The sequence below is a fragment of the Vulpes vulpes genome, chromosome 10, assembly GCF_048418805.1.
Source record: "Vulpes vulpes isolate BD-2025 chromosome 10, VulVul3, whole genome shotgun sequence".
NCBI classification, from domain to species: Eukaryota; Metazoa; Chordata; class Mammalia; order Carnivora; family Canidae; genus Vulpes; species Vulpes vulpes.
The window spans coordinates 91,552,263-91,681,560 of record NC_132789.1 but is presented as its reverse complement, the minus strand read 5'-3'; the positions used below and the strand labels follow the sequence as shown (position 1 = coordinate 91,681,560).

At 37.5% G+C, this 129,298-nt stretch overlaps 3 long non-coding RNA genes across 7 annotated transcripts; 2 read left to right on the top strand and 1 right to left on the bottom strand.

Moving 5' to 3' along the window:
- The first annotated feature begins 7,890 nt into the window (after nt 1–7,890).
- On the top strand, nt 7,891–30,243 carry LOC112912528 (uncharacterized). 3 transcript variants are annotated; one of them, XR_011994992.1, is made up of 5 exons: nt 7,891–7,909; nt 19,013–19,217; nt 20,431–20,558; nt 22,550–22,679; nt 30,169–30,243. It is a non-coding gene; the product is annotated as an uncharacterized lncRNA (long non-coding RNA). The 3 variants fall into 3 exon arrangements; XR_003233527.2 differs by lacking the exon at nt 19,013–19,217; XR_011994991.1 differs by lacking the exon at nt 7,891–7,909 and having other exon boundaries at nt 18,901–19,217.
- LOC140594252 (uncharacterized) lies at nt 24,568–59,660 on the bottom strand. 2 transcript variants are annotated; one of them, XR_011994993.1, is made up of 4 exons: nt 59,464–59,565; nt 43,204–43,398; nt 43,013–43,131; nt 24,568–24,650 (listed from the first exon to the last, which is right to left on the bottom strand). It is a non-coding gene; the product is annotated as an uncharacterized lncRNA (long non-coding RNA). The 2 variants fall into 2 exon arrangements; XR_011994994.1 differs by lacking the exon at nt 24,568–24,650 and adding an exon at nt 40,531–41,789 and having other exon boundaries at nt 59,464–59,660.
- A 4,091-nt stretch (nt 59,661–63,751) lies between these two features.
- LOC140594251 (uncharacterized) lies at nt 63,752–111,715 on the top strand. Of its 2 annotated transcripts, XR_011994989.1 has the most exons (5): nt 63,752–63,951; nt 71,057–71,159; nt 91,376–91,587; nt 109,219–109,380; nt 109,928–111,715. It is a non-coding gene; the product is annotated as an uncharacterized lncRNA (long non-coding RNA). The 2 variants fall into 2 exon arrangements; XR_011994990.1 differs by lacking the exon at nt 71,057–71,159 and having other exon boundaries at nt 63,807–63,951.
- The last annotated feature ends 17,583 nt before the right edge of the window (nt 111,716–129,298 follow it).

The following is a 129,298-nucleotide window of genomic DNA, read 5'->3' as shown; positions in this document are numbered from 1 at the left end:
TTCTATACATTTCTCAGTGCTCATCAAGCTAAGTTTACTCTCCATTCTTTTTATCTAATTCACTCATCACCTCCATTGACCTCCCCTCTGGCATCTACCAGTTTGTTCTCTAAGAATTTTGGTCTCTTCTTTGCTTTGTTTTTTCCTTTGTTTTATTTCCTAAATTCCACATGAGTGAAATCAGTTGTATTTGTCTCTGAGGGACTTATTTCACATAACATTATACTCTCGAGATTCATCCATGTTGTGGTAATGGCAAGATTTCATTCTTTTTTATGGCTGAGTAATATTTCACCATGTATATACACCACATCTTTTTTATCCATTCATCTATCAATGGACGTAGGTTGACTATTGCAAATAATACTGCAATAAACAAAGGGGTGCATATATTTTTTTTCAAATTAGTGTTTTCATTTTCTCTGACTGAATACCCAAAAGTGGAATTACTAGATTACGTGGTAATTCTATTTTTGATTTTTGTGGAAACTCCACACTGTTTTCCACAATGGCTGCACCAATTTGCATTCCTCCAGTGTAACAGGATTTCTTTGTCTCTACATCTTCACCAACATTTGTATTTTTGATTCTAGACATTTTGACAGGTGTGAGGTGATATCTCATTGCAGTTTAGATTTGCATTTCCCTGATGTTGAGTGATATGGAGCATCTTTTTATGCGTTTCTTGGTCATCTGTATATCTTCCTTGGGAAAATGTCTATTCAGATCCTCTGCCCATTTTTGATTGGATTATTGGGGGTGGGAGGGTTGATGTTGAGTTGCATGAGTTATTTATATATTTTGTTATTAACCCTTATTGAAGAAGTCATTTGCAAATATTTTTCCTGCAATAGGCTGCCTTTTTCTTTTGTTGATAGTTTCCTTTGCTGTGCAAAAGCTTTTTATTTTGATGTAGTCCCAATAGTTTAATTTTGCTTTTGTTCCCTTTGCCAGAGGAGACATATCTAGAAAAATGTTTCTATGGTTGACATCAAAGAACTTACTATGTTCTTACTATGTTTTCGTCTAGGAATTTTGTGGTTTCAGGTCTCACATGTAGGTCTTAATCCATTTTGAGATCATTTTTGTGTATGGTGTAAGAAACTGGTTCAGTGTTATTCTTTATTCTTTTGCACATAGCTATCCAGTTTTCCCACACCATTAATCGAAGAGACTCTCTTTTCCCCATGATATATTCTCAGATCCTTTGCCGTAGATTAATCAACCATAAATTACATGGATTCATTTCTGGATTCTCTATTCTGTTCTGTTGATCTATGTGTCTATTCTTGTGCCAGTACGATAATGCTTTGATTACCACAGCTTTGTAACATAACTTAAAATCCAGGATTCTGATACCTCTGGCTCTGTTCTTCCTTCTCAAGTCTGGTGCTCAACTAGTAGTACCTGAGCACCTTACTCTGGTGCAAGTCTACAATATCTTTTTAGAAATGCTTTGAGCCCAATAGTTTTTAAATACAGAATATTTTGGATGTTAGGGAGGTAAAATGATGGAACATATTCTGGATATTGCAAAATGTCCTCACTGGGGATGCCCAGGTGGTTCAGTGGTTGAGCATCTGCCTTTGGCTTGGAGTGTGATCCCTGGGTCTTGGGATTGAGTCCTGCTCAGGCTCCCCAGAGGGAGAGCCTGTGTCTCTGCCTCTGTGTGTGTGTGTCTCTCATGAATAAATAAATAAAATCTTTCAAAAAAATCCTCATTGGCCTCTGGGGAGCATGTTAAGATTTTAGGAGAATCAAGCATGTTAAGATTTTAGGAGCAAAATGTATAATTAAGTATAAATGCATACATACTAAAATAATATGTCAGTTCAGGTTATGTGTGTTTACCCATTAAGCTAAGTTCAAGTCAGGTTTTATGGTCAAATGAATTTAAAACGGCTTCTGGGCTTCAGACATTTTGGATTTAGGAACTGAAGATAATGGTTTATAGACTTAGACTAAGTTATTTTGCATAGCTCTTTCTTCTTTTTCAAATATTTCTTTCCCACAATTAGTGTTTCTCAATTATAAGTAGATCCAGTGCTTGTTTTTTAATGTAAATAACTTACAACATTCTCTTTATACTCCTAAAATAAAGCACAGAGATAATACGATGTATCTAAAGGAATAAGTTTTAAAGGAATTAATATAAAATCCTAATATACAAAACAGAAATTTTAAAATGCATAATAATATATGTGACAACATGTATATGTTTATGCATATATTAGGTTTGTGGAAATGTGGATTAAGTGGACAAAGGTTCTAACTCGGGCAAACATAATGAAGTAGTCCAATAATTGTACCTGTGGTTAGAATCACTATGATTGTGCCGCTGCAAATGAAGGCAAAGTGTGATTTATCCGCTATGCGCATATCTAGAGTAGTGTTCCCAAGGGCATGACTTACAAAATGCTAAACAAGCCTTGGAAAATTATGTATATTTATATACAGACATATGTATATATATAATACATACATGCACATATATATGTGCATGTATATATGTGCATACATATACATACATATACATGCACACATATATATGTATATATATTTGGTGATAGCTGTTTTCCCGAAAAATTTATTTCATAAATCAGTTAAAAAAAAACTTGGCAATTATCTACAAACTGTAAAATGCTCTAAGACCAGATAATTATAAGCTGGCTTTCCCTCTAAAATGAGGGGCAGGATATTGGAAAGTTTGCGGCATCTGAGCAGTTGTGGCGCCCTGCAGGACTGCTCTGTCCCTCACACCACCAGACAGCTCTCATCCCTGGCTCTCCTCACTAAATGTCAGCAGTGCTCCACTAATCATGTTGACAACAAAAGCTGCCCCCACACATTTGCCAAATGCCCTCCGCCTCCCATGAGAATCACTGACCCATCTCATCCTCGCGACCACCCAGTCAACTGATCTTCTTATTCTCACTGTGTTAGATGAAGCCACTGAGGGACAGAAAAACTTAGCAGACCGTTATTACTGACTTTCAAAGCAGGACTCTACCTGACAGACGTCCTAACCTCTAGCTCAGCTGTCTCTCCACCGCACTGGCCAATCCTTACGGGGCTATAAGTATTGTTGCTTCTCATTTTCCACATGTTTGGGAGCTAACTCTGTTGCCTTGTGTTTTCTATCCTCTTCCTGCAAGTCCTTAAGTTCTAATGGTTTTGGGGTGGAGAAGGAATTGGTTCCTGACTGTCAGTTACAAGGAGAGTGAGACTCAGTTGTATTTTTGAGGTGTCATTCTAGTCTTGCACTTCTGCTACATTCTGTTTGAAAATAAATGATCTAGCACTTTTCACGTAAAAAAAGCCAGGTCTATCAACAGGAGACTGAGTGGTTGTATTAATTATCTATTCCAATGTGACGGGTCACCCTTAACACTTGGTATCTTAAAACAATTAACATTTTTTTATTTCAATAGGTTTCTGGGGGGGCAGGAATCCAGGGGAGGCTCCGTTGGGTAGCTTTGGTTTAGGGTCTCCTCATAAGATTTCAGCCAGGATATAGGCTCCAGCTGCATCATCTCAAGTAAGCAGGCCCAGAGGATTCACTTCCAAGCCCCTTCTCACGGCTGTTGGCAGAAGCCCTCCGGTCCTCACCATGTGGGCCTCTCTTGATTATGACAGGATAGCTGGCTTCCTCACAACAGATCATGTGAGAGAGAAAAAGAGAGAGCAAGAGAGAGAGGGGATGCAGGAAGTCATTTTTGCCTTTTATGCCCTCATCTCCAATTCACAAACAATCACTTCTACTGTATTTGTTGGAAAAGAGCCACCAGTTCCAGCCTATACTCAGGTGAGAGGAATTAAAATGTGTTTCTTGAAAGAAGGATTAGCAACAATTGTAGATATATCTTTTTTTTTAACATATCTTTTTTTTTTTTTTAAACCACGGTAGAGGTCATTCCAGTTTTGAGACTCTTGTCTGGTACTTGGTTGTGGTTGGGAAACAGTTCTACTCATGACACCTCACCTAGAATCCCTCAGTCCTTTTCCCTAGTTTTGTGCACCCAAACTCCAGCTTCCTGTTTCACTGCCAAAGGCGAGCATTTGTCATGCTGGGAGGTTTGAGCTTGACCACGGAATCGCCTCACACATTTGGAAAGGCAGAACAGTGAAGTCTCTCCATGTCCCAAGGACACACACACACACACACACACACACACACACTCACGGTAACCGGTGGCTGACTGGGATAAACCTAACAAAGCCCAGCTGCTCTCCTCTGAGGCAGACAATAACCTCTAAGACTTTCCTTTCTACCACTCCCCCTGAGAGCAGGCAAAATCTGGGACTTCATCTACAGTTGCACTTGGCCTCACTCTTTCCTCTTCCCCAGTCTGCTTCCCTCTAGCCTGGACTATCTTCTCCTGAGAGATTGTCTTTCATAAATTACTTGCAAGGGTTCAGGGTTTGCTTCTGATCCACAGAGAGAGCATGTAGTATTTTGTTTGCCTAGAGCTTTGCAAAAATTTTAAACTCTATGTTTATGTTATGGATGGTATTTTATTCAGAGCTATACTGTTAGCAAAAAAAAAAAAAAGAAAAGAAAAGGAAAGAAAAGAAACAGATTCAGGTTAGCTCAAGGGAAGAGCAGAGTTCTTTAGCTATATGATCTCACAGATATTTGGGGAAGATATTTAATGTCAGCATGGAATCACGGGGACTTAACATGGAAAAGAGACTTTCGGTCTCTCAGGGGACATCTGACCTCTCCCATCACTGCCCTCCTGGTGGATATTCCATCATTCTCTTTTCTCAAATGGCTTTTCAGCTTCTTTTCCTTAAACGTGGTTTGATGCAGCTATTCCATGCCTCTCTCCATTTTCATGAGCTCTGTTCCATTATCCATCATAAAGTTCCTATTTCTTGCTTTGTTTCATGTTTCAAATTAAGAAAAATCCAAAAAAAAAAAAATTAAAAAGTCCTAACTGAAGTTTCTCACCCCCACCCCCAACCCCGCCATAGCCCAACCTGAGTGTGCTGGTGGTGCTGCCCACCCAACAGTCAATTGCTTGTGCTTCACCAGCTCTGTAGAGGGGATGTGGACAGGACTGATCTCTTAGAAGATTGGTTCGAGGGAGATCTCTTTGAGTGGGGGAAAGAGTGAAACTATGGCCAATAATGCTAGTGATAGTTTGATAGAAACTGAGAAAATAGTTTATGAGATACAAATTATTTTTCTGTGGTGTTTTAGGAGTCATCACATGTGTACACCAGTTAGCTTTAAGTGAAGTTCTATAAATTTAGGAGCTGGTGGTAGTAATCACACAAGTTGCCCCACGTCAACTTATACACTCCTCATTCTGTAAGAACACCCTTGAGTACTTGAGTTAAAGCCACATAAGTCAGAGCAATGTTTTGCTGATCTAAGATGAAAAGGATCTCTAATGCGATAGTGTCTTTGGTGTTTGCTCCTTTAAAACATACTAATGCATATGTTTGCCCCCGTGAAAATGTAAAGCAAAAATGTTTGTTTAAAATACTCTGTAATTCCCTTTACCACCATTTTAAGATGGCACTTAAAGAAGTAAGTGCAACATTCCTTCTAGTACAAAAGCCATGAACAAGACTCACTATATAAATATTTTGCTCCATGGCACAAGCATTAACATATCATGGCTATAAAAACAACACTCAATCATAGTGCCAGACTTTGGGTACCGTCTTAAATGTGGTAGCTGAGGTTTAAATGCTTGTAAACACAAAAGGATTCCCTTGAATGATGTCTGGAAAGGTAGAGCTTCAATGGACTTGCCTTCTTCATTCTCCTTATTGGGGAGGAAAAAAAGAGAAGCAAGTAAATGAAACGCTTCCACGTGCCTATCCAACGGGCCCCACTATGCTCTGAGTGGCCAGACCTACATATATTCTGGGATCTCACGGAGGGTGTGTGTCAGTCATGGTTGTCGCTTGCCAACCACAGAATCCTGACTAGTGTAAAAAAAAAAAAAAAGAAGAAGAATGGAATGAAAGAATATTAGGTTGTTTACGAACTCTCTGTGAGGGCCAGAGATTCATGTTCTATTCGCTACTTGCTTTTCTTGTCATTTTTTCTCTCTACGGTTAGTCTGTGGTGAGGGTGGTGGTGGAACCAATCAGCAAGAAAAGTGTATTTGAGTTATTAAATGAGAGACTTATTTTAATTGAATTTTGATATTAAAGCAAGTATTGAATGCAAAACAGAAGGGCAACTATTCAAAGTATCCCCTCCGCAAACATGATGCTTTATTTGACTCATTTATTTTTGCCACATATTTTTCAGATAATATCCAGATAGCTGCTCTCTTAAACATTGTGTAACTTCCAAATTGTAGTAAGTTTTACTGGATTAATTTAAAATGAATATTTCCAACATATTGTAATTCTTTTTTTTTTTTGTCAACATATTGTAATTCTTACTACATTTTCTCTTTTCCACGAACATTTTAATGTTTCTTTTGTCTTATAAAATGAAATGTAAAAATGAAAAATGTGGAAAAATAAAAATAAAATTTTATCCGTTTCAATCATCAATCATTGTCAATTTTCAATTTCTCTCTTTCTTTAATCTTTCTTCTTTCCTTCTGTTCTTCCTTCCTTCCTTCTCTCTTTCTTCCCTTATGTAAGTCAGTCAGCCTTTTAATAAAGACTTATTGGTTACCTACCATGTACCAGGCTACATGGTCTGTGCCAGGAATTGCAGAAATAACTCGTTGCCCTGGGAATAAAGGGCCTCATAGTCTGTTGGAAGAAATATCCCTCTGTAATGTAGTATTTCACCATAGTTTTTTGTTGTGGTGAACATCTGTTATTTACTCCCCAGAAATCAATCCCCCCTTCTTTATGATGACAGTAATTCAAACTTATTTTGGGGAATATTCCTTCCCCATCTAAGTTTTAAGGTTTGGATGGAAGTGATATCAATCACAGATCCAAAAGTGGACTTAGCTTATTCTATTTCTCTGGCAACGGTAATTGGCATCCAAAGAGAGGATGAAGGCAACAGAGGGAGGAAACAAGCCTTAGTGATGGACGTGGGTGCTATTGCTTACAAACCGATTTAAGCCAAAAAGCTTTGCCTTAAGCCAGAACTATATCGTGACTTTCTTCCTCTCTATCTCTCTCAATGACAGGTAACAGTAGAGATCATTGCTTCTCCATCAACATATTCCACAAGCAAGATGCATCAGAAGGACGATGCAGAGCAGAGTTCCCAGCCAACCCGTTGTATATTGTAACACAAATGAGAAAGAAATATTTGTAGCTTTGAGCCAGAGAGATTTGGGGGTTGCTTATTACAGCAGCATAACCTTCTGATCCCGATTGATACAAGGTAGATAGAGATTGAGATTACTGAGGAACAGGATCAAAAATTAATCTGCAAAGGAACATTCTAATTCATGGAGTTCTTACAGAATACAAAATTATTGCTTTCCAGGCACATTTACTAGTGTCATTAACATTTACACTATGTTTATGAAATTTTACATGCATCTGTTGCCGAAAGACTTAAATAGTTGCCACAAATTTTTGTTTCTTTGGCCCTAACAACTCCCTTTCTTTTCTTAATTCTTTCTCTCTTTCTTTCCCTTCATTCTCTCCTTCTTTCCTTTCTTCCTTCCTGTTTGCAGCTGATTAGTTCAATTAGCTTGTCTACCTTTGCATGTACCTTTTTATTTTGAAATAATTATACATTCAGAGGAAGTAGCAAAAATAGTAAAGACGGGTCCCCTATACACTTCACCCAGTTTCTCTCAATGATTGCATCTTATTTCATTGTAGTTTGATATCAAACCAGGAAATTGGCTTTGGTACAATGGGTGTGATGGTTGGATGGTGGAGATTTATGTAACCACAAGAGAGAGAAAACGGTCAAGATAGAGAACTATTCCATCTCCTCAAGATCTCCCTTTTAACAGTAAGCCTTGCACCTCCTTTCTATCATCTCTCTAACCCCTGACAACAACAATCTATTCTTGATCTCTATAATTTTGACATTTGGAGATTTGTAGTGTCTCAGACTGCATTTTTTTCTATAGCTTTTTTTAGTGGTTGCTATAGGGTTTTTTGGCTCAATTTATCAGTGTCTATTGGTGTCAACACTTTACCAGCTCAAGTGAAGTGTAGAAACTTACCTGTCTTTATATTTGATTTTCCCCTTTTGTAATAGTCTTAAGTATTCCTTCTACGTACCCTGAAAAACTACATTAGGTAGTGTGATAATTTTTGTTTCAACAATCAAATACAACTTAGAAAACTCGAGAGAAGAGAAAGTTCTAGAAGGTACCCATATTCTTGCTTTTCCATTTTTCTTTTTTTCTTCCTGCTGTTTCAAAGATTCTGCCTTCCATAATTTTATTTCTGGTTGGAGAATTTCCTTTAGGCATTCTTTTTGGGTAGGTGTGCTGGTAATGGTTTTAGTTTTAGTCCTTAGTTTTCCTTTATCTGGGGAAGGAGGATTCTTTCAGTTCTGAAGGATGTTTTTGAGAATATAGGATTCTTTTTTTTTAAAAAAAAGATTTTATTTATTTATTCATGAGAGACACACAGAGATAGGCAGAGACATAGGCAGAGAGAGAAGCAGGCCCCTGTAGGGAACCCAATGCGCAACTCGATCCTAGGACCCAGGGATCACGACCTGGGCCAAAGGCAGACGCTCAACCACTAAGCCACCCAGGTGTCTGGAGAATATAGGATTCTGAATGAATAGTTCTTTTCTTTTGGTGCTTGAAAAATGCTGGACTACTTTTTTTCTGGTTTCCATGCACTCACATGAGAAATCTTCTATCATTCAATTGTTTTGGGCCTATATGTAATGTATCGTTTCTACTTTAAGACTTTTCTCTTTGTTTTTAAGTTTCCAGAAGTTTGACTGTGATGTGTCTTGGTATGGATTTCTTTGAATTTATTTTGTTTAGTTTTTACTTAGCTTCTTGAATCTTTAAGCTTATGTCTTTTGCCAAATTTGGAAAATTTTCAGCCATTTTTTTTTATTTGAGTAACTTTTAGCTCCATCCCCTTTCTCCTCTGCTTCTGGGAACTCACATGACATAAAAGTTAGATGTTCTGTTACATTCTCCTGGGTCCCTGTTTATTTATCTTCTCAATCCATTTGATCTCCTAGTTGCTCAGAATGGGTATTTTCTGTTGCTTTATTAAGGGTTTTATTTCAGGTTTTGTAGTTTTCAATTCTAAAATTTCAATTTGCTTCTTCCTTCTACCTTCTATTTCTTTGTTAAAACATACTATTTTCAAAATTTATTTTAAGTATGTTCATAATTGCTTGTGGAAGTATTTTTTATGAAGGCTCCTGGAAATCCTTATCAGATGATTCTAACATCTGTGCTGTTTGGATGTTAGTGTGCATTGATTGTCTTTTCTCAGTAGTTGACATCTTCCTGGTTCTTTGTAAGATGAGCGGCTTTTCATTTAAATTTGGACAGTTTTAGTATAATACTATGAGATCTTATTTAAATCATGTATTTAAAAAAAATCATGTATTTTTGCAGGCTTCTCTTGATACCTCTTTGGCAAAGGAAGTGAATGCTACTTTGTTACTGTCCTGTGGGAGTAGAAGTCTAGGTTCACCACCTGGCCTCACTGACAGGGGAAGTAGGGGCTCTTTGTTACTAATGGGTGGAAGTGGAGTTCAGGCTTCCTGAAGGCCTCCATCTATAACACTCTGGCTAAAAGGGAAAGAGTGCATCATTATTGCCCTTCATGTGGTCTCTCCTAACACTGTGGGGGGTGGTTCTATTATTGCTGAGTGATGGTATAAGGAACAACTTTCCTCCATTGGGCCTCCTGTACATTACTCCAGCAAGGATGAAGAAGTGGGTGCTTTCTTCATCACTACTGGATAGGATGGAAGTCCAGGCATAGACTTAAGAACAGGCATAAACTTCTTATTTTTCTTTGATTAAAATCAATTGTGCTTTATTTAGTACCCTAATTCTGTCTAAATTAGCCTTACAAATGAAGCATGCAAAATGTAGGCTTTCAAAAACTAAGCCAAGAGTAAGTTGGCACTGTTATGATGAGCGTGATGTTAGCACTTGGACACCCAGGATCGTGAGAATTATAGAAGAAACGAACGGAAAGACTTGTAACAGTATTAACCTGTCTTTGGAGAAGCTGACTTCATGATTCATTTCAGACCATTGTTTCTAGTAATCATGTAAGCTTTTATGGAACAAATTTATACATTTGCATTTTATTTTTACTACCAAAGCAGTGTTGTCTTTGAGGTAAGTTAAATTTTTAATTTTCTAGCAAACTGAATCTGTTTCCTTTTATTAACGTTACAGTAAGCTGTTTAACAGAGACTAACTAAGCTCCCAGATCTTCTGATAAAATGCACACATGGAAAAAGAGAGAAATATACCATATTTGGTGGTGGTAATAAAAGTGGGAGAAAATACAATTATTTGGTTTTCAAAAAGTATTTTAATAAGACATTTATTTCACTTGTTACAGATTTCCATTACAATATGGTTGCCAATTCTTTAGTAAAAAATCCTAAGTATTACCTACCTCTTATTCAACGAATGTGTAGTGATGCCCTATACAGGCAAAGCATTGTATTATATGCAGTATGGAGTAGGGACAGAGAAATACAGAAAATGATCCACACTTTGTACACTGTTCTCATAAAAAAAAAAAAAAAAAAACAACACGAAGTCTGATTCAAGAGGCAAGGTATACATCCTTGAAAATGGTGATAAAAGAAAGTTTTTAAAATGTCAAATGAATTGTAATAACCAAATGCTGGGACATCTGTTGGATGAAATAGAAAATTCAGAGGAAACTGAATTGATTGGGAGGTCAGGGTAGCAGAATAAATGGAAAGCAATAGAATCAGTGTGAACAACGTTGAAGTGGTAAAGCATAAGTGCTATGGGTCCAGACACTGGGCCATGAAGTGTGTTGGGTAGATAATGGAAATCAAGAGGGAAGGAGCACTTTAAAAAAGAGATGTTCTGTAGAGCCATGGAAGAGATGGAAAAGTGACTTGGTGTCAGATTTCATACCTTGAAAGATTTGGAAATTTGGTAGAGAAGTTTCTACAACAGACTCAGATAAAAAGGCAAATAAATGATCCCAGTAGGAGGTTACATACTGCAGGAGTGTTATTCTATCTATTGGAAAAGTGGAAGAGGCACCAGTGAAAGATTAGGATGGCAAAATCAGTTTTGAACCCATCAAGCTTAGTGATTCCAGTAGAAATAAAAAAGAAATATGAGTATGAAAGAACTCTCAAAGATCTTGGTTCCTGGACTGTTAGCAGGTGGGAAAGGTGGGAGGAAGAGAGGGATGGAAGGGCCAGGAATCAGGAAGAACCAACAAGGACTCTAAACATCTTTTGTTGTTATTGTTGGAAACCAATTTGTAGGTTGTTTCAAATGTTTGATAAAAAAATGGAGGTCACATTTTCAGAATACCTCTGTAAGATATTGTCAGAGGAAAGAAATAGAGAAATAAGATGATCATAAATGTGAAGGTCGGTACATACGTTTGTTGGTCAAGTGGAGGGGGTCAAATAAAGCAGAGAAGAAGTTATTTAATGGGAATAATTGAACACAAGGGCTAGACACTATGGAATGAGAAGAAAATTGAGAGATATAGGATCAACATTTGACGTGGATGGATAGGTTGGGGAGCAGAGATGGCCATTGGAAAGGAAACATATAAACTTTTTCTCCATGGTGGGAAAGAATAAAGAGAAGATGGGTGTGGGGACATATTTTGAAAAGCAGTTTATGTATGTAATGGTCAGTGTCCCGGGGTTGGGACTTGAGTTCACTTTCCTTCTGACTAGTTCTGTTACCTTAAGAAAATACTTATCTTTCCAATTTTCAGGACTTCCCAAAACTAGAGATACTAGTAATACCTCTCTGGTTGGGTTATTGTAAGGGATACGTGAGATAAATTATATAAAATATTAGCACAATATCTGGTACATTGCAATCTAAGAAATGATAATATTGTTGTTATTTCAGATCGATTATTTTGAGTTGGAGATGGGCTCATGAAACTTTGTGCTTGAAATAGCATATAGATAATTTAGCTATTTCAGCCAATTTTTCCTTTGCCTTCAGGGCTCTACTCAGAAAGTTAATCCACCCAGAGAATATTTGCATTTTAATAAGGGCCTTCAAGCCTAGGGGGAGAGGATGTAAGAGAAAAGGAGCTTTGCTGCTTCTCAAGTAACATCACATAAATGAACATTTTTATGCCTGTCTTTGTGTAAACTGATCCTGCTCTGCACCACATTTGTAATAGGATTTTTGAAAAATTTTCTAGTTAGTTTCACCTAGTTAAAGATGTATTTAATAATATGTTTAGCTTTAAATCATTTATAAATTCCCTTAAAGTCACATAGCGCTGGTCGGGTTGGATTTCATTACAGCATAGGATTAAACTCCTGTAATACTGGGCCTCTGAACAGAGCACCTGTCACTTCTTTTGTCATCCCTGCGTTGCTTTTCTGGAAGGGTGCGCTCTCAGAAGCCTGCACCTGTGGATGTACCTATGCCACGGTGATAGAATTCACCAGAAGATTGTATCTTTTAAAAAGGGAAGATAAATCAGAGAACGATTTATACATTTGATTGGTGCTTTCTTGGTTTTGAATTAGTATAAATCAACACCAAAGATTATTTGTGAGAAACAAATATTTACCAAAATTGGTAAATACATTTGGAGCTTAAGCTCCTTTTACAATATCCGTTCACTGGCATAAGCACATGTTTTATTTTATAGTCACTTACGTATATGTGTTAAGATGGCAAATACTGGAGAACATTCATGTAATATTTCAAAATGTTTTTGAAAAATAAAGGTTTTGGATTGAATTTAGAAAATAAATTGAGAGTTGTGCTCTCCTCGGAACCCAAATGACTTAGAGGAATTTATTAATGTCAGTACTTACAGCCTGGACGCTGAAGACAATTATTCAGAAATCTCAGTGAAAACAGTAAATATTCTGCTCGATATTGAATCAGTGGTAAAAAATTGAATTACATATAGTTGGGGTTAATTTCTTTTGTGGGAGTTAAATTTAGGAAATGGGAAATTCTACAAATTAGGATATTGCATAAAAACATATTAATTTACTTCTCTGCATCTCAGGGCAATGTTGTGCAATTAAGACAAGTGAAAACACAGAGAATTTGGCACAGTCATTACCCAGAACCGGGTAGTGATGGTGTACTTGATGAATGAGCTCACACCTGGTTCATATCCATAGCTAGACTCAGCAGTCGTGACTGCTTCTCTGAGCCGGCAAATGCAACAGGTTTCAACTGAAACATGGAACACGTCCTATTCCTCAGTGATAACAGATCAATTACCATCAAAGACAAGATTGGCATTTTGATGGCAATATTTCATATCCTGCTTCTCCCCGAAGCACAGAAAAATCCAAGTGTAGATTAAAAAAAAAAAAAAACTGATTTGACATCTTCTTTTTTAATCCCCCTGCAATCCAAATTTTAAGGAATTCATTAATATCAAAGCTTTGTTTCCAAAGATAAAAAAATCAAGCTAGTTTATTCTTTCTCTAAATGGAATGTTAGTTCTAACAATGAAGATATTTCTGTATGCATTTCTCGTTTTGGCTCTCATAAACTAAATTATCTCTCTGATCCGCAGTTTCTTATACTTGCCAAACCTATGGCTCTCTGCTCATTACATAATTTAAATAAATAAGCGTAATTTTCTCATTAAGCTATTTCCATTTTTGTGAATGCTTTTGAAAATGACACTAACTTTTCCAGCCAGGGTAATATTACCAGCAAATTTCTTCATTTATTAGATATTTTGGACTAGGAGAATCTTTAGGTCTGGTTCCCTGAAGTGCAGACTAAGAGGTATAGATTAACAGGTAGACAGTTTATTAGGGAAACGGGTTTGGGTTCAATACCTAAGTGGCAAGGACAGGAAGCATGACTGGGCTGAGGACGATCATGAGCTGTAAGATGGTCTTTTTGGTTTTAGTTTAGTTTAGTTTTCTTTTATCAAGATTCTATTTATTCATGAGAGACACTGAGAGGGAGGCAGAGACATAGGCAGAGGGAGAGGCAGGTGTGGGAGCTTGATGTAGGACTCGATCCCAGGACCCCTGGATCATGACCTGAGCCAAAGGCAGATCCTCACCCACTGAACCACCCAGGTGCCCCTGTAAGGCAGTCTTAAGTAATGCTTCCTTCCACTTTGTGGGAAGCGCTGGAGTTGGGACGGCCCTTCAGAGTGATAGAGTAGGTAGTTAGCTAGATTTGGGCAGGGAACAAGTCCTTTCCCACTGATAAGATGATGGAGGCCCAGTTCTAAACAGTTGGGACAGATCCCAGGGGATGCCACAGGAGCTCTTCCCTACTGCCCAACAGTAACCGATAGCTTCATTATGATACATGTACACTGTGGTCTCTCTTCCCACCCCCCACCAGACAATGGCTGCCATGACAGTTCCCACAAGGATCATATAGGGCCAAGCCTCCCTATCCTAATTCCTTAGACGATTGGCTGCAACCTTAGTCAGAAACCGCCCTAGCTATGACCCATGGCCTATCCAAAAATAAGAGGAAAAGACAACCCTGACCACCCCCCCCCCCCAGTTCAGCTGTCACCTCTGGGCCTGCCTACGCTCCCATCTCGAGAGTGTACTTTCGTTTAAACTGCTATTAAACCTTTGCTTGCTTAAGAGTTTGGCTCTGAATTCTTTCTTGGCTGAATACAAGAACCAAGACCAGGGAACAGGGCATGCTGTTGACAAGAGTAGTCCTAAATTGGGACACTGTAGGTGCTAGGCTGATATTCTCCTGCACTGAACAGTCATTGGACAGAGTCTACCCCCAGAAAGTAAGCATGGCCTACCCCATCATGGGGCAATTTCTGGAGAGGGCTGACATCTATGGACCAGAGCCCGGCTTTACCCCTTGAACTGCAGAATAGTCCTTCACACCTGGGGGAAAAGGGGCTGCACTGGGTATCTTGGTATACCCTATAAAGAACTAGCACCATTAAAAAAATGTGTAGCCTAAAGGATTTCAGACTGTTATCATCTTAGAGAAATGAATTTAGTGAAGTGGTGTTAAAAAAGTACAAATTGTTAAAAAAAATGAAAATAAATTATAATCATTGTTGAGATGATCACAAATTCTATCTCTCACACAGATTTATTATATTAGTGTATTCTCTACCCACCCCCCTCTAGCTTTCCTTTTTTTTTTTTTTTTTTTTCAAAATAGTTTTCGGAAGCAAAGTTGTAGACAAAAGCAACATGGACTCTGGAGTTAGACTTGACAGTGTGCACACTTAGGTTTTACTACTCACTAAGTGCCCAATCTTGGACAATAACATCTTGGAACCTCTGTTTTCTTGTTTTTACAAAATGACTACAATTGTGGGGGGGAAATTAAGTGAGATGACATTTTTAATAGAGTCCACTTTAATGCTTTTGACTTAGAAGTAGCTTACAAAAAATGTAGCTGAGAGTTTTGTTTTTCCCCTATTATAAGTCTAAAGCCATTGCATTAAATTTTTTAAAAGATTTATTTATTTATTCATGAGAGACACGGGGAGGGGGGGGCAGAGACATAGGCAGAGAGAGAAGCAGGCTCCCTGCAGGAAGCTTGACGTGGGACTCAATCCTGGGTCCCCAGGATCACGCCCTGGGCCGAAGGCGACGTTAAACCACTGAGCCACCCGGGCTGCCCTGCATTAAAAATTAATATCAATATTAGGAATTTTGTATTCCGTTGTTAACTTGGAAATCATTCTTCTGTTTCGGGTGATGACATTCTTCTTCTTTGGTGACATTAATGCATCCCCAAAGAAATTTCAGCCTGCAGAAAGAAGTGTAAGTAAGGGTGCCAAAATATACTGGTGACTGTCACCACACTGAAGACTTAGTGTCTCTTTCAAAATAGTTGGTTAGAAAACAATACTTGCACAACAAAATATGGCCGGCTGTTTTGTCAATCTTTTTCATGGTCATTAACTTTTTATCTCTTCCAATTAACATCTCAATTTTCAAAGACTTCGCAGAACTAAAGTGAATTTATTTCAAAATAATTTACCGAACTAAAAGTTCTCTCAGAAGACGATGGTTGACATTCTACTTTTAGCTACTCCCACCATCCATAAGAAGGGATGAGATAGCTAGAAATAGTGCCACTGTAAGGAAGAATGATGCCAGTGGTGGCTTGTCTGTACTTATTAGATCTCTGTATTTTCTTTTTCGGTTCTGATATTTAAATTCCCTCTGACTGTTTGGGTGGCTTGGCAATACGATCTATCTTTCCATTCCTCGTCTGCTAAAATGTACCTTTCCTCTCTCCCTCACTCCTTCAAGTTCTTTTATGCTCAGTATGTCTTGAGCTTGAGTCTAACCAAACCATTGATTTAGAGAGTGAAGCCTCTATAGCTAACTTAATGGGTAAATCCTTTGTAGAGAGGATATGTGCTTGCTAACTCAGCACCCCTTAAAGCGAATTTGTGGGAGAAGAGATCAGACCAGCGAGGGAGGCTGGATCATGGAAGGTCTCCTATGCAGTGCTGAAGAGTTTAGATTTCTTCCTACGTGTGATGGAGCCAGTTAAAAATTTAGGGGCAGGGAAATGGAATGATTAAATTATATGATGGATAATTAAAGATAGAATCAGATTAGGCTTGTTTTGTTCAAAGTTCTAGTATCTAAAAATTAATGACATGCAAAGGTTTTCTGATCCTCAATATTGTTAGTGGACTCCCTACTCTATAAATGAGCCTGATATGATCAGATTAAGCTCTCCTTGATGCTAGGATACATCCTCGGAAGCTAAAAGTGTTTTATTTCATTTAATACCCACTGAAGATGGACTAGTCTTACTCAAATACTAACAAAGTATTCTAAATTGAAGATGACAATGCTACTTCACTGAGAAAAAAAACCCTTCAATTCCTTCCCATGCATTACAGTTTCTATTTTTAACTAGACCCGCATTTTCAATATATTGCTGGACATTTCTGTACATGTGTGCTGCTCTCCTCTCTCTATATGATGCAAACCAGCTTGTTTCTCTGACCCCTAGCTTCACCACTTACTAACTTCTGCTGCTGCATTTCACTTCCAATCAGTTAGAGAGCCCTTGATTGTTTACTTCAAAATTAGTCTCAAATATTTGCCCTTTCCCCCCATATCCATTGTTTTTACACTGGTCCAGACCCTTATCATTTTCATTCTGAACTGTTAAAATAGTCCCTGGACTTTGACTCAGTCTCTAATTTCTCATCTCTCAATGCTCTCAGCGTGCTACTATCATAATTATGTCTCCAAAGCACAACTTGGATAATGTCACTTCCCTGGAGGGCCTTCTGTGTTCTCCCAGGATCAAGTCTAAGCTTTCTAGCATTCAAAGTCAGTCACAATGGGATCCCTGGGTGGCGCGGCGGTTTGGCGCCTGCCTTTGGCCCAGGGCACGATCCTGGAGACCCGGGATCGAATCCCACGTCGGGCTCCCGGTGCATGGAGTCTGCTTCTCCCTCTGCCTGTATCTCTGCCTTGTCTCTGCCTCTCTCTCTCTCTGTATGACTATCATAAATAAATAATATTAAAAAAAAAGATTAAAAAAAAAAAAAAAAAACAAAGTCAGTCACAATCTACCCATATTCTTTCTTTCGTAAGAACTACGAAAAAGGAACTCTGATCCATTTGGAGTAAATTTGCTCATGAATGTAAAAATTAAAAGAAAAAAAAATTTGAACAGAGGATGAAAGGTTAAAATTGCCCTGTGGTAGCACGTTTTTTGACCCTTGGGTAGAAAGAAGGGATTGGTTATCTAGGTGTGGGTGCAAACTGGTGCTGGATGAAAGGGTCTCTTGAGATCCACTAAGTTTAAGATTTAGGGAGCAGTCACTCTGACATCTGAAAAATCCAGTGGAACAGCGAGAAAAGCAGCTGCTTGAAATGGTTGATGGCAAAGCTCTGACAGCGATGTCCTTTGGGAGGTAACAGTGACAGCCAAAGAATTAGAAAAGAGAGACTGGGGTGACTTTTTAGTGGCCAGAATCCTAGGAGAAAAATAATTCTTTTGGAGACAAACCTATGAATTCCCTGCCCACCGAAAAATGGAGTGAATATTTTTTACAAGTTGAAAAGAACTGAATTAACGAGTTTTGCTGGAAACCAGAATTTCAGCTCGTCATGGTCAGATAGAAATATCTCTTAACGTTTTGCTGGCCTTGTCTTCCAGAACATGCTCTTCCCTTCTATCCACTATGCAGCCTCTCCTGAGTCACACTTGCTTGTCCATTGTTGACTTTGTGGGCCTCTGGCCTCTCGCATGATTGGTTTCCTGGTCAAGTTCCCTTTCTTTCCCTGCTGATCAAAATTCCAAAGATCTGTATTGAGAACCAGTTTAAGCCACTTTCTGTGTTCTTTTTGGTAGACATCAGTACCCACAGGAAACTTTGAGGTGATAGTCTAATACTCTCCCCACCCTCACATTTAGACTTTAATGAATATACATCTCAGACCAAATGCCGTCTCTCACATATACTTACACACACACACACACACTTAATAAGCAAACTGTTAAAAAACAGTACGTATATCCTATTTTCCCAGTTCAGGGCTCCATAAATTCCTGGATGTAAGAAGTCCTTAGAAATCATATAGCTCTGGGTTAAACTTTAGCTCCATGACTTAGCTGTTGAATGACCTCAGACATGTTACTTAGCTTTTCTTATTCTCTCTTTCTTCATCTATGAATTAGGGTAATGATCCAGCCATGTAGATATCCTATAAACAAAATATCTACAAGTGTGCAGGAGTTGTCGTGGAGGAGATTTCAAGAGTTTATGAGACAGTTGTTAACATAATCATCTAAAAAATCAAATTATATAAACTTACAGTATATAAATTATAATTACAGTAAATAAGTTATATAATAAACAAAGGCAAGCAACATTAAAAATTATGACTTCCTAATTGACCACATTTTACTATTTTTCTATGTTTTTATGCTACTTATGTTTACAGTATAATGTGCCGCTGCAAATCTCTTCTCAAGGTTGTTTTCACTGACGTGATGTAGCTTGGGAGCTGGCAATCAGACATGCTGGGAGTATTACACCAAGGAAGTCAGCAAGCACTAAAAATCAGAGTTGGATCTGTCCTTTGGTTGATTGTCTCTAGACTCAAAAAATCATGAGGAAAGTGTCAATAATGTGAATTAAACTCGAAGGTATGTCATGCTTGTGGTTTTTAGATAGCAAATAGCCCCCCAAAATGAAGAAATATATTCTTAGTATTCAAAAACTATCATCAATTCTATAAACTTGACACACTATTAAAGTTCCAACATTGGACATTTGCAGTTGTGTTCATTTTTTAATTGCAAACATAGACTGTCTATAGACACAAGAGGTTAGCAACAATCAATGAATACTGTGAGAATCTGTCTATATGGAAATTACAATAAAAATTATAGCATATCTTATTATTTGTAAATTGTGTGCTAAATATGTTTATATCATTAATTTTTATAATAAAATTAGGCATATAGGGATCCCTGGGTGGCGCAGCGGTTTGGCGCCTGCCTTTGGCCCAGGGCGCGATCCTGGAGACCCGGGATCGAATCCCACGTCGGGCTCCCAGTGCATGGAGCCTGCTTCTCCCTCTGCCTATGTCTCTGCCTCTCTCTCTCTCTCTGTGACTATAATAAATAAATAAAAATAAATAAATAAAAAATAAAATTAGGCATATATATATATACCTATATACACGTATATATTTTTTCAGACAGTTGTTAAGATTTTGTCAGCACCCTTTTGCGTATATCCTTCTCTTGAGTTTCTACTCAAATGTCATATTCCCCATGAAATCCTTTTGGATCTTGTCTAAACCAGTATTAAATGCACCTTCTGCCTTCCATAGCAACTTGGGACCTAATTAAAATGCTTTTTATCCTAAAGAGTACTTAGTTTTATGCATATATCTATTTATCTCTCTCTCTGGTAACCTCCTAGAAAATAAAAGAAAAAGTGTTATAGATCTTAATCTTGGCATGCAGCTTAACATTTAGCATGAATCTATACTGTAAGACTCTCAGGAAATATTTGTCAAAAAATCAAATATTTCACAGGGTTTGATTTAGATGGCATTATAAAATAGAGTTTCCTTTTTCCAGTGGATTCTAGATATCTTCTCATTGCCTGCGAGGAGATCAGCTGACAATAGAGTGGATTTGAAGTAAAAGAAATTGAATTAATATTTTTCTTTCACCACATTAGTGAAATGTAACACATTAGTAAATCTCTTAGAATTAATTTATTGATTAATTTTAAGAAAAACCAATCTTCCTTCTTCACAAAATATTCTTACTAAATAAGAAGAATTGGGGTCAGGATAAAATTAATAGGTACTGAGCCAGCTTTTTCTTTCCTGCATTTTTCTAGGTCTAAGATTCTTTACCCAGCTTTTACCTGATAATAATATCAATAATAATAACAGTTAATGCTTTTATGTGCCTCCTGTGCTCCAAGTGCTTCACATATTTATCAAATACTCATCACATTTCTATAAGGTAAGTAGTATATGTATTATTTAACATGTATAATTTACTATATATGTATGTACAAACACACAGGGAAATTGAGTACCAGAGCATTTAAATAACCGTAAAACTAGTAAGTGACAGAGCTGGAATTTGAACCCTGGCAGTCTAGCCTCAGAGTTAAATTTGACAAAGCAGTTTTCATATCTTAGAGAGAGACTATCTTATAAAAAAAAAACAATGAAATTTTTGTGTTCTTAAAAAATAAGAGCCTGAAAGAATCGGAGCATATAATTTATCCATAAACCATAATTTTGGGAAGAATTCATGAAACTATAAGTGGCAGATTTCCTCCCAAAAAGAGATAACAGAGGCACCTGGGTGGCTCAGTCAATTAAGCGTCTGCCTTCCGCTTGGGTCATGACCCCTCATTGGGCTCTGTTCAGCAGGGAGTCTGCTTCTCCCTCTCCTTCTCCCCTCACCCCCCAACCACTCATGCTCTTGCTCTCTCTCTCAAATAAATAAATAAAATATTTAAAAACAAACAAGCCAAACCAAAGGAGATAACATTTCACTGTCTGAGAGAGGAAAGGTTAACAAGAGGAAAGCTAACCACTGCAGGGTTAGATACTAGTGTGGTCTCAGAAAAGATGGTGCTAAAGATGGTGCTAAAAGATGGTCATCTCTGCCAGGTTGGCAGGGAAAAGGGGCAATATCCCCAGATAGGTTTGGGGGGATCCAAGAACAGAGAGGATCCAGGTCTTCCCAGTAGACTACAGCTGGGAGAGAAACAGCCTTCCAGAGGAAGCCTAGACCAGAGCTGTGCCCAGCTGGGCAGACAAATGGTGGCCAGGATGGTCTACTGGAGAGGAGACCTAGGAAAGCTCCAGAAGACTCTGGAGTCCCCGGGATGCTAGAAGAGCAATTCAACAATTTCCCATACCTATAGAGGTATGAGAGGATTGAAAAGGTCCTACAGTCACAATGAAGCCATGCCATCTGCAGATCTCCCTCAGGTACAGGGATATTCAAAGACCAGACAGAAAGAATGAAAGGCCACAGAAGCAATATGATAGGAACCACTTTCCAGATTTAAATTCAGAGCTAACTGATTTTTAACCTGGAGTTATAGAGTAATTTCTAATTTCACTGACTTTACCTGAGGGATGATTAAATAAATGCATTGGAGAGAATAGGGATTTAGACAAAGTATTAGATTAAATTACAGAAACTAAATTTAGAATTCTCATAGAGTTAGAAACTATGAAATTCAAACTGGTTGTATACTCTCCTCATAGGTGTATATGTCCATTTAGGAGATAATAACTGAAATGTAATAGAGAATTAATGTCCTAACAGACATGTATTCATTTAATATATATGTGTATGTATTTGTACATGTGCGTGTATAACAAACATATACACACATTTACCCTTTGACTGACTATGACTGATTTATAGATTATTTATCTGTCTGTTTATAGAACACCATCACTGGGATGTACAGTTAACTTTTTGAAGATGTCACAGTAGTTAAGAGTTCAGGTCTGGAGAGGTTCTTGGGTCAGTCAGTTAAGTGTCTGCCTTCCAGCCCACCTCAGGCTCTCTGCTCAGTGGGGAGTCTGCTTCTCCTTTTCTCTTTCCCTCAGCACCCTCTCTGCCCCCTCCCTCTTCTTGCACGTGCATGCCCTTTCTCAAATAAATAAATAAACAAAATCTTTAAAAAACAGAGTATAGGTCTAGGGGCCAGACTCCTAGAGTTTACACCCTGACTGCTTCATACTCCATGTGAAACCTTGAGTAAGTTATTTGACCTGTTGCAGATTTGGTTTCCTCATCTGTAAGTTTTCACAGGGTTGTTGGGAAAATCCCATGTGTTAATAGTCCTAATGTACAGAAAGGTGGGGGTGCCTTTGTAAGTCCTCAGAAATGTTAGCCACAGGCATTTCATATGGTCTTCAGTCAACATGACTGGGGGTCATGTTCAAACTTCTTTCCTTGTTTTCATATCGGTGAACTAGGCCATGCAGTCATTGGCAGTGGGCATGACCTCCATGCTCTTCAGTCTCCTGTGGAATCTGGAGCATCACTTGGAGAAGCTTGGACTCTTCCCAGGTGCACTTCTTCTGAGTGTGCTGCAACCTACCATATGTGAATCCAGCCCCTTCACTCTCTTACCTACCTTTGTACATTTCAGCCTTTTTATGGGAAAGGGAAGCCATCTTTGAAGACAGTAGAAGAGCAATTATCTCGTGGATAATCATGGAAATCACCTTTTAAAAAATTACTATTAAAAATGTGAGTGTTGAATAAAGAGAATGCTTTTAGTTATAAAAACTCATGTTTCCTTTGTGTTCATTTAAATTGATATCATAGATGATATTGTGTTTTCTGTCTTTTCATCTTATTCTTCAGTGTCTAGGTCACAGATTAGTGCTTCTAGGGAATGATTTTGCTGCCAATGTGTTGAAGTCATGAATCCATTTTCTGATCTGCTGGTTTTAGAGTTTTGGTTTTTTTTGTTTTGTTTTGTTTTTAAAGAAAGAGGTTTGCCCCCTTTTTATTTAGATTCCTGCATGAATTTGTTAGCATTTAATGAGTATTTACTTTTCTGTTAAAAAACATGAGTTATGGGACACCTGGGTGGCTCAGTCGTTGAGCATCTGCTTTTGGCTCAGGGCATGATCCCTGGGTCCAGGATCGAGTCCCGCACCGGGCTCCCTGCGTGGAGCCTGCTTCTCCCTCTGCCTGTATCTCTGCGTCTCATGAATAAATAAATAAAATCTTAAAAAAAAAGTTATCAGTACTTGGATGATTATTTCTGTTTATCGACATGTCACCACCAAAGCCTCCAGTTTCAAGAGTGACTTTAATAGAGAGGCCAGCAAAAACATGTAATGAACAATGATTTTAAGAAAACAGGCTTACCTGGTTGACTAATACTACCTCCAAGAAGAGGAGCAGCAAATAGCTTGTTTCTTGTGCTTAGATTCTATTGTTAGTAAGTTATCAAAATAATACTGATCAAAATTTGAATCTAAATTGAAGTTAAACTGTGAAACCAAGACGATCAATCTGATTTAAGTCCCTTGAAGGTGGCAAATGGAGATTTAGTTTCTGTTCTTTCATTTAATGGAAGTTTAGAATAGTTTTGAAAATATTATTGTGATTTTTTTGTCATGAGACTTACAGAATAATTCCAAATCTGAAGTGGCAAGTACATGAAATTACTTTAGTGTTTTTTTAATACTCGTGAGAACTTTTTAAAGCCAACTCAAAGACTATACATTCTGAAATATTCCAGAGAAGTAAATTTTGAGGTAAATTGACATAAAGTTGTCTTAAAAGAAAATTCTGGAGGCACATGGGTGGTTCAATGGTTGAGCATCTGCCTTTGGCTCAGAGTATGATCCTGGAATCCCAGGATCGAGTCCCGTATCGGGCTCCTTGCATGGAGCCTGCTTCTCCCTCTGCCTATGTCTCTGCCTCTCTCTCTGTGTCTCACATGAATAAATAAATAAATTCTTCAGAACAAAAGAAAATTTCAGAACATAAGCTAATATTACACATTAATTTTTTTAAAGCCAAAAGAATTTCTTTGCTTTTTTTCCTTACAAATTTAAAGTTATTCATAGTTCTAAGGAAATAGAAGACTGAAATATAATTGAAGTTGTATATTTAGTAGTATAGATAGACTCTAATATTTTGTCTTTTAACATTTGATTTTGTGTTCTTGTCAGTGAACCATTAGGTAAAAAAAAAAAAAAATGAGGAAATAAAGCACTATTTTCCTTACTCTTTACTAGGAGTAAGTGTTCCTGAGGCTGACATTGAGTAAAATTCTGAAAGAAAATGTGACATGGTTTCTTGGGAAGTCTGAGAAATCATTGAAAACATTATATTGTATAATTAAGTCACTTACCTTCTGACTAGTCAAAATGCCAATCCTAGATCTTTTCAAGAAAGAAAACTTGAAATTGCATATCTCTCTGGGAACTGTGAAACTTTTGCATGAGACACATCTGGTCTAAGACAGACCTTGGGGTCCCAGGTTTCTCATGTGTAAGGTGACGTTTCTTAGATTATCCACCTCGCTCTAATATTCTTCATTTTCTTAAAACTCTAAGTGAAAAATAAGCAAACGTGATTCCAAAAGAAAATGTTTATCAAAGACAGTTCTAATGATTTTTCTACCTGTATTTCCACCTGAGTAATTACAGAATTAACATAAAGTGAGTAGGTAATAGCAGCTACTTAGCTTGTTGCTACCAGATTAGTTTCAGGCCACTGCATTCCATGGTGAAACTTCAGAGTTCCGCAGCGTTTATCATACAATCCACCATAGTACTGGAGGTGTGACCTTGAAATTTGGGAAAACACTAGGGATTGAAGCCCACCTGGAATAATCTACTAGTAGTTTCCACGGTTAAAAAAAAAATAAAAACAAAACAAAACCTAAATGACCTCATTAGTTTCTAATTTCCAGGATGCCCAAATTGCCTTGCCCAAGAAAAATGCTACATTTTATTTCATCCACAATCTGTGGTACTTGATATCATTGTTGTTCTCTGCATATGTGTATTCATTTCAGGAATATCTCAGTTCTTGATATAAAGTCTCATTTCTTTCCTTAATGCAGATTCCGTCAGGTTTTACTAACTCTCAGTACCTCTGCAAACCTGAGAAAAGTTCAGTGGGAGGAAATGATTCTCCATAAAATTCTTGTAGCTGTTTCAGCAATGAAAAATACACAAACATTTCAAATAATTAAAATTGGAAGACAATGTGGTTGTGTGTTCTCAGTTGCTCAGTCCCTTAGTTTCCTGTGATATATGTATTTTTTCTCCAAAAAAATTGGTATTATTGTGCTTTAAGCTAGAAATATCAATGAAATTCGCACTCTTGGATAAACCTTTTTAACAAATAAATCTTCCATAGAGTGACATCAGCATCACTGAGAAGTTCAGTAACGTCTGTCCTTACCTAGGCCAGGGCTGATAGTAGGATGTGCTGTCATAGAAATGGGCTCCTTTCCAGCAATGCTGACAATAGGGTTCCAAAGTAATAAAGGTCAGGTGGTGGTGCAAGGTGTGTGTGATTATTACAATCAGTGGCACCCCATTCCGGGTGGTGGCCAAGAAAGCTCACCCTTCAGAGAGGTACAGAGATGGTATTCCACAGACAAGAGCAGAGGGCGGTCCGTAAGGGTACTATTTAATTTATACAACCAAGAAAAATCAAGGATGGATAAGCAGGAGATGGAAGATGGCTACCCCAGTAAACAGTCGTGACTCCTTAGTTTCTGTACCTGAGCCAATTCTCAGAGCTGGAACCCATTAACTGAAGGAGAAACCAAATTCCTATGAGGATAGACCCTGCGACAGTGCAACAAGTGTATTCAGTTCCAATTCCCTAGTTTTGTTTCTAAAGTGAATTATAAACATTAACTCTTGTAAATGTGCATGGGGGAGAAGGAATTACCCAGATCTGTAGAAGATTACTGGACAATGCATCTAAATGAATGTCATTGCTCGAGGACTCAAAGTGCCAACTTGGCCTCCTATTAGCTTGGGGGTGTGTGGTGGCCAGGTAATAGGTGGCATCCTGGCCCAGGTCCCAGCCATGAACCTACCCTGTGGTCATTTCTCCAATGCAAAACTGGAATGTGCATACTTGGTAGTTGACAGAGAACCCTCAAGTAATTCTTGATGTTTGGGGTGTCAGTTATTATAGGGGAGAAGGCCAGCTAGAAGCCTCTGAATCGTTTTCTTTCCAATATAGTAAATCAATACTGTGTCTTGGGACTGAATGACAGAGGTTAGTATCATGCTAACAGAAGAGAGGATGGTCTCTATGATATTCCTGCTAAATGAACCAACCTGGGCTTTAGAGAAGTATGATTGATCATGAGGGATGACAGTGAAATTCCATAAAGTTAAACAATTAGTGGCTTCAATTGCAGCTGTTATACTGGATGTGGTATTTTCACTAGTATAGATAAACAAAAATTCTGATATACAATATACTGTCTTTGAGCTGATAAAAGCCTTCCATCCCATCCATGTCAGGAAAGTGATTTGCACTTATGTAACACAGACAGTATTATACATTTCCTGTGTTGCCCCAAGTCCATGTTAAAACCCCATACTGTCTGCCATAATGTCATCAAAAAGGAGCCTGGACTGATACCCTGTGGTATATCACATTGGTCTAATAAAAACATCGTGCGAATAGAACCAGATGAGCACAAAGTATGTGTGTTGTGTTAAGACCCATGCATTCCTAGGGTAGGAGACAAACTGTGAAGATTCAGTAGCCTACCTATATGAAATGCTTAGTGGGGTTAGGGCCTGGGGAATTTACAACATCCTTCTAAAGTAAAAGATAAATTCTATTGTATCTCACCTCACACCACAAAGAGAAAGAAACACAATTCTTGGGTGTTTTTGTTTTGTTTTGTTTAGATCTGGGGACAGCATATTATACATTTGGAAATTCTCTTCTAACTCATATATATATACTGGTCGTGTGAAAGGCCGCCAGCTTTGAGTGGCCATGGAACATCAAGTCACCAGTCTAATGTGGTCACAGATGGCCTTCTTTAGTAAGATTTTGCTGACCCCCCAAGTCATAATAAGCTCCGGCAAGCTGAGCAGTCATCCAGTATAAATGGAAGTGATTCCACAAGTTCCAAGCACAGACAGGACCAGATGGCACCAGTAAAAACCTTCTTATGATTTATTTTTAAAGATTTTATTTATTTATTCATGATAGACCCAAAGAGAGAGACAGAAAGAGAGAGAGAGAGAGAGAGGCAGAGGGAGAAACAGGCTCCCTGCAGGGAGCCCAATGTGGGACTCCATCCCAGGACCCCAGGATCACAACCTGAGCTGATGGCAGTTGCTCAGCCACTGAGCCACCCAGGTGCCCCAACCCTCTTATCATCTTATCTAGCACTTCTCACCCCTGGCTTTATGTGGGTGTTGAGGTCCCTTATGACCATCTTATTGAGGAGGAAGAGGCCGGCTAAGTTGATTAAGAAGTTGGCTTAGTTTATTAGTGACAGCTGAAGATGAACTGTTGCTCTCTATTCCACTTACTCAGGACAGCCCTGAAAAAAAGTGGTGACTGGAACTCCTTCCACAGAGCAGAGTTCTGGGTGGTGCACTCAGTCATCTACTTTGTGTGAATAGGAAAATGAAACAAAATAAGAATAGACAGGGGCTCATGGGTGTTGGCACTGATCGAACAGGGACCAGAAAGGGAAAGACTGGAAGTTCTGGCTGAGGAGGTCTTGGGAAAAGGCATGGAAACGGATCTGCAGGGATTGCCATGCAGTAAGATGTTCTTGCCCTGGTATCCGATGTAAACACCCACTGAAAACATTCACCATTGAAACGATATTAAACAAACAAGTAGGGGCACCTGGGTGGCTCAGTGGTTGAGCGTCTGCCTTTGACTCAGATCGTGATCCTGGGGTCCTTGAATCGAGTTCCTCATCAGGCTCCCTTCAGGGAGCCTGCTTCTCCCTCTGCCTTGCCCACCACCTCTTGTGCTTCTGTGTTCTCTCTCCCTCTCTCAAACAAACAATCAAATAAATAAATAAATAAATAAATAAATAAATAAATAAATAAAAAGTGGACAGAATGACTTGGCCAGTTGATCTCAGTTAGGCTCTGTCATCAAGTACCTGAAAACCAGCATACTAATTGACCTGATAGACAGTAGTCATGGAAGTGGAGATGGGCCTGATAGCATGGCCTCCGACTCATCAAGTCTGGGCTAGCTATCGCCACTGCTGAATGTTTACCTTGCCAGCAATAGGACCCAATACTGAGCCCCTATATACCTGAGACCAACAAATCACTTGGAACAAACCAACTGTATTGGACCCTTTCACCTCGAGAGAACAATAAACATATTGGTCAGGACCGGCACCCGTTCTGAGTATGTGTTTGCCTCTTTTGCACACAGGGCCTTAGCCAATGCCAGAATCGAAGAGTTTGTAGGTTCTTTGACCCACCAATAGAAGATTCCAGATAGAACCATGTTATACTAAGGAACCTACCTTAGAGCCCACAGTGGGCATATGAACCTATCACATACTGTGCCACCTATAAGCTCCTAGCCTGACTGAGAAATAGAATGGTCTCTTAAAGATGCACCTGTCACCAGGTCTGAGAGAACAGACCTCTGGGTCTATCATGAATAAATAAATAAAATCTTAAAAAAAAAAAAGATTGTAAGAAGGTTTTTACTGGTGCCATCTGGTCCTGTCTGTCCACCTGGAGAGGATGGGCATTTATATGATGCTGTGCCCCGAAAACTAGAATATATGGACCCAGGAAACAAAAGTGGAAGTATAGGGATGCCTTGGTGGCTCATTCAGTTAAGCATCTGCCTTCAGCTCAGGTCATGATCCCAGGGTCCTGGGGTTGAGCTCCGTGTTGGGCTCCCTACTCAGTGGGGAACCTGCCTCTTCCTCTCCCTCTGCAGCTCCCCTTGCTTGTACTCTCTCTATCAAATAAATAAATAAAATCTTTTTGTTAAAAGTGGAAGTATAAATGATAGCATTACTTCTAGTGACTCATTTTGTGTTTCCAATATTGCTGTGGATATAGAGGTCCTTGTTCTCAAAGGGGAAATACATTTACCAGGGGACACAGTAAGATTCTCATCGACTTTTTTTTTTTTCTCTCATCGACTTTTAAGCAAAATATGTTGACCAATCACTTCAGGCTTTTCATACTAAGAGACCAGCAGGTGAGGAGATGAATTATCTTATTGACATTGGCAATTGAACTTGATTATCTGGAGAAAAGAGGGTCATTGTAGTACAACAGGGAGACCGGAGTCAGGTAATCCATTGAAGCATTTTTTGTTTTTCATGTTCACTTCGATGGTAAATGGATAATAGAACAACTGTGGCCTGAGAAAGGGCTAAGATTCATTAGGAATGAGGATCTGGGTCACCCCTGCAGGCAAGAGAACCTGAAATGCCAATCTAGCAATGCAAGAAATTCAGAATGTGTGCTGGAATAGAGGGCTGATGAGTAATACCTATGACCTTGAATTCAACTGCAGTGTCAGGGCTACAGTCCTACTGGTCTGTCCTACTGGTCTTTTCCTCTAAGGGCTTCAGGAAGCTCTTCCCTAGTGGGACAAGCTTATTCCAAGAAGCAAGCAGATCTAAGTAGAACAAGAGTGGATTGTAGGGGATACAATGGTGCTCTATTCCGATCCTTATTATTATTATTATTATTATTAATTATTATTATTAATCAGCTCTATTGAAGTATAACGGACTCAGGCCCATTCTTTAGGAGGGTTAATGTACTTACTGCTTTATCAGCTGCTGGTTTCTTACAACTGAGTCTCTCGCTTTAAACTGCCCTAGCTCCAAACAACTGCCTCACTTCCAGTTACATTTCTTCCAGAGGGTGGATGAGGAGTGCACTACCAATGACTGGCTGATGTGGGTGGACCTACAAAGCCTGACCTTCTATCTTGTATTTGGGACAATTCTGAAGAACCATTACAGCACCGCAGGTCCCAGCAGAATTGTCAGAGGTCTCAACTAAAACCACTGTGTACTCAGTTTTTCCCTCTGCTAACCTTGCCTCCCTCACTTTTTTCCTAGGTATTTCTCAGAGCTGTCTCTAGGAACATTTCTGCACGCCACTTGCCAGCTCACAGTCTGTTTCCACGGACCGCAGTCTAAGACAGATGGAGATAACATTCAGATCGTTCATAAACCCAAGTAACTCGGGGAATGTTTTCAGTATTAAATTAAGAGCCACAAATTTTGAATAGTGGAAACAGAAATACTCCCCCATCTATTCTTTAACATGTTTCTGGATAATTTGAGCAAGGTATAGTCTATGTTCTATGCTCCAGTGAATTATTGTGACTTAAAAATAGATGCTATATTGGCAACTTCAAAGATTACTTTCTCTACTTTCTAAATTTATTCTGCTCGTAGAGGTTAGCGTACACATTATTTAGCATGTAAAATCCTATCCCATCATCACTTCAATTTATGTAAAATTAAAGCATGAATTTTCTTCTTATTAGATATATTTTCTCTTTTTTAATCCCAACATTAGAATTTTTTGACATAAATTCGTGTTAATTCAACTTCTCTAAAATGCATAGCATAATCCATATGTTCTTTTAACAGCCCCTCACACAAAAAGAAAATACTATTATCAAGTACATATCTGTGACTTAAACTTCTGATGCAGACATTTAGTAAATTCTTTCTGGTAATGCCATATGTGTCACAAAGTAATACAGTGCTGCAATGATAATTATGTGCTATAAACGTGCTTTTGCATGGGGATTCCGAACGAGTGTGTGAGGCCATATCCTCTTTGCTACTCACATAACATCGACGGTTCCTGTTTTGTCTGACTAAATCGACTCAATGTCTTACTGTTCTTTTTTTTTTTTTTTTTAATTTGGTGGTGAAAGTGAAGTCTTAGTTTTGAATTCTGTGTATGCCCTACTCAAATTGAAATAAAAGACAGTCTTTTACATTGACCAACATGTCTATGTCTTAAAATACAAAAATGTTTGACATCCAATTTTCAAGACACTATTTATCAAAGTATTATTGAAAAAAAATTGAAAGGAAGTTTCGCTTGTTTCCAAAAAACCCCACAGAAACCCCTCCAAAAAAACCACCCCAAACTATAATGAACCCAAATTAAAACTAAAATGCACATTTCTTCACTATACCCTCTACATAGCTATACCCATACCCACACTCACCCACCCACCCTCACACACACACACACACGATACATCATCTTAGTCAACACTGCACAATTGCTGTAGTTCCTAAACCTTAGATAGCTTCAGAATTATTTGGAGAGCTTAGGAAAATTAGTCACGTTCTGGAAATTCTGATTCAATGGAGCTCACATAAGGCTTTGGCATATGAATTTTCTCCCAAATCTTTGGGTGATTCTAAGTTATGCCAAATTTGGGTCCAATTGAAATAAAAAGAAAGTTAAATGACATAAACTAGCTCTTAATAGTTTATACACAAATTGTATATGAGGAATTTAATGTCCACTTCTGGTAAGGTCAATACTGTTTATCTATCTATCTATCATCTATCTATCAATCATCTATCATCTATCTATTAACTTAAAGACATTTGCTTTGGTGATAAAGCCAAGGCTCTAAGATAAACTGTATGAGAATATTTTTCACTTTGATCAGAATGAAATGTCCCTATGAATAATTTGGTATAATACTTGGGGTTTCTCAGACTATGTCTGTGTAAGAATATTTTACAATAGTGAAAATGCCAGAAATAGCTGATTTTGTGACCCAGTGCATTCATATATAAGATTTTTTTTCTAATTATGTAGGTCAACTTTGAATCAGGTAATCAAGAAATACATCCTCATACTCCCACTGGCATTTTGACTTCAAGAACTTCTTCCTTCCAGAGAATTTTAGAACAAATTTAAAGATTTAGTCGCCATTCTTCACTACTGAGCTGAGTAATCTAAACAAAATCACTCCACTTCCTTATTTATAATTTCCTCAGTGACAAATGAAGGATGATCCTGAGGGAGCCTTCTTTAACTCCATGTCTATGTTATATAGTTTGGAAAAGATGAAGGACAGGCTTTTCCCAGCAGCAACAAAAATAAAATTATAAAAATCAAGAGCTAATCTTGCTTGGGGGATAGGGGTTGGGGAAAGGGAAATAAACTATGGAGACTCTTTTTTTTTCCTTTGGAGGTTCAATTTTTCAGGTTGTTAATCATCTGCATTTCTCATATCTGTATACTCATTGCCTTCCTGGAGCAGAGAAAATTGAGGTAGTAAATGTATTTGGCTTCCTATTCCTTAAATCGTACACAATGGATTGGGAAAAAATTAAAAATTCAACTAAAAACAAATGAAGGTTTAAATTTGTCATTTTTCTAATTTATTGCAGAAGGGAGGCCATTCTTTGGGCTAAAATGTTATTTCTACCTTTAAAATTGGTATTCTTTTCTTAGTATGTATGAAGAAAGTATCTTGCCTAAGAAGACTATGAACTAAAAATAAAATTCACCTTCAATTTTACTCCTACAAAAATCTGACATCTATAATAAAGTCCTACTCAGAAAGACTCTAATTTATTATAGATGAGATTACCTGGAACATTCCACTTTGATTTTCAGTATTGTATGTAAGAACTGCCTTTAGGACATTTTCTGTAGGCTATCTATAATGGGATTCTCATTTTTCCTTAGAAGATGAATAATAATTTTTACTATCCCTTTGGCAAATTAAAGATTGATAATTTGAACAAGTCAATAAGGACATTTCTCTTTCTTAATATAGTGTCATTCAGAAAATTAAGGGCAGGTGAAAAATTTTGAAATAGAATAAATTAACTTAATAATATTAAAGGATAATTGGCATCAGCAGAAGTGTAAACTCTAAACAGATTTAGGGTTGAGGGAGAGAATAGGAAACAGGTATTTTCCCTCTTTCTTTGTGGTTCAACATTGTCTGTGGCCATACAAATGAAGAAATATTATTGCCTTATAATTCATTTTGTCTTTTTTACCCTATATAATTCTCCTAAAATGAGATGTATATCTTGCTTTTGTTTTATTTATTTCATAAAGGGATGTGAGGTCTTTCTGTGTGTCCTGAATTTTATGGTTTTTAAATATATGTGCACTTTTTTAGTGGTACTTGCAGAAACAAATAACACATTGAATGCCCCTTTTAAAGATTTTATTGATATAGTTGATTTCTGCTTTGTTTTGAAATGTTTTTTAATAGAAAACTTATGAGACGCCTATATGCAATTCTTACCACAAAGGACACCTGGCAATTTACAATGTCTAAAATTGTCATAGGAAAATTAGCCCTGGTTGTGTTTTCACTAAATATGAAATGCACATTTGACATAACCTACTCCAGCAAAACTTGGCAATTTATGAAGCTGTAGTAGGAGTCAGTTTCTTTGGTGGGGAAAAGAAGAAGACTATGCTTCTCTCTTGGGTACACATTATCAGGGTTTTGGACCTACTTTCTGTCTGACCACTGAGGCTGAAAAATTTACTCTGGCCATACAAGATAGTTGGAACAGAATATAAAATTCTCTTGTAGATTTTGTTAAATTACCAAAATACAGAGCTCAAGTCTAATAGAATGTTGCTCATCTCACAAATTTAAGCTAGGTTTATGACCTTGAAGTTTGAAGCCAGAATTTTTATCAAAAGAAACTGTATGTATGTAATTTCTCTATAAGGAATACATAATACCTACAATAAATTTTCAGACATTTGATGAAAGGTATTCCTAGAACAGAGGGCAGCGCCTTTAAAAAATAATGCATTGGTTCAATTAGGAAAAAGAATACATCAAGGACTTAGAAAATGACAGAGTTCAGGCTGTTGGCATATAGTTAATAGTTTTTGAGCAATGATTGAAGTTAAGGCTCAGTACTATCTGTTCTGAGGGATTTAATATTCATGTAAGACATGGTATCTAAGCAAAAATTAAACAAACAAAACTTCACACACACACACAAACAAAAAACTGTGGTCTAGGAGTGGACTTGTCTCTAGTCAAGGCATAATGTGATAAACACCATAAATCATAAAGGAGCAGTATTCTTGAACTAAAATTAAAAGATTTTGCTCTAACTGTTGATTATAGAGTTCCTAACTTTGGGCCTTTAAACAATGTGAAGGATTTAAATAAAAAATTCAGAGAGGGAATTTCAGTCACAACTGAGGGGTCATGGGATTGAGAAACTGATGGTATTTGTGTCAGAGACTAGAGAGGATGGGTCCCGGTGTTATTTCTCTTAGAATGCCACAAGTAGGTTAGGCCTATATCAATTTAGGGAATACGGACACTCTATATTGACATGTTGCTCCAGGAAAGTCTTGGAACACAGGTGAATAAAGAAAAATTGAAATGAGCACTTTCTTTTAGACACTTCTGTCAAGGAAAAGAAGCAAAAGCATAAATAATGGTAATAGAGTAATCAAGGATTCCTGGCCAAGATTAATAATCTCAGTTGGCAATGACCCATCTAACTTTTTCTCTATCCCACTGAAGATCATTTGTTTGCCCAAATACTATCCACAATCCAAACAATATTCTTCTCACACTTCTCTCAGTCTTAAACAGATTTCATTTATTATTGTTGAAGAAAACACACGCATGTATTCTTATCAAGTGCCTCATATAAATACTTTTCACTCTTAACTACAGCATGTGAGATGTAAAGTTGGTGGTTTCTGGCCAGGTATCCAGATGAAAAGTGAATTTGGTGAGAGTCACTATGTGGATGATTGAAGAGGACTAGTAGATTTACAGATTGTAGACCACAGGTCAGTTGACTACAAAACTGTAAAGAAGCCAGCAGAACAGTGGCCTAAGAATAGCAAGAAAGGTAGGGATCTTTCTCCTAACACAACTTTTCCTCTAAAGTTTGCTTCTCAAGCTTTCATGTGCATAGATGGATCTTATTAAAAATGGAGATCCTGACTGAGCTGTCTGGGGTGGAACCTAAGATTCTTCTTGTCTAGGAAGCTCCCAGGTAAGAGTGCTGCCACTGGTTCGTGAACCACACTTTGAGTAGTGAGATTGTCCAAAAGCTTATGGAATCTGACTAGAAGGAGGAGGGAGAGAGTTGTAGTCTCCTTATAGGATCATTGAATATAAATACAAATCAGGACTTTAAAAAAATCTTTCCTTGCTTTCCCACAAAATAGTCATAAGGTCAGTTTAAAGATGCTTGATCTGCGCTTTGAGGGCAATAGTACTCATTAAATGAAAATGTTTTAACAGTGGAATGGCACAAGACTCCTTCTTTACCATATGGCATGTGGACTAGAGGAAAGAAAGAATGAAGGCAAGTGAACTGATTAGATGCTACCCATTAATCTAGTTTTGAGGCCCTATGAACCTGAACAGAAGGGATGGTATTCATCTAGTTTGACTTTGATATGGAAAACAGTGAAGGAGGAATAGCAAGTAGAGTGTAAAGAGGAATTTACTAGAAAGTGCACTATTAGAACCAGAAGACACTAGTCTTATGGGACATTTCCTTATACTAGTCCATTGATACATTCATTCACTTTCTATTTTACTGTCCTGTCTTTTTATCTCTGTTCTATCACGTGGGGATGAACATAGAGTGCTTGGGGCATAGTTCACCTTCCGCTTCATGCATCATTAATTGTGAACAGTAAACAACTATGAACGATAGCTACTGAGACAAAGACAAAAAGACCTAGATGTGAAGGTCGAGATTTATTAGCAACAGTCAATTCTGTTTACCAAAGAGAAACAGGAAAAATCATTTTTGTTGTTGTTGTTCCAGTGGAACCTGATGGTCACAGTTTTTTATACAAGTACCTTTGGTAGGTTACCTTGAAGCTTAAGAAATTCAAAAGTATAATAAATGGGGAATGTAGTGCAGATAAACCCTGATTTCAGCTGGAAAATAAAGGGAAATTCAATACCCCGATAGTATTAGCATTGTATTTACAGCTGTTGCTGCTACCCACATGAATAAATGCTCCCCATGGGCCCAGATCAAAGGTAGTCACGGTGTGACAGAGCATGAGACCATACTATAATAATTTTACAGATTTAGCAGAGTGTTTCAAGTGAAAGTGCATATGATATAAGTTGCAGGTGTTCATAAACATGATGCAGGGTCCCAGTTGCTGTTGGCTTGGAGCTGGGCTGCTCTACTTACTGCTTTCTCCTGAAATTATGCCTCAGTGGGTCAATCACAAATATGAGTGACTCCCTTTTGGAAGTGATACTTCATCTCTGTGCGTATATATGTGTATATATGTATGTTTGGTACATTTGCTACTGTATCCATTCTGTTATCAACTCTCCATTTCTGGCTGCAATTTTATCTATATAGACTTTCAAATCTCAAATTGTAGATCTTCTTGTCTTTGTGTCTACATTGGATTTAAATGTGTAATGAATGTGTGTGTGTGTGTGTGTGTGTGTGTGTAAAAGCGTTGTCTGAAAAGCTAGAGGGGTACATGTCTGAAATTTTGCACACTTCCAGAACTTTTAAGGCTGAGATTTTGATGGATGTTAAGACATTAATGTTCCCCACCCCTGAGTGATTGATGGAACCTGTTTATGCTGTCCTTTCCTACTTTACAAACACTTAACCACTCTATTAATTCTCAATCTCCTTTAATATTGGAAAACTCTGTTATTTTTAATTAGATAAATAATAGTTAAACTCTAACAAATAACTCTGGCCACATAACCTCTGACTGCATCTTCATTTTAAAACTGTGAATCAGGAAAATAACCAGTAGCCTATAAAACAATTTGTTTCCTATTGTTGTCTGGTTCCAGGACAGTCCCATTAGGACACTGGAGAGAGAATATTGTGGAAGACAGCTGTACAGCACTTATACAGTAACTTTGTTTAGAATTTTCTCTGGAAAGAAGGGGCAAATTTGAGCATGATTGATTTAAAGTTTGACAATGTATGTTAATTTCATATTTAACAATGTTATAAATGTATGTCAATAATATATAAGAAGTTTGGAGTAGCATATAAACAGAACTGTATGGCCATTATTACTAGTATTTAAAGACCTGCCATAGTCAGATATCATTTCATTTGAATATATGTCTTTTTCAGAACAAACTGTGTACCAGAGTCATGTTTGATATGCTTCATTGATATATATTTTTCTGAAGTTAGAAACAACTAGCAATGGGAGTTTTTATCCCTATAGGTATCACTAATACAGTTCTTATCATTCTTATTTTAAAAAAAAGATTAGAAGGAAATTACTGAAATTAATGTGTTATGTGTTTTACCGGGGAACCTATCTCTGAAAGACTCAAAAGAGATGTTTGAAAAAAAAAATAAAATAAAATGGGGCACTTGGGTGCCTCAGTTGGTTAAGCATCCAACTCTTGGTTTTGGCTCAGGTCATGATCTCAGGGTCCTGGGATCAAGCCCCACATAGGCTCTGAACTCAGGGAGGAGTCTGTTTGAGATTCTCTCACTCCTGGTGCCCCTTCTTCTGCTCATATGCTCTCTCTCTGTCGCCCTCAAATAAATAAATTTTAAAAAAATAATGAAAGGATATTCTATCAGGAGCATTTCTTTAGATCCAACTAACAGTGTATACATATGGGATTCTGTGAGATCCTACACAGGAGAAGTGGGGTTTGTCTCATTCTATCTGCTACATTTCTTTCTTTTTTAAAAAATATTTTATTTATTTATTCATGAGAGAGAGAGAGAGAGAGAGAGAGGCAGAGACACAGGCAGAGGGAGAAGCAGGCTCCATGCAGGGAGCCCGACGTGGGGCTCGATCCTGGGTCTCTAGGATCACACCCTGGGCTGAAGGCAGCTCTAAACCCCTGAGCCACCCAGGGATCCCCAGCTGCTACATTTCCATCTGGATCTTGAACCATGAAGTGTTCTCAGGTTTGAGACTATCCCTGGACTATTATGCGATACTTTTTACCATGTGTAGGATGATGTCTAGTTTTAAATACAGTGAATCTATGGACTTTTTGGTTTATATTGTTCCCAGGTGAGAAATTCTTACTGGTTCTGTACGTCCTCTTTTTGGTGTGAGTTATCCCAAGGTGATCTCAGGAGTACATGTTTTTCTGTTAGTTTTTTGTTTTTGTTTTTTTTGGAAATCTCTATGAAATATCAATAGTTTCTTTTAAGCAAAATTCACATTTTTACTTTTATAATTTGATGCGGTTTCAAGTGAAACCTGTTTTCTGAGAGCAGCTAAGAATATTTAAATATTTAAAGTTGTGTTAGCTAACTTAATATGATAAAATCTGACATTTTATGTTGTGATTGGAGAATTCTGATCTACTTAAATGGCAAAAGAAGCAATAATTGCGTTTACTTGCTTCTATAATGAATTATTGTACAAGTGACTGCATTCATCTGATATGATAAAGAGAAAACCAGTTCCTAATTCCAGAGTTGAGAGAGTACCTGGTTTTTTATATGGCCTAGGAAATCATTCCTACTCTGTGTTTTCTACTGCATTATTAGTTAATTTAAAATGACCTAAAATGTGGAGTTTTCACGGATTCTTGGAGAAAAAATTTCAAAAGAGAGAATTAAGAGGACGATATGTTTATTTTTCCCTAACTATATCTTTTTTGAAAAAAATGTACTTAATAAAGATTGAAAAATAATTTGTATCTACCATCTATCACTATGGTATGTAGCCCTTTTAAAAGTTGAAGACATGGTAAGTATTGTATCTATAAATTATGAAGTTATTTTAAAAAACAAAACCAAAAAAATCATAATCTACATAAAACCTTAGTCTAGCTATTCACAATTTCTTTGAAATCACCAAAATTATTTTTGAATATATTTTCCTTTAAAAATATGTTTTCAAAGCCACCTTTTATTGACTTTCACAAAAATCTTGAAAGGCACTTAAAATTTCTACTTTCTGTGATTAAGCAGAATTTTACACAAATGAGATTATGAAGAAATGACATTTTAAACTTTACCTTCTGACATAAATGTGTCTCCGGACTTTATAAAAATGTTAATCGGATAGACTCCATGCTTTCCTGTAAATATTAGCCTGAAAGCACTTTTAACAAATTCTGAAAATAATGGTTCTCTTTTACAAATATTTTACCTTCAGTATCTCCTTACTGCTCACTGACTAGATGTGAGCTTTGCCTTGGGCCATGCGAGGTCACTGATCCTCACACACACGCCTGGCCTGTTTTCACCTCTCCTGGTGGCCGCAGCCAGGGAAGCCACTTCTGTAACTCAAAACCCTTCAAAGCCTTCCAAATCTCTGAAGAAGCCCCAAAGCCCTTAGTTCCTTGCTTCCAACATAATATTTGACCAAATTGGCCATTAGAAAATAATTAAGTGTTTTTCTTATGTATCAAGGAAAAAAAAAGAACTACAAGAAGAGCTAAAGAGTTAGTTTTGGAAACAGTATAGGTCTGGTGTAGGGACAGACCAGCTCTGGGTGTCTGAAGCAAAGATATTTGAGGTTGCTACAATTTCTGGATGATGAGCAACTGCAACACTAGAAGAGGCAACCTCAATGTGCAAAGACACTGTTTTTTTTTCCTTAATTGGTAAATATTTTTGACCCAGATTTGGGATTAGGTATTAGAGGCCTAATAAAGCCACATTCATATTTATCTTTTAGTGCTGTTCAGCAAAAATCTGTGTATTTTGAGTATTGTAATTACTTAAGATATTTAGGTATCTTATAAGCGGTTTTAAAATATGCACTTGAAAAACTAATTTCTATTTGTGATTTCAAGTTAAAAGTAAATTTGCAACTAATATTAAAAACGTTTAGGGGCTCTTGGGTGGCTGAGTGTCTGCTTTTGGCTCAGGTTGTGATCCCGGAGTCTTGGGATCGAATCCTGCGTTGGGTTCCCCACATGGAGCCTGCTTCGCCCTCTGCCTGTGTCTCTGCCTCTCTTTGTGTGTCTCTCATGAATAAATAAATAACATCTTTTAAAAAAAAAGCATTTAGGGGTGCCTGGCTGGCTCAGCCGGAAGAGCATGTGACTGTTGATCCCAGTGTCTTGAGATCAAGCCCTATGTTGGATCTAGAGATTACTTAAATAAATACAACTTAAAAAAAAAAAAAAACACTTAACGGAACTTAAGAATTACCTCATTTATAAATGACATATTGAAATACCTTAGAGTACTTAATTAATTAAGGGTTAAAAATCCTTGTAAAATGTAATAATATTTATAAACCAAATTTAAAATCTCCAGGGGAACTTCAGTCTTTGTAATTGTTATAAATATCAATTAAAAGTATAAAGATTGTTTCTGCCTATCATTTCTATGGAACAAAGCTAACCTCAGGACCACCAAAAATGCTCATATTGTCAGCTTAAGAGATGTTTTGAGCATTTCAGCTAAGGGCTAATTCGATGTGCTGCTAGCAGGGATGGCGAAATGGCACAGAGTTAAAGGGAGAATCATCAGTGCACTGAAATGAGAATAGTTTAATTCCTATTCAAACAATACTCTTAGTATTTACTCAATAGTTAGTGGGATTGGGAAGAAATCAATTTTCCATTCAAGGACATTGGACACACGAACAGATCCACATAACCCATTTCTGCTGCAGAACGCAGAATAGATGTTAGAATCTTTTTTTTCAAAACATTTTCTATTTTCCTGGGAGTGAATATCAGTTTGTTTATTAGTTGGTTAGTATTTCTGTGCATGTGTGTGCTGTTTAGCGGGGCCAACTTCTTGGGAAGCATTAAAAGGCTTAATGTTTAAACATTTAAATCACCAGCTTTGCGTACAGGACAAAATACATTATTGGCTCCCAGAATTTCATGGGACTGCCAACTGAATTGCTTAGGAATACTGCAAAAACACTCAGTGAAGATTGGTTGGCATTTTAATTTTCTCTCCGGGTTGCTAGCTGCTCTAGAAAGTAGGATGAATTTACATTCAAGTCACATAAAGGATTATCTGTGTGAGCATTGTTTAACTTCCCAACTCTTGGAAAGGGGCTCTGGAACAGATTTATCATTTGTTAGATACAGAAGTTACAAGATGGAAGCCAGAGCTTCCATAGCTTTCCATGATGTGGAAAGTGATGTGGGCAGTGATGGTATCCTTCGTGGAAGATAATTAGTTCGTTTGAGGTTGGGAATTCCAACTGGCTAGTGGTTGGAAATGTATGACTGAACCACAGGCCAAAAGCCAGGGTAAAAGAACATTTAAAAGTTAAATTTTGAGAGCTGATCTTGAGGCCTGAGATTGCCAAGAAAGACTGTGCAGAGAGAAGAGATCCCAGGAGTATCTCCATACAGCGCACTTGCAGCCTGAGGAGAAGCTTGAGGTGAAAATGTTCACATGGGACCAGGAATTACCGAACTATGGACTGGAATCTGCCAACTTATATAGTGGTTCACAGTGTGGTGAGTGTGTGTGTGTGTGTGTGTGTGTGTGTGCGTGTGGAGTAGGTGATTAGTATGAATCTATGTTTAGTATGGGTGATTACACATAAACATAAGAATTCCCAAAAAGTCTTGAAGAATTCTCTTTATGGCATCCATTGGTTAGCACTGGGAAGCAGCTCCCTCCGAGGGCGGGACACGCGTGTTCCTGCTTCACCGCCGGCCACATGTTTCATGTGTACAATCCATGTCTACTCACTTGCACCCCTCAGCTCCGTGCCTATCATTATCCACCTGTATGTTTTTGAGTTTGCAATCTGCGGTTTGCTGAATTAAAGCAGAGAAAAAGTTCATGTCAGTTAAGCACCCGACTCTTGGTTTCTGCTCAGGCCTTGATCTCAGGGTTGTGAGATCCATCCCCTTCAGGCTCTGCCCTCAGCAGGGAGTCTGCTTGTCTCCTTCTGTCTCTGCCCAACCCCCACTGGCTTTCTCTCTTTCTCTCTTTCTCCCTCTCTCATAAATAAATAAATAAATAAATAAATAAATAAATAGATAGATAGATAAATAAATAAATAAATAAATCTTTTTAAAAAAACAGAGGGAAGTTTCATGATGAGTAGTGAGTAGTGCACTGTGAAATTTTAGGGGGAGCTGTTCCTATTCCATTTAATTTCTGTGAACACACTTTATTTTGGGTGGTGTTATGGATTGAAATGCATCCTCCCCAAATTCGTATCTTGAAGGACCAACCAGAATAGGACCATATTTGGAAATAGGGTCATTACGGTTGTGTTTAGTAAAGAAGAGGTCATACAAGAGTAGGATGGGCCCGTAATCCAGTATGGTTGTGTCCTTATCAAAGAGGAAATTTGGACACAGACTTGTGTACAGGGTGAATGCTTTGTGAAGAGGAAGACAGAGATCTAGAGATTAAGGGACACCTAAAATTGCCAGGGAACCACCAGAAGCTGGGAGAACGGCACAGAAGAGATTTTCCCTTACACTCCGCCTGAAAGGAATCAACCCCTCCAGCACTTCCATCTGGGACTTCTGGCTTCCAGAACAGTGAGATAGGAAGTTTCTGTTATTCAAGCCACTGAGTTTGTGGGACTTTGTTAAGGAATCCTTAGCAAACTAATGCAGACGGAAAGAACATTCTTTCTGAAGACACCTTTTTGCCACTTTTAAAGATCACAGGGAAACATCTTTTTTTTTTTTTCTAGAGACTATGAATTATAAAATTTGAAAAAGGAGACATGCCTAAGAATAACACTTGGCACATTTAGAAAAAGATCCATTTAGTTAACTGTGACAAAATCACACAGCTAAGAGACAGTGAAGCCTTGGTCTGAATCCTACTCCTCTCAGGACTGATGTGTATTTGGGGGCATTATCTAATTTCTTCTTAGCGTAGGTGTCACCTCCAAATAGGAATCCCAGTTGTGCCTCTCGTATAGCAGTGTTTTAAGGCATAAGTGGAAAAAAACCCGTAAAAGGACTAGCATGGTGTCTACACTCAATAAATGGTAGCTTACATGATAGGCACTTACCACTCTATTTCCTTTTAAGAATCACACATCAAAGCATCCAAGTTGTGCCAAAACCCTTGGGACTGTAAGGACCTTGACTTCGTTTTTTGGAGGCATTATTGAGTCTTTACGATATTCTTCTAAAAAAAAAAAAAAAAAGGTGTGACTTTCTGGTATGCAGGTGTGGGAAATAAGGGAAAATGTCAACTCACCTGATTTAATTGTAGTAGAATAACTCAGAACAAGTGAGCGTGTTATCCAAAGGTGCTGGCCCTAGAGCTGGTGGGGAGTTCAAGTCCTCAGAGCCTAGGCACACGGTGGTGGTCAACTGCACCTAACAGGTGTCCTGCCACATTTGATGTCGTTAGTGGCTTTTGGAAGTTTTTTCAACACTGGAATGGGAACTCCTGGAAACAGAGACCTCGTTTCAATCTTTTCTTTTGCTCTAGCTTCAAGACGCAGTGGTGTAATTAATGCTCCCTGGATACGTAGATGGCAAGTTTCAGTAAGCAAACCAAAAGAACTAGCAAAACTACCTAAAAGGTGGTGTCATTGCTGCAGTTTCTTGGTCTAATGAAATTAAAATCATCTGCATGAAGTGCTGGTTGGAGTAACGTTATGGATAAGTTTCTTTTACCCTGATTTTGTTTCTCCCTTTAATGAAACCATCTATACTCTCTTAAGATTGCAAGGACATTTTGGGATGGCTAATGTTAAAGGGGTCCATTTGTCTGGGCTCTTTTCCAGACCTTTTCTACAGTTACTGCAGTTACAACTTTTGGAAATGCTTGGCTACAGTTAGGCTTGGTTAAATATATTATCCAGTCTCTAAAGCCTACAGTAGACATTTTTGCATGTATTGAAGTTAAAAATTGCCACTTAACGTATAATTTTATTATTTCTGATGCACTTTATAAACCTCATCTTTCTAATTCTCTTAAGAGGCAAACTGTCCTGCAAGGAGATATTTGTAAAACCTTCCAAATGTGGGTAAATAGACTGAACCTAAGACCTCTTTTTTAACAGAATGTCGTTCCTTGCTTAGGCTTTCCTATTGTCGCTGCCATTCTCTTTTGCATGTGATGCTTTAAAGCACAAACCAGGAATCACACAGGCCCCGCTGGAATATAAGATCATGAGCCACACAGTATTTAGCCCAAATGTCACAGAAAAACATGTGCATTTTATCATCAGATAAGTGTGAACACTTTTACCTCTATAGACTGAGGTAAAGTAATATAGGACTTTATTTTTAATTTGTAAAAATATTGCCAGATTAGTCTGGACAGACATCTGTCTAGACAGACAGACAAGCAATATTTTGTTTCAAGTGCTAGCAGCTTTCACCATTTTATTTTTTATTTTTTACTTTTTATAAATTTATTTTTTATTGGTGTTCAATTTGCCAACATATAGCATAACACCCAGTGCTCATCCCATCAAGTGCCCCCCTCAGTGCCCGTCACCCAGTCACCCCCACCCCCTGCCCACCTCCCTTTCTACCACCCCTAGTTCGTTTCCCAGAGTTAGGAGGCTCTCATGCTCGGCCTCCCTTTCAGCTTTCACCATTTTAAATATGGTTTATCATCATAACGCTGGAGATTTGTAGCTTTTGTATTTTGGTGTCCCATGGAGAAGGAGGTGACCTCAGTTCAGTCCAAAAGGACAGGGGGCAACGTTCCAAAATGGCACAATCCATGTAGCATTCTGTTTCTGAGCAAAGAATTGAACACACACAAAATACCACCTTTGCTTCTGTCGCTGATGTCGTCTGATTGACTTGGAACAGGTAGGCTGTGTGGGGTTTATTCCTTAAGCTTTAGGTTTCAGCTGATTTTAAGTCAGTGTAAGAGGTAGTGCATGTGAGAGAGAGACAGACAGACAGAAAGAATAGGAATAGATTTTCTTCAATTGAATAGAAATCGATCTCAATCAGGATTTTTTGAATCAAACTTCACTCAAATATCAGTTGGTAGAGGCACCCCCCAAGGGTGCCGAGCATCCTGTGGGTACCACCTGCTTGAGTCTGCCGAGGATGAGAGGCCCTGACCACTCTCCACGTGGCCCATTTTCTGGGGCGAGGCTCATCCTTCAGGGACAAGGAGCAGGCTTGCTTTGTGCTCCATCTCCCAGGCCGTGTTGATCAGCTGGGATGCAAACCCACCGAGCCTAAGACCAGGCTCTCTGTGTGCACCGTGGGACCCGGTGGATGTGAGGAATCACTGCAAACCTAATGCCCAAGCTCCTTGCTCTGCTGCTCCCTTGTCTCTGACCCAGGAGACTTGGGTCATCGGTCAGTGTCCATTAAATGCGTCCATGAAACACGGACAGGCTGCTGTGCTAGCTTATAAGAAGGCCGAAATCCCAGGCCCAGCCCCATCTCAGAACTCAGATTGGAAATTGTATGCGGTAAAAACGAGCACCAATGAGAGGAGCATAGAAGATGATTTTGTATTAAGAATATCATTCAGGGGCACCTGGGTGGCTCAGCGGTTGAGCATCTGCCTTCAGCTCAGGTTGCGATCCTGGGGTCCTGAGATCGAGTCCCGCATCAGGCTCCCTACAGGGAACCTGCTTCTCCCTCTGCCTGTGGCTCTGTCTCTCTTTCTGTGTCTCTCATGAATAAATAAATAAAATCTTAAGAAAAAGAAAATCATTCAGATATTTTAAATACAGCTAATATTTCTTTCAATTCACTATTTTTTGATATGCAAATCTCCAATGAATCCAAAATTAGTTATAAACCACATTCAACATAAGTAGATATAACACAACAAATTTTCTTAAATTAAGTCCTTAACTACAGGTCTCAGCTCGGAGAAAATATTTTAGAACCACTTAAACAGTTCAGAAAAACAATACACTTGGAAAGTCCTTAAAATAAGTTGAATAATAGCATATCTGAGTCACCGAATAGCAAAATAATGAAAATATATTTATGATTTGGTTATTCTGAGTGGAATTTATCTGAAATTTAGACGGTCTTCTTATTGGATGTGGTGTGGAATAATGAAACACCTGCAAGGTGATTTTAACCATCCAGTTTTTCTTTTATGAACAAATTTGGAAATGGCAAGCTTAACTTGAAAGCATTGGGTTGCAGGTACCCAGCATGGAAACCGAAGCATCTCCAAGAACTGCAATTAAAATATGTTTATATTTGGAGATAGGAGATTCTGATTCCTTTAGAGCCCTGTTAAATTAGGTGCAAAATGATATGTTCATGGTTGAATTAAAAAAAAGTCAGTGAGAGCTGCTTAACATCTGGCAAAATAATCTTAGTTTAGAACAGAGATCCCTGTACATTGATTGCTTTCCCTAAGATTAAAAGCCACCACAAGTACATGCTCCTTCATGAAGAGGGAAAGAAAATAAGCTGTATGAAAAAGAAAGTATAGACCGTCTATGTGTAAATGATACTTCAGTAAAAATGGGAAGATTCCTTTGGTCCCGTCATCTTACATTTTGCAACACTTACTATTTATGAGGTTTGTTTTTGGGCTCAGAACTCCAAATTTGTTGTGAAAAAGTGTCTAGATGAGATCATTTCATCCAGTGATGAGGTAGCTTCTCTTTCCATGTGCATTTTCTGCATACTCCTGTCTCCTTTTGCCATGTTGTTTAATGCTCATTGTTTATTGTTAAATTTACTGATTTTCCTTTTTTTCATTTGGCTTTTCTGGGTATTGCTTAACAAAATATCCTGTGCATTTATAAGGAATAAGTTTGCAGGCTGGCCTGTTCTTTGCAGGTAGGGAGGGATGGAGGAGTGAGGAAAATAAATAAATGCTTCTTTGTTACAATACGCTGATGACCAACATCACGGGGTTGGAAGAGTTTGTGCATTTAGGAAGAAAGGATCTTTGGATTGTGTACTTTATTATGAAAAGTTGCTTGACATTCTACTCATGAAATGGGTTCACACTGCCAAGAAGGGACTGTAGCACATTTATTCCTAGTAGTAGAAGTCAAATCTATCTCCATATTTGCAGATTTAATCAATTGAATATGTTTTCCTCTTTTTTACATTGGTTTTTGCAATTTCTGACAATGGTCTTTTTTATAGAGCAAAAATCACTCTGAGTATCGAAACCTACCAATTCCCCATCTGTTCTTCCTAAAAAACTATTGAGGCGTAAGAGAGAAGAACGACACGTGAGGTAATAGCTACCTCTGTTCCAGCTTTCCAGATGAGAGAACCGCTTTCAGAGACATAGCATTTCCTGCCACTAAAAATATAGCCACTTCACCAGCAAAAATCAAGTTTATTTTCCTCTACTTTTAAATAAAAAAGTTTTTTTACAGATTTCTTTATTGAGTTGAGAGAGGGAGGAAGAGAGAGAGAGTGCGCACAAGCAGGGGGAAGGGTGGGGAGAGGGAGAGTTAGAGTCTCAAGCAGACTCCCCACTAAGCATGGAGCCCCAAGTAGGGCTGGATCCCAGGACCCTGGGATCATGACCTGAGCCAAAATCCAGTCCGTCACTTAACCGACTGAGCCACCCAGGTGCCCCTAAATAAAATTTAATGTCTCAGAAAATTAAAAGAATCTGAATCTTTCTGTCACCATTCGTTTCTACATTGGCTTCTATGATGGTCTTGGAATACACCAGCAGGTTCCCTCTTGACTCCCTAGATGCCTTCTCAGGGCTGCCTTCCTCCATCCACCCATGGAAAATTGCAACCTTCACACAACTCCCAGTACATCTCATCCTCCTTTACTGCTTTATCCTTTCTGCTAGCACTGCTCATAATCTAACATCATGCATAGCTGTTTATTGTTTGTCCTATCCCTAGAGAATAAGCCCCGTGAAGATAATTTGTTTTGTTCCATCCTGTCTTCCAAGTGTCCTCCATGGTGCCTGGCACGCTGCTAAGGGAGTGCTCAAGAAATAGTGTTTGAATAAGTGATTCAGTGATTCTGTATCTCTGCCAAACACTTGAGGCAAAGTGATAATCTTGTACTTTCTTTTTAAAAAAAGTAAAAATTCTGGGGCACCTGGGTGGCTGGTTGAGTGTCTGACTCTTGATGTTAGCTCAGGTCTTGATCTCAGGGTTGCAAAATCAAGCCCCCCGTTGGGATCCGTGCTGGGTGTGGAGCCCACTAAAAAAAAGTAAAAATTCTGATTTAAAAAAACTGTGATAAAGGTTTTTGTTGTTGTAGGTTGTTAGTTTTTTGTTTGTTTGTTTGTTTGTTTTTTTGAGCTTAAAGGTGTGGTATTGTGTGCCAGATTTTCTTTTCTTTTTCTTTTTTTTTTTTTTATTTAGATCTCAGGAAATCTCAAGTGCCCTCATTTTCTTTAAAGGATTATGTTGTTGAAGCCATTATTACACAGTTGTAGTGGTGGCTGCCAGAAGACTGAGAAAGATATAAATGGGTAGGTCTTTTAGAGACGCGACCTGTGCTCTTGAGTCCTGTACAGAGGCTGTACCTCCAAAAGGGTCTCCTTCTTGGAATCAATCATCACCCCGGGAAAATCAATGGACATGCTGTTCCATCGGCTTAAAATGTATGTTTCTTTGCAACATGGAAACTGTTTTTTTTTTTTTTTAATAAAGTAATTGATTTCTGTCTTTTCTCACCAAGTATTGCTAAAAAACCCCCACATATTTCTTCTTATCTTCCATTACATAAATCTTCCCATGCAAAAATTCCATTAACTTAAAAACAGATAGTGATCTTTTTCTTGCTAAGTTAAGGAAAAAATTATAAAAAGGCAAGGCATTGAACCAATCATATAATTTACACCATAAAGTGACACAAAGATTTATCATTTGGAATCTCTGTGAGAATAACTCTTCCATCAGGTCTCTGCTCAGGTGTGTGTACAAAGGGGAAAGAGATCACCTCTGCTCATTCTGCAAGGGGCTACCCTGGGGTCGACGAAGAAGCGCTTTAATAGGCTATATGATGGTCTTTCTAATTTTTTATATACGTACATAAACCTGATAATGTGGGTACTATAGCTTATCACCTCACACAGTTTTATGTATAAGATTTAACAGATCAGAGCTATGACCACAGATTATAGCATTAAAAATCTTTTTTTTTTGAAAAAGGAGAAAAAAGAGACAAACTGAAAAACCAGACTCTTAACTATAGAGAACAAACTGGTGGATGCCAGAAGGGGGATGGGTGAAATAGGTGATAGGGATTGAGGAGAGCACTTGTGATGAGCACCGAGTGTTGTATAGAACGCTATGTTGTATGGAATCACTATATTGTATACCTGAGATTAATAGAACTTTGTATGTTAATCATACCGGAATAAAAAAAAATAAATACCTTTTTCTAAAATCTGTCATGAAAGGTTTCCACATAGTTGTGGAATGTTCTTAAGGAGAAACACTAAAATTAAAACGTACTTGTCAAAATTTCCAAGCCAATTTTAGAAAAGTGAATCATTTCTTCCCTACCCACTTTCTACTAAATTCAGCAGCATAGCAATCTATTTTATTTTACTTTATTTTATTTTATTTTATTTTATTTTATTTTATTTTATTATGTTAAAGAGGGAGAGAGAAAGTGTGTGCCAGAGTGTGAGGGGGTGCAGAGAGAGAAAGAGAGAGAGAGAGAATCTCAAGCAAACTCTCTGTCCAGTGCTCTGTCCCGCGCTCATGTTGGGGCTCAATCTCACAACCCTGAGATCATGAGCTGAGTGGAAATCAACAGTTGGACAATTAACTGACTGAACCACCCAGGTGTCCTAGATTCTCTTTTAAAAATTCAGAAAATTCTTTGTTCTACAGGATGTTATGTTGATGGGCTTATGCTTCCTGGAAGCATTAATATATAGTTTAATAATGATTGGAACTAAATTACTATCCATGCTGTATCCTGTAGAGCTTGTTGCGTCTGACATCTTGAGGCATCTATCACCACCTTTGTGCCTATTGCACGTGTTTACAAGTACACAACATCCATATGGCTGGCTATAGTATATACACACATTTTTCATTCTAGGAGAAATAGTGCCATTAGGTGAGTTTTTATACTCTCTAATGGCAAAATGTGAAAACAATGCAACACAGTAGGTTTCCCATCCTTTGGTTTGCAGTCAAAAGCCTTACAGCCAAATTTATTGCCTTAGTATGGTAATCTACTCAACTCAGATGTCTTAGAGCAGTTATTCCAGTTTTCTTCAAAAAACTGTGTTATATTTATCTTTAAGTGATTTATCTCATACCGTGCTTTAGTTTGTGACCTGCTTCAAATTCTTTCAGAACGTCAAATACTCAAATACAATGAAAGTTAAGTTTGTATTTCTGTTGTGAATAAACATATATCTACCTTTAATTCCAACAGTGAATAAAATTAGAATTTCATAGGTTAGAGCAGTCGACAGAACACTCTGAATGCTTTCCTTCCAGGAATATATTCCCATTAAATTTACTTCTTTTGGTGGCTCCAACATTCAGAATGTTTTTTCACCTTTGAGTTCTTCATCAGGGGGTTACTGATCTGAAGGGCCAGTTATCTAATGTTTTATAGCATGTGGCTAATTGCCTGTGTTTTTATTAGATCTCTCTTCTTTTTGGTAAATTTACTTATTTAAAAAAATAACAATGACTTACACACGAAATAACCTACACAGCAATAGACCAGCAAACTCACATCTTTCGTGAGTTTAATAATATTCTTGTTTTGCCACATCGACCTGTAGCTCTGGTTCAACACATTAAGAAATCATCCACATGAGGCTTTTATTTTTGTTCCCAGCCAAAATGAATTTCTTTGTAAACTCTATGATTTCCCATGAATCCATGAATTTGAAACTAAGCAGTGCCCGACTCTAAGGATTAATGGGAAAATATTTGGGGTTTTCTAACTCTGACTGAAGGCTGGGTGAAATCAATTATTTAAGCACTATAAAGCAAGAGCTTGGGTCTCAGACAACGATTACAAAGCAGACACACTTTAACACCCAGAACAACCATGTGGATCTTGTTGATTCCTTTACCATGGCCAACGGGTGAATGAAATATCATTCCTGTCTGCTGATGCCATGGAGATTCCTTCAATCTAAGAGCAGCTGGAGGTCCCATTTACACACACACACACACACACACACACACACACTTTTTGGTTGTACAGATGTTAAATATAAAGAATCACTATAACTTTTATTAAAGCAATCAGAAAAGCGATTGACTTTTTTTTTTCTACTGTATCTGCAGTGGTTTTCTGGGTTTCAGATACTCAATTTGTACAAAGTAATAAATGTCAGTGCTCTGAAAAGGAAAGTATTATACTTCTTACTGCGCTCCTGAAATAGTCAAATGCTATGGAAAAATTTATTGAACACTTGATGTGACTTTTATAGTCAGTCTGATTTTTAAGTGCTTAGAGGAGATACGCTTTACTATGCCTGGGTGCTCAGCAGTTGTACTACCCAATGCTTCACACTGTTAGATGAATTATTTGAAATACATGGCATTCAGATTGCTAAAACTTCTGATTCAAAGGAAGTCAATGGGTATTTTAGATGGCATTGGAGAACATGGGAGAGAGGAAAGATTAGAGGAAGAAGGAGGTGTTCACAAACAATCGTGTTTAGAGCTCTTGAAGATTAGCAACAGCTCCATGGCTTTGAAATCTAATAATCACATAAAGCCCCTCTCAAAGCAGTTGCAGCTTTTGGTGCCAGTTTTTCCCATATAGATCAACCTGCAGTAATTTATCAAGATCAAGGTAAATTTCAAAGAGAATTTTTCTAAAAACAAATCATGGTCACTGCTGATTATTCATTCAAAATCATAAATCTTTTGTGGTGAGGTGACAGAGACCAGACATTGTCACTGAACTGAAAAATAAAAAACAAAAAGCAAAAAACAAAATAAAAAAGCAACTATTTTCCTCCTTGTTTGTAGTGATCAATGTGAGGTTTTAGTATCAGTCTCGAATATCTTCTGGTATCTGTGATTTAGACTAGAGCGCTCTACTTCAAACTTTTATTCACGGACCTCTTAAGGGATTTTGTGAAACTATGGATAACTTCATATTTAACTGACCATTTTAAAGTTTTCATTATAAACATAAATATTGAAACTTAAAAAAAAAAAACTTCCATCATATGGTAAATGAGCATAACTAAATTGAAACTGCTACTTCATTTTTTGAATTGCATCTCATGGAATTTAAATACCATAGCGATTTGCTATGAACCATTATGTATTTTAAAAATATAGAAAATATATTTATGTTTGAATGCCTTTTGCTGATCATCTTATACTTCCATGTAAAAAGAACACATGTACATTACGCATAATTAGAATATACAATTTTAGACTTTCCTGTGGTTGTAAATCTCTGATAAATGATTTTTTTTCTGAATTGGATCTTCACTATAGTTTTATTTTTATGACATTGATAACTTTTTATATATACTAAATTTTTGAAAGATAGTATTTAAATATACAATTCAGAAATTTGGTAGTGCATCTCTTTATAAGTCTTTTACTGGGTGGAACTTTTAAATGTTAATTTATGTATCTAAATATTCCTTGTTGCTGGATTTAGACAGTGTTCAAATAGAATTCTAATTATATCTTTTTTGTTAGCTTAGATGTACATGTTCAGAAACCTTATCACATAGATAAGCAGGTAGAAACAGAAGAAGTTTTATTATTAGAATTTGGCATAATTCTTTGCAGTCCTTCCTAGTTATCATTCCAAATCACAGATTATTAGAAACCGTCTTGATAATAGATCACTACCAGTTGGGTCTTGCCTTAATTTTGTTCAAAACAAAGAATTGTAAACTACCTGACTTATGAAAAGATTTATTACCAGTCATTAATCATTTCCTTTCTCAACACCAATAATAATATTTTTATACCTCTGTTTGGCTTCCCAGAAGTTTTTACACCCCAGAAAATGGACTGCAGTAACTCCGAGATGAGCAAGTACCATCTTGAGAGAGAGATTGGACAGAAGGTCTTGAAGCTCAATTAAAAGTGTATTCTCAGGAGGATCAATTTAAGACAGTGTACGTGCGTGTGGTAATTTAAGCACATGGAAGTTGAGGATTTGGAAGTTCATGTCTTGATACCCCACGGGAAGACTTAACGTATACCTGGGTGTATGCATTCCAAAGTTTGAAGACAGCTGGTTTAGAGCATTTCAACTTACCATGAAGAATTTCTCTTCTTCAATTCAGATTAGGTAATCATGTGGTCATCCTCACAGGTTAGGTGTTTTTATTTCTGTCATCTATGTGATAATCATTTTTGAGGGAGGGGAGAAGAACTAGGACAATATGAAATACCTCTGTCAAGATACTGTAGTACAATAGGGATTAAAATATTTATAAGTAGTCTCATAACATACCTCAAAGTTCTTTGAATTTCAGGACAGCATTATTTAAAAAAATTTTTTAATGACTTTATCTTGTAGAGAAATAAATCAGATTTATTCAAAGATTTATGTATTATTCCAAGTTAAAGTACAGGAGATATTGGAAATTATTTAATTTTTAATTCATCGATAGATTAGTATAAATTCTTCATGTGGAAAATCTAAGGAAATAAAATTCATCTATCTTACACTTTGTATCTTTTTCAGACTTAATTTTGTAGACTTTTAAATAAACTTTTAAATAATTTTTTCTTTGCCTCTACTTCTATTCAGAAATTTATCCATATTTCTGAATTTTGGTTGCTCAACATTTCCAAATTCTTTGAAGCCTTTGTTGCATGCTAATAAAACCCCTGAGCATATTTGTTATGAGAAACATAACAATTTTTTTTGCACTACCATTAGCACTTTCTCTTTCCATTTAAAATACACTTTTAACAATGTAACGTTTAATGATTTTTTTTTTATATATTTGTTTCTTGCTGCCATGGCACATGGAAATACATTTTCTTCTTGGAAATGACAATAATAGCTAGTTTTTAAAATCCTGTTGCTATCAAAATCAATGACCTTTATTGTTAAAATTAATAAACAACTAACATACTTTATTTGTACTATGCTTTTTATACACATAATATCCAATACTCCAACCTAAACTAATGCGAAGATATTATCTTCCATGTTAAAAATGAGTTTGAGAGAAATTGCTATCCCCTTTTTTTAATATTATATTTTTAGAAGATGGTCAAGCGAGGATTAAAATCCAGCCTTTTTTTTTTTTTTCTTTTCAACTCTGAAATTATGCTTGGGTTTGAATTATTTTCTCCCAAATGCTTTTAAGAGTTACAGTTCTGAAGCTGTCCTTCCCTGTTACTGATTCTATTTATCCACATTATATCAAAGTCATTGCTACTTTATTTACAGGCTCATATAGTAAGAGTGAAATTTCCGGTATGTTTAAATTCATCTCTTAACCAAAATAAAAATTATATATTTATTAATTATGTATCCTGATAGACTGGTAACTGGAATATTGTCTTGTTCCCCTATTCCTGAGTCTTTAAACTCATAACTCATTAATGGTCAAATGTGTCTAAGATTATGAACTCCACTTTCTATTTTATTTCACTCTCAGGACTCCAGTCCTACCCCCGAGTTCCTGCTGAGTTACAAGGTCTTTACGTAGACTATCTTTGAATGTTTGTTATCCTACTTATATGTGGCTAAGTATATCTGCTCCTGGATACTTGTTGCTGTATTTCATCTATCATTGGAATATTCATTTCTTCTTTACTATTTACTGTTGATCTCTGTGTATTCCTGAAATTACATGTTCCATCTGCCCAGCTTCCTGCTAGCAAGCACTCATAGTTAATTTTCTCTTGCTTCTTCGTATCTGGTTTACCTAATTATAGTTTGCAGTCGTGGGATAGGTAATATGTCAGAATTTGTGAAGAGACTAGGGAATAGAAAAAATGCACACAAAGCTTCTAACTAAGAATTGGGAGGTTTTATAACTACGTATCCTGAAAGAGACACATAAAAAGAACTAGAAGATTCAATGACAAGTGGCATCTGGTTGGGCATTAAAATGTCTATAGTTTTACTTTAAATACTTCAGCATAGATGGTATTGTATTACCTGATTCTTATTATGATTAAGTTAAAACTCAGTTGCTGAATTCTGAATTCTAATAGGGAATTCAAACTCCAGGTGTCGTCAGCTGGAATTCTGCTGAGAAAGTCCATGTTCCAGTTACTTTGTATGCTCATGTCTCCCTCTTGGTCAGCACATGAGGCTTTTTTAATCACATAGTGAATGTCAGAAATGATTTTAATTTGCAAATTTGATATTTTCTAATTACAACAGTGATTGCTAAATTGGGTGCTCACTGGTAAAATTAAATATACTCAAGATACGTGGATTAGTGGGGACGCCTGGGTGGCTCAGCAGTTGAGCGTCTGCCTTTGGCTCAGGGCGTGATCCCAGGATACAGGATCAAGTCCCTCATTGGGCTTCCTACGAGGAGCCTGGTTCTCACTCTGCCTGTCTCCGCCTCTCTCTCTCTCTCTCTCTCTCTCTCTCTGTGTCTCTCATGAATAAATAAATAAATCTTACACACACACAAAAGATAGTGGATTAGTGTGTTTCCTATGCATGTTCATCCTTTGGAGAATAGTGTATAAGAATCCAGCAAGGTGTAGTCTCTAAGGAAAGATGACAACCTGGCTCAGACCTTAGTCTCAGAATCCATGTGCTTCTTAAAATTTATTGAAAATCCCGTAAGAATGTATATTATGAATTTGAAAGTAAAAAAAATTAAAATATTTATTGATCAATTTTAAAATGGTGATAAAATATTTCGTTAGACATAACATTTGTGAAAAATAACTTCATTCTTAAAAAGACTGGGAAGCTTAACATTGTTTTACATTTTTGAAAAATCTCTTTAGTCAGATGTCTCGATTATTAGAAGAGGCCACGATTCTCACATGTGTCTGCTTTGGTCTATGAAATATATCGTTTTGGTGGAAGTATACAAAGAAATCCTGATTTCATAACTCATCTGATTTATGAAGCTGAAAAAATAAGTAGTTTAACATTTTTGCAGATAATTTGGTTGTATATTTTTGGTATTACATCACAGCATAAGAAACGGCAGTTTATTGAAGATTCATTGCAATGTGGAATCTGAAATGAAACCCATGAACATTTTGTATTCTGTTCCACTAAAATCTGTTGGCCTATCTTGCACTTCAAATGGATCTTTTATCCATGCATGATTTTGTAACATTGTGCATTGGTCACTATGAAACACTGGTGCACTGACTCATGCAGATCTTACAAATGTTAACTCACTTTATTTTACAATAAAAAGAAAAAGCACAGTCATTAACATAACACTAATCTCATGAGAAAGCTTGTAAATATTGGGAAACTGCCAATATGGTAAAGAAATCAAAGTCTTAAAATTTTAAGTTTTGCTTGAAAATCCAATTTTATCACTGGCAACAAATATTGTCAATTGCTTTCTTTGAAGGAGCAGGCTCACTTCATTCAGTTTGGGGAACATGCCTGCCAAATACTCAAGGTTGAATAACCATATTTTGTCTTTCAGTTCCTCTTTCAAGTAAAAATAGTGTTCCATTAAAACAAAACAAAACAAAACAAAACAAAACAAAAAACTAGTTCGGTTGTAATTTGATCACCCAAGTGTTTTACCTTGAGTCAGCCATTGTACTTTGGTATGTAACTAATAGAAATTTTCCATTTTGCCCACAGAATGTTCAAAAGACATGTTCTCAGGGTCTAGGTTTAATAAAATCAATAAATGTTATGCTTTCTCAAGGACATTCTTAAATGGAATTTTATCCCCTGTGAATGCACTGGCATCAAGAACACAGGCTCTGGGGCAACTGCTGGAAGAACACAAGATTCTGGTGTAGTTTGGTGCCACTGCTTTGATTTGTGCTAAGGCTCCAACAGTTTTACTCACCACTGCTTTGGTACCATCGGTGTAAATGTTGAAACACTGATAAAAGGCAGACTATTATTACAGAATAGTTTTGATCTTGCAGATTCTCCTAGGGAATCACGTTCTAGGAACTGCTATTCCAGCTAAATTAAAAAAAAAAAAGTCATTGTATCTAAACAGCAACACAGAAAATTCAGGTGGTGTTAAGGAAAGCAATTTTACTTCTGGAATCTTGTTCTGGTTAGAGGGAAGCTTCCCTGCTTGGAGGGAGCTGGATCTCTAAGAGGACAGAGAACTAGACTTCATTGGGTTTCCAGGACAGGACTATGACTGGCTTCTTACCCATTGGCTAAAAATGATTGATGACTACAATTTCTACAAAACAACCTTCAAGTTCTGCCTGACGAATCTGGATGAAGTTGGTTTACAGCATTTGAGAAATCAAGAAATGCTCATGAGAGAGAAGTCATTTTCCTTCTGGGTTCTTCTTCATACAAGCTACGGGACCCTGGACAAGTTGCATATTACGGTATCTTAGTTTCTCCTTAACAGCAGGATCGACCACCTAGGCTTGCCAAGAGGAATGAATGAACTCTCACGTGTGAAAAGTGCTTAGTTCATACGACGTGCGTGGAGTGCTTCGTTCAATGCTTGGCACACAATGAGCCCTCACCAGTGCTGGCTGCTTCTCTTATCATCGTTGTTATCATCACTGTTACTGAATGTGATTTGAAGGAAATTTGAGTTGATCAGTGGTAGTGTTTGGATGCCAGCAGAGTCACACTGAAAAAGGCATACGATATGGTCAAAGAAACAAAATAATTCAGTTAGGCTGGAATATAGGGGTGTCCAAACAGGGGTTGTAAGGGCCCAAGATGGAGAAGTTGACAGAAGGGGACTTTGCATGTTAGGATAAGACTTTAAAACTTAATTTTGTAGCCATTAAAGGATCTTGAGGGATATAATCAAAACTGTGTTTTGTTAGATTTATATGTTAGCAGAATGCATATTGGGTTTCAGAGAGGTAACAGAAATATATAGCTACAGCACTTGGACTCACGGAATTTACTTTGCCATTTTTATACAATTGTCTAGCAGATTTTAATTTTAACACCATAGTGTAAGTCCAAGTTTTGAAAGAGTAAACCTCAAATTAAGGAATGTTGCTATTGTAAAATGAATAATGTGGTGGGAAGTTCTTTGGGTCGGAGTTAGCTGTGAGCCAAAAACATAAGGAGGGCAAATATTGCCAAATATTAATTATATTTTGTGCCTGCACAAGATTTTTTTGAGTTTTATTTTATTATACTAGAAGAGGCTTAATATTTGGTCCTAACTTTTTTTTTTTTATGCCTGAACAATATAAAAGTTGGGAAGAAATTCCTTTTGTACCATGGTATGCATATAGTTTTCTGATCTCTAAAACAAAAGATTGGGTTACACGAAAGTAGAATGATAATTTTGCTTTTCTTTGCCTGTGTTTACTTATAGGAATTTTGTTACTTGCTCCTCATCCCTTAATGTCTGGAGCCTGAGAATATAGTAATAATAAAATTTCAGTGCACTGCTATGGAGATGCAGTAAAATCATGATATAAAAATAGCCAGGGAGGCTTGATCACCAGTACTAGGTGAAAAACAAAACAAAACAAAGCAAAAGAATAAATCCCAAACTCTTAGTTCATCACTGTGATCCACCCAGCATCTCTTTCTAAATAACTGTCTTTGGTCAGGAAGACAGTAGTTGGAAATGATCACGTGACACATTCTTTTAGCCACATACTTATGGCAACCTATTGATCTTTCCCTAAAATTCATGCTTAGATTAATTTGTGTTCCTCTGGTGTGGCTGAAAACGTTGCAATTTTCTAATTCAAATACAGCTAACATGAGTAAAGTATCCGCGGAGTGGAAAAAGTACTCCAAATGTGACTGAGCAATTAAGTTTGGTTTTCCAGTGTGGAAAAAAAAATGTACTCTCCAGGGGGCTCCATGTGTTGGCACCACCCAGCTGTTTGAAGAATTTGCTTGATGAAAGCAGAAATTGAAGGAGAACAAGGAAAAACAGGTGGTGTGTCAGGAGCACTGTTTCAGTGTGACATCTGCAGGTGGCTCTGCGGATCCGGGATCAGACCGACTCACTTCAAAAGGGTCCTCCTAGGGGTGCATCCAGAGTCTGCCAAAACTAAATGAGAGCTGAAAGTGTTAAAAGAATGCTAAAAATAGAGAAAGAGGGAAGGGAAGCATATGAAGTCATCCGAAGCCTCAGAAAAGATTTGATTCTCTCGAAATAAATGTATTATATATATTAATCTGTATGAAGATGTACATATTGTACATATTAATTAGTATGACATTAAAATTACAGAATATTATGCTTTGTTATGTTCATAGTTTTAAAAAAAGTCAAAAAAATCTTTGAGAGTTTCTATGGTCTGTTATCGTTGTCTCGTACCAAACCAGTAGGGTGTGCTCATGACTCAACATTCTGCTTGTGACAGCCCACCCTGACCCTGTGGTGTTTTCATTATAAGGTAAACAAAAATAGAATGCATTGAGGGGGCAAAATGCCCTGTTCACACATTACTCTTGCAGTCACTTTCATGCCTCATTAAAATGACATGTTAAGATACACTTCACTTACTTTGGTTCCTCTGCTGAAACGCTGATCAATCTCTTCTAGAATCCTCTTTTCACTTCTCCTGGGGAGTAATCCCTCAATACAGGTCCTGATGACCAAAGCTTTCTGCCTCTCTGAGCCTCTCTTTTAGGCAGCTGGCATGCTTTAGAATTGGATGCAGGAATCTTTCAGGTAAATAAACACTTTTGCAAAAAGGAGACAAACTAAATTATGTTGCTAACTCACGTCTACCCTTCATCCCACAGGATCTGGAAGGACAATGTAGAGTCTCTATTTCATTGCTTTCTTTCGACTTTTTGGGAGACCTCACTTCTCTCGCTGCAAAGTAATAAAGCTCAGTTTGGCAAAATGGACTCAGAGCAGAACTGAGAGACAAACAGTTCTTTCCAGGATAAAAATAGACGTCAGAACATTGCATTAGCTTCCTTCTAGACTTTCTTTATAATCTGTGGAGGTAGATTGCACTCAGTGGCCCTCACTAGCTGTTCACAGGAAAACTTGGCACAAGGATCCTGACTAAATGGATAGCGTGAGCTCCTCTGCCTCCCAAACCCAGGCCATCCACTGTGTGGACTACTATTGTTGAGTTGTGGCTGGCGTGGCTGAAAATGACTAAACTCAAACATTCAAGGGATACCCAAATCTAGATTGACCATCAGTACATATACCCTTACTGCTTGGTCAAATTTCCTTCTTCTACATTTAAGGCAAGGCATAGCTGGGAGTCCTAAGACATCCTAGGGGTCTCATCTATGTGTCTTTATTTGCAATATTAATATGACTTTTTAATACGGTAAAACCAAAACCACATAAAACAGAGGTTACATCAAGTATGAGGTTTACAACTGCTAAGAACTCTATTGGTGTTTGCTTGTTTGTTTTGAGAGAGAGAGAGAGAGAGAGAGAGAGAGACAGAGACAGAGAGAGAGCCCGAGCTAGGCGGGGGCCAGGGCAGAGGGGAAGAGAGAATCCCAAGCAGGCTCCATGCTCAGAGCAGAGCCAGAGGTGGGGTTTGGTCTCACGACCCTGAGATTATGACACCTGGGCAGAAATCTCAAACTGGGCACTCAATCTATTGAGCCACCCAGGCACCCCATAAGACCTTTGTTTGAAAACTAATTTACTGAAGGAGGAAAGTGCAGGGATGACCTCCAGGTTTTCCACACATGCTCTTCCTTTTAAGACCTTTCCTGTAGTCAGTTGGGGACCATAGGACTGGTTGTGGCCAATGACTGTAGAGATGATGTGTGTTAGTTCTGGTCTTGGGCAGTTTAGAGCCAATGTATCTTTTCATACCTATCTCCCAATGCAGCCAACCTTGAAGGCCTCAAATTTCAGCTATTGTGGGTATTAGGTATACAAGGGCCATCCAACATGTGTCAAACGTTAGGGAGTGAGAAATAAACCTCATGTGTGTGAAGCTTTATGATTTAGAATTTTTTTTTTGTATAGGAAAATAATCCTGATTCAAATATGAGGATACCAGTTATTTTTTATTTAGAAATTTAAAAGTTTAATTCAATTTTTGCTTATTTATTTTGAATAATACATTCATAGAGTTTATAATTTAAAATTTCATTGGACTGGGGCACCTGTGTGGCTTAGTGGATGAGCATCTGCCTTTGACACAGGTCGTGATCCTGGGGTCCTGGGATAAAGTCCTGCATCCAGCTCCCTACAGGGAGCCTGCTTCTCCCTCTGCCTGTGTCTCTGGCTCTCCCTGTGTCTTTCATGAATAAATAAGTAAAATCTTTAAAAAAAATAAAATTTCATTGGACTATAGAGTGAAAATCTTTCTCTTCTGAACCGCGATCACTCATTTCCCCTTCCTGGGAACAACCAATAATTAGTAATTTTTCATATTTACAGAAATATTTCACTTACATATAACAAATTCATATATTAAAGTCTTTTTACATAAATGAAAGCATACTATATGTTATTTTGCACTTCGCTTTTGATTTATAGGACATTTTATGTATTAGAGAAATTTATCTTTTGTCTAGAATATAAGTGCAAGTGCTTTTTCTTACTCTGTCATTTAACTTTTGAGAGATGCTTTCATAATTAAACAGTCATTTTGTTAAAGCAAAATTGAATTTAGATATAAAGTTTGGAAAGATGTCATTGAAATTATTTAATTTTTTTTAAACAAATGTCTTCTCTAACTTTTATTATTTTATGTCTGTATATTTAAAACATTGATATACTTGAAGTAAGTTTTGAGGTATGGGTCCAACTTCAGTTTTTTCCAGATACCTATCTGGTTGCCGCAATGTTATTAAACATTTTCCTCAATGATTTGAAGTGGGATCTTTATCATGTCTACTTTCCCAGATATTCTTGGGTCTATTTCTAGACTTGTTATTTTACCTCTTTGATCGCTCTCCCTAATTGTGTGCCAGTGTCATTTATTCTTCAGTTTCTCTTGTATGGATTCTCTATTCATTACTTCGGTAGCTTCCCCTTGTCCAGAGATGTTCATTCTCACTGATGCTTAACACAAGATGGAGGTCCTGGCCAAGTGTGGCAGGTGAAGAAAATAAGAGTAGGTCTGCAAAGGAAGGAGGCAGTAGCATAGAAAGGAAAGCCCTCTCAGAATCATTGAACTTTCTACGTACCATGGTCTGAATTAGTCATTTCTTTCTTCTTTTTTTATACGTTGGGCTGTGGATATGAGGTTATGAGTACAGAGCAGGTAGGCATATTGATGGGTGTCTATATCTTTTTACTTCTTTCCCTTCTTGGTATTCATCTTGAATAATCTGCTGAAAACTTCAGTTCTCTTCAGTTTGGAGTGGGAAGTGGCTGGTTACCCATTCTCTTCCTCCCTGGAATGACCCAATATAGTAATACAAAACAAAGCAACAAAATTTGATTGAGAAAGATTCCAGACAGACCATAGTGATTTTTTTTCTTTAACTTATCCAAAGCTTTTCTTGGAGACTGATCAGAGTAAAAATATAGGTTTTTTTTTATTAATATGATTTACATCTTTCATTCATTCAATCTCTTTAGAAGGGCATGAAAAGGTCTTTGAGAGCAATGGATAATTCTGAATAAGGGAATGAATGAACAAAAAGTATGTCAAAATCTGATCAAAATTTTAAAAAGGAAATTCTGGAGTACATCTTTGCTTTTTTATCATTTTCTGTTAGATTTAGAAGATTTTTAGGAAATTGTAATGAAAAGTTTGACTATATTATTTGAAGTTTTTTAAAAATGGAGTTACTCTGAATCAGCTCTAAGTATTGATAGTAATCTTATTTTTCTTGTAAACAGGCTACTCATCTTCTGTTTTAGTTTGGAATTAGTCCTTGTTTTTGTCTGTGTGTTTTAATTTCATTAAAATGCACCAGAGGATGCTACTAATGAATAAATTTTCACCCAATTTCTTCTTTCCTCAAACAATCAAAGTGAATAGAATTGCCAACCCTATTTTGCTCCTGTTAAAGTGTATAATGATTACCTGCTGCCATGATAATGCTGTGTAACAAATCACCTCAAATCTCAGGAACTTAGTGTAATAATAGTTTATTTAACCCACCAATAAAGGATCAGAGATTTCATCTGGGCTTGGTGGGGCTATTTTTGATCTTGAGTGGGTTTATGTACAAGTCTGATGTAGACTGGCAACCAGTTAGGATAGCAGAAATCTCTTGACCAAATATTTCTCACCCTCCAGCAGGCTAGCCCAGGCATAGTCCTATGGTGGTGTCAAAGAGAAAGAATGAGAGCAAATTCAGTTGGGCAAATGCTTTGGCAAGCCCTTGGGTCCCACTTTCCAAAATTTCAGTAGCCAAAACAAATCCCATGGCCACGACCTGTGTGCAGGTAGTGGGGGCTATAGAGTTTTGTGCCAAAGACCATAAATAAAGAAAGGGTGAAGAACTGAGATCATTAGTGCAATCAATTGATCACAAGGGGAATAGTAATGTGTTAGAGGGAAAGAATCGAGTTGATAATTAATTATAATGAATGCCCAAATTATATAATTATAATTAATGACACAGTGGGAAGGAGGAGGAAAGAAACCTCAGGGACTGGGAATAGAGGAAGATTTATTTTCCCTTTTGGATGGGGTGGGCGCAGGGTTAAGAAAGAAACCTATGAGAAAAGTGGACTGGGAACAAAAGGCACTTTAATGGGTGTTTCTAAAGAGTATTTATTTCAGTCACTTTCATGTCATCTAAGAGGTCAGAGAATGAAATTCCTCTTTGATCACTTTTGGCTCTTGAGCTGTGATTTGCTTGTGTCCCAGCTCTGTGACTGAACTGCATTGATCTCTACGTTTGTGTTTACTGCAGGCACTCTGGCTGGCTGGCTTTTTTTTTTTCTTTAAAGATTTTATTTATTTATTCATGTGAGACACGCAGAGAGAGACGCAGAGATATAGGCAGAGGGAGAAGCTGGCTCCCTGCAGGACTCGATCCCAGGACCTGGAGATCACGACCAGAGCCAAAGGCAGAAGCTGAACCACTGAGCACCCAGGTACCCCTTCCCTTTCACTTTTTTAATGCATATGTTAATTAGATCTCAAATGGCAGTGCCCTCTAGGAAATTAAGCACCTCCCTAAGAGTGCTGGTTGGTAAGCATTGTCTTGCAGCTCCAAACCCATCCCTGGATTCTATCTATTCTTTGCTCTGGGATTCCTGCGACTGGGATTCTGCAAAGCCTAGAGGTTAGAGTTTATCTTTGCTAGAGGACTCCGGGGGCAGGTTCTCCCAAGGGTGCACTAACTGCAGTCTGGAGGAATCCAGGAGACTCCTTCCTGACTGCTCTCTCTCATAGTGGCCCTTCATCCCAGCATTTTTAAAAATAATTTTATTTATTTATTTATTCATGAAAGACCCACAGAGAGAGGCAGAGACATAGCAGAGGAGGAAATAAGCTCCCTGTGGGGAGCCTGATCTGGGACTCGATCCCAGGACCCCAGGATCACAACCTGAGCTGAAGGCAGATGCTCAACCACTGAGCCACTCCTGGGACCCTCAGCATTTGGTTTCAGTAATGGTTGCTACCAGTTTCCAGCCTTTTCTGCCCTCCAAGGATGAGTTCGATCCTGCTGGCTCACGGGTGTCAGGGCCAGCTGACCGATGCTCCCTCCATAGAGGTTCGAGTCTCAGCTCTGCAGGATGTTATTCCTCCGAGCTCTTGAAATGCCAGGAGCAGTAGCAAACTTCTGGTCTCAGGGTTGCACTCATATCCAGCCTAAAGCGATTGAACCTCAAGGGGCCTTAGTCAAAGAGAGTCTAAGGTTATGGTCACTTGTAGTGTTGTTCTTATGTTTTCTTTTTCTGTGCAACACTCTCCCCTTCTGCACACACACACACAACTTATTGAAAGAGGAGTTTCAAGTGTTTAACTTAAAAACCATTTCTTCCGTGCAAATTATTCTAAACACCTGATCTAATAGACTTCTAGATTCACCAAATTATCAGGTTGCTAATAAGAGAAACTCTTTGATAGAAGGTAAAGATTAGAAAGCAAGGTGACCAATCAAATTGGAATCAATTATTCCTTATTTGGAATAATAGAGCTCGCCTACTGAGACTGCACTGGAAATTTTAAGAAGACGCTTGTAAGGGAAGACACGTGTTGATGAACACGAAAGTAATTGGCTCCTTAACATTTCAAATGAGCCTTTTATTTTCTGATTCAGAAAGATTCTAAGAGTTTAATTGTAACTTTGTCAACTTTTTAGTGTAAACCCCTAGTTAACTGGGAATCTCCTCTGTCTTCTTTTTGTATGATCCTCTGACAGTATGTACTTGTAATCACAAGTATTTACAGTAATATATCCTGGTGACATATGACCCCGGTTTAAGTAGCTACTGTTGAATTTTAGTATTTAAATTAAAACAGAAATAGTGTTCCTAGTGCTTATTTTTACCCCCTTTCCCTAGTGATTAACATACACTTCTAGGGAATGAAAAAAACATATGGAAATGGAATAGGCAAAATGCAGAATTGTTGGCCTTTCTAGAATGGCAGAGGATGGAAAAGGAATGTGACTTTGCTTTTCTTTTGACTTATTAATAATTATGTGCTTTCTATGTGCCTAGAGACTTTCATAGTAGACACATCTTTATAAATGAAATAGGATGCTTCATCTTGGCGATGCTATCATGCCTCCCGTGAGTTCTCTGCTGTATTTTTATTAAAGACTTGCCATAGAAATTTCATTAAAAAGCCAGGGATAGGATGGTACTAATTTTTGAACAACTGAAAAATATTTGAAATAAACACTATAGAATAACAATGTAAACAAAGTTTTGGGGACAAAAACCCCTTGTTTATTCTATTATTTCTATTTTCAGAAAAAAATATTTTTTCAAAATTAGAGGTAGAGATTGAGGGAGGGGCAGGGAGAGAAATAATCTTAAGAGACTCCATGCTCAGCATGGAGCCCAAGGCAGGACTCAATCTTATAACCCTGGGATCATGACCTGAGTTGAAATAAAGAGTTGGAGGCTAAACTGGCTGAGCCACCTAGGCGCCCCTATTTTTCAAAATTAAAGATAAATTCTAAAGCACACCATTCCTTTATTCAGTGAGACTCAAAGATTAAAATGTGTTGGATTTTTAAACAATTCTATAAGGCAGAGCTCCTTCTCTATTCTTTCTGCTTGTGTTACCCACCCAACTTCCAAAAGAAGTAAAATTACATTTTTATTTATGAGAGAATTTTAAAATTGTATCTATCTATCTATCTATCTATCTATCTATCTATCTATCTATCTATGTTAGAACACTTAACATGAGATCTAGCCTCTTAACAAATTTTGAGGTTGACAATATGGTATTGTTAACTATAGGTACTATGTTATGCAGAAGAATAAGTGTTTATTCGTCTGTGTAACTGAAACTTTGTCCTGGTTGAAAAATAACTTCCCATGTCCCATTCTTCATCCCCTGACAGCCACCACTGTCCTCTGCATCTATGAGTTTGACAATTTTAAATATCTTATGTAAGTGGAATCATGCCGTATTTGTCCTTTTGTGACTAGCTTATTTCATTTAGCATAATGTCTTCTAGCTTCATCTGTGTCACAAATGGCAGGATTTTTTTTTGAAGGCTCAATACTATTTCATTGTATGTATGTGCCACATTTTCTTTATCCATTCATCCATGAGTAAGCATTTAGATTGTTTCCAAATCTTGGCTATATGAATAATATCCCATACTTTGTGTTTACCAGCATTCATTAGAAGAAATATTAAAGATATTTTTCTGACAGAAGGATGACTGCAGATGGAAGCCCACCTGAATCATGAGAAGAAATGAAAACAAAAGAAAGGATAAATATAAGGGAATAACCATAAGTGGATACTGTCCATTAAAAAATAAATACTAATGTCACGTGGGGCTTAATACTAGAATATATGACAAAGTAGCATAAATTTGAGAGGAAGGGTAATTGCAGTTAAAATATTATAGAGTCTGTTATAGACTCAGTGGTATCCCCTCTGAATTCATATGTTGAAGCCCTATACAGAAATGTGGCAGGATTTGGAAATAAAGCCTTTAAGGAGATAATTAAAGTTGAATAAAATTATAAGGGTGGGGACCTGATCCAACAGGACAGGTGTCCTTATGAGAAGAGGAGGGACACTAGTACGTTCTTTCTTACTATGCACTCACAGAGCAAAGGCCATGAGAGGACACACAAAAGGCAACTCTTTGCAACTCAAGGAGAGAAGCATAGTCAGAAACCAACACTGCTGGCATCTTGACCCTTGACTTCTAGATCTAAAACTGTGGGAAAATACTTTTCTGTTGTTGAAGCCATCTAGTCTGTGATAGTCCATTATGGCAGCCTGAGCAGACTAATATAGCTAACATAGTTTGTGTATTGTCTGAGACTGGATAGAAGTACTAAATTAAAATAGACTTAAAAAAAATAGACTTCAATAGATTCATAATGCAAATTATAATATCCAAGCTAACAACTAAAATAAACAAACCAATACATATATACATACATAAATACACAAACACATAAATATATAAATATAATGATGTTAATGGAAGGAGAAATATTAAATAATACTAAAACTTGGTTGCTCTCATAGAGGGCAAAAAAGTGGAAAAATGGATCAAAGAATAGATGGAATGATTTGAAAGATACCGAGATGATATATTTCAACTCAAATATATCAATATTTATATTAAAAGTAAATAATTTGAATTCATCAATTAAAGACGATGCATATCAGATTGGATTAAAAGTAAGATGCATACCTTAGGCATAAAGACGCAGAAAAACTAAAACTAAAGTGATAGAACAAGATATATCATGCAAACACTATCTAAAGCGGTGGTTAGGAAGCTTTTTGTAATGGCCCATATTGTAAATATTTTTAACTTTGTGAAACACGTATGGTCTCTGTTGCATATTATTCTTTTGTTGTTGTTGCTGCAGCTCTTTGCAAATATAAAACCATTTTTTTAGTCACAGGCTATACAAAACCAGGCTGTGTGCCAGATTTGACCTTCGGCTCTGCTTTGCTGGTTGTTGGTCTATAGGAAAATTAGTGTAACTACATTAATATAAAAATAATAAAAATCCAATGATGCAACTATTGTAAAATATAAAGGGCAACATTTTATAATAATAGAAGGTTAATTTAATAGGAAGATATAGTAATATTAAGAATGCATATAACTATTAATGTTGCCTCAAAATATAAAATGGAAAACCTGACTGAGCTAAAAGAAACATAAAAAAATCTACATCACAGGCAAATCGTCTTAATAACTGTTAGAACAAAAGACAAATAAAAGGTCAGTAGAGATCTAGGAGACAGAACCATTAACATACTTGATCTAAAAAACATTTATAAATATCGAATCCCAAAACTGTGTAATACACGTTGTATAAAAGTATGTTGAACATTGTCAATAATTGTAAAGGGTCTGAGATTTTACTTGACATTTTTTTCTTTCGGGAGTTTTTGGTTGCAATAATTGTAGAGTCACATGTAATTGGAAGAAATAACACAGAGATTCCTTTTACATTCTTCCCAATTTAATGATAATATTTTATAAAATTATAGGATAATGTTACAGCCAAGGTATTTAAATTAATACAATTCATTGATATTATTTGGATTTTCCCAGTTTTATTTGCACTCATGTGTATGTGTTTATGTATTTTGGTCTATGCTACTTTATGACAAATGTGGATACTGGGCAGTCCATCAGCCCAGGACTGCCTTCTGTTGTACTCTTTTTTTTTTTGTTTTTTTTTTTTAAGATTATATTTATTCATTCATGAAAGACACACAGAGAGACGCAGAGATATATGCAGAGGGAGAAGCAGGCTCCCTGTGGGGAGCTGGATTTGGGACTCGATCCCAGGACCCTGGGATCACTACCTGAGCCAAAGGCAGATGCTCAACCACTGAACCATCCAGGTGCCTCCTGTTGTACTCTTATAACCACATCCACCTTCTCTTCCCTTTGTCTCTAACCTTGACAACCACTCCTTGACAATCTCTCCTTTATTTCTAAAATTTTGTCATTTGAAAAACAATATATAAAAACAGCTTTGTATGGATGCCTGGGTAGCTCAGTAGTTGAGCGTCTGCCTTTGGCTCAAGGTGTGATCCGAGGTCTGGGGATCGAGTCTCACGTCGGGCTCCCTACGGGGAGCCTGCTTCTCCCTCTGCCTGTGTCTCTGTCTCTCTCTCTCTGTGTCTCTCATGAATAAATAAATAAAATCTTAAAAAAAATAACAGCATTGTACAGTATGCACCTTTTGGAATAGGATTTTTTTATTCAGAATACATTCCTAGAGATTCATCTGAATTGTTGTCTGTATCAATAACTTCTCTCATGATTAATTAATTAATTGATCATTGTTATAAAATTCACACAACATGAAATCTACCCTCTTAGCATTTTTTTTTTTTTTTGCAATTTTTTAAGTGTATAGTACGATATTAACTATAGGGACATTGTTGTACAGCAGATCTCTAGAACTTTTTCATCTTGTGTAACTGGAACTTTATATGCACTGATCAGTAGCTCCCAATTTTTCCATCTCCCCAACCTCTGGCAAGCACCATTCTACTTTCTGCATCCATGCATTTGTCTGCTTTAGACACCTCATATGAGTGGAATCATGCAAAATTTATTCTTCTGTGACTGACTTAGAGTATTATGTTGTTGAGGCTCATCCATATGGTTGTTCATGACAGTATTTCCTTCTTTTTAAAGACTGAATAATATTTCATTATGTGTATATACACATTTTCATTATTTTTTTGTCCACTGATTGATATTTGTTTCTGAATCTATGGGTTTGGTGCGGCAATGAACATGGGAATGCAAGCATCTCTTTGAGATCTTGTATTCAATTCTTTTCAACAAATACCAAAAGTAGGATTGCTGGATCATGAAGAATCAGTTTATTTGTGGTTTTTTTGAGGAACATCCATACCATTTTCCATTGCCACCAACAGTACCATCAATTGCTCTGACTCCTCATAAACATTTGTTCTTTTCTGTTGTTTCCTTTTTAATAATGGACATCCTTACAGGTGTGTGGTGACATCTCATTATGGCTTTGATTTATAATTCACTAATGGTTAGTGGTGTTGAGCATCTTATCACATGCCCCTTGGTTGTTTGTATGTTTTTGAAGAAAAGTCAATATAAATCTCTTGCTCATTTTTAAATTGTGTTGTATTTTTTGCTCTTCAGTTGTAGGTGTTCCTTATATATTTTGGAGATTAACCTCTTATCAGATACATGATTTGCAAATATTTTCTCCCATTCCACTGGTCACCTTTCCCTATGTTGTTTCCTCTGCTATACAAAAGATTCCTAGTGTAATAGAGTCCCATTTGTAAATTTTTGCTTCAGTTGCCTGTGCTTTTGGCGTCATATCAAAGAAATCATTGCCAAGACTAACATAAAGCATTTTTCCTATGTTTTCTTCTAGGAGTTTTAGAATTTCAGGCCTTACATTTTAATTCTTTAGTTTGTTTTGAATTAGTTTTCATGCATGATGTAAGGATCAAGTTTTATTCTTTTTCATATCACTATCCAGTTTTCCCAAACCATTTGTTGAAGAGATTATCCTTTCTTTATTTCGTAGTTTGATACCCTGTTGAAGATTACTTGATTATGTATGCATGCATTTATTTGGGGGCTCTCTGTTCTGTTCTATTGTTTGATAAGTCTGTTTTTATGCAAGTACCATACCGTTTTAACTAATGTAGCTATGTGGTATGTTGCAAAATCAGGAAGTACTTGATGGGGCTTCCAGCTTTGCTCGTATTTCAGAAGATTGTTTGGTTTTGAAGTTCCATGTAGTTTTTCTATTTCTGCAAAAAATGCATTAGGATTTTGATACAGATTACATTAATTTGAAGATCACTTTGAATATATGTAGACATTTTAACAATAAGTCTTCCAATCAGCAAACACAAGATAGCTTTCATTTAAGTGTGTCTTCTTTCATTTCTTTCTGCAATATTTTGTAGTTTTCAGTGTATAGATCTTTCTCTTTAATTTTAATTTTAAATATTTTATTCTTTTTGATGCTCTTGTAAATGTTGTTTTTTCTTGAGATTCTTTTTTAGGTTGGTTGCTCTTGGTGTACAGACAATAAAATAATAAGAGAACAGTATTTCAATACTTCACTTTCAATAGCAGACAGAAAATCCAGACAGATGATCTTTTCAGGTCTGTCAATGTTTGCTTCATATATTGATACTCTTATGTTGGGCGAATATATATTTATAAATGATACAGCTTCATGATCAACTGATACTTTTATAATTATATAATGTCTATTATATAAATTTTCTCTTGTAATATTTTGGCTCAAAATCTACTTCATCTGACATAATTACAGCCATTTATGCTCTTTTTTGGTTGTTACCATGTAGCATTTGCATGGAACATCTTTTTCCATCCTTTCACTTTCAGGCTGTGTTTCTCCCTCGATCTAAAGTGGATCTTTTGTAGACAACACATAGTTCTTTCCATCTTGTTTTAAAATGTATTCAGTCACTTTATGTCTTCTGATTGGGGTTTAATCAATTTACACTTGATAGTGAAGGACTTATGTTTGCCTGAGGGAGAGGCTCCCTAATGGCACTGACCTCTATCTGCTATACTGCAGGTCCTCTGGACCAAAGGCATGCCACTCAACTCTCCTGGGTTCTTACTTCTCCAAGCGTCCAGAGCTCAACACTTTGAGACAGGGAAGACACAAACCAGTGTACTGCACAGCTCCTGCCCACCAGAAAGTTGGAATGTTAGATCTATGTTTCTATCTTTTTTTCCTCTCCCTAGGGAGAATCTGGAAGCTGGGATTTTTTTTGTTTCCTCCCACAATGCCACACTGAGCTGGCGGGCAGGACTATGGTGAATGAATACTATGAATTTTCTTACCAGCTTTGATGTGACTGGTTTTGCACTTACCTGGGGTCTAGGAGCCTCTTAACTGGTTTCTGGATCTCCTACAAGGGAAATTGGTTCATGTAATAATTTTGAGTCAGTGTCTTCAAGGCGGGGGGGGGCGGGGAGGAATTTCTAGGGCTTCTTGATCTGCCACCTTGCTGACTTCATCCCAATTTCACCCTATTTTTAATCTAAAATGTCAGTGTGCTATGATTTCATGGAGGCTGGCAGAAGAAATGAGGGTCCTGAATCAGAGACACTAGGTTTTATTACCCACATTATAGTAAGCTGCACAAGCAACGACATATTTGGTGTTAGTTCTCCAAGCTGCAGTTCATACAGGATGACTTGAAGAAGGTCATGTAATATCTGTACATGCACTGAGTTGTGTTGCAGAAGAAGACAAATGAGCTTAGAAACTTTATCTCTCACACTGAATAGAAAGCAGGCCTGCTGGCTGGTCCAGAGGGACACAGTCTTCAAAGTCTGTAAGAAAACTTGCCTTTTGTTCTGGGGGAGACACTATCTCTGTCTTCCAAAGATGATTGTTATACAAACATCCTTCAAAATATAATTCAGGATAAGGGGAGTCAGGGCCTCTGCTCTAAAGATGTACAGAAACACAAGAGACCCATAGAAAATCATCTCCCAACGATATTAGCTAACTTAGACCATATGCTGTGCTATCAAGTAAATCATAACAAAATTCAAAAGTTTGAAAATATTCATAGGCTATTGTCTGGTCACAAAGGAATTAATCTAGAAATCAATAACAAGAGTAAAAATAGATAATCTTCCAAATGTTTGAAAATTAAAGTGTGCTCTTCTAAATTGTATGTAAGTCAAAGATGAATCATAACAGCAGTTAGAAAATGTTATTTTCAAAAAAAAAAAAAAAGAAAATGTTATTTTCATTTAGCTAAAAATATTAAAACTTGGGGAATACAACTAAACAAACCTGAGAGGAAAACCACAGCATAAATTAACTACAAAGAAATTCTAAGAAAATAATTATTTAAGCATCCCTCTCAAGGTCCAACAGAAGCCACAGCAAATTAAAGCTAAAAATCCTGAGAGAAAAAATAAGTAATTAGGAACATAAATCAATAAAATCCTGAAATCAAACAAATAGAAACAAACAGCAAATTAAAATGTCATTATTTGAAAAGATTTATAGAATTGATGAACACTTTAGAAATACAAATTATGAAAAGGAGAGCAGAAAACAAACATCCTTTACTACTATAAAGAATATATAGACGATATTACTATAGATTCACAGATATGAAAAGATAAGCAAATGCCATTTAAGTTAAAATGGACAAATCTTGAAATACAAACTTAAAAACATTGACATAAGATGAAACATAAAATCTCAAAGCTCCTGTTTATTAAAGAAATTGCGTTCATAATTGAAGCTACTCATATAATGCAATGCTATACAAGAATGAAAGAGTGAAATGCTGTATATAACATGGATACATTTCTTTTATATTTTAAAGATTTTATTTATTTGAGACGGAGAGAGCATGATTGGGGCGCGGGAGGGTGAGGAGCAGAGGGAGAGGGAGAAGCAGGCTCCCTGCTGAACAGGAAGCCTGATGATCTGGCTCAATCCCAGGACCCTGGGATCATGATCTGAGCTGAATGCTTAACCCACCGAGCGCCCCCCCCCCCAGGTATCCCAACATGGGTAAATTTCATAATTACATAATGACAAGGAAAAAAAGATAAATGCCTAGCCATACGAAATGTATGACACCGTATAAAGTTAAAAACCTGACAAAACTAATCTATGGTGATAGAAGTAAATGTGGTGGTTACTTTTGTGTATGGAGGAAGATTAGATGGGGGAGGGGGGGCATAAGGAAGGTTTCCGGGAGGTGGTAATGTTCTTTACCTTTATCTAGGTGGTTAATGTGTGTGATAACCTTATAAAATTTCATCACAGTACACATTTAAGATTTGTATTCTTGGGGCACCTGGGTGGTTCAGTCAGTTAAGTATCTGACTCTTGTTCTTAGCTCAGGTCATGATCCCAGGGTCATGGGAGTGAACCCCCTGCCCCACCACCATGCGACTCTGTACTCAGCGCAAAGTCTGCCTCAGATTCTCTCTCCCTCTGCCCCTCCCCCCGCTCATGCCTTCTCTCTCTTGTTCTCTCTCTCCCTAATAAATAAATAAGTAAATAAAATCTTAGAAAAAATTTGCATTCTCTCCTGTATGTATTCTTATTTCAATAAGCATTAAAGGTAAACCGACAGCCACAAGAAATTGTGAAGAGAAAATGGCCTCATTTCTTGAAGGTAATGTCTGAGATTGCCAAAACATTGTCCTGCCCTTCTCTCTTTGTACTTTTTGCAGCAACATTGCATTAGTCTTTTGGGGAAGATTAAAAAATGGATAATCGTTATTAAACTCTACGTGCAGGATTGGATTATGTGGGTAAGGAATTAAAACACAAGTTTATTTTTAGTATTTAGGCCATCTAAATTCACTAGCTGACTTCAAGGAGGGAAAAAAAATTCTGGGTTTATGAGGAGTCTCAGTGGGGAGTGTTTATATTAGATACTTAGCACTGCAGGATGCTGTGAGTTGGAAAACATAGGCAGATCCAATTAGCAGATCCTGCACTGTGGAAACTAAACCATATTAGGCTTTTGGACAGCTTTATGTGTGAATGTGAGAACATACTCATAAGAAATGCTATGGTTTTATCCCATATAACTTCATGAGGATTTTTGTATAGGCTAGGGATTTGTGGTAAAAAATAGAGATATGTTGGCTTCTCATTGGAGGAATTCACTAATAAATTCCTTGGGAATCCTTATTTAAGGGAATAATGCTGGTTTTGAAGGATGAATAACAGCATATCTGCCTGTATGAGACAAGGAAAGCGAACATATTCTTTCACTCCTACTCTCTACTCTAATGATTTGAACCCTCCGCACACTTGAAGGACTTGCATTTATATGTGCGTCAGATTAACAGAAATTGTTGCGCGTGATCAGCTGCTTTCCGATGAAACTTCTAGCCATCCATCTGACTTTTCTAAATAATGCATCGTTTTGAAAAGAGTCATTCATGATGGCAGACTATAGATTACTGCAGAAGTGTACATTTTCAAAAAGAAATATAATCTATTCATAAGCCCCAGGGCTAAAATTTAACCAATGATCTCTTTTGAGATTAGTGGAATTTGGATTGGGAACTTAGTTTCTAGAAACTTAAGCTGACGTTTCTGACCCTATTGACTACATGGAATGTTTAGGAACAATGATTCTTAAATTGGTATTTGTAGGTCTCTAGAGAATCCGAGCAAATTCCAAAAAGATTACAGAAACCAAAGCTATGGAAACTTCAAGAACTCTTTGGTGGCACTCAGATCCATTAGCAAAACCTCCTACCATTACATTTGCGCTTTTTTCCCCCCTTTTGTCTAACATGTAACCAACCTTATTGCTAATGCATATTTTCAGGCCAAAAACACATCATTTTCCAAAGGTTGTCAGTCAGGAAACCAAGCGGCTTGTGTGCATGTGTGTGCGTATGTGTGCGTGTACACATATGTGTTTATATTGCTTCTAAGTAGTGCTTTGTGTTTGGTTGAGGGCAAGAGGAGAATGCAAGCAGGAAATGGATTAGAGTAATTGGAAAAGTTGCTGATATAAATTTTGAAGAACCATTTTTCCAGAATAGTCATTCTTAGTAAATACAAGTTGTGAAAATTCCAAGTGTCAGAGCTTATGCAAATAAAACCTTTATTATTTCTGGATCAAACATCATATTCGGAGGGAAGCACTTCGTTGGAAAATCATTGAGTGTTGAGGTAGCCATATTTTCATTTACTCTTCTGTAATTCCACAGAAAATATTTGTATTCATATTATAAATAAACAAAATAAAAATTATGAATGAGACATTTAATTAAAAACAGTTAAAAAGTGAAGTAATTTCTAGAAGGTATTCTTTGAAAGTAAATGTTAGGATTGGACTTCCAAAATATTTGCTTTGATAAGAGAAGCTAATGTTTCTAGTGGAAACTTGTCTGCGTTTTATTTCTTAGAATCATGAACCCTTTCAGTAGAAGGTATAGTAAGAAGTGAATGATTAAACAAAATAAAAAGAAGAAGAAGAAAAATACAGTAGATACATGCATTTTATTTTTCTAAAAAGATATTTTTACCAGCATTTCTCCACACCCAGCTGGAACAGATATCCATTTTCAAAATACTATCCTCTTAGACCCTTTCTGATTTTTTTTTTTTTGATTTCAGAATCCAAAGGAGTAAGTCCTATTACCTAAGGAATCCTCTTTCTCCCCACAGAAAACTTATTTTAAAAACTGTCAGTAAGTCTTCCTCAGGTTTGTTATTTATTCCAGAACTGGCCCATGAACCAATTAAAAGTTTAAAGAGCTATTGAATCTGCAATATCCAAAACACCTGAGATTCAACCTGCAGAAAGTAGTTTTCTTAGGGAGGAAATAATTGGAAAAATGTTCCATATGCTACCGCCTGGTTTTTATTGGTTTAACATGTAGATTTCCATAGACTTTTTGGAACACAGTGAGGGCACATTTTTTTTTTTTTTTTTTTTTTTTTTTTTGAAAGCAGGAGGGTTTTGTTTGCCAGGTGAATATTTCAGAGCTCTCACAGCGCTGATAGAAAACAGCTTTAGATTTGGATGGGAGCAGTCCGTGTGAGAGGTTATGATGAAATCACAGAGAGGGGCTTTCTGTGACAGCGCTGATTTATACAGAACTTTAGAGATGATTATATAATCTGTTGTCAACAATTGATTCTGCAATTGTCAACCTAGCAATTTTTAAGGAGGAAGGATGATGACATAGGGTGAAACTTCTGATTTTGAAAAATGCATACTGCCAAATAACACTGACAAAGGAATTTTTATTTTATTGCGTGCTGTTTACAAAGGAAAAAATAATAAAATTTTAACAATTATTAAACTCTGAGGAACTCAGTAAACCAAATCTTACCTTACAGGTTCACCACAACCACCCTATTATCACTCTTAGCACTCAACTCTGAGTCATCCTTGCTCTTTTTACTTTTTTTTCTTCTTCATTGTTTATCCCCCTTCTAAAACTCTATAGTAGTTAATTTATAATGTTCATTGTTTATTTCCCATCTCCCCCTACTAGATGGGGTAGTGATCTTTCTTGTGTTCACTGATGTAGCTCGTGCTTAGATTGATGTTTAGCACATAGCGATGCTCAATTAATACTGTTGAAATCAAAGTGATTTTTATATTTGTGTTGAGAGAGATAAATAGTATTTATTGAGTCATTCCTATGTGCCAGGTACTATACTGAGTCCTTGCTCTAGGTCTATTCTCTCATTTAACTCTCACAGATAACCTCATGTAGACATTGAGAGACCGCGATTGCCCTCCTTTTAGAGATGAGAAGACTGAGGTTCAATGAGTTGAAGTGAGGATTGAATGACCAGTGAGAAGCAGAATCAGAATTAGAAGTTTGTCTAATGCCAGAGTTTCTCTTTTTCACCATGAAGTACCCTCCTTTAGGTAATATTTCATTCTCTCCGGTGCTTGAATTTAAACAAATAAATGACAATTCTAACTGGTCTTAGAGGACTTCCAAATTCTAATGAGCAATTTTAGCAATTTAACAAATTTCTCAGTGGAAAATGGGCATTCCATGACAATAGATCTATACTTTTGGCTTTTGTTTGCTAGGTCTGAGTATGGAATGTTGGAAATTCTACTTGGGGAACACCCACAGAGCTGGGAGGTTGTCATCAATTGTCTTGGCTTGGCCAGGATCTACTCTTTCAAAGACCAAGATCAAGAGAAATACAGGCTGGTGACTGGTACTAGAGTCACTCCAGAGTCCTTTTCTCAGAGTTCTGCTTGTGTGGACTGACATCAAATTCTCTCCAGTAATAGGCTAAGAATGATTCTTTTTTTTTTTTTTTTAACTTTCACAGTTATGTTGAATGGTTAGTAAAGAGAGCCAAAAATGAAAGGCTCAGATTTATATGTGATCTAGGGAAGCGCTGAGTGCTAATCTTTGGTCAGTTTATGTTATGGGTAGCATAGCTTTTAGGGCAAGCAAAATTAGAGAAAATAATTCTTAATTTCAATTTTGATTTGTCCATCAAATGCAGTTACCCCTAGACTTTATCAATCTTTACCTGGACAAGTGAGGAGCAAATTTGTTAATAACTCATTAATTTGGTCATTATCAAGGTTATAAACCAAGAAACTGAAGCAGTGAAATTAATTATAAAACAGCAAATCCAAGTAGGATTGTGAATTGCCTGGTTTTAGACCTTGATTGTAACTTAGAGATCTTTACTTTCATTTCTAATGTGTACTTAGATTTTTATTGCAGCAATCCAATTTACTTAATGGAAGACAAAATGTCTATTCCACTGTCATACTAAAAAAAAACTGACTAATGCGTGATGGCAAAACTATTGGGATGATTCAGTACCATAAACTGTGAAATCATATGTGAACGTAGCATATTCTGATCTTTTTTTTTGTTGTTGTTCTGATCTTTCTAGAAGAAAAGATATCCATACATTTGTAATGTCAATAACAACATAACAACTCTTCTTCACAGAACTATTCTCGGATATACTATGAAGTCACGATGAATGACCAATAACTCTTATATCAGACCAAAGGGGATTTTTTTTCTTTTTCTTTTTCTTTTTTTATTTACATATTTTTTTTAAATGGAGTTCAATTTGCCAACATATAGCATAACACCCAGTGCTCATCCCATCAAGTGTCCCCCTCAGTGCCCGTCACCCAGTCACCCCCACTGCCCGCCCACCTCACTTTCCACCACCCCTTGTTCATTTCCCAAGGGGGATTTTTAAAAATCCTTAATAACATGGAGAGTAATTAAGACATAATTGGCTTCTGCCTATGGAAAAGATGCATAATATCTACCTTGAAGAAAGGCAATACTTAGCATTAGAATACATTTTAATTATTTTATTACATAGCATCTAGTAACTTTTAAGAGGGAAGAATATTTACAAAGACTTTATTTGCTGTAGTGTGATCTCCCAGGATGTAATACTATCAGCTGAGTCATATTTTACCTTTCACTTCTGGTTTTTCCTTTCTGTCCTTTCTACGCATGTGTGTGTGCTCTGAAACACACAAGCCTCTGATTGATTTTTAAATCATTTAAAACTATTTTTCAATGCATTTGAATTTTTGCTTATAATTATTAATAGGTAAAGATTTTCCATAACAATATCAACCTCATCTGTGTTTAGATTGGCTTTTTTGTTTTGTTTTGTTTTCTTAGTAAAAAAGATAAAAGTTTTCTAGCTAGGGCATAGGGGATGGCCTACATTCCTTAGAATGTCCAGGGAATTTGTCACTGCTCATGAATGTTAAATAATGATCAGAAGCCATTGTCTAAACTATGCAAAGCCTTTGTGACTCTCTTCTAGGATTTCTTAGACCCAAAAAGCTCTCTGGCTCAAACACATCTAAGATTGTTCCAGAAATTTTGGGACATGCTCTGAATATACAATGAGATACTTCTCAAGTACAATCTACCCCACCTTAACAGAAGCAAATGCAGACTTTTAGTATACCTGTGATCGATTTAGGGTAGTAACATGGCAAAGGCTCGGGACTCAGTCCAAACTGGGTTTACATTTTAATTCAGCTACTTACGAGCAATGTGACTGTGAGCAAGTAACCCTCCTCACCAAGCCTTAGTTTCTTTATGTGTAAGAAGGAGGATTACAGCACTTACCGTTTTGTGTTGTAAAGAGTAAATGAATGATGCCTTCATTTATTCACGCAATACTATTTATTGAGAGCCCACCTTGTGTTGGTGGATGCCCTTCCTGGCTCATGGGTGTAGTGTTGGACCCTCTCTCCTCTGAGCTTCAAGCAGAGTGCATGAAATTACCTATCAGAGAAAATAGTATATCGTAAGTGTCTAGTAAATATTACCCATGGTAAGTACCTTAGGCCTTCACACACATAGATAACTGCATGCACATCTAACAGCACAATGTTGTCATATAATTGCTTCTCTGAGAATACAAACAAATGTAAAAGATAAAGGAAAATTTAATCTCAAAAGATACAAAGGAGAGCCCTAGCAGCTCAGGATTGGTAATACGATTAACCATCAGAAACTGGGGGAAATGATGAGTGAGAACTGTGGAGTAGTTCCATGTAAGCTTTTGATATATTTGAGTTAACCCTCCTCTGTTCCCTCTCTTCCTTCCCCATCCTCCTCAGGCTCCAGAGACAAGGAAATCTATTTGTTCTGGTTCACTTCATGGCTATTCTAATAACCTGCAATTAGTTAGGAAGATAATTTTGAAATAAATCCGATGAACAGATTTACTTATAGGGCCTATTACACTCAAATCATAACCAGATGGAATTTCAAAATCTGATCAACTTGATGCATTGGCAGCGGGAGTGGAGTCAATATATCTGAATCCTGGAGCTATCACAAAAGATTTAGAGTGTCACCCTCACTAAAAAAGAGAGATGCCAAATGATATGAAACTCCAAAGAGAAATCACACAGAAAGGGTGAGATGTGGAGGTTTTGGAAGAATAGGAACGCAGATGCTCACTTTGGCTATTTTCCATGAAACGATATAAAAAGAGGCCGCAAAACTGAAGTATGATTTGGAGGGAGACTTAGGTGTTGGAAACCACCCCCAGGAGTTCAAGGACAAAAGACCACATATGACTTCTTGATACTTGGAAGAAAAAAAATACATATTCCTAAGACACGGGAAGAAAAGAAAGAATTTCAGGGCAAGCCAATGAATGAATAGAATATCGAATAAACTTTTTTTGGCTACTATTTCCTTAGCTATGCCATTTGAATTAATATAAATGGATATGGGCAGATACACAAATGAGGGAAGAAGCAAGGAGAGTAGATCTAAAATATGATTATTCTTTGTGGTTTTACTTTCTCTTATGTTTTACTATCTTTCTCCTCACGCATGCCTGTGTGTAACTAGTGTGTAGGAAAATAAAGGAATTTTGATGCTGAGACATTTGAGACTCCAATGATCACCCGTTTCAAAGTTCTTAGTGATAGAGAAGGGATGGTCAAGGAAGTGAGTTGATTTGTCTAAGGTCACCCAGCAGAAAGTGGCAGAGCTGGAGTGCGGGTATGTGGACTCTTGTGTTCTGTCTGCAAAATTCACTTACCCATCATCGTTTATTCTGAGGCTCAACTTCTGGGAAACTCATCCATTATATAATGTAGGTTTTCTTAGAGAAGCATCCATTTCATTATGAATTTCAAGTTAATTAGCATAGAAATGCACATATTTTCATCTTTTAAATATAATGAGCTCATTGTTAATTATCTCATTTTAAATTTGGGATATACTACTCATCATGTCTTATGATTTGATTGGCCCTAGGTTTTAAGTCTGTTTTTTATAATCAGCTCTAAAAATCTAGTTTAACATCCTTGCCATATTTTTTCCCTCTTCTGTCTTCATCATTTTGTCTACTTTAGTTTTTTCCCCCTTCTTTGAATGTTTATTTCATTTATTCTTATTCTTCTGTTAATATTAAGAAGCATTTAAGGGTATACGTTTGCCCCTGGTTACAACTTTGGTTACATTGCATATGTTTAAACATGTGTCAGACACTTGTATTTATATTATTATTATATTTATTTAAATATATGATGTTTTAAAAATAAGTTAAGATTACTAAAAACTAAAAATGAAAAATAAATAAAAGTAAGCTAAAATTACTTACAAAATTTGTACCTTTATTAATTTATCCTTTTTTTTTAAAAAGATTTTATTTATTTATTCATGAGAGACAAAGAGAGAGAGAGAGAGAGGCAGAGTCACAGGCAGAGGGAGAAGCAGGCTCTCCGCAGGGAGCCCGATGTGGGACTTGATCCCAGGACCCCGGGGATCAGGACATGAGCTGAAGGCAGACGCTCAACCAGTGAGCCACCCAGGTGCCCCTAATTTATTCTTTTTTTTATATTTACTTTCTATTTTGTAACAGTACATTTTTCTGTATTTACGGTTCATTAAATCATATTTCAAAAGAGAGTAACCTACTTTGATTTATTTACTGCATTTTACCTGCAGTTTCAGTAGATTTCATAATAAGTTTGTTCCCTCTGTTTCCTTTTTAGTATTTGTATAGTAAATCATTGAGCACCATTTTATTTTTGACACTTAAGGGTCCTTTGGTTTTGCAATGCACAGTCATTTGCACAGCAGGACATCACTAGCTGCAATGCTTTGTTTGCTTTATCTTCTTTGATCAAGTATAAAATATTGCTAGTATACTTTTTCCTAAACACTGATACCCTATGTATTTCTAATTCTCCAATCCAATCTTTCTTTTAAACTTCTTTTATCCCCAGAAAGGCAAGACATTTCTATCCCCCAAACTTCCCACATATGATCCCTGGTCTTTTATTTATCTTTGTATTTCTAAAACTTTCCAATTTTTTTTTTCAGTGTCTAGGTTAAAACTTGGTTAGCGATGGCTCAAATCTCAAACACATGTTTCATTTGGCACTCTTCAGTGCTTTTTTTGATAGTTGGATTCCGGGTGTATTAAAAGAAATTGCAACGTTATGTATAGATTTCTGGCTTCTCTTGAAATTTGTTGATCTGGCCCATATTGCATGATAATGAAGAGGAGCTTCTGCTGTTTTGGGATAGCGTGGTCCACACCACACCTATTCGCGAAGGTTGGACCTCTGTTTATCGGCCTTGGTCCCCAAGCCCTGTGGTCACTTAAAATTATGATCACTAATCTAGAGATTTCCACCTGGATTATTATTAAAATATTTATTTTACATAAGGTGTTTTTAGAAAAAGTTTAAATATTTCAAATTTACACATATGCCAGTAAACCATATTTAATATTCACTATCAGCATTTTTAGGCGGTGACCTATTTTAAAGTTATGTTTGGTTAATCTGCAGCTGTTAAAATACTGTTTTTTTTCAAGCTACATGCATGTTAGCGTTATGTCTTCTGAGTTCTTGCTTATTTGTAAATATCTTGTAATATCTATATTGTAAATATCTGCTTTCTTGCGGTTTGCACTTATAAAAGACAACTTTAGTGAAGAATGCCATTTGGGGATAATTTTTTTATTGTCTTAAAGCTCTTGAAATTGATCTGTTATTTTTCTGCCACTTATCTTTTTAAAGAAGGACTAAACTGATTTTTATGAAATTAAGAAATATTCAGATGCTTTTGTTATTTTTTCTTTACCATCCAAACTCCATTTTTTCTGGATATACTGCAACATGAGTCTATAGGATTTTTTCTGGGTTCAAAGGTTACTGAGACTTTCTGATCTTTATGTCAGTCATTTATTTAGCATAGGAAATTGTATTTCATTAAATCTTTCATTGTTGCTTCTGCTTTAGACATTGTGCTTTCATTCACAGTAACTTTATTAATTTCTGGTTGCATTGTCATTTTTCTGTCTTTCATAATTATGAATTTTTACTTATTGCTTACTTTCCTTGTGTTATTTTTCCTTTGGCTTATTGAGAAGTGTATCTAGCTTGCTCTACATGTTAGGGTTTTATTTATATTTTTTGTCAATTTTGTTTTTTTATTACCTTCAATATGTACTTTATTACTACCTTTGTAATCTTATTTTACTTTCTTTAATAGATTGCAGATCTTTTAAAATGTCAGACTTTTAAAATTTTTAAAAGAATATTTTGTGTATTTATTTATGAGAGACAGAGAGAGAGAGAAAGAGGCAGAGACACAGGCAGAGGGAGAAGCAGGCTCATTGCGAGGAGGCCCATATGGGAATTGATCCCGGGATCCCATGATCACAACCCGAGCCAAAGACAGACAACTACCACTGAGCCACCCATGCACCCTAAAATGTCATATTTTTAAAAACAGCATTTTGAGTTTTTTTGCCCCTCTTTTCCATGGGCCTCATCTTCATGTTTTTGTGTTTTTTGAGAATGACTTATTTTCTGTTTTCCTGGTTGCTCAGCTAGTTACTCTTTAGAAAGAGGTACTCTTTTTCTTTTTCTTGCAATACTTTCCAAGACTCATACGGTTTTCTTTTTCTCACTGTTACTTGAATGAGTGGAGATCTCTCCAGAACTAGTGTTTTCCACAGACAGGCTATATTGACTGCTCCTGTTCTTACTTCACGTATGTCCTAGGCATTTATTCCAGCACTGTCATTGCGTTATTGTGCACAGCTCCCAGCCCTCTCCTCAGACTCTTGATATCTTAACTAGGTATAACCATTACATTGAAAAGCAATGGAATATATAAAAATTATAATCACCATGCTTTTGGATTTATTAATGCTTTTCCTGCCCTCTACGATCCTTTACCCAGGGGCTACATTTTCCAAAATGGGATCAAGCACTCTCATCCCTGTGTGCCTCTCATTCCTTTAAGCTTTAATTTCTAAAAGGATGAAGAAAGTAGCGTGTGTGTGTGTGTGTGTGTGTGTGTACTCATGGGCTAGGCTATTGCGGTAAAAGGTAGGGTTAGATTGAGGCTGAGTGAGGATGGTACTCTAGAATAATCAAAATGTGACATCTATTTAGTAGTGGGGCAAGTGCTGTTTCCTTGTCCATATGTATCTTGTGTAGCCTGATTCAGAGGGCAGAGCTTACAAGGTAGCTAAATGTTCTTCCCACCTTCCTTGAAGTTTAATCCATCCGGTTCATGTTGTATAGAAACTATTCTGGATTGCGGATTGACTGTCCTAATTTTCTTTTTTTTGGGGGGGGGTTGCATTTTTCTAAGTCTCCATAGGCAGTGTTTTGGGGAGTTGGGAGAAGCCGCCTTCAGGGTGACCAGCCTGTATTTTTTTTATTTGAAAGTCTCCTCAAATGACACTTTAAAACAGCTTGATGAGCTTGTTTATCATCCCATACAGGTAGAAGGGCTAAGTAGAAGCAAGTGGGGACTGTTGCCAGAAATAGACACATGAAAGTTTTGACACTATGGCAAGATAATTATGAATAACAGTGGGAACACAAAAGTACATTGAAAAATATTTTTAGACTTCAATAAGGATTTTAAAATCAATCTGCCATTAAGAATATATTAAATTACATTAAAAATTGTTTCAAATTTGGTTATGTGATGTACATAATATTTTGGTTATAAAAAGGAAAACTTATTTAAAAAATTATTGATACTTGAAGAGACTCAATTTTATTGTCTATTCACTCGAGTAGAATAACCAGTTCCTCAATATTTTTCATTACATTAGATATTATCATGCATTTTCTGTGCATATACATGCATGTATACGTACTTGCCTTTGACTATTTGTTGTCACATTTTAGTTTTGAAGGAACTATGACTGGTAATTAAGATCTTATACATAGAGATAAAAACATAACACCACTGCCCAATAATGAAATGAGAGCACATATAATATGCTCTTTACTTAGTATTTTCCCCTATCACCTGAAGTTTTACTTTTTTTCTTTTTAGGATTTCCAGACAGCCTGAAGTCTGCTCAGCCCCCCACCTCCCACCCCCCCAAACTAGTTCTTTTAAAGCTATGTGAAGATCTGGCAGTTGCTGTGGTTTCCAACCACCCACTTTTATGCCTCATTGTTTGAGGCTATCTAGCAGTGACTCTTTAAAAGTTATGATCTGCCTCATTTCAACTTGCTTTACAATAGCTGCCAGGGCTTCTTGCTTTCATCTATGTTATGCATATGGTCAAATATTTTATGGACAATCCAAGGCCAAGCACTGCCACAGCATTCTTTTACCTGGGCTCTTTGACAACTATGTGGAGAATGGATTATTAAAGAGCAACAATACTTTGGGAAGCTTCACACTGAGTTTTAGACCCATGCGACATCAAGGCCCAGGTCTCATTCAGTTGTGCAAGTTGTCTCAAGTCCCTTTGTGATGAAGACAATTTCCATTAAATACAATGGAAATCCATCTGTGTATGTGTGTGTACACATACATGGAGATTGAGAGACAAAAAAAAAAAAAGAGAGAGAAATGAATGAGAGTCTCTAGATGAATTGGGCATATTTCAACACTACCCAGGCATTTTAAAAAGATTAGTTTTTGAAATAACTAATGGACAATTTGTGATTTCATAGAATCTGCAGAGTACTGAGTTTTAGCATTCCATATTAATTCAAGTTATAAATATCATAATCTATTTATTGAAATGTTTTAACTCTATTATCTTACAATAAATTCTTACTACTTTTTATCGTGTAATGGCAGCACATCATTTCCAGCCTTTCTCTGTAATGCTGCAGCTGTAAGCTGTAAACATAGCACCTCCATAGGTGTTCCATGCCAGATTTCATAGTCTTTTAGGAAAAAAAAAAATTGGACAGGATTTTACCTAATGATCTATGCCTGCGAGCTATGATTCTTTGTCAAGAATTCATTATCTTTAATGACGGGATAGGTATCCAAATAAATAAATACAATCTAAATTATATCAGGTTCAAAGAGGCCTCGAGGATAGTTTTGTTAAGAGTTAATTCCAAGATTCTGTCTAATTTATAACAAAGTAAGTAAAGATGATCTTTCATCAGAGGTATCAAGATTGAAATTGAAGAATTATATTTTGAGAAGAAAAATCTATCCTCCACAGTTCCTTTCCTTTTTACTTGATTGCTTCAACAATAATATGATTCTCCATTTACTGAGGATGATTTTGTTTATAACAATGCTTCAGAATGGAACTGGAGACAAAGTCCTCAGTAAATTTGTTTGTATGGATTACAGAGTAGATTAGAAGTACGTGTGTATCTTTGTACCTTGACCCCTGATTCACTCTTCAAGTGTCTTTTAGAAAGGGATAAATGCCCATATATTTTCAAGGACCAGTACACCTGGGGAATTAGGTCATCCTGATCGCGAAATAAAAAGCAAATTAAGATAGGACATCCTCAAGGGGACCCTGGAAGGCTTCTTTAGTAAAATAATGCTTCCAACATCCTGATCACCCTACCAGCAATCCCACCAATTAGAAAATAGTTTTAGTATTAAGAATCTTTTAAGAATAAAAACACCTCTAACGATGAATTCAATCCTCAGTGGCATGAAAAAGAATGGCCTTTCTTTTCCTTTTGTGAACCTCGCTCACTCGGAGGGTGGGCTATCAATCGGGACACCTCTTCCATGCCACAGAGTGGGGACTTGGTCTTTACCGATTCATCATAGGCCCATTCTACTGAACCTGGGGGCTGTTTAGTCTGGTGAGATAATCCAAGCTGACTCAATCAAGGCCCCCTTTGAGGGGAAATATATGCATGCTTTAAGAAAAAGGGTCCTTATCTTCCTGTGATTGTAGGTATGAAGTATATACAGTTATAGCTTTCCGGATCCATTTTTGCTCTTCATGGACAAAACCCACCTAAAAATAAATGATACATATGAAAAATAGGTGTGAGATTCCTAATGACGTCATTTGAAATCCTACATCCAGTTGTGTCTAAAGACTAGTTTATAACCACTTAGTTTTCTAAGTGAAAGCAGCCAATAAATTATCTTTTTGCTTAAACTAGTTGATCAGGGAATTCACTATTTGAAAAGAAAAGAGTTCTTACTACTATAGGTATTTAATCCCCAAAAGTTAGCTAAATGCTGGCTCAGATCCAAAGAGTTTCCATGATTGGAAAGACTGGAAGAGTTGGAGGGAGAGGTTAATTGGAGCATACATTATTGTCAGGGAGGGCGTTTCTGGAGAGGCCATTGCATTGGGAACCCTGAAGACATTAGGCTAGGATATGGAGACACTCCTTGGATTTGGGGTGCCAGGAGGAAGAGAAGACATGCAGCAACGAGGGGTGAGAGGTGTGAAAATCTAACTTTGCTATAACCAACATGTTGCTAGAAAGAGCTCCAGGGAAATTTTATGTTTTGCTATCACTGCATTTTAGATACTTTCAAGCCATAAATGAGCCTTCATAGCTTGTGCATTTAGAGTTCAATATTTCTCTGACTTGAAAATAGTAAAATCAGGAATGAAAAGAATGTCCACTGTGACGCTGTGCTCCAGAATTTTTTTTGTTGTTTTAACTTCCTCGAAACTTAAGCAATTTTGGCAAAGCAAGTGCATAAATTCTGTTGGCTTTCCCACTCAATAAAACGAAACCTTTGGTATTGCAATCAATACTGACAGATTTCTTACATCTGAAGACATATTTAGATGAGAAAGTCCTTCGGTGGAAGGTCTTGTGTCTCCACAGTTCTGAGATAACTTAATTTCAGTAATGAGATTTAGGTGTTTCTCTCATGTAAGTTGTTACCTTTATCTTATCAATATTCTGAAGCCAAACTCACATTGGTTTCTTTCCCCGTATATAAGCTGGTGAAAACCAGAAAGGTAATTTTTTTTCTTTAATTATAAGAAATTCCAAAAAGTATGTGTAGCCATTCAATATCTAGTTTTTGTTACTCTACACTACGTGTGGTGCCTCTAATTGGCTGGACAATAAGCACAGTACATCACTTCTTAGGGTGTCGATAAATGGGCAGATTGAAGCAGGGGCTGAGATTTCAAAGGGAGTATTAGCATTTGTGGGAAAACTGTGAGGGAGTGGAAGATAATTAAACCAGAGCTAATAGCAACAGACTTGAATTTCAGAGGGCCACCTGGATAGCTTGTTCTCAGTCACTTCTTCTCATGTTTCATTTTCCTCATTTGAACAAGTCAACCGTCATTAAAATTTTTCACAACATCTGAGGCAAATCATTGCATTAATTCATTTGTAAGGTGTTCAGAAACCACATATTTTGCTTTTAGCATTGAAAACATTTGGCTTCCACCATCCTTTTCTTTTCTTCTGTTTTCTTTTTCTTCCTTTTCTCCTTTTCTTTCTTTCTTCCTTTCTTTCTTCTTTTCTCTTTCTTTCTTTCTTTCTTTCTTTCTTTCTTTCTTTCTTTTTCTTTCTCTTTCTCCTTTTTTTTTTTTTTTAAGTTGAAATAGTCTGGGAATCATTAAATGCCAAATGCTTTCATCAGGCCCATAAACAATACAAGATTCCATAGTAAATGCAGTTATTTCTTGGGAAGTTTCAACAAAACACATTTTCACTCATTCAAAGCTAGGGTGAATAAATCTTGAGGTCTTTTAAGAAAGGCGCACTTGAGACCCTAGGAGGCTGACACAGTACTGGATTTCACACAAAAAGATCACAAAAGCTATCCTGCAGACTCGGTAAATTCTGGAGGTTCTTGGAAGATTTGCCGTTGTGTGTGTCTCAGTATTGGGGCCCTTCCTCTCTAACTCACTGTGTATCTCTTGACCTAGTAACTTGGATATAATATGAAAGCAGAAAATAAGCTTTTGAGAAGCCACTTACTTTTAGTGAAACAGAGTAAGACTGAGATCAGGTTAACATCTAAGGGAAAAGCCAAATTGTTATATCATTTTTCCTCAATGTCTTATGATTTTAGTCATATTTTTTTCCTACCAAATATTATTTCTCTTCTGTATTTGTGGCTTATCCTATATTGTGATTACGTTGGACTTTACTATGCAAATTAGTGCTCTTGAAAAAATTTACCTGCTGGGATATGACTTAATTATGGGCATGATTAGATATCATAAAATCACAATAGCTATAGAATTTAGAAAGTAAATACCAGTAAACAAGTTATTGCCAGTATATATGCTGATGTGGCTCACAGCAGAGAAAGGTACCCTCAGAAATGAATTCTCCACAGTGTTCTTTTCTAGCGAGTGGAGACCAAAAGCTTTACTGAGTCTCTGCTGGTGGAGTCTCTGTTCATCTCCTTAATTCACAGAAATAATAAACTTGAGATAATAGAAACATGATGGCATGCAACACAGATGGAAGGCCAGTAGTTTTCACCACATTATAACCCAAAGACCACCTGTCTCAATAAAATATGGGGTACTTGTTAAAAATTTAGATTTCTTGTCATCATTTTGAACCATTTGATTTGATGCCTCTAGTGGTTGGTGCCAGGAATCTGTATTTAATAGGGTTTCCCCATGTGATTCTGATTGCTCTTAAGGTTTAAGAGCTACCGGTGTGTCTGGCGAATAAAGTTATCAAGTTTGGTTGGAATTACCACGTCTTTTTTTTAAAGTTTTTATTTAAATTCCAGTTAGTTAAAATACAGTGTACTATTAGTTTCAGGTGTACATTATAGTGATTCAACAGTTCCGTAAGCTTAGATTCACTTGCTTATGTACACTCACATACACTTACTTGGTGCTCATCACAAGTGCTCTCCTTCATCCCCATCACCTATTTCCCCCACCTCTTCTAGAATTACCACCTCTTTGAGATGAGGAAGGAGTCATTTAGAGTGCAGCTGGCCTAAAAGAGCCATGGTTCAGTCACTTGTTCAGATGTGTTCTTGAATGGTATAGCTCTGGCTTTCTTCTGGGATAGCAGGGCGAACCTATGAGGCACTAGCCCAAAAAGGACACCAGTGACTATGCCCATAGTCATTTCTCAGAAGTGCTTTAGAGCTTTTTTTCTCTCAGGGATAAATTGGTGGCAAGTATAGCACAGGCTGATCTACATAATTAGGAAGCCCCAGACAACATAGAAACAGAGTTTAAGATGATAGATGTTCAGGATTGTTCCCTAAATAGTCTACCAGAAGACACAAAAGTGCTATATCCAACTAAAGAATATATGATTGAGATTAACAGCCGGAGTTGCAGCCAAAAAGCAATCTCAGAGGTTAGCTGAGGACATAAAGAAATTCATTATTCAATGCTGTACCTCCAGACCAGACATATAAAACAAGAAGTCCTCATGGAAGTGTTAGTGCATTGAACTAATTTAATGCTTAAATTTAATTCAACCTATAACCATTTGTAGGGAATGTCTAGCCTGTTTCAGGCAAAGACTTGGTGTTAAGGAAAATATAACTGCAAGTTTATTAATTAAAAAACACATGTGAAGGAATTTCACCAAATATGTGTGGACATGTGGGGAGGGAAGAGGCATAAGAAAGATATCAAGAGAGCTTTGTGCTTGTGGCAGGAGTAGATGTTGAAAGAAAGTGTCCATAAATTGTAAGATACATTCTATTACAAGAATTTGCCAGAACTTGAAGCTATTTATTTATTTATTTATTTATTTATTTATTTATTTATTTATAAAGATTTTTATTTATTTATTCATGAGGGACACACAGTGAGGCAGGGACACAGGCAGAGGGAGAAGCAGGCTCCCCGTGGGGAGCTGAAGGCAGACACTCAACCACTGAGCCACCCAAGCATCCCTCAAAGCTCTGCATTTTAAAAAATTCATGTTTGAAAATCCATTGCAGTTTATCTGCTTATTGCTTTATTATTATTATTTTTTAAAAATATGTACATACTTTACTGGTTCTCGATTTCATTCTTGGCTATAAAATGTTTCCATTCTGCTTTTTTAAGGTGTCAGCCTCAGGTAGGGTGCTGGCCAAGTATCTGATAATGAGTTATCGAGTCATTTATATTGAAGATTATTTCTGTCACACTCTAGGAAATAGACATTCAGTGGAATACAAATGACCATACTGTCCCAATGCCACCAGACTTGAATGGGAGAATTTACGGATGGAGCAGAAATCATATTAAAAAGTATTACTAGATGAAGATAATGTCCACCCAGGAGCTATATACGTTGCAGTATCCGTAAGAAGGTGCTTCTCTGCTAAATGGGAAATGTAACCGAACCTGCATCTCGAGTTTGTTGTAAGTTTTAAGAAAACAAATGCTCCCTCACTTTCTTCTTTCCTGTGTCTGAATTTTCTTGTTCATGACTCTGTTTTATGATTCTCAACATGGTGGTTGATATCAGGCACTAGACCAGGAATCAAGGGACCTGATAAAAATGACCTGCATGCCCTCTTCCTAGGCATCAGCGGGCCTTCCTTTTTATTGTTTAAAAGGTGTAGATTTGTGTAAGAGTAAAGTTTTATTACAGAAAAACAAAATGACCTGCATGATTGTGGTCCAGTCATTCAGGTGCTTTAGCTTTGAGTTGACTCCCCCCACAAAAGAAGGAAGATTCAAATGAATCTTTCCTACTAAGCTAAATAAGACCTTGCTGAGTAGCAGATCATCAAAATGGATAGGGGGAGCCCTTCCTTCAGGGAAACTGGAGGCTCTAAAAGAGGTAAGCATAAAAAATAAATGTAGCACGAGTGCCTCTTGAGGAATAGTGTATCTTTTGGAACTGAAATTTGGTAGAGTCAGTGCTTTCACTACATAACTCAAGGGAAATTGATTGCCTCTCATATTTCTGGAAATTTCTGGGAGATATATCAACATGGCCAGTTTTGGCTTCAGCTTTGGGGTCCGAGTTCCTATTCCTATTGAACACTTGATTTTTTTTTTTTTTTTGAACACTTGATTTACCTTAATTTTAATCTACTGTGTCTGGGGTGGACATGGAACTCAAGCCTTTTCCTTGTAGAGACAGCAGAGCACAGAGGTTGTTCGGTAACAATCTTGAAGTCTGGCTATAATAGTTATTGCCTATGGAGATCAGCCAAGCACCTCAGACTCAGTTTTCCCATTTGTAAGATGAAGTAATGATTGTTTTAATTCATAGTGTTTTGTGAAAAGCACATGTGATCATTTAGGCAGATAATGATCATAGAGTGTGACGTCATAAATGCTCAATATATTGTTTGCTGTCGTCTTTAACAGTCACTTACACTAGCATTTGTGTGCATAGCACTTACTCTGGAAGCCAGAGTACATTAGGAGAGTTTATTACATTGCAGAAATAGAAATCCTTGTCCATTAGACAGCCTAGTTTGCTAAGAGCATATCTACTGAAAAATTTTTTTCACCACACTGCCAAAGTAAATTGTGATCCATGGCAATAAGTGCGATCTTATAAGATACAAAACCAGAGAGGAGGAAGTGATTAATTCTGTTTTGGGAAAGGAGAAGGGGAAGGATTCAGGTGATATGTGAATTGGGTTTTGATGGGCGAATGGGAGTTTCTTGGTCACCAAGTTTCAAGAAATCATTAAAAGTAGTGGTAAAGGAATGTACAAATGCTATAATTTTTCATTCCCTGAATAATTTCATAGGGTATTTATTTGGCATCTAGTACATGAAAGCAGCTGGGATTACAGGAAGAAAACAACAACCAGTATAAAGATAAACACTGAGAGGGCGCACTGTGTTCACAAGGACAGATATCAAGTTGCCTGAAAGTGCATAGCAGGACGTCCTAACCTGGCCTGACATCAGGTTTCCTTGAGGACGTCACATTTAACATGAGGCTCACATCCGGTTCCTCAGTCAGTCTTGTCAGGCTGTACTTTCAAAATATCCCGAATCTTGTGATGTCTCACTACCAGCACTATCACCACCTGCTGCAGGTGTCCATCATCTCTTGCATGGATCATTGCAAGTCTCCTGACTGTCCTTGTTTGTCCCCTTCCACCCACTACCTGTTCCCAACACAGCTCCACAACTCCAATGTGGACTCAGTTTATGCCATTGCTTAGCTCAAAATCCTCTGATGACTCCTATCTCCTTGACCCCTTGCTCCAGCCATTCTGGTGTCTGTGCAACTCCTCAAACATACCCAACATCGTGTGTGTCTTTCTTTCTTTCTTCTTTTTCTTTCTTTCTTTCTTTCTTTCTTTCTTTCTTTCTTTCTTTCTTTCTTCTCTTTCTTTCTTCTTTCTTTCTTTCTTTCCTTCTTTCTTCTTTCTTTCTTCTTTCTTTCTTTCTTTCTTTCTTTCTTTCTTTCTTTCTTCTTTCTTTCTTCTCTTTCTTTCTTCTTTCTTTCTTTCTTTCTTTCTTTCTTTCTTTCTTTCTTTCCTTCTTTCTTTTCTTTCTTTCTTCTTTCTTTCTTCTCTTTCTTTCTTCTTTCTTTCTTTCTTTCTTTCTTTCTTTCTTTCTTTCCTTCTTTCTTTTCTTTCTTTCTTCTTTCTTTCTTTCTTTCTTTTTCTTCTTCTTTCTTTCTTTCTTTCTTTCTTTTTCTTTCTTTCTTTCTTTCTTTCTTTCTTTCTTTCTTTCTTTCTTTTCTTTCTTCTTTCTTTCTTTCCTTCTCTTTTTCTTTCTTAGATTTACTTATTTATTTGAGAGGCGGGCAGAAGGACAGAGAGAGAAAAAGTCTTAAGCAGACTCCCCACTGAGCACAGAGTTGACCTGGGACTTGCTCTCACAACCCTGAGATCATGACCTGAGCCAAAATCAAGTCAGCTGCTTAACCAACAGAGCCACACAGGTGCCCCTCAGAATCTTTCTGATCATTCTGTCTGGAATAGTCTTGCCCCAGATACACATCGGATTCATTCTTCATCTTCTTCAGATGTTTTCTTAAATGTCATTGAAGAGCTACACTTTGACCACACTCCATGAGCCACCACCACTATTTCAGAACCCCATTTCTTCTCATCCTGATTTATTGCTGCCTGTAGCACTGATTGCCATCTGAGATGCTTCATATTATTTGTTTATTTATTGCCTCTGTCCCCTTCCTGGAATGTGGAGCCCAGGAGCTCACTGATGTAATACCTGTGTCTCCAATAGTGCTGGGTATTTAGTCGGCCTGCCCTAAATGTTTGCAGAGTGAACGGATAATACATGAGATGTACTTGGTAAGTTGGCTTTAGATAAGTGAAGAGGGCTGCTTGTTCCAGGAAGAGGGACCAGCAAGTTCATTGGCTCAGAGATAGAAGAGGTAGGGTGAACTGAAAGGAATAAAAGATTTGATGTGGATGGAGTACAGAAAGCAGAGGAAAGCAGAACTAGGTGATCTTTTGTTTTCCTTTCTGGTTCTACCACAATCATCAAAGACAGGATTCACGGCTATTTCAGACTCTCTGATGAGAACAGAAGGTGCATCAGGATTATCAAATGACTGACAGCTACAAAAAAGAATATTGTGCTTGTAAAGAAATTCTGTGTTGAAGTTGCAGATTTGACAAACTTTCCTGGAATAATTTGATATTCTTATTTGATGGAGAACACCCTTAGGGACACATATTTTAGGCTGCTAAAATGGAAAATGTGGCTTTCTTCATCTTTTTTCTTCTATCCAAATTTAGAGACTGTCCTTTCTCCATAAGACATTTTTGAAATATTTCAAAATATTATATTCTCTTTCCTTGGCTGTGAGTTTCTTTCTCTGGCTGTTTCTCTCATGCAGCCTGAGGACTTTCCACCTGGTGGATGGCTGCCTAGACTGAGTGATGAGTACATCTCATCTGATTTGGGGACCAGACCCTTGCTAGGGAATCGTGGAACTTGGGCTGGCCACTGTCATCCACAACATGAAATGGAAAGTTCACTTTTGAAAAACACACACGGTGAAAGAAAACATTCTTTTTATTTAAACATGAGAATAAAGCATGCAAGAAAAGATATTCCCTCAAATGAGAACTCTGCTGAATTAGGGGGAAAAATGTATACATTTACTTACCAAAGTAGGGAGTGGTGCTAAAATGAGGTATGTTGCAGGTTTTTGAGTCCATCATATTGTTAGTTGTCAAAATTCTTCTTGACTCCTTCAGCTTAAATCATTTCTTCATGAAGAAAAAAAAAATTCTTGTCTTGCAGCTACTTACAATCTTGCCAAGAAGAGCTGGAGGGAACAGAGAAATTGAACATCAAGTCCTTATCTGTGTGAGTTTGTCCCTGTGTAAGTCTGTGCTTTACCTATGTGGCTGCTGCTGCTGGTAGGAGGGAATTCTTTGGAAGAGAGTATGCTTGGCAGGGACAAGGCTAGGGTGCAAGAAACAATTCTGGCTGTATGGAGGGCTTTTGTTCACTGTGCCTTAGCTAGAGGATGCAACACACCTGATCTTCCTCTGGACAGATTTGCTATGATGAATAATCAAGAATTGTATAGGGGGCACAGCATCATGACATGCTGGATGTGTGTGGCCTGTTGGTGAATAAAGCCCGCCCTCAGTGTGAGGGCATAGTTCTGGGCAAGTTGCACAGTTTTGGGACGAACTGTTAAGACAAGTAGGGAATAACATTGTAAAGCAGAAAAACAGATTAGGTCCTGAGGTCTGGGGGTTACACGGGAGAGGTACACTTGAATTTCAACAGGATGAGGTATAGAAAGGCTAATCTTTTTGAGAAAATCAACAGTCATTGAAAGTAAATGTCATGATCGAACATCCGTTTTATTTATTTTTATTTCGCAAGCAATTCAAGGACACGTAACTAGACTGGGAGGTACAGAATAAAGAGCAAAAGCCTTATAAGCTGTTCCACTCTCCAGAAGTAATAATTTCACATCTCTCTTCTTATAGAATAACTGTTTAAGAAATACTCTGTAAAGCTCCTGTATATAAGTACTGTATATGAAGTTAAAAAGTAAGAAAAAATAATAACATGAATAATAAAGAAGAGTGGGGGGAGAAAAGTGTCTGATTTTTACCCTTCTTTTTTCTTTTTTAAAGATTTTATCCATTTACTCATGAGAGACACAGAGGCAGAGACACAGGCAGAGGGAGAAGCAGGCTCCCTGTGGGGAGTCTGATGCGGCACTTGATCCCAGGACCCCGGGATCATGACCTGAGTCAAAGGCAGACACTCAACCACTGAGCCATCCAGGTGCTCCTTGATTTTTACCTTCCATAGCAGTAAGTCAGATAAACTTCGCAGTTTACAGACTAAGCTCGAGTGGTGAAATCTGATTATGTGGTTATTTGGAAGTCATGCCCTGAGAAACCATGCATTAAAGTGCTTGTAGATAGTTAAAGTTGCATCTAGAAATCAAGATGGTGAATGAATTGAAGAAAGGCAGAGGAATTCCGAGCCCAGAAGTTAGTTTGGGGGCCATGGCAATACGATAGGTTGCAAATGAAGAGAGCTTGGTCTGTGGTAGTGTCATGGGAATCAAAAGGCCGAGGCCAACATTTTACTAAAGTATGGGAGCTGGAAAACCAGGACATGGAGACGGTCATCCATAGAAATGATGATGCAGTTCTGATGTGAGGGAAATAGAGGGGGGAAGGGATGGGGAAAGTCTGTAAGAGACTTTCAGTCTCATTGCAAACATGTTACTAATATAAAGGAGTGATCTACAGTCCAAAGAATGCAAAGGATGGAGGAGGATGGTGAGGAGTCAAAGCCAGTGCCTTGAGCTAGAAAGAGGAAATGGAGACTAAGTGTTGACCCTTTCACTTATGTCTCAGAGAGAAGACAGTGAGAGAAGATGGGGTTTCCATGTAAAAAGTCTGGGAAAACTGGTCTTTCTTGAACCATGTAAAGAAATAAAGTAGAAGATGTTTATAAACTGTAGTACACAGGGTTTCTTGAAACCATAGGATTGGAGCGGCCGGAGAGGCCACCTAAAAGCATCTGGAAATGGAAACGGGGCTGAGGGAGAGGGTGGAGCAGGGCTGGATTAATCTGGAATGAGAGCAGGGCACAGGATTGCATGTGATACCTATGAATTAAGAAGTGAAAAACTCGAAGTGCAATCCCAACATAATCCTAGTGTTTTGTTAATAATGTTTTACACATATATACAACCCTCACTTATGTCTACCATTATTCACGAATTATTCATTTAGTCATTTCCTGACTTGAAGTTCTTAATATTTTTACCTCTAATTTTGCAATATGTTTTTTCACTTAATTTCTCTCAGCTTTAGAAGGTAGAGAGAGAGACAGAGATAGAGACAGAGAAGCAGAAAGTGAGAGAGAGAAAGAGAGAGAGAGAGAGAGTTCACAAGCTCATGCATGCAGATATGCACCATGACTACCCTAAGAAATGATTCTGTGACTTTTTAGATAGACATGTTTTACTTGGTTTACTCAAACCAGCTTTCTTTTAAATTCCGTAAATAAAGAATAAAAATACTTAGAAGATTTTCACTGAATTCAGATGTTTCCTTTCCTTAATAGGATTCAAATCTTTCCAAGTTGAAGTTTGTACCTCTGGCTCCAATTGACTTACATGAGCAAAAAGAAAAATCTTAATATTTTTTTTTATAACTGGAGAAACATATTTCTTCTATTTTTCACATAACTCACAAATAACTAGGTGGATTTTGCTTAAGCCTTCAAAAGAAATTCCATTTTAGACTAGACACTAATGTGGAAAATTTGAGGCCAAATGATTCAACTTTTAAAGTCTTCTAACTAGGAGAAAGAGTGACAGAAAGAGAGAGAGACAGAGAGAGACAGAGAGAGACAGAGACACGGAGCAGAGAGATTGAGTTAGAGGGTAAGAGAGAAGGAAGGAGGAGGAGTGAGACAGAGAGAGCGAAAGCTAATTTATAAATTAATTGGAATACTTTTCTGGATCATTCATATATATACATATATACACATATATAAATGTTTTTATACATACATTTTTTACTCATTTTAAAATGAAAATTTTAAAATTTTACTTTCCCATTCTATGTAGTACCTATAGTACATATTTAAGCACTATTTGCTTAATGCATAGTACGTATTTGTAATTTTAGTTGAATTATTTCTGCTTATGAAAGTCATACAGGTTAGTATTTTCTCTGGATTATATAATTTAAATACAACTTTCATATATTATGAAGAAAAGCAGAAGATGCTACATGGATATATATTAGTTCAGCACTAAACATTTATTAAATGTGTGTCGGGGTGGGGAGCAAAAACACAAAGGCCAGATTCACCAGACGCAACCTCTGCATGTAGAACTCCCATGGACTTCAAAGGGTTTATGGCTCAAAAACCAGGCTCAGTACGGGGGAGGGAATGAATATCTGCCGCCAATTGCCAGTTGCCGAGTCCCAGCCAATTTCTACAAACTTGGAAGTTGTCCTTTTTGATTTTTTATCAGTGAAAAATGTCTGGAATGACTGGAGACACTTCTAAAGTTTTTCACTTTTTTACATTAGTATAGACTAAAATCTATTGGAAAAACTGGATTTTCGTTAAATACCTCCCAACTCTAATGTGCAGACTTAAAATGTTAATTTCTGTATTTTCTCCCGGACCAGTAATCTTTGTTTATTATTATTTGTATACATTTATTGGAATCATACTGTCTTGGGCTTGGAAAGCTTTTGTCACTTAGAGTGTAGCGTTGATTTCTGCTATAGGAAGATGCTTTGCGGGGGTTTTCGCTTAGTTCCTTCTTCCCAAGTATGATGTGCTTCCTGACTGCCTTCTGCCTTTCCCTGGTGAAATAGGAGTCACCAAATAGTCTCAATTGCTTTCCTTGCATTTTTTGGCCACTTCCTTAACCACATTAAGACAAGAAAGATGAATTTGGAGTCCATAGAGAATAATGTTTACCTTGATGGAATCCATCACCAAACCCATCACTAGAACAACCACGCATGCATTCCATTTTGTTCTTTTGAACAGAGATACCCATAAAAGGATTAAAAAAAAAACCCTAAATGGTAAACCCAAGCAATCCTAAATGGACAGCAAGAACCGACACCGTAATTGCTAAGGGGTTGACTTATCATTTACAGTCAGATCTGCTGGCTGCAATGTGCTCCAGGGAAAGCTTTCTGGGGGATTTATCAATAACACGGTTAAATGTGTCTTGCTGTCTTTTGCTGTAAAGTGCTATTGCGTGTATGCTTACAGGTGTGTGCTTGTGTGTAAGGTTCAGGACAAGTGAATGGTGGATCCGTGGTGATGGTCTTTGCAAAAGCAAATGATCTGTCGTGCTGTGAACTCCGGAACCTAGTATCCCGCAAAAGCAACGGATAGACATATGAAGCAGATATATGTCTCTTTTTCATGATGCCAAAACAATCTTGAGGAACACAATGAACTATTTATTAGTTTAGTCCACATGTTGCAAAACAGCCATCTTACCTCATTTCTGTCCCTTGTGTTTGGGATTTCTTTTTTCTAATCTGCATATAATGTGAAATATTTTTGTTTGTTTGTGGGCACAGTTTGGTAGGTTTTCGCTGCTCTTTCTTTTGTAGCCTGACAGCTGCAGCGAGTACACACATCTGCCATATTGATGTCAAGTGGTACACAGTCATTTTTTCGTAACAGCTGTTGTTGGCAGATCATTTCAACTATCTTGGGGATGAATGGAATATAAATGTTCATTGCACAAAGTATATAAAGCAGGGTTTATTGGATTCGACACTGTTTCTTATCAACATACTCTGTTTTCTTTCTAGTATTGTGATGCTAAGAATTTGGATACCATATGAACAACAAATTATTTCTCATCTAATTATCCAAGTGTTTAAGAATGCTGAAATGTTGCTGGTGTGACAAATCAGTGCCAGAAAAAAAAAAGTTTTGTTGGAAGAAGAGCTTTTGTGTATAGTGCCTACTTGAAATATATCACAATCTAAACTTAATATATATATACACATACAACTATTATATATATATTTATTATATATAATGTAATACATTAAAATATACAAGATAATGAACTGAGTACATTGGTTAAATTTTAGTATTATGTAATAGGTTTAACATTGCTTTAATATTATCTGTCTCTCTATTAAAGATCTCTCTCTTCCTCTCTGCCACCTTCTCTCTGTCTCTCTCTGTGTTAGACCAAATGCCACTTCTCCTAAAGTACCACCATAGCATGTTAAATCTCCTGTGGTTCTGTGTGTTTCATCAAAGTTTTGTTTCTACAAAATCAATGCTTTGAACAAACTAAAAAGAATGTTGGAGGATTTCACATTAAAATGGAAATGTATTAAACACACACACACTCCCACTGGGTTTGTCAGTATATGTATGTGTTCACTATGGTTAGAAACAAAGAAGGCATCTTAAGTAAAAGGAAATGATTAGTTATGGGGAAGAAAATTGCAAAGATGTAAAAATATTTGGGGATAATTATCAAACAGGGAAAGATTGTTGGCGGTAGTTACGTGATTTGGCACTGTATGATTCTTCTTTTCCCCCAAGAGTTTATCACTCTTTGGCATCAAAATCAATCAGTAATTTGTGAGCAAATCATTATGAGTAGAGATCCCTAGAACTTAGAGTATTTTGCAACCTGCACATTAGTCTCACACAAGAAAGTGAGAAACCTTGATGACTGGGTACTGCCAGTTTTAATTTGTTTTGTATCAATTCTACAAGAATAGAGTCTTGGAGCCCACATGAAAGTCATACTGTTGACTTTCGGTTGGGAACACACACATCGATAAAGACCATGCAGTTCAAAGTTACCTCTTGTTGTCTCTGTGTCGCCACTGTCCTTTTAGTGATCTTCTCCAATTTCATGGCTTTAAACGCTGTCTATATACACTGATGACTCAGCCCAGATTTTCCTATCTCCAGCCCAGATTTTCCTTTCAACTCCAGACTCGCTGGTCCAATAGCTTAGGAGATGTCCTCACCCCCTTGGGTATCTAATCTAACTGTTCATTTCTTCATTCATCCTACCATTCCTGTGGTCTTTCTTACCCAAAAAAGAAAAAAAATAACTTTATTCTACTGGTTGCTTAGGCAAAATGATGTGAGTTCCTCTTTATTTCTTTTTTAATTGCATACCTCCCATTCAGTCCACCAGCGAACATTGTTAGCTTTTCCATCAAACCGTATATTCAGCATCAACTAATTTCCCAGCTCATGCATCCTACCACTATTCTCTCTCCCCAGAATGATTTCAGTAGCTTCCCACATGAGCTTTCTCTTTTTATCCCCCTAAGGTAGAGTCTCAACGCAGCAGTCAGATGTTAGAAAAGTTTGAAAAAACTTGAGTCAGCTTGTGTCACTCCTCAGCTTTAAACCTTATAATAACTTCCTATTTCATCTTGAGTAAAAGTGATGTCCTTACTGAGAACTCCTAGTTCCTACATGACCTCATCCTTTATTCTTCTCAAAACTCATCTTTTAAAGCTTCTCTTGCCACACTGACTTCTTCCTATTCCTCAAACATGCTGGGCATATTTCTGCCTTACAGTCTTTTCATTTGCTCTCCTGCCTGGAATAGTCTTTACTCCAGTCATGAATAGATGTATGCATGACTGACTTACTCATTCCTTTGGGCTTCCACAAGGCAAGGTTTGCTCTGGCCATTCTACCTAAATTATCCTCATCTCCGCTATCACACACTATCCTCTTACCTGAATTTAATCTTTTTATGACATCTTTTTTTTTTTTTTTATCACCATCTGGTATTATATAGTCTGTACTTTTTCACCAAAGTAAAAGTTCCACGAGTCTGGTTTTGTTTTGTTCTCTAATATAACTTCAGACGCTAGGAGAGTGCATGGCATGTGATAGGCACTCAATAAAGATTTTTGACTTGATTGAATATATTGATTTGGCATCATTTGTAAAGTCTCATTGAAAACTAAATGTATTAAAAAGATTGCTAGAATTAAAAAGATTGATATTAGAATAAGAAGAAATAAATAGCTTTTTCAACTTCTCTTTTGGAGTGGAATGCAAGCAGACTTTTCCCCCCATAAAGACAATAGTGTTCTTATTTTGATCAACCCTTCTTGTTTGCAAAGAAAAACTTTCTGTATAGAAGGAAAAGGCATCAAGACTCTAAAAAAATCCCTCCATCTTCCCCTGAATACTACATATATGCATATATGAATACCATATATAGGTACATGTAGATGTATATATATATCACATTTTAGAATAATGCAATTGAATTAAAATCTTCAGTGGAAAATTGACATAAAATGTTTTAAAATAGTGAGAAGATTCAATAAATTCCTACATGTTCACGGGTTGGTTTCTAATTAATATAAGGTAGTTTATGATTATTTTATCAAATACATTATTTTACTTTAAGATTGTAAAGAAACACCCATAGAATGAATGAGAAAGAGGAATAAACATATCAAATAATATTATAAGGGCTGAGATAACTGTATTTTAATTTTTTACCAAAATATATGGATTTTTTTTCTCATTTCTCTGCCATTGGCAATTTCTGAGAAAAATCCAGAAATGAAATAACTCTGAAGTGTGAGGTCACAGTAACCTGATTTAATGCAGAGGATGTGCAATCCAATACAAGACTTTTATTTGAAGATCCAAATTCTGTTTTCAGATCAGAAAGATTCTTTCCTTTTCAGACACCTTCACATGCACGCCATGGGATATTTTGGATTTTGTTGCAGACTGATGTAACCATTGTTGGGCAAGTTACCCATGACTTCATCCCGCATACAAATGACAGCTGGGAAATTTAGTATGCGTATGTAATAATTTGCCACATATGCATAGAATTAAATGTCTCAGGCTGCTCTGATGTTCCATGTTCTTTTACTTGGTACTTGATAGAGAGTGGCAGAGTTAAGAGATTTTAAGAACATGTAAGAACAATCCTAGTGACTTCCAGTAGGCAAAACATAGTTTCAAGAAGTGACTGATAAATATGTGAATGAGCACTGGTCTAAGAATCTGAAAACCTGAATTCTGGGGCTCAGCTCCATTATCTCTAAGGACACGGCCAAGTGGCCTCTGCTTTGAGCCAAAGATTTCTCATTTTCAAGATGGAGAGAATAATCATGGTCTTGCTTAAATACAAGTTATTGGGAATATTAGAAAGTGTAATAAAATAGTTGGAAAATGCTAAGAGTTTCTTTCTATACCTTTACATGGATAAAATGAGCATCTGTTGCAGACAGTATGGGAGCAAGATCAAGATAACACCAAAATTCCAAGTTAGATTATAAAGCTAACACATAACTGATAAAATTAGGCATGTGCAAAAGGTGACATAAACATGCAATATTTTAGTGCCAGAGACAAGAAGAGCAAGACAAGCCTGGCCAAGTTAGTGTGTTTAAAGCTGGTCAAGAGTAGTTAACTTTACAATGTTGAAAAAGAGAACATACTCTGTAGATGGTGTTTTAGGGCGGGTTTCCCAAAGCATACCCCGAGATGAGGATTCATAGGCATGTTACTTATTAGGAAAAAATCCTTGAAAATATTAAGGGAGTAGAGAAGTGAGGAGATCACGTAAAGGTGTGCTGTCGACTCATGTCCCACAAAAGATAATTTTGGCTGAATCCCACACCAGAGATCCTTTTTTTTTTTTTTTTTCATTAATTTACTTGAGAGAGAGAAAGCATGAGCAGGGGGGAAGGGTGGAGGGAAAGAATCTCAAGCAGACTCTCTGCTAATCAGGGAGCCGGTCTTGGGGCTCCATCTCATGACCCTGAGATCATGACCTGAGCTGAAGTCAAGAGTTGGCAGCTTAACCGATTGAACCACTAACGTGCCTCCCACACCAGAGATCTTGATATCTCGTTGGTTACACCTAGATCTCAGGAAAATAGAGTGAGAGTCTTGAGGAAACACACCGATATACAAGCCTGATAAACTGAATTCAGACAGTTTGCAGCATGATTGTAGAGATGAATGGACATTTTAAAATATTTGTTCACTTAGTCATCTGTATGTTCTATGGCATATGCGTAGACACTACGTGACATATTCTGAGTGAGACATTAGGGAGTCAAAGAGATTGGAATCAAAGAAATTACAATATGTTGGGAGAGACAGAATTAGAGAATTTATAATAAATAAGGATGAGTGTTATGGGATCTCCCAGGCTTTACCTGCTTCTTGGCACCTATGATTGAAGAGACAGCAAAGCAGAGAATAACCTCTAAGTGTTGTCTTGGTTTCCGATTCTGCTCCATCATTCATCACCCTGTGACCCTGGGCAAATTACCCAATCTCTGTGCGTCAGTGTTCTCATCTGGGCCACGGAGATCATAACTCTGTGTAACTGCTCATTTGTTTTTTTCGAAGGCTAAGTGAGGCAATACATTAAAAAATACACCGAAGACTGTTAGGAAGTTTATATTTATTTCTACTGGATATTCGATTCATACAAATAATCTCCGTTTTTCTGAATGCATGAAGAATCCTAAATATAATTTGACTTTTCATTTAGATCTGCACAGAGGAGGAAAAAGCATTAGTGAAAGCATACTAGTGGCTAGTCTCTTGGCAGTTATATTTCACATTGTAAATCCAACTTCAGTTTTATAGTCCTTAAGCAAAATAACAACAAAATGCTGTTTAACATCTTTACTGCAGTGTAAGGCAGGGTGGAGTCAGGTGACTGGAGGATCTTTCTCCTGTGCTCAAGAAGTCTGCCTCCCGACTGGCCTACCCTGTTCTTCAAGTGGTACATGGTGCAATGAACATTTGAAGGTTAGAGGGAACAGAGCTCTTTCTAAAGATTTACATCCTTAAGAAAGACTGGAAGGACACCTGGGTGGTACAGTGGTTGAGTGTCTGCCTTTGGGTTGGGTGGTAACCCTGGGGTCCTGGGATGGAGCCTTGCATCTGGCACTACTTCTCCCTTTGCCTCTCACTCTGCTCATCTCTCTCTCTCTCTCTCCCTCTCTCAAATAAATAAATAAAATCTTTTTAAGAATTTAAAAAATAAAATAAAGGATAAAATGTAAAAATGAGAGGAGGGGGATGCCGAGACTAAACTATAGTGTGGAGGTATGCACATTTAGGTGATAAGACCACAAAGAAGGAGCACCTGGGTGGCTCAGTGTTTGAGTGTCTGCCTTCAGCTCAGGTCATGATCCCGGGATCTTGGGATTGAGTCTCGCATCAGGCTCCCTGCATGGAGCCTGCTTCTCCCTGGGCCTGTGTCTCTGCCTCTCTCTCTTTCTGTCTCTCATGAATAAATAAATAAAATCTGAAAGAAAGAAGAAAGAAAGAAGAAAAGAAAGAAAGAAAGAAAGAAAGAAAGAAAGAAAGAAAGAAAGAAAGAAAGAAAGAAAGAAGAAAGAAAGAAAGAAAGAAAGAAAGAAGAAAGAAAGAAAGAAAGAAAGAAAGAAAGAAAGAAGGAAGGAAGGAAGAAAGAAAGAAAGAAAGAAAGGAAGGAAGGAAGGAAGGAAGGAAGGAAGGAAGGAAGGAAGGAAGGAAGGAGACTGGAAGTGCCAATTCTTGAGGCTGATGTGGTGAAGGCACAGGGCTTTATTTACCTCCTCTTTACCCCATTGGTGGTGGAGGGATTCCTGCCCCCAGATTATGGGGATTACTGGACAAATCACAAGAGCAGTTTATCAGTCACATAGGCTCACAGCTCAGGGAAGAGGCCACCGCACGTCATGTAGGCTACTCCAGGTTGCAGTCAGAACAGCCCAGGGGCTGTGGAAGGCAGGCTTCAGAGTACCTACAGAATGGGTGCCCCTTGGGTCTGGTGGGAGGGTGTCATTAGCTCATTTGAATTCTTCTGCTGGTTGGCAGGGAACTGCAACCTGCTATTCAGGGACGAGCAGAGACCACACCTGGTCTCTTTGACACGGAGGGCTGTTTGGCTCAGGGATCCAGGCTGCCACAGCAGAGGAAGGCCAGTCCATGCGCTCTGGATTTCAATAGTTGTCAAGGCAACATACAATCTTGAGCCTGAATTTTAGGCCTTATACCAGGGAGGAGTCAGAGGGGAGGGAAGGCTCCTCGGCTAGTTGTGCTAAAGAGAAATTGGAGAGGAATTGTATGTTTGCTGGAGAGGTTTTGCACACATTATTGTAGGTGTGCAAAGTAAAGCCCCCTCTTCCCTCTCTCCTCCAAAACCTTCCCTAACACCTACTTCTGTAACGCAGGATTCCATACAAGGAGATCCTTAAAGCGAAATCGAAGTCATGCTGAGGGGTGTGGCAAGGTTGGCATGGGCTTAGGTTACGGGCTGCCTGTGGCGATAGTGCTCCTGAGCCACAGTCATCAGTATTTTGTGAGCTCCATTTTCTGAGTTCACATCTGCTTTCCAATTTTGTCAGCCCCCCTGAAGCTCCGACCCTGGGTTCTTAGTTATTTGCCAAATAAATGCCAATCAGCGGGTCTTCTCGGCTGATACCCCCTAGCAGGTCATGTGCTTTCTGATGTTTGAAAAGTATCTGACGTATGAACGATCTAAGTTCAGTTTGCTTATCCTGAAATATATTTGCTACCTTTCCTCTCTGGTAATTTTCTGCTGGTTCACATTTTTTTCCCTTTTTCTTTCTTTCTTTCTTTCTTCTTTCTTTCTCTTTCTTCCTTTCTTTCTTCCTTTCTTTCTTTCTTTCTTTCTTTCTTTCTTTCTTTCTTTCTTCTTTCTTTCTTTCTTTCCTTCTTTCTCTTTCTTTCTTTCTTTCTTTCTTTCTTTCTTTCTTTCTTTCTTCTTTCTTTCTTTCTTTTTTTGTAACTTCTTCATAGATTATACAGCAGGAAACAAATCTTTTAGAGAATAAATTACTTGACTTTTCCATTAAGTATTTTCACAGAACTTACTTGGAGTATAATTTTATCCTGAAGCAGTTTTTTATCTTTTAAATATCTATCTTTGACCTTGTGTTGGAAAATTCCTTTAAGAGAATATTATTAATATTTCTAGGAACTGTGTCTGTGATTGCATCGAAGAAAAAAAAAAAAGAGGGAAAATGAAAGGCAGACCATAACTGATTCTTACACTCTTTAAAAATATTCAGAAATAGGTGAGAGAAAGTGCACAGATCTAAGATCTGACAGATGTTTTTATGCACATTCATATAATTATTTTAAAGATTTTCTTGAAAAGCCTATGGGTCATTTCTTGGTTGTGGATAGGGTCTTCAGACATAGTGAGGAGTAGATGGAGGAGTAGAAAGAGATAGAAAAAGGAAGTAGAAGTAGTATTTTGGAAGCATGTTAAAGGAAGTTTGAGGTATAGCCTCAGAATTATGCGGTTTCCAGGTTGTTTCTTTTTATTCCTTTTACCTTTCATTCCAAATTGCCCAAGAGACTTTTTCAAGGTTTTTTGTTTGTTTGTTTGTTTTTGTTTTTTTGACTCATCAGCATTTTTTTTTCTCTTCTCAGAAACTCAGTAAGTGGTAGGCTCTGCGGTGGATAGACAACCCACAGTATAATTTAAAAACCTGTTAGTCTTAACCTTGACCTACTTTGACCTTCCAATTCTTTTCTGAGGATGTGGTGAGCATCTACTGTCTTGAGATCTCAACCCCTCTTTCCATCTCTTTGTTGCCATAGTGCCCCATTTCATCTTGGATGATGACCTCTCACCATTTTTACCCAAGGTGATGTACTCTCCCTTATATTTATGCCATTATTTACATTTGCATAACCTCATGAATCTCTGTTTTACTTGTACCACTCTGGTTTATAAATTATATCCTAGAGGTAAATGAACTCTCTTTTTGTCCCATTTGTGCATTTTAACATTAAGTGACTGTGAGAAGGAGTTAAAGCAGATGCTCAGAGATCCTCTCACCCCCTTTTATGGATGGTGGGAATGTTCCTGGCAGAAAGAAAAGAAAGTAAGTGACCCAATCTCATCTCCTTGTCAACTTGACCTTTGGCTAATGTTCTTTGTTATGAAAAAAAGCCCTTAACTTTGAACATGCCTTTAGCAGGATGCCTCTAGCTAAGGATTTCCTGGAAAAATAGAACCAAGGATCCAAAAGACATGGATTCCTGGATAATGCAGGCAATACCACTCCTTGGAGTTGTTTCATATTTAAATGTTCCAGCTGTATGAGGTACCCCATAAAACTCACTTAGAGGATTAATTTATTCTGAGCCAGAATCTGGGGAGCTGCCATGGATGTCTCAGATGGCTGTTTTGACTGAGCCTTGTGCTTGTTGCATCCTTATAATCGTTTAGTAAAATTGGATACCAGATAAAATCTCTGATTTCTCTGACTCTGATTTGACAAGCAAGCTCTGTAAGTAACTTCAGTCACCTAAATTGGTCAAGTGAGGTTTGACTGTATCACTAAAGATACCAGCTGAACATGACCTACGAGAGATTTAAGTCAGGGTCTTTTAGAGTCTTGTATAAGTGCTAGAACATGTATAATTCGTGTCTCATAAAAGCCTGGATGATTGATATGTATGGTTTCCTTATCTATTTTTTAAATACCAAATGTTCTAGATCAGTTTGTTAAAATGGGACTCTTAGGGCCTCATTGTGGAATGATGGTTGAATATTACTAACAGAATCAACACGGCACAAGGTCATATTCTCATCCCCGAGAGGTCTATGTCCAGTATTGATTTACATGGGCTCTAAAAATCTAGGTCCCTTGTGTCAATCAGGAGAGCTCTGAAGGGTCATCTCAGCTTTAGAATTCAGTGTTAGGCTGACTGAGGCCTTTGTTGAGACTGTAGGGCAACCATCACCTCCCTCTGTCCACTCTTCCTTCCTTCTCTTGCCTTTCTCAGGTGTTGACTCTTAGGACACTCACTGATAAACTTTCTGCATGCTAACCTCTGACCTCCACCTCAGAGTGGGTCTCCAGGAAGCCAGGCTATTATAGTAACCTTCATGGTTTTTGCATTATGCTCAAGAAGTTCACAAATAAGCAAGAAGTATGTACTGTTATTTGACTCTTTGATGTGTCAGATAAAAATTTGGGATGGCTAATTTTTAAGGATGAGATTTATTTTAATTTTTTAAAGATTGATTTATTTATTTTGGAGAGAGAGAGAGCGAGCACATGCAGGAGGAGGAGCAGAGGCAGAGGGAGACAAGCAGACTCCCAACTGAGCATGGAGCCTGATGCAGACCTTGATCCTAGGAACCTGAGATCATGACCTGATCTGAAACCAAGGATTGAGCACTTAACCAACTGCACTACCCAGGTACCTCACATTTATTTTCTTAAGTGTGTTCAAATAAAATTCCTTTAGGTTCATGGAAGAAATACATCTTATTGCATTAGCCTAAATTATTTATGTGGAAGTATTTCAGAGAAAATTTAATAGTGGGTCATGTGAAATAAAATCATTTTTACTTTCACTGCCTGAGATACTAATACATAAATCTAATGAAAACACTTAATTGCTTATAGTTTATTAGTTCATCAGCAATGAATTTGTGCTAATTTAAATTTCTGAAATACAGTTTTTCATTTTGGAGGATATATTTTCTTGTGGTGATAATGCTTCGCTATCTTCTCAGAAGGATACAAAACTAAAATACATCCTCTCTTGCTTTCAAAATAAAATAATGTATTTCTCTCTATATCTTGTAGATTTATTTATTTATTTATTTATTTATTTGTTTATTTATTTATTTATTTATTGTTAAATATATTTCTAGTATTCTAAACTATTGATTTAAGTTCTCATTAAGATGACAGAAAATTTCAAACTGATTGCCTTTTTAATAAATGTTTGCCATTTTCAGGACATTTCCTGAGGGTCTGCAAATGGAAGGCTGAGTAATTTTTCTCTTGCATTGTCCAGGCTTGTGGCAGAAAGGTGATGGGATGGTGGGAAAGAAGAAGGAAAATAAACACCCAACTAATTCTGAAAACAAAAGGCATTTAATAATTCTTCCATGTGTGTCCAGAGTTTACAATATAGAAAAACAAAGTTTTTAAAAAATAAGTTCTGGGATCCCTGGATGGCTCAGCAGTTTAGTGCCTGCCTTTGGTCCAAGGGCATGATCCTGGAGTCTCGGTGTCGAGTCCCACATCGGGCTCCCTCCATGGAGCCTGCTTGTCCCTTTGCCTGTGTCTCTGCCTCTCTCTCTCTTTCTCTCTCTGTGTCTCTCATGAATAAATAAATAAAATCTTAAAAAACAAATAAGTTCTGATGCTTATGAAAGGAAACATTTAATTTTATAATCAATTACATTAATTATGTCTTCTCTGTAGCAGGTAAGAATCACAGAATTAAAGTAAAATGTAGGTTCTTTGAATAAAACAACAGCTACCCCTCCCACAAAAAAAAAAAAAAAAAAAAAGAGTAGCTAAGAGTTTCCCTAGTAAATGCAGAAAGTATAGTCTTCACGTTGGGTTTTATTGATCTCTGGAACAGTAGCTCCCCCTGAACTGAGGGCCATACCAGAATTAAGGAAAGATCTTTCCATCCCAGAGACCAGACATTTGGAAGGCAGCCATTGTGAGTATAAAACGTGAAGCTGGCCAAGTACTTTATTTCTTATTGGATTCTTGACTCTTTCTGACTCTCATCATTTAGTGAGTCATGACTGACAGTGTGTACGCACATCTGCAGTCATTGATCCTTAGAGAAATGTCTCCAGGGATCTCCACGGCTTTCTTTTGACCATATCAAACAGGAACTTTCTTTCAGTCCCAGAAATTGCAGAAGCCAGGGCAGAGAACCCCAGACAGTAGGGCTCTGATTTCACCCTGCACATGTAAGAGTGCAGATTGGTTCCAGGTCAGGGTCAAATAAAGAAAAGTCTGAAATGGGTGCCTCTGATCACTCCAGAATTGCCCTGGAATGCACACTTTGTGATCTTGAAAGCTTCATGGGAATCAAGGGTGGAATTATACAAAAGACACAGGACTTGAAATCCTCAGACATGGTTTCAGCCGAGCCTCAACCCCTCCTAGCTGGGATATTGGGCAAGTTATTTAAATTCTCCAAACTGTTTCTCTTTTGGCAGATGAGAGGCAGTAATATAAATCTGTGTAGTCAGATTAGTGGACATTTCAAGGACAGCTGGATTTTTATGTGAAATCATCCAATTTTAAATGCTCTATTAAATTTTATTTTTTTAATTGTATAGATTAAAAACAAATTGGATGAGTTCTTCTTTAGGACAGGCCCAACGAAGTCCATCTTTTTCCCTCTGGCCCTCCCTGCTCAGCTTCTCGAAATAAATTGTCTGCTTCCAATCCTTCTTTTTTCTCTGTACTCATCCTCACACCATACACTCCAATTCTGACTTCTACTCTATCACCCCATGAAAAGAATGTCTGTAAGAACCCTCAGGATCCATGTCACTAAACACAATGAACATTTTTCAGTGTATCTTACTTGACCTCTAAGTAGCATTTGAAAATCTCAAGCATCTCTTCCTCTTTGAAATCCTCTTTCCTTGTTGTCATGGACACATAATTCTGCAATTCTGCTTTCTCTTATCTCCCTGGGTGACCTCTTTCCGTTTCTTTCAGAAAGGTGTCTGCCTTCATCCTCTGACTTTAGATATGATGTTTTTAAGACTTCCTCCTAGCTCTTTCCTTTTTGTCCCTCTGTAGATACTCTCTCCATTCTCTTCACAGATTTAAATCACATCCGTGCTCACGGCTTCATGTATAGTTTGCACAACTAATGAGTCCCAAATGTGTACCTCCAGTCAATCTTCCTGTGGGCTACTGAAGTCAATTGCTTTCTAAGTATCTCATTTTTCACTCAAACTCAATATACCTAAAATTCATTATTTTTTCACCTAAAAGCTGGTTGTCCTTTAAGATTTCATGTTTCAGTGCTGTTATTAACATTTATCCACTTGTGCAAGCTAGAAATAGGGGAAAAACTACCATTGTAATTTCCTCCCTCTTTCCCTGGAATTTCTAATCCATATGCTTACACATCCCTTAAAGCATCCACTTCTCTCCACTACAATATTGTCATTTTGGTTAAAGCAACAAAATCGACTCTTGAAACCACCTCTACTCTTTTCCTTTTCTATGCATTCAATAGATACTGGTTCATTGATAAAAAAAAATCTGATTATGTTTCTTTGCTGTTGAGTTTAACAAGTTCTTTATATATCTTGGATACTAGCTCTTTATCTGATATGTCATTTGCAATCCAATCATGAAATGGGCAAAAGACATGAACAGAAATTTCACCAAAGAAGACATACACATGGCGAACAAGCACATGAGGAAATGCTCCACATCACTTGCCGTCAGGGAAATACAAATCAAAACCACAATGAGATGCCACCTCACACCACTGAGAATGGGGAACATTGACAAGACAGGAAACCACAAATATTGGAGAGGATGTGGAGAAAGGGGAACCCTCCTGCACTGTTGGTGAGAATGTGAACTGGTGCAGCCACTCTGGAAAACTGTGTGGAGGTTCCTCAAAGAGTTAAAAATAGACCTGCCCTACGACCCAGCAATCGCACTGCTGGGGATTTACCCCAAAGATACAGATGCAGTGAAACGCAGGACACCTGCACCCTGATGTTTAGATCAGCAATGTCCACAATAGCCTAACTGGGGAAGGAGCCTTGGTGTCCATCGACAAATGATGGATAAAGAAGATGTGGTCTATGTATACAGTGGAATATATTACTCAGTCATCAGAAAGAATGAATACCCACCATTTGCTTTGACGTGGATGGAACTGGAGGGTAGTATGCTGAGTGAAGTAAGTCAATCGGAGAAGGACAATCATCATATGGTTTCATGCATACGGGGAATATAAGAAATAGTGAAAGGGATTATAGAGGAAAGGAGGGAAAATGAGTGGGAAAAATTAGAGAGAGAGACAAACCATGAGAGACTCCTAACTCTGGGAAATGAACAAGGGGTAGTGGAAGGGGAGGTGGGCGGGGTGATGGGGTGAATGGGTGATGGGCACTGAGGGGGGCACTTGACAGGATGAGCACTGGGTGTTATACTATATGTTAATAAATCGAATTCCAATAAAAATATACAAAAAATCTGATTATGTCTCTTTCCTTCTCAAAACTATTCATGGATAGCTAGCTTTTGAGGGAGATTTAATTTAATTAACTAATTAATTAATTAATTAATTAATTTTTACGATTTTGTGGCCATAATATCTATTTACTAACTATGTGATCTGGGCTTCCTTCCTCTGACTAGTTTATCACGGACTGCTTTTCATTTAATAATTTACCCTCTAGCCATCTTTCAGTTCCTAGAATTCACCAGAGTCCTTTCTGCCTCAGATTTTCTTTATTTATTTTTAATTTTTATTTATTCATGAGAGACACACAGAAAGAAGCAGAGACATAGGCAGAGGAAGAAGTAGGCTTCTTGCAGGGAGCCCAACACAGGGTTCGATCCCAGGACCCCAGGATCATGACCTGAGCCAAAGGCAGATGCTCAACCACTGAGCCACCCAGGTGCCCACTCAGATTTTCAACCTGGACCACACCTTCTTTTCCTGACACCTCTAAATTTTCATTCCCTTGCACTCATAAAGCATTACTGCCACTATAGACTTAGCTGACCCTCCAGACTACTTTAGAGTCTCCTTTAGCATGCGCTCCTATAGCATTTTCTATTTGCACATCGTGATGCTTACTAAACTCTATAATCATATTTATGCCATTGTTAAGTCACTAAGGTCTCCCTACTAGTCTGTAAGCTCCACAGGAATGGCAATAGATTTTTTGTTCATAATTGTATTCCAAATGCCTAGCATAGTTCCTGGTATTTAGGAAAAATAATAAATACTAATTGAGTGACCGAATGAAAGAGTTTGAATGTTTTACTTTCATAGTTTAATATTTTACATATCTTTAGAGATAATAAAAGATGTTTTGTGATACATGATAATAACATGGTCTCTCTTCTATGTGGGTGTTGGGATGTGGCATCATCAAATCGATTTTGCTCTCTACAAGAGTCATAGTACCTAGGTAGATGTTTCTCTGAATTCTATCTTCAAAAAATAAAAAAAATAAATAAAAAATTAGCTCTGTTTTCTGAGAAGTTAGAAAATATTTCTTTCTTCTTTATCAAGTCATTGATCTTGAAGAAAGTGTTTGCGTAATTTTAGAGTCTGGAATAAATGTCATTGCTTAGGGAAAGGATCATGGGGCTATTTGCTTCCAGCATCTGTTTCAAATAAGCTCGTTTCAAATCTCAGCTTCAGTCTGATTGGCTCCTTTTTCCATCTTCTCTACCCCCTCATTTTCTTCTTTTCCCCACATGCTTTTCACTCTGTCTTCTTCAGTTGCTATTTTGATGAAAAACTTTCATTTACACGCAAACCATTTTTGCATAGAAACTTCCAGGCTCTTGAAACCCCCATATTATTTAGCAACTCTCTCAGATCACTTTCTAACAAATCCAGCATAGGTTCTTGATCTGTTACTTAGAAGACCCCTCTAACGTTCTTCGCTTCCTTTTTTTTATGCTACATTCTATTGTAACCCCAACTGCCTTATTGTTATGGCCATTGCCTTTGGGTTTATAGAAGGACTTCTGAAAGCATCTTCAGACTCATGGATGTAAGCCTTAGCTGGAATCTGAAAGCAGAAAAAGCCTGGGCATGGCTCTCTCTAATGCCCTTTTGGTTTTTCCTAGAGTGTCTGTGGCCGATGTTCCAGTCATTTCTCAACATCCCCAGCCACTCCATCCCTGCCACTTCATCTTCTTCTTCAAAAAGAAAATTCGACATCCTTGACACCCATACTGTCCTATTTTTTTTAACTCCCTGACCCTTCTCAGTCCCCTTCAGATGAGTCTCTTCTTCCACATGCGATAATATGGAGTTGCTAATGATTCATTGTCAGTCGTCTTCTTGTCTTACTTTCACACAATGTCTTAGTAATTTTATGTATACCCTTATATGTGATTACCATTTATACAGAGTGGCCGTTGTGTGGCGGTGAGGAGCTGGAGCTCAGGGAACAGAGAGCTTCTTTAGAACGTTGGAGCTTCCACTTCTTAGCTAAATGCTCATGAGCAAGTCACCTTGCATCTTTGAAACTTAGTTATTTTATTTACCTTCCCAGGAACTAAGCTCTGTACCTCCTCATGGTAGAAGCCAGGAATATAGCTTTTCTAATATTCATATATTTTTTATAACTGAGGGTACAAGATATACCCCAGAGTTTGCCAATCTGACTACTGATTTGGGCCTATGATTTGGAAGCTAGTGACAGAAAGAAGCAGGAGCATCTGGTTCTGGTGCAGTTGGGAGCATCCAGGTTCCAGATGTTGTGGCAGAGGTTCTAGCAATAGCATCCATAGTTTGACTTGGATAAGAGCTTGGGCGTTTGTGATATGTGTGCCCCATGGCAATAGGGTTGTCTCAAGAGAAGCAGTGTTGCCAGTGACTTTTGAGCCTTGAGTCTTATGGTTTGCTGTATAGATTTCAAGCATTCCTGGAACAGTGATAAGCTAACTAACAGCCCTAAATAGGTTTATTTCCCTAAAATAGCTAATTTTCTTGCGGTTTTGCAAGAAGCTGAGATTTCTTTCTTGTCTAATGAGACTATTTCTGCCTTGCTTGATGAATCTAGAATGATTTTGCCTAAAGCAATAAAGTTGAAAGGGGAGAGGCAATTCTCCCAATAACATCATTTTCCCTAAAAGCACCCTAGCATCTCCAGATCTATAACTAGAATCAGTGTCCTTGGGTGAGGGTAGAGGTAGTTGTAAAATAAAACCTAAAAGGATAAGGTTTACAGTTAAGGATGGCACAATTTTGCTACTTTATATAAGAAGAACTGGGAGTCGACGTGCAAGAATAGATTCTGTGGGTAGTAGATCAAGAAAAGCGGTGGATAATCTTATACTAGATTGAATTCCCTGATATAGGTTCACACACCAGTAGCTGGGAGTGGTCCTGATTGCTTACATTGTTCATTGATTGGAATCTGGACTTGGTTACTAAAGCCAAAATAAATTGACATGCCCAAAACACCTGTATAATCTAGACTAAAGGTCAGCAAATTATAGCCCGGGGGGGGGGGGGGGGTGAAATCTAGTCCATGGCCTGTTTTTGTGTTTTATTTTTATTTTTTAATGGCTGGCGAGTTAGATTGGTTTTTATATTTTTAGATAGTATCAATTTAAATTAGTATACAAATACCCACATTATGCTCTTGATTGTGTGGACTCGTCTAAAATATTTACCATCTTGCCCTTTAAGGGAAAGGTTGCTGGTCCTTCATCTAGGCTCTAAAGAAGGAATTCCAAATTCATGGAGATAGGAATAGTGGACTGGCTTTGTCCTATATTACCAATTACTTTCTGCTAAATTTGTCTCACAAAAGGATCTTTTTTTCACCTGCTGTTAGTGTGGCTCGTATACAGTGGGGACAGGGCGTACCATGGGATTGTTAGGACCAGTGTAAAAAATTAATTAAAGATTATAACCAAAAGATAGGACCTCTGAACTCAGATCTCTTAGGAATAGGGGTTTGGGTTATCTCATTGGGTAGAGAACCCTCACCTACTGAGTACCTGGTTGAGGGCAAAGGGAATATGGTCTAGATAAGGGGGAGCAGTGCTTTATCTAAATGAAGTTTCCTGACCATTTACAATATCTTTTTTTTTCTTTCATGTCTCATGTATACATTTGAATATTCTAATAAAAATATCCCCTCTTGTTCTTTTCCTCTTTTATGTATACATTACATTACATTCTGGCCAAAATATTGAGCACCAAGAGAGGATCATGATAGCCCTAGGAGAATAATGATGTCATTTGGAGATCCTAGATTTGGCACTACTTGCTGTATTGATGAAACTTTGGGACATCTCCCTTTGGGGAGTAGGAGGAAACTTTTATTTGTGGAGTGATGGTTGACTTATATTAGGAGGAATATATCTGTTCCTATTGTTTTTGTATGTTTAAGTAATAGAGGTGTATAGATGAAGAAGTAGACTCTAATGACATTTAGAAGTTATCTTTGGCTGCTCAGCACCTTTGAACACTGTACTTTAGAGCGTTTCTTTCTTTTTTTTTAAGATTTTATTTATTTATTCATGAGAGACACACACACACATACAGAGGCAGAGACACAGGCAGAGGGAGAAGCCGGCTCCATGCAGGGAGCCTGACATGGGACTCGATCCCGGGTCTCCAGGATCATGCCCTGGGCTAAAGGCAGGGCTAAACCACTGAGCCACCTGGGCTGCCCTTTAGGGCATTTCTTAATTTATAAACCAATTTTTCCACAAAGTCAACACCACAGATCCACTCTCCCAGTACTCTGCTCTATTACTGGAGGTGGGCATATTTCCTGACTGTGCGAATCATGGCGACCTACTGAAGACTCTACTTTGGAAGGGAACAATGCAAATAAAAAGGTGGCATATGAAATTTATCATGATGAGGTGGGCGACAGTTATCATGGAGTTTCCAAAAGTTGGAGGGATGCTACCAAGAGCACCAAGTGCTCAGCATCCAAAGCGAGAGATGCAATTTTGTGTGGCTGGAGCCTGTATTGGAGGCAGTGGTGCATCCAGGAGAAAGTTGCTGCAGGGTAATTTGGACTTTGCTTTTGGCTCCACAGTCTAATCATCTGGTTCTTCTGGAGAGTCTATGAACTATTTAATTCTTTATTTAATGAGATTTTTCTTTGGTAAACTAGATTGAATCAGCTATGCACTTTTTACATTTTCACTTTTAAGAGCCCTAATAATACTCTTCTATAACATTTCTACCATCAGTTAGCTTTAGCAATGTGACCTACCAGACCAAAAACTTGTGTCTTAAGAGAGTAATAATTTCTTAGCTCACTCCTCTCAGAGTCAGAAATTTTTTTCTAATTTTACCTGGACTCATTTATGGGGGTGGGGTTACTTGGCTGATCACCTGCGGCCTTGCTGGTTTCTGCGGGCCTTAGTCACATGATCAGTGGTTGGCAGCGCTGTGGGCAAGTGATGGGTGTGGTGCAGGCATGTGTTTATAGTAGGCCTTTTGGTTCGTTCCCCTGTAAAAAGTGTAAGTGCTTTTCAAACTTCTGTCTGTGTCATCTTTGATGAGGTCTGGTGGCCAAAACAAGTCACACGGCTAAATCCGGATGCAATGAGTGAAGAATGAGAATCTACCTCTTGCCAAGTCCCATTGCAGTTGGGTGCGCAGACAATGATGGAGGAAGTTGCAGCCTGTTCTGTAATCTCCCTTCCCAGCCTATAACATTTTTGGTTTATTTCATTTGACTCCCAGAATTTTGAATAAACTCCCTTTGACGCTTCTATGCCTTTGAGCCTGCTATTTTCACTTCTAAATTACTATATCTCCTTAGTCTTTCCGGGTAAATCTCCATGTAATCTTGTTTTCATAATTCAAGACTTGACTTCTTCAGGCTGAATGAATTGGTTTTCATTTCAATTCCCGCAAAATGTTGTGGATCTGTCACTTATAGTGCTTATTACATGACACTCCATCGTTAAAGATCCAATTTGGCAACAATTACCCAGAAGATGGAGATTATCTAGGGCCTACCACACTGTTTAGCAAATGGTAGCTCCTCGTTGCTAAACAGCTACTAAGTAAGGTTCATGTCTCTACTGTGGAATTTCTCTTTCCTCTGGGACTTATTGGCAATGACCTGTGTCCTGGCAAAAATCTCTCTGCAGAGCTGAAGGATTTTTGGATTTCCGCGAAGTCCTTCTGTACAGAGGCTATTATAGTTTTGTGAGGCCCAGACCTTTAGAACTGCTCAGTGTTAATCCAGCCACCCATGAGCTAGAGATTTTGACTAGAATATTTCTGAAAATGTTCTAACCACCATAATCTCTGCCTTTCCTTTATTCAACAAATCAAAAGAGAATAAAAAGGGGAATCCCACTGGCACACACCAGTCTGGATTATTTGGGTAGTCACGGCTTAAATGTAATCTGTTTGTTTGCCTAGATGGATTTCAATGTTTCATATTTTCCCTTTCCTTTTAGAAAAGTGGGAAATAAATCATCCGTTTCATCCAATTCATTTCATCTAATAAGCAGAACAGCATGCTCATGAGCTGTACATTTATTCTTTATCCTTTCACTGAACTTGTTGAAGTTGGTGAAATACAACTATTTCCAAAGAATTAGACTAAAAATAAGATTGCACATATTCTGGTATTTCTGTTATCCCCAACAAAGATGCAAAGTCGCTTAGAGCTCAGAGGCTATTTTGGGACTTTCTCATTATCCTAGCAGAGCCAACTATTTTCACCTTTTCCCTTTCCCCTTCCCCCAACTTTTGCCCCAATCTGTGCCAGATCAGATAGTCATGGCCAGGGAAGATCTCCTTTCCTCACCCTCTTAGTGGTAGGAGAATGGAAAATGCTCTGCTGGTCAGGTTTGAGCTGCTGGCAGCTGCCGTGTTGGCAACAATTAGGGGAGATTTTGAACTAAATGTCTGGCTGCAGAAAGTTTTTGGATTTGGGGGCTGATGTTATCAGAAATATTCATCTGGTCAGATGCAGAAACATATTGTTCAATCAAGAAGGAATGCGAGCAGGTTGTCCTTCACAGTGCATTTCGGTGTGCTCTGTTTTTGTGGTGAAGGCTACAGCAGTTGCTCTGTAACTCGAGAAGGGGATGTCTGGGGACAGAGACCTCTGCCACATTCAGCGGAGTCTGTTTCAACCCTTTAGGCAGATTGTGAAGAGATCTCTCAAATGAATGAAACCCTGGTTAAGTTTCTTGGTTTCTTCTCCACAGTTTGAATTGCTATACCGATCTCAAGCTAAATCTCTCTCCTAGTGAAGAGATTTCAAATAGTTAGCTCAGGGCTCATATTCACACACACACACACACACACACACACACACACAACCTTAATATAGGGATTTATTGAGTTGACACAGGCAAAGCACTCTTATTTATTGAAAAAATATTATTTCTGGTGAACTATTTTTGACGCAAATTAACCAATCTCTTTATGTCTGTTCTGTTATTTATCATTTTAATCGTTGATAAATACATAATGCAGAACCCACCAATTTAAAACAAATTGTCTTTAAATTTTTGAATATAAAGATTATAATAGGTGAGTTGGATATAAATATCATTGAAAATACTGAAACATCTTAATTTTAGGGTCTCTGTAGAGGAAAGAAACATTGCTAACCTTATTTATGGGGGAGACATTTTGTCTAGATGAAGACGTTTTTCGACATGAGATATGATTTGCAGGGGTCACCGACAAGTGACTATAGTGTGAGGGAATATCTAGGTAAGGGGGATGTTTATTCCTTGATCTTCTGAACACTGACTGCTTATCCACCTTCTTTATTACCTTAGGTCATATCACCGAGATATTGCTACTGTACGATTTCTATGAGCAAGTTATTCTGTTGAACAGCATCAGTCTTCATGTGTTGAGAAATGGTTTCCTTTTTGGGATGGGATATAGAGTAGATAATAGTTTCAAACATTTTGGGGGCCATTTAACTATGGCTTAATAATTGAATGAACCTACTTTAAAAATGTGCAGGACATTTTTTCCCACTTATATTAACTCTATCACTCTTTCTGATCATTTTTCTAATAAAATGGGATTTGATAGTTTTATTTGGTTTATTAATTAAGCAACCTTAATCGGTCAGCCCTTTATACGACTGTATGCTTCATATTCCCAAACAGGAAGATGAAAGTCATCTGACAATTTTTCTTGAAGTAAGTAACTTTTATATACATAAAAATGTTTTTAGATTCATTATTGCTGGGCCTTCATACCAATGGATAAGTAGGACATCATGGACAGATGTGAGGATCCATTTCATTTGTGACTACATTTTCTGGTTCCTACATAATCAGAGTTAAAGCATAGAAAAATTAAACCAACAGTTTTTTCCATTCTCTCTACTTCTGCTATAGTAGTATGTCATGAGACTAAAAACATAAGCTAATGGTTACTCAACATATTTAGAGGTATCAAATGTCTGGAGAGTTTCCAGAAGCTGAAAATCTGAAATAGAAAGCTCCATGTGTCTTCTTATATAGTACAGTCTTGAAAAAGAAAGTGTATGAGTGAGCGTAAATAACTTTAGGAATGCTTGATTGAGGTTAATTGTGACTGCATTATACAACTCGACATGCCCACATTTAAATTTATCTCTCCCCCATTTTCAAACTAACTTTTCCTTATAGTAAATTCCTCACTACGGTCAATGGACTGCAAATTTCCCCAGCTTAAAAATCTTAGATTCGACCTGATTCTGTGAATTCTATTCATTGTATTCATCATAATGTTAATTTCTATTAATTCTTCTTTGGCAATATATTCTAGCTCCTCGTTTCTCTTCCTATTGCCACTTACTTATTCAGAATTTTTATCAAGCCATGCATTCATTAGCATCTCTCTATTGATTCATTTTGCTATCTTCCTTGCTAGGCTCTTATGGTCATTTTGTTTTTACCCTTCCTCCCATTTAATCTTCCTAAAACAGAAGATCTTTTATTAGACTAGTGGAATGTTGAAATATCTTTTGACTTTTATTTTCTCCTCTCCTTTATCTGATAAATCCAGTTAGGTGTTATGCTCCATCAATTTTACTTTATTCATGAACACCTTCTATCAAGTCATCATGTTTCTATTTCACACCACACAGCACTGTCAGATTAGTCTTTTCAATCACAGTTATGATAATATGATTTTCCAGCTAACAAACATGGAGTGCATCCCGTTATCTGATGCATAAAGGGCGTTTGCAAAGGAGAGAGAGCCCAGAGCTTTTTAAGTGTCTTCAATACTGCCCTTATAGATTGCGTACTCTTTATTTTTGCCAATGCTTTCCCACCTCAACCCTTCTGCTGAGCTGTGTCTTCCACCTGGAATTAACTTTCTTCTAGCTCCAGGTCTTTTCTTTTTTCTTCTAATGTCTATAAAACATTACTTTTCATAAAGTGTCTCTCTATCATCTTTAAAAATCTCTTTTTTTCCCCAAATTAACTATTGGGACTACATACAAATAAAAAACTTCTGTACAGTGAAAGGAATAACAAACAAAACTAAAAAGCAACCTAAGGAATTGGAGAAGATATTTGCAAATGACATATCTGATAAAGGATTAGTATCCAAAATATATAAAGAACTTAGATAACACCAAAAAAACAAATAATCTGATTAAAAATGGGCAGAAGACACAAACAGACATTTCTCCAATGAACACATATAGATGGCTGATAGATACATGGGACCATGCTCAAAGTCGCTCATCATCAGGGAAATGCAAACCAAAAATACAATGAGATATTACGATACTACCTCGCACTAGGACAGCCTGGGTGGCTCAGTGGCTTAGTGCCACCTTCAGCCCAGGGTGTGATCCTGGAGACCCGGGATCGAGTCCCACATCAGGCTCCCTGCATGGAGCCTGCTTCTCCCTCTGCCTGTGTCTCTGCCTCTCTCTCTTGCTGTGTCTCTCATGAATAAATAAATAACATCTTAAAAAACAAAGATATTATCTTGCACTGTCAGAATGGCTAAAGTCAACAACACAAGAAACAACAGGTGTTGGTAAGATGTGGAGAAAGGGCCAAATCCCCATTCTGCCACTTGCTAGGTTGTCTGACCTTGGGCAAATCATTTGCCTTTCTCTATCTCAATTTCCCTATCTGTAGAATGGAGATAAGAAAAATATCTAGTATAATGAATTAATTAATGAATTTGAATGAACGAATGAATAAATAAATTTGTTTTTACATTAATCATATTCTATCTTGTATTACAGATACTTCTGATTCAGATATATCTTCCCTACAGAGTCCTAGTTCTTAAGGTTTTATGTATTTCAATCAGCTCTCTTTCCATAATTTTTATCATAATCCTGGAATATTCCAGATATGAAATATGTTTGATTGAGTTTTTGAATTTATATTTCCTTGTGGTACTCCACTGCCAATGAAATGTATTTCATTCTTCATAGCCATTTGAAATCACCTCTTTCATTTAACTTTTTTCTCCTCTTCAACAGAGATGATTTGCTACAATTAGTAAAATCTGCTGGTTTCATTGTTCCTGTGTTCTCCCCTCCTACTCCTGCTTGAAGCTTTTCATATCATACATGTGAAGTGCTAGCATCCTATGCTTTCTTGGGAAGCATTCAATAAATGCTGATAAGGCCCCTGCCACCGAGGTACCTGAGATCAATCCCAGCCCTGCTGCTTGGGAGCTGGATAATGATTATAGAACACCCCCAAATCGTATGGTCTCCTTTGTTAATAGGAGAAGTTAATTGTACCCACATGTTATAAAGGAAAACCATTTAACTCAGTAGCTAATTCATATTAATATTAAATCAAATTTAACTGTCTTCCTGGTTGTTTTTCTCCTCTTTACTTCCTTCTCTAAATGAAAAAAAAAAAAAAGATTTTAGAAGTCTTTATTAATAGTATGTCCCAAGCACTGTTTTACACTCATGTACAATTATGAATAAGTCATAGTCATTGCCCTTATTATCACCCCATTACTAAGGGTTTATAGCCTCAGAAAAGACAGACACCTACACCATTTGTAAAGGATGAGCTTAAATGTTGCAATATTTATAGAAGGAGGGTTGAAATACAGGAAATCGAAAGAGTTTCTCTTTTCTTTGTGTTGTAGAAGACGGAAAAAGTTTATGCATACACTGAAAGTAATAGAACTCAGTTTGGACAGAAGCACCGAAGAAAGTAAGAATGAGTTGGAATAACCTCTTGCAGAGAGGAGCACATGACTAATAGCTAGGAATGATCATTGGCTAATGTCGGGACCATAGCAGAAATTGAGATTTCTATACCAAACTGCGTGTGGAGTATCATTGAGGGAACAGAAAGAGAGTGGGTGATGCGCCTTACAATAAGAGAGAGAAGTAAGGACAGATTGCTAGGAGAGAGCTTGAGGTCTGATGAGAAGTTTTGGAGGTTGAGTACATGTAATGAAAACACTGGAGTGTTAGAGAAAAATGGGTTTAGTTTAATAAATATTTCTCAAGTCATCTCTAGGTTCTAGATCCTGCATAACTATCACGTGACACAGGTTATATTAATGTGTGGCTATAGTTGATGTGGGATCTCAGAGGAGGGAAGTCAGTGCAGTCTAAGGATTGAGGGAGGCCATCCAGGAAGAGGTGATTTTTGAGCTGAATGTTCCATGTGGCTGTTCTGAGATAGAAAGATTTAAACCTTTGGTGCCAGAGTACCCCTGATAATGGTAATGCCCGAGGCACAGCTTCCAGAGAGTGTTCTCAAGTAGGAGTAGAGGTTGTTGCAGTCAGGAGAGCTGCATGGCTCAGTGAGTGATGGATGGATGCTGAAGTTTTTTCATTGGGGTAAAATTTAATTTGAGGCAGGGACAAAGTCCCTTGTGAAAGAGAAACTTAGAATATGAGAGGAAAGAATAGCCAACAGAATGGCCAACTAGCATGGGCCTCAGCAGGGGAGCTGTTTTTGTTAGAGGCAGTGGAAAAGATTCATTGACTTTTGGTCTTCAGATTGATTGTTTCTTTCTCATGATGGAGTATGGTATCTCAGTGTTACTCTGGGGAATGTCCTCCCCCCCTCCACCATCAGGTTTTATGCTTCTTGATGGAATTTGTTGCAGGCCACATGCTGGGGAGGGGGCATATGTGTACATGTATGTATAAGTATATATAAGTAATCTTGATGGACTCTATCATCACTGACCATTCCCCTTCCCCAAACTGTTACCTTAGTTAGACGTTTCGGCATTTGATTGCATTGGATCTTTTACTGCTTATATAAGTCTTGTACTTCATTCCCTTCTGTAATTCATAACAGTTTCAAGGGTCCTTGCAACAAAGTGAGCAGTCAGTAAGTAGTTGATGGGAAAATGAAGGCAACTGACGAGTCCAGAAAATGGGATTAGCTAGAGATTAATAGGAGCAGGGTTAGAATGAAAGGAAATGTTTAAGTTCTAGAAGGATTAACAGAATTACTAAGGAGGAGAAGGGCTTAGAAAGGTTTCTCTGGCAAGTTAACAGTTCTAGGATCAGTTTTGAGCCTGGGATGGTAAGGTGTCCAATAACTGACGTGAAATGTGATAAAAAATACTTACGACGTTTGTCAGATATACTTGCCTCTGAAATGGGCTAATAAAAATATTGTCGAATTACCTTTCATGGAGATATGTGAGGTTTTAATAGATAACTATCAAGGTTAATTGGATGTTCTCATCCAAGACAGTGAGAAATAAACTAGATGTTCTCTTGAGTCCATTAGCATCTTATTGTGAGTAAATATATGAACACAGGGTTTATAATTCATATATTATGCTGTGTTTTCCAAAGAGTATTTGCTATCCTCTTTTTACTTTTCTCAGATAATCCCAGATTTATTACCTCTTTAGAACATTGATCTCCTAGCATGAAAATTGAGACTGCTTCATTGCCAGGTGAAGTAATTGCCAACCATGAAAATAAATGGATGAGTTATATGAATTATATGATGACCTACCCTTTTAAACTGGTAGCAGGCTGTCCTCCAAAGTATTCCTGTCCTTCCTCATAATTCCTTCTGAAAGCACAAACTAATGTATCTCATTCATTTGGCCACTAAAATGCTCTTGATTACATTGTAATGACCGACATATACATATATTTTATTTTTCAAAGAATGATCTTAATTATTCTTTCCCATTTTCACTTCTTAGACATTGAGTTTATGGAAATATCACTCCCTAATGAAAGGGAGGCTCTCAGTTTATTTTAGCCTGAGTTTCCAAGTCTGAGAAACTCCTAAAGAGGTCTTATTATCTCACTTTCTCCTCAAGTTTAACTTGAAATGCTTTAAAGAATAATGTAGAGTTTACTGAACATTTCATGGGGAGGAAAGGAGGTTTACCTTTCATGCTGCCTATAAAACCATCCTCTCCCAAATCACCTTTAAACATTTCCACTCAAAGTTTCTCTCCCAGTGAGAGGACCCCACCCACCCAGGGACTCCTCTTCCTCGCAAGCCTCTTGCACCATTTCAGCCATAATGTATCATGCTGTTGTTCAAGTCTCTGACCTCAACTGTACTACTCAGTTAAAGAAAAGTCAAACAAGGCTTCTCATTTTTAAGAATGTTATTGAAGGCCTTAATTCCCCAAATTTATATTTTTAAGAGATATAGCTTTCATTTTTGTTTAGTTATCTGTTTTCACACAACAAATTATACCAAAAGCTAGTGCCTCAAAATAACATTTAGCAGCCCAGACTTTCTGGGGGTCAGGAATCTGGACATAGCTTAGCTGGTCCCTATGACCAGGGTGTCCACAGGGCCAAAGTAAAGGTGTAGGTAGAAGTGCTATTGTCTTAAGGTTTGACTGGGAAAGGATCCACCTCCATTCCTGCTTAGGTGGTTACTGGCACCTGAGGGCAGTTGGAGTCAGCATCTCCAGTTCCTATTGGGTTTTGGCCTTAGGCATCCCTTAGCCCCTTATTAAGTGGTTTTCTCCTTGGGACAGTTGACAGAGCAGTGTACTTCCAGCTTACTTCCTCAGAGCAAAGACAGGAGAACAGATAAAGTGCAACCAAGACAGAAGTCATAGACTTTTATAATCTAATCTCAGGAGTGACAGTTCATCACATTTGTTGTATTCTATTCCTTAGATGTCACCCCACACACAAATGGAGGGAAGTCTAGAAGGATGTGACTACTAAGAGATGAGAGTCATTGGGAACCATTTGAGAAGATCCCTCCATCCTGAGACCTATTCCCATAAATGTCCCTGTCTATAAATTAATTTACAGCCGCCACATACCCAGTGGTGCTTATATAATTGCCATCATTCTTTTGTCATTATGTCTCTTGGTGTAATCTTCAATAGAGAAATAATTGGGTCTGTTGGCTCACTTTGCACAGCTCTTACCACAACTTTATTGATTCTATTAAAGGAGGAAGTTGGCGATTTCTTCTATTATCACCATAAATATGAAGCATTGAAAGGCATAACTGGGGTGGGGCAGACAGGGCAAGCTTATATACTGAACCAAAATCAAATAATAATCAGCTAAAGGGGAATGGAAAAACCCTGGGTGATGTGTCGCTCGATGTCCTTATTACAAACACCAGAATTCATCCTGAATAATCTAAGCAGAAAAAAAAAGTCTATTAGAGGTTATTGGCAGGATGACCAGAGAGCCTGGTTGAGTATAATTCAAAAATTACATCCAACTGGGATGTAGAGGCTTCTCAAATGAAAACACTACTGCTACATTCATGATAGTTGGGTCCAGATACGAGAAGCCGTGCCCTCAAAGACCCTGAAGAACTGGTTATCTCCAAAGATGCTTGTTGGAAGATCAATATCTCTGTGTACTGTCTCACTCAGGAATCCAAGCATCACTTAGGTAAGTCTGACTGGAAGGCTTAGTTTCTGTGCAGCAAAGAAGCCCAAAGATGTGAGGGTGATTTCTTTTTTTTTCTCTCTTTTTTTCCTTGGGATGGAGGGACTCATAACGTGGACTCATAATATCCAACATATAAGGATATTATATTTCAAAGATGTTGGGCAGCTTCCAGTGATGAATGTAATGCTTATCAAGTGAAACAGGAAATGGTAAAATTGCTTCACGCCTACCTCTCACCATGTTAACACATGTGCATGTGTAAATGTCATCACTCCTGGTGTTCTGCGATCTTGAGGGCTATCTTCCCTGATTGCCAGTGCTTTCTTGGGCTAGAGTAATCTCATACCACAGGGACTCTTTCCTGGTTCCCCTTTTCGCTAATGTGAGAATATTTGTCCACTATTTGTATTTTTTGTTTGTTTGTTTGAAACCTGATGATTTTTTGTTGTTGTTGTTGGGCAGCAGTCCTGCTAAAACTACAAGAAAGAAGAGTGCAGCATGTTTGGGAGGAGTGAAAGTGTTCTTGCCCTCAGAGCAAACGCAAAACATAAATAATATTCTAAGGTGAGCCAAAGTGCTCCCTAAAATCACATAAATAAAGGAGCATGTGTGTAAAGTGCAATGGAACATTTCTACTCTAGCCAAGAGAAGAGATCAGTACAATTCAGAATATACTGGATTCCTTAAGTTTCTTAGACTCAGAACCCAGTTCCTGCTTCCTGGAGTCCCTGATGTACTTAGTGGGCAAGAACAGGATACAAAGGCGCTGTCTCTCTGAGCTCAACTACTGTAGGTGAAAGGGTTCGAAAGACCTTTTTTTAAAGACTTTTAAGCATTGCATCACAGATCAAGTGCATGCTTCCTTCCCACCCCACCCCCCACCCCCGCTCTTTTCTTTTCCTTAGCAGAGGTAGGTAGGGGCCTGTTAAACATCATTCAGAATGTCTTGAGATTTACAGAATTTCCACTGGGATGTTAAATTCTTCATCCAAGCACATTTTTTTCATTGGGTTTCTTTCTCCCCCTCCCCCCTTCACTTTCATGATGAGCTAGGGAAAAGCCTGCTAATCATCTCTCACAGCCCCTAAATTTTCCAAAGTAGTATATCGAATATATCATTTTCTAAGCAGACATTTTTCTAAGAAAGGAATGATTTAACCATAGAATAATTGTATTACATGAAAGATTTTACTGTGTTCTTAATATAAGAAAAATGGCTCTGCCATGACTACAGAGTCCAAATATGGATAGGAATGCTGGGAAGAGAAACAGTAATTCACTGAGATATCACTTTATCAGGTGTTCTCTTTCCAGTAGAATTTTCCAAGGTGGACTTAGCTAAATCTACTATGACTCATAAAGGAGCAATAGAAGCAATTACAGTTGAGGGCAAGCAGTTTAGGCATAGAGATTGAAGAGTGAAAAGATAAAATGTAGAGAGAATTTAAGGAGCAGAAGACATAATTTATCATTGCAGAGAGGCTCTGCCCTAAAACATTAACCATTTTCTCTGTAGCAGCTCTGACTTCTTTCTCTGTACCGTTTCAGCTCCATTCAGGATTAGTTTCTTTGAATCTCTGAGAGAATTCTGGATCTGTCCTGGCAGGAAAATAGATGTGATTTGGACTTGTGTGAGTCACTTTAATTTGCTGGAATTGCTGAAGGATCATTAAAGGAAGAAACGGAAAGAAATGGTTTTGAACTGGTGGTATTTCAGATACTCTAGTAGATGAGTGGGGAAGTTATAGTAGTTTTTTTTTTTTTTTTCTGACATGTATCCTCCATCACCCCTCATAGCAATGGCTT